Source organism: Choloepus didactylus, chromosome 1 (genome assembly GCF_015220235.1).
Source record: "Choloepus didactylus isolate mChoDid1 chromosome 1, mChoDid1.pri, whole genome shotgun sequence".
Taxonomy (NCBI): domain Eukaryota; kingdom Metazoa; phylum Chordata; class Mammalia; order Pilosa; family Megalonychidae; genus Choloepus; species Choloepus didactylus.
The window spans coordinates 129,544,838-129,689,016 of NC_051307.1; positions in this window are offsets into that span (position 1 = coordinate 129,544,838).

Here is a 144,179-nt window from a genome sequence, read left to right on the forward strand (position 1 = left end):
TAGGGGAAAATGGTGAGAATCTATTTTGAAAGTCACTTTCAATCTGATGATTTCACTTCTGGTCAATGTTTCCAAATTCCATTATGTATCCTTGTGCATAAATCATGCAGGGTAGAACTACTGGCCTTTATAAACATGTGTATTTTATGTAGAAGTGTGAGGATGAGTCATTCTTCAAATATAGCTGGATGCTTTCTATAATAAGATGAGCTATGGTTGAACTGTTACTACCTAATGGGAGATACAGGAGGGAAGGAACAATGAAAAAAACCTAAAGTGGTACTGACCGTGCAACATGTTTAGGTACAGTAGACCAGTAGCCTTTTCAGATTTAGCCTTCACAAATTCCACTAGTCACAAATGAGCTTAAGGGATCATGTTGTAATTTTTCATTTTTCTAAGGTATGAAATTGGGGGAGTGGAATAGGGGTAGAATTTATGGCAGTGATTGAGGTTAGCAACGGGTTGAGCATCTGCATCTCAAACCAATTATTTTTGCTCTCTACTTGGTATGATTGCATGGTTTCTTTTTTAATGGGAGGAAGTTACATGGTATCCTTGGAATCACATATTTGAGGATGTGAGATTCTCAGGCATGCCCCTAAATGTCAGGAGTCTATTTATTAGCATTATCTTTTCTAAATTCAATATGTGAGGGAAAATAATCAAGCCAAATTGGGAAAGACTGATGTAAGGGGAGCTAAATAGATACCTAGCATCATCTATTTTATATTTCAGAGAGTGCTGTGGAGCAAAACATTACTTTGAGTGGAAACTCTCTTTGTGTTTATTTTCCATATGTTTCTTTTGATGAAGAAGAAATTCCTTCCCATGACATAAAGATAAATTGAGAATGAAAAAAATAGAGTTAAGGAATACTCTTTAAAGTGGCCATCAATGAAGCCACCCTTCTAGATTTCTTTAAAATGTCCTTCAAAAGGGTCAAAAAGGAAAGAATCATGTTACATAATCTTATAGGAATGTAAATTCTTTTTGTATTAATTATTTGGAATAATAGAAGCAGCTACAGTATGTTAAACATATAATATATGCTAATGAGATGGGTAGATTTGTGATGTTTTTAATTATATCCTTCATGAAAAATAGAAAAGATTATCAAAAATTCTCAAATCAAGTCAAATATGAATAAATGGCAAGTATTAGCATGACAATAAGATAACAAGTTACTGCCTCAATTAAATAAGATTAATATTTTTAAAAGACTGAAATAAGAATGTAATAAAATGAAAATCACAACCACCAAATTAAAACTTTCACTTCAGCATTAATTCATTCTTGTTGATTAAAAAACTACAATCCTTGTTCAATACATGCTAGCAATGTGCAAAGTGATAGGGATACAGTGGAGAAAAAATATGCTTAAAGTCTGGTTGAGATAAAAAAAAAGAAAGCATCAGTAATAAGAGTGTAAATGGTTATAAGAGAGAATGTTTATTTTACTTCGGTAAGGTCTGATCTGGGACAATTAGAACTTCCTATGGAAAGTGATATCAAGAATGTAATTTGAAGGGCCAACTTCTTTTCACAGCTGACAATATTGTGGCACAGACAACTTGATAATACTTCCAAAGTTAAACAGGTAATTGGTGGCAGAAAAAGTATTTGGGTACATGTATACAGTTTGGCTTCCACTCTCTGAGAATTGCTACTTTAAAAATTATGCCATTTTCTTAGGCTTGATTAAGCATATTAATATAGATTGTTCATTGACCAGACTGCTTTAGAACATAGAGGAAAAAAAAAATCTGCCTCTAGCTAACACTGTTTTTTGCAGTAAATGTCTTGAAAAGCACTTTGAGTCAAGCAATGCTATACAGAAAGGTTCACCATAAATCACTTCTAGCATACTTCAAACTTTGCACTCTACATCAGAAACACATGCCCACTCTTAAGGGATTTATTGCCCCAGTCTCCATGTACTGGCTGTGTTTCAATTTGATATGGCATTTGAGCAGATGAATCCTACTACAGAAGAATAAGTATTTGCTCATTGGCAGCTCTGAGCAAGGCAGTGTGGTATTGACTTCACATACAAAACCTGCCTTCTGCCTCAGATCTTAGAGGTGGCATATATTATCTTCCAGAGACTGCTAGAGAAGTGGAGGGCCCTCTGGCTTTTGGGGAGTTCGACAACAAAGAACCTGCAAAGACCTAATATTTAAACAAGATTTTTGGATATCTTTTAAAAACTATTCTTTTCCAAAATAGAGAAAACATCATTAAAGTAGTTGAAGTTATGTTCAGAAATGAGTATAATCAATACGATAATAAGAAAGAATATATTGCCTTTAGTTAAAAAAAAAAGAATAGTATTTTAAGGGTTGGTTTTAAGCACTGACTGGTCAAAAAATAAATTATCCTTGAAGCATTCATTTATTCAACAGATATATTTAAGTGCCTACTGCATGCTAGTGTATGCTAATTGCTGGGGACCCCATGGGGGGAAAATTGTGCTAAAAGGTCGGAGGGGTTTAGAAGAGGGAAATGATCAACTGCAATAAAAAGAAATGAAGGCTACAAAGGAGAATATTCTTTGTCCTGAGAGGGCATTTTACAACAACAATTCACCTAAACTTGCTAGTGTCTCCAGGCAGGGATACCACCCTGAAAAAAGTGATGTGCAGCCTGGATACATGGATAGGATTTATAACTTTGAAAGACAGCATTCTTTCAGTCTGGTTGAATAGTATGTATGAAGATTCTGGGGTGAGAAAACACAAGGAATTCAGTGAACTTAAAAGATTTCATCATATTTGGTTAGAGAACATTTGAGGGAAGGAGTAGCAAAACTATTTATTAATTTAGTTTATATTTTAGTTATATATTATTTTAAGCCTATGTATTTAACTTTAAAGATCATTTGAACACAATCTAATATGTTCAATTCTCATTTTCATCATTTCTGAATATTCTGGTGTATATGGCTCTATAACAAAGACATTATCCAAAGGCCAATGAAGAGCCGTTGAAGGGTTTTATGAAGTATGTATTCTAGTGTCTTCATTTTGGAGCACTCAGGTTGCAAGGTAGATAATAAATTAGAGCTGAGCAATGTTAGAGTGAGGGATCCCAGTTAGGAAGCTGAATGGAAGAAATAAAGGGGGCTTGAAATAAGATGGTGACTGGATGATAAGGCAAAGTGAGTAAATAATATAAACCTGACTTAATAACTGATCTAGAGATGACATAAAGGATGGTATCTTTGTTCCCAGTAAGGATAGCTGGGTAGATGAAAGTAGAGAAAATGAATAAGAAGTAGATTTATAATGCCTGCTGAATTTAGTTGTTGACGTCTTGATTTTGAGTGATTTGGGGACAATACTGTCGATATAATTCTAGTAACAATTGAATAGGGAATTGAAGGTCCTTTTTATTTGAGTAAAATATATTTTATTAATATATGTTTTATATTTTATGTATTTTTATATAAGTATATTTTAAATATATATAAATATATAAAATATTTATATAAATGTTTTATATATTTTATATATTTATTTTATAAATATATATATATTCTACTATATAATACTTTCGTTAAAGAGAGTATCAGACTGTTATATCAGATTATTTAGAAAAAAATAAGAAACGTGGATGGCCCCAAACTGACTCTTTTTCTGTACAAACCCACAAGTCACTTTACTTCTCTTTGAGTAAAAACCAAAACCAAAAGAAAAAAAGGATCCAACCAGCTAATTCTGGGAAGATACCTTTTCCAAAGCCCACAACAACATTTACCAGACATGTCAAGATATATCTGCATTTCAACTTTAATACAAACTTGGACACTTGTTATATTAACAAGTGGAATGAAACAATTGATCACAACTATAATCCAATGTGAATATTTTGGGAGGCCAGATAAAGGAATTTTCAGTTGTCCTGTCTGCTTCTCAGAAACCTCCAATTAGCTACCAACTTCTCCGGCTTTCTTTAAGCATTTATTTCTTTGCTTCATAACCCTCAATATCACTGTTATTGTTCATGTTAAGGTTCCTAGTGGTTTGGATGGATTTAAATCTAATATTAACTTCCTCGTCAATACTTTCTTTACCTCTTAATAATATATAACATAGTTATCCACTTTGTGATACCTGAAATTTTTCCCCCTATGACATCTCTAGTATCTTTCTCTCCCTTTGTTTCTCTCTGAACTCACTCACTGTTCCTTCTCAGAATCTTTACTTCTCCTTCTCTACTGATTGACCTCTAAATATTGGCATGTCCCAGGGAATTTTGTTTGGACTTTGTAACTAGATAAAGCCATCCAATTCTGTAGCTCTAAATATATTTTACTTGATGATGGGGCTTATGTCTCTATTTCTATATATGGCATTCATAGACAAGTCTAACAGACATTTCAAACTTTCAAACTTTATATGTCCAGACAAGAAATCTTGATTTTCCTCCACCAGATTGAATTTTCTTAAGTTTCCCCATCTCAATAAAAGGCATTCAGTTACTTAGATAAAAATTATACAATTCATCCTTGACGCTTTCATTTCCTTCACTCCACCAAAACATGTCCCACATCAGTTCACTTCTCTCCATCTGAACCACTGTAACCTAGCTCAAAACAATCACTTCTTCTGCGGGCTATAACAACAGCTTTTAAATTGGCCTCACAGTTTTCACTTTCTCCCTATACAATCCATTCTGAATGGAACTGAATGTAGAAATAATCTTTAAAAAGTATTAATCAGGCCACACCCTGCCCTACTTAAAACCTTCTATGACTTCCTGCAATATTTAGCATAAAATACAACTCTTTCTCACCTCTTCCAAAGCCCAACATGATCTGGCCCCTGACCATTTCCTGACAGTCTTGAGAATTCTCAGATGGCCCCCAATTTAGGACTTTTTAATATAGTTATTTCCACTATCTGAAATGATCTCCCCCCAAATTTTTATCACTGGATCCCTCTTGTTAGTTCAGGTCTTAGCCAAAATGCCATGTTCTCAGTCAGACCTTCTTAATCTTCCTGCCCACCTAAGCAGGAACAGACAACAATGTTCACAATAGTATAATGGATAGTTTAAGAACATGTTTTTCTGGAGTACATAACTCTAAACCACCAGAACAAATTTAGTGAATAATGCTAGTACGTGATAGTGTTGCCTGTATCCATGAAATCAAATATTGTCATAGTAATCCATATGCCATTTATCTGACTGTGAAAACTGTTTCCTAAATTGACATGAAATAAATATAATAAATAATAATAATTTATAATGGCTAACACTTATTGGGCTCTTCTGTGTCAGGTTTTTTCTAAGCAACTTTTATTTAATAACTCATTTGTTCCTTACAAAATCCTATAAACTATATACTATGATTGTTCCCAATTTATTTAGTAAACAAAGAGACAAAAACAACAAAACAGAACCATGAGGAAGTTAAGTAACTTACATAAGATCAAATAGCTGGTAACTGGTGAGAGGCGGGGTTGAACCCAGACAGTCCTATCAGATAATAATAAAATAAAACAAATATTTTATAATAAGTATTTTATACATATAAATATAATGTATTTTATACACCTGATTAAATGAAAATATATTTATGCCTAGCCTAACTAAAATATTTTTCTGAAAAGTATTCTCTATATTATATTAGTCACCAGACTGCAGATTATTTGATTTGGATCAGTAGTATGGGTACTAATTTGATATACTTTTATTTAAGGAGTTAAAAATGTACTGTTGCATACATTTTAAAAAGTTAAGAACAAGTATTTACTTTTTTGTTAAATGCAATTTTATTGAGAAGACTATTTACTTGTGATTATCTTGTACATATTATTAGCTAGTAGCTGGCTGGTCTTTACCTCCTCAGTTTTTCTTGTAGTTTTTTGACCAATGGTTATTTAGACATCCAGTCCAGCTTTTCTTTCCAAAAGAAGGGAATATATGTATCTACAGACACACACATACACAAACACACACTTTCTCTTAGTGGGAAATCTATAAATTTTTTCCATTTCTACATAATTTTATAGCTTATTGCAATTCAGGAAATTTTTATGACATATCACCATAAACAAATCTTCTCTAACATTATTTCTCTGTCTTCATTTCCATTTATTCAACTGTTTTCAGGGAAAGGAAAAAGAAAACATTGCGTAGTGGTAGGAGTAGTGCTAATACAACACTTGTATCAGAAGAAAGGAGAGAATTAGCAAGAACTAGTGGCATCAATTAGAAAAGCTCTTTTAAGATTTGCGACCTGGATTCCCCACCACACTTTTCTCTCTCCTTCTCTCCTCTACTAATGCACACTTCTCCTGTGATGTCAGAATTCAAAAAGAGTTTAAAAATATCAATTGTATTTAATTGATAGTTATTTAACAATCTCTATATTTTATTTTATATTTTCATATAATTTTGATCATATTATATGCTATTAATTACCTGCTGAAAACATATCATACTTTAGATTTGTTTAGAGTTGTAACAGATTCTGCAAGTTGACTTTTCAAGTTTAAACATTGTTGTCATAGGTAAAGTTGTCTCAAATAACACATGAATCACTACAGAATTTGGGGACACCATCCACATAAAGTAGGTATTTGTAAGTTGAACACTTTCTATAATTTTGTTTTCTTTCATTTTCTATTAAAAAGAAAATACTTTTATATGTCACCATTACAGCCGCAAAGTTTTCTCTGTATAAAATACTTCAGTATTTATTTCTGTTTAAATAAAAATGCTTATTTACAAAATAAAAAGTACATGTATTGAATATTTCTCTTCACAACTTTGTGTGAACTTTTTATGTTTTGATGGCTTAACAAAAGTACTTGAAGGGAACCTGATTTAAACGTATACCAGATTAAAAAATAACAATTCTGGAAAATATTCTCAAAAGTAAAAAAAAAAACAAAAAACCTTTTCTTGTTGACATTTTGACAGATGATATTCCAGTTAACCTCTGGTCATAGAAATAAAGATGCTGCAAAGCATGACAGTTTCTACTCAGCTAATTGACAACTGGGAACATAAATACATCAAAGGAGGAACATTATGATACTACTCAAGGGAACACAGTCTGTTAGTAAATGTGCAGTGTTTATTTGTTGAAAATAAGAAAGCATTTTTGAATTATAACATTGAACAGCTGGTTACCTCATAAATAAAAACACTAGCAGCAAAAATAATGACTACCCAATTGAGAGGCTCATAAGCAGTTATAAGATCAAGAATGTCATTTTTTGAAGTATTTAAAGTGTTCCTGTTTAAACAATTTAGCAAAAGTGTACACATTATACTGAAAGAGATTTTAAAATTATAGTAAACTATCATCATATAGTTTTATAGCTGTACTTTCATTCAGGCATAATAATTATGAATTTCAAAGTTCCATAGAAATCCCACAGGTGTCATGATTTCAACCCTTATTGTTTTTCCTTATTATGCACACGATAAGGATTCAAAAGAAAATTGCATTTTCTCAAATAAAAATTATTTGAGGAGACTGGGTGAAAATAAAGAATTCACCCTTGAGTCTCATTATGTAGAGTAGGAAATAAAATAACAATAATAATAAGTTTATATGTGCACGTGTCTAAAGTGTGAGGAGGATAGTTTAATCTCTTACAAAGTAAAGTGTATTTTTCTTCCTATAAGTTTTCTAGCTCATTCTTCCATTACCAAGGAGAACTAATAGGCTTTGAACACCTGCTCTATAACTTATATTGTGTTATACACATACTGCTCTGTGTTCATGACAAAATGTTTAAAATTTGAAAGTAAAATGTGAAAAATGTATGTAAAACTGATTTTTAAAATATATATAATTATGTTTCAAGTTTAAAAGATCTTATTTTTATTCTGTTTATATTCTTTCTTGGTGTTAAAATGTTTTTATTTTATTATATGATAGAAAATGGTAGTTGTAGAATTTGCTTTTGCTTTTATTTGGGAAAATGTAGAAATCCTACATGAGTCTGTGAAGGTTTTCAGAAATGTGGTTTCATGGAATGTAAAGTTTTGGGAATTAGGATCAATTCTCACAACATCCCTTCTAGAAAATAGTTACTATTACCCCAGTGTAATAGCTGAAAATTGAGACTTGAAGAAATAATGAACTTTTCCAAGATCGTCCCACTAATAATGAAAAGGGGACGGCAAACTCAAAGAGAAAACAGAGTGAAATCAATAGGTGTGGTGAATTAGCCTATGTATACCCACTGATTGAACTATTCCTATTGCTCTCCTCTTCTAGAAAAATAAAGTCATTTTTAAAGATGATGCATAAGATAATTCATTGTATCATATTCTTGGAGTTAGTTCTTTATTTTCCAACGCTAGACCTCATTTGCTGTCCTTGGAAAGTCCTCTTCTTATCTCTTGCAAAGCTGGAATTTGGTGGCTACATTGTGATGTATGCAAAATGATGAAATGTGAAGACAAGAGTTTGGGAGAGCCCGTTGTGTGATATGTATAGAATGAACGTCATTTCTTGAGACAAAGGCCAGAGATGGGTTTCAAAAATTAAAAATAAGGCATTATAAATAAAGAAAATAATGCTGCAAAATGTGAAACACTGTATGCCAGGCAATTAGTTCAAAAATGAGCTAAATCTAAGAACTGTGGAGACTATCACATTAGGAAACCTGTATAGCTAATCAGTGGAGATCCAAAGAGTAAGTGCAGTGAATGAGGCAGGTAGTCAGTGATGGGCAGCAGCATTTTGTACACCTGGAAAGCTGTGGGTTAGTGCAGAGAATCCAGTGCTGAGGGGCTGAAGGTTTGGCATGAGAGTCAGTTCCAGGCAATAGAAATAAAAACCATTGGACTGCTGGAAACAGTCTCTGTTTCCCTCCTATCTAGGCAGAAGTCTGCTCCAAGTTTTGGGACAGCAGAATACATTTCTGATGGTGAAGAGAGGTAGTACTTGCAATAGAAGAGGAAATGACCTCTCTCATCTCCTAATTTGAAGTTGTAGATCTAATTTTCACTTTAGCATTAGCTGGATTCTTTTCTGGTCTTTCTTTGTTTCTTGGTTCTTTTTTTTCTTTCCTCCTTTTTCTTTTCTTTTTTCTCTTTCTTTCCCTCCCTTCTTTCCTTCCTCTCTTCCTTCCTTCTTTCCAAATGCTTATGCCAAGGGAACAATCCAGTTCTATCTAAATCTGATTGCTAAGAACCTTGGAAGTCCAGGGAACTAAGGAACCTTTTAACAATCAATGAAGACAGAGTGCAATGGATATAGATTTTAACACAATGTGAAATAGGTCACATTGATACTTTTATAATCGTCTCCTTGGATTAAAATTTTTGATAAGATGCAACATATCTCATTTGAAAAATTACTTAAGAAACAGAAGGAAATCAGGAAGTGCTAATAGTAAAATTGGAAAGGAAATTACCTGGGTGGTATTATGTTAAATATAAATCTATAATGAGATTCCCCAGATTTAAATTAAAACAATGGCATTTATAAATAAAAAATTCTATTAACAAGTAATCATTTGCTACTTGAAAAACTTTGAGGGTGTAGTGAAATGTAGGAGAAAATAAGGTTTATGAATGAAGTCACTTGGAAACAGAGCTGATAATATGTTGCTTAAGGAGAAAACCTGGAATCTGGAATGAGTAAGGTTCAATAGTAGCCTGTGAATGCTTATGCTAGTGATTCTGGTGACCAGTGTTTCTCATACTTTAAAGTGTACAGAAGTCCCCTAATAATTTTATTAAAATCATATTCTTATTACAAAGGTCTGGGGTGAGACCTGCATTTCCAACAGGCTCCTTGGTAATGCTGTGGCTGCTCATTGATAGATAGCAAGTAGCAAATCTCTAGTAGCAAGGTCATATAAATAAGAATAAACTGGAGAGACCTATTCTTTACTTAGGTTATTTTCAGGTAGTGGGGACGAATTTGTGTGAACTAAGCCATAGACAGCAATAGGATTCCATATTAAGGTACCCAATGAATCAACTTTACATGAGGGTCTGGTTCTGTAAGGGATACAGTAAGTAATCTGTGCTTAATATTGCAAATACATAGATGTGTAGTGAAGGAAATTTTGGAATGATATCTTCGACGATTGTGACAAAAAAAAAAATCTTCTAATGATTAATTATATTGCCTTTCCATAAATCCCAAGATCAAAATCCTGGTTAGAAAAATGGGACAATTGTTGTGAGTGTCAGGGGTGGGTAGTGGAGAGCACATATTTTGTGAAAATACATATACTATAGAAAACATTTCGCAGATTGAGTCAGAACTGCATTCAGTGTAGCAAGCAGGAAGGCTGAATGAGATGTATGACTAGACATTTACTTCCATGTGTAATAAGGACTCTGCTAGGAAAGATCTCTACTTTGTATTAAAAAAATTGCATAAACATTGGAAGTTTGGAATTATTCTGAAAGTCATAAAGTCTGAACTTTAGAATGCACATTAGCTCTTCTCATGTATATTTATACTCAAAGAGGAAGGGGATGAGTGATAAAACTGCAACAACAAAAAAAGAAATTGAAAATATATCTGTGACCCAAAGGAACCATTTGTGTATAGTGCAAGGTATAAAAACAGCATTAGTTCCAGGATGAAAAGTGAGATCAAGATGGCAGCGGGTTCAGTACGACGGTGGTTAAAGTATTGGCAACAGGTGTGGTAATACTGGCTATATTTTTGGCCCTCTCAATATTGGTCATTGATGTTCCTCCTGTAAAACCTATTACTTTAAACCTCAGGCATCTCCAAATTTGGCATAGTTGATGCCAATGGCAAATTCAACTTAACACTGCTCTCAGAGGATCGTGACATCATACTTTCTAATTTTAGTATCGGGAGAAATCAGTAATTTCATAACCCTGAGCATAAGCAAGAGAGTATTAAAATAGGAGTCACATGTGTTAGAAGACTCATTATTGGAGCCTAACCTCTGGAGATTGACAGAACTATTTTGGAGGAACTTCAAGGACTTGGTTTTCCTACAAAGTGGGTGAGATTGATCCACATAAGAACTGCTTTGTAGCTGACACTGATATCTCCAGATTGGCAGGATCTGGGAAACATACATAACACGCTTTTTAAAGTCTGAGCACAGAAATATACTTTTTATATGCTTTATTATAATTTTATCATTAAGGAGTATACCTAGACACCTAAAAATCCTAAGTGAGAAAGGAGTGGAGTGTTTTAAAAAGAATCTGTCAAAATGATGGATTCCAAAATCATGAGCCTGAAAATAACCATTTTTGGTTTGAAAATTGCTTCTTGAGAATGAAAAGTAAATGAACTTAAGGAAATATATTTGTACAGCCAGGAGAAAAGTCAAGTATGAGTGATGTGAGCAATGCACAGGTTTTGTGCCTGGGAAGTATTAACAAAAAGAAATTGAGTGAGGAAAGAAATGGAAAATCATTTTCAGCAACCAAAACAGATTCCTGAAGAAGTAATGGTCTTAATATTAAAAGGAAGAACTGTCAGTCCACAGGGTATCATTTTACAGCAGCTTTCAATTAGGCAATAAAATTATTATCTCAGAATGGAAAATAAGCATCCACCTTTCTTTGACTTATTGTAACTTTTTCCATTATAGCATATAAATACAAGGAGGCATATAAATTACTGAGGTGAATTTTGAAGCAAAAGCAAACTGAAAATCAATGGTAAATTTTATAGAAATATGTGACTTTTAATTTGCTATAATTACAAAGAGTATTCAGATTTACTAGAGAGCTGAGTATGATTTGTATGCCTTTGTTGAACTCAGCTCAATTGTGCTAGTAAAAAAGTTTGGTTTTGCAGGTGAAGGCTATAGCAAACAAGGGACTGATGATGTAACATAAGAATCTCCCATCAGTTATGTTTTTCTGTGACTCTAATGTTATGTCACCTGAGTCATTGACAACAACTAATTGCTTATAGGACACTGTTTATCTTTCTAGCTTCCCCTCAAACTTTAAAAAGTGGATACTAATTAACTATGTCTCAGTGGTCGTAAATTAGAGATATAGCTATAAATGGGGAAAATGAATGTAGCCTTTTATGTTTTGGTACAGAACGCATATCTTTCTCAAGAATTAATTTATGTAGACTTCGAAGGCTCTTTGAGGGAAAAAGCAATGGAGACATCATATGAGATTTTCTTAGCCTGGTCCTAGTTAACCTAATGCTGACTAAGCATGCTAGCATTTTTATCATTAGATACTAATGTCTAGATAAATTTCAGTCCCTTTTCAGACATTTATGGAACAGGGAAAAGGCACTCTGAAACATCTCTTCAGCCTTGTGACCTGTCTCATTCTCTGCCTGAATTGGCTTGGAGATTTCATGCTTTTGAATTTCTGCTTTTTGACATTAGAGATGGACAGCTATTGTTATTTCAGCTTATAAATTCTCTGACCATCCACATTCAGAGTTGCTTTCTTTTCTTCATGTTTGTTCATAATTTTTCACATTTGTTCATCAGAGACCTTAGATTCTTGTTTTATCTCCATGTCTAAAAACATCTAACTAGTACATGATATTCCAAAACATAATTATGTAATTTTTACTTTGTGGTCTACTATACTTTCAATGTGTTCTGAAATTTAAAATACAATTCTAAATAGTACCTATAAATATAAATCTCAAATATTAAACCATTGAAACACATAGACAGTAAATGTTTCCTAAGATCATTTTTTCCTATTTCAGTTACCGTTAATGTATTTTCCATGAGGAATACGTTAATGGAGGGATATTTCCTGTTTGATCTCACTATGTTGGCACTTACAGGGTAACTATATCTTTCAAAGATTGTCAATCAACCAAAGCAGAAGAGAACCAGAAACTTGATGGAACAAATTGATGTGAATAGACTTTTTCTTGCTTCAGATCACTGTGCTGGTTTGGATGTATTATGTCCCGTAAAACACCATTATCTTTGACGCATTCTTGTGTGGTCAGGAAATGCATTGGTGTTGATTGGATTGGAGACTTTTGATTGGATGATTCCTTGGAGATGTGATCACTCAACTGTGGGCAAGATCTTTCATTGGATAATTTCCATGGAGGTGTGGCCCCGCCCATTCAGCATGGGCCTTAATTAGATTGGAGCGCTATATAAGCTCAGACAGAAGAAGCAAGTTTGCTACAGCCAAGTGGGACATTTTGAAGAATGCACGGGAGCAGAGAGAGGAGCTGCAGCTTACAGAGACATTTTGGAGATGGCCTTTGAAAGCAGACTTTTGCTCCGGAGAAGCTAAGAGAGGACAAATGCCCAAAGAGCAACTGAGAGTGACATTTTGAAGAGGAGCTGCAGCCTAGAGAGAAATGTCCTGGAGAAACCCATTTTGAAACCAGAATTCTGGAGCAGACGCCAACCATGTGCCTTCCCAGCTAGCAGAGGTTTTCCAGATGCCATTGGCCATCCTCCAGTGAAGGTACCAAATTGTTGATGTGTTACCTTGAACACTTTATGGCCTTAAGACTGTAACTGTGTAACCAAATAAACCTCTTTTTATAAAAGTCAATCCATTTCTGGTGTTTTGCATTCCAGCAGCATTAGCTAACCAGGACAACCATGCAAGAGCGAAACGTTTTAGAAATACATATGAGATATTTAGAAATACTGAGATGACAGATATCCCAGAAAATCAAAAGAGCACAAGCAGACATTCTTAATGAAAAACAGTGCAGTAAAGTTTCCTTTACTTCAGAAGAAATGCTTCATTATGCCCAACACTTTACTATCATGCATTTTTCCAATTGTTATCCAGGATAGGAATTTGCCAAGTATTAGACCATGACCAGTCAGGGTCCAGGATGAGTCAGATGATGAGACTAAAACAGTTTAACAGAAGGAAATTTAATTTTTTTTTGTTTTCCTTAAATGAAAAATTTAGGATCACTTACTCCAGCCAATGTAGTAAACTCTTTGTTTGCACTTTGTTTGTTAACATGCAACATTTGAAACCCTAAATGGAGTTTCCATCGTGGAAACATTTCAACTGCATATACTAAGATTTCCAATTTCACCAAAACCAAGGATGTGGAAATGGAAACAAAAATTTCACATGTGTCCTTAGCTGTATTTGTGAGAGAAGACACTCCTTTCTCCAGCCCTTGGTTCCAGTACTGAGGGTATTCTTGCTCTATAAGGAGAAAATCTCATATATTGGTCACTACTTTAAATGATATACTGTATCCTCCAGGACATCACATTAACCTTTAAGGCATAATATATTCCAGGTGGTACTACAAATTACATTTGGCTGGTCACTCCAACTAGCTATCATGAATTCTGTAGGCATGAGCTAATTGATGCATTTCATTCATTATAAAAATGGTTTATTTGTTTAAAGGCAACATTGTATGAGAAATATGGAACTGAATAAAGTATTTTATAGGTTCACAAATGGAGGTACTGACTGAAGCATTTTAAGGCAGAGAAAGCAATAGTAGTAAATACTATTGGAGTTGGAATCACCTTCTCATGTAATTTACTTGTATTTTCTAGACCTGCATGGGACCAGTTTCAAATATACAATTTCCATTTAATAATGAAATGCTGTTGCTTATGTCTAACTTGATCACCTGAGAAATCAAATAATATCCAGTTTATGATAAGCAACTTGAGGAACAGAGTCCCTTGATTTTCCTCAACTTCATCTAATTCCACTGCAGGGGATAATATGAGTAATCATGATATCACTGCATGCCTGGGGTTTCCACTGTTCCATTACTCCACAGGTTACCTGCATGCTTCTCAAATATATGAGCAACTAAATCCCAGAGATCTATTTTGAAAGTGTGTTTTCACAGGACATGTTTGGTACCATTTATCACATCACTTAATATTTAGGCAAGTAGATCAAAAGAGTTTAAAGGGTATAAGTTTCAGAGGTGTAGTAAAGGTTAAATAAACCAATAAAGAATGGTGAGCTACCCAAAGACCAGCAATAATGGCAAGTCAATTATACCCTTGGGAGGAAACAATGGTGTGAGAGCCAGGTGAGAGCTAGAAAGCTGGAGAGGAGCCACCCTATAAGATATGAACCTCTAGAAGAATGCAATCGTTGCCAGACCCAAGATGAGGCAGGAAAGAAAAGTAAGGAAAAATATTCTGGCTTGTACTGCATATCCAAACTACCTCCTGATCTCCTGCTGGTGCTCCCCTTCGTTGAACCCATACAGAATCCAGAAAGCAAGGAAGCATGGGTGATTGTATCTTTATGAATCAGCTTCCTTGAGCAAAGAGCAGAGCAGAAAAGAATAAAAAATGAGTGAATAATCAGAACATTAGCTTTTCTAACAGCAATAAAATGTGATATTTTTCTTCTCTTCTTGTTCACTAAAACAAACTAATTTTATGAACTGCTAATGGATTAGAATTTCCACCTTTGAAGATACTTATCTTGGGTACCTGCTACAATACATGTTACCACTTTGTGCATGTACCACAGTAAATAATGCTATAGTCTCAGTCTTCTTTTTATTATCCATATGTTAAGTATGGGCAATGCCCTTTATTATGGTGAAATAGTCCATGTCCTTACAGACTAGATTGTGGCTCAAAGCAAGAAAGATGTAGCATCCTTGAGGCAGGATAGTAATAAGAATTGTAATAATAATAATAATAATAATAATAATAATAAAACATGCTTCTGCTATTTTTTTGTGTGTGCGTGTGTTTGTTTAACATAATAGCAATAATTCTATTAGCTAGATAAATAGCTACATATCAAGTTCTGGGGTTGGAGCTGATTAAGTTAGCATACAAGACCCAGTCCTTTGCACTAACCAAACGGGTAATTCTAATGGCTAAGTGAAAAAAAAAATCATTATGTCATTTATATTCAAACATTAGAAGGAAGTTATAATCTTTGTCATCTTTCCCCAAGTACAGAACTGCTTACTATTTGATTTTTTGGCAAGAATGGGTGTTTATGCAGTTGTCATTAGGCTCAGTTTCTACTATAATTGTCCTTTCTCCACGGGTCAGAAAGCTCACCAGGGCTTTCTTCCAGTTGCTGAGGATCTTTTTTCTGACTCTATTCAGTAACTGGGCAAATAACCTCTTTGGGACAATTGTAAGTTGAGCTCAAAGTAGAATGTCATTTAAAAATCTCTCTCACAAACCCCAACTCTAATTAGTTTTCAGTCCTCAGGTGTTAATCTTAGTTAATTAGGGTCAGTATCTAAAATTGTCCTCAGAGACAAAGTATTTCTCATTTTTAACATACAGTACCTTCTGGAAACAATAGTAGGACCCTTTGGGGAAAAATACAAACAAATTCATGGTCATTAGTGGTATCATTGTAGTTTTCTTCCTCAAAATGTCCTGGCCTCTACTTTGCTAAAGAGTTTTGGCATACAGAAACAGATTCAGCTCTGTGAAGTAGTTTAGAAGCCATACTCTGTGTGCTTCTGGCCTCATTCAAGTTTCTGCTTGCTAGGCCTACAGTATTTTTAATAAAATAAATTAGTAGGTGTCTATCAACTTCATATTTGCCAATTTGAGATCTTTGAGCCCAATGTTTTTACTTTTAGGAGCCTACCTGAACTGTGATTAACATGCATGATCTGCTGCCTTTTGAGAGAACACACCCAAATTTATTCTATTTCATGTGTAGTTTAATACCATAAGCCTTAGGCAGTCCATACTAATCATTCCCTTGCCTAGTATGATCCAGTATCTCACCAACCCTCCTGGGTTTTAGAAATTCCCCTTATCAATTTATTCCTATGGAAAGAGGAGAGTTAATTAGATCCTCACAAGTAATTAGGAAGGGAGAGTTGGTAGAGTATACATGGTATATTGAATCTAATATTCTCTTGTCCCACAGTTTTTCTTCTTCACTATTCCAAGGATATTCTGACTTTTATTGAAATTCTGAGTAAATATTTATCTCAACAACCCAACAACACAAACACCTATATTTTAAAGCATCCACTATTTCTGTGAGCTAGCCCATACAACACAATATTTTTAGTAATGGGCTCAAATATAATTACTAGTTGTAATTATTATATTCTGTTCTTCTTGGACAATCATAAAACAAATCACATTTTCACTTCTGGAATATCTTATTTACATCTAGAAAATGCTTTACATAATTGCTACATGTAATTTCTTTATCTCATCCTCTAATTTTGCATTTTTTTCATTTATTACCAATAAAATCCCATCACAGACTTTAAAGGAAAGAGGGCATGTATAGAGTATGGATGCGTTCTTTATCTTAGCAAATTGAAACTTTGTAAGAAATATGTTTGTGTGTTTCAAGGCTAGTTTGTGGAAAAGGAATTCATTTGAAAAAGGAGCAACAAATCTCTCTTGTTGCTTATTTAAATTGATAGGTTTAAAGATAAATTCAAATATATCTCACTCTATCCTTTCTTATATATATTTTCAAAATGGTAACAGTGTTGATTTAAAAGTTCACCTGAATAAAATGGAGTTCTTATAGACTATCATTTGGTGCACTTTAAGCTATTTTCTATTATTCTGAGCCTGTGCATATGTGTGATGGTTGGGTTCATGTGTCAACTTGGCCAGGTGATGGTATCAAGTTGTCTGGTCAAGCAAGAACTGGCCTAACCATTACTGCAAGAACATTTTGTAGCTGGTTAATAAACCAGAAGGCTGGTTTATTAAATCATCAGACAATTGATTTCATCTGTAGCTGATTACATCTACAATCAATGAATGGAGTGTCTTCTGCAATGAGAAAATCCAATCAGTTGAAGACTTAAGGGAGAAGAGAGAATTTTCATTTATCCTTCAACCAGCCAGCCACTCCTGGGAAGTTCATTGAAGACCTTCATTGGAGTTGTGAGTTTGTTGCCTGTCCTACAGAATTTGAACTCATGCATCTCCACAGTTGCATGAGGAAATTTTATGAAATCGCGTATTTACAGATATCTCCTATTGGGTCTGTTTCCCTGGAGAACCCTGACTAATACAGTATGTTTTATTAGTAGCTTGTAAGTGTAGGTAGCTTAGCCTTTAGGGTTTGGAAAGTATTGTCTTATTCATTTTACAGTTGTTCCAAGTGATCTACTAATCAAACATGATTTATATGGAATTACAGAGCTGATGGTTGGCAATTACTATGAGAAATGACTAAATAGCATTCAAGTAAATTAAACAACTTGCTTTCTTAGTTTGAGTGTTCTTTAAAGAATTAAGGATGTAGACTGAAACCCAAACTTAATTGACTATAAATGGTAAACACAACATTAAAGTGCATAAAAAGGAAAAAAAATGCAAACTATATATCCATGCTTTAAAATTCTTTCTCTATGATGATACATATTAGAACCCAAGCTATATTTTCCAATTAAAAGTAATATTCCTAGATGTTAGAATTTCAAGTTATGTAGATACTCTGCAATAACTGTCCAGGAGACAATGCTTACTTTTTTAAAATTGTAGCAATTGATCATTTTCCTTTGGTAAAACCTGTATAATGTGGCTTCCACATCTGGTTTCACCTTAAGCCTACTTACTTATAAGAGAAAAGAATTTAGTCAGTGCATCCTTCCTAGCCAAAAAGATTTGAAATAGGTTAAATATCTAAGACTTTTAAAGGCTATAAAGGTAGATTTGATATGATCTTCTATCCAATTTCACCAAACATTCTGTCCTTTATCACTGGAAATTTACCATTATCAGTCAAGGGAACATATTTCATTGTTTTTGTTGTTGTTGTTTTATTTTTGTATTTTCCATCAATATAAGAACTGTAGTATGATTGGAAATGCATTTATATTTTCAAATCAATATCAGAACATTCTGGGGAAAACAAAGCTATCATGGTTCATAATTTTTTATTATTTTTACCCATGTATGTAATAATAATATGTACACATGTATATGTGTATGCATACTTATGGTTGGTATGTATGCATGTATTTAACAGTATAATACAGGCTGAGTTGTAGATTAAATTTTCAGGTTGGGAGAAAGAGGATGTGTTTTGGACAGAGAGTCCAAGTTTTTAATTCTGACTCTGCCATTTACTTATCCACGTAAACTCTCATAAAATAATTGAATCTTGATTTCTCCCATGTATAAAATTTGGGTAGCAAAACCTGCCTCACTGATATATTTTTATAGTTAAATAAGAAAATACATATATATATATATATAAAATCACTTAGTTACATATCTGGTTTACACTGGAAACTTCACAAATTGTCCATGGAAGGACTGTAGAATTTAATAACTATGATCAGAAATTACAAGAGGTAAAATATACATGACATTCATCTTTTCCAAATCAAATGGTATTCATAGCTATATGAGAAACCATGTTTTTCAAATCAGGATTCTTCCAGAAACCTCAATTCTCAAATAGTCATAAATATACATTGAGGGTTGATGGAGATTTGCTTAATAATATAGTGCCCCAAAGAGGAGCCACTCAGAGATGCAGGCTGACCAGGTTGTTATGGCAACAATTTGCTGTGTGGGAACACAGTAAGTTGTACATGAATACTAAACACATATCACTGGTCATCACTTGAGAAAGCCCTGCATCACCTAGCTTTGGATTATGTGATACTCCTTGACTTCAAGCATCTCTGGAAAATATTGTTTATATACAACTCTACTGACTGGAAAAGTGTTTATCTTTCCAAAAATCTCTGGAAGGGATATCCTCATTTGTGATGTACATCAAAGGAATCAGTTCTGAATTGTGTTCATTTTGTGGATACCATGTGCCAAAACCTAACACAGACATAGAATAACTCATCATAGATCTTTGACTAAAGCTTTTCTTATGATGTAGACTTAAATTTCAGGAACTAGAAACATTATTTAAAAAATAAAACCTCAAGTGCTTATGACATACTTAAAGAATATTTGTAGAATAATAACTTGGAAGTTATTATTAACAATGCTAAGTAAAATGACAAAGTATTTGTGGGATTGGATAGGTGTAGGGTAGCATTGGCTCAATCTCCAAAGGAAAGAGAAGATTTTGAATAGCCTAATTCAGCCAAAAATGCAGTTGACAATTTACACACAAAATGTTATAGACACATATGTTTGACATTTCTTACTTTGCAACTTTAAATTATAAAATAAGGTCCTGCATCACTTCACTGACCCTCTTTTGAGCTCCTTTTGGGATTATTTTAACCATTTATTCCCACGGATCTTTGGCATCTGTTTACTCAGTCCAAAGTAATAAGTTTAGATTTCCATTGCTGAAAGTGAGAAGTGGAAAGACTATATTTTTCCCTCAGTTTTTTGCTGCTATTAATCACATCAGTCAGTCACCCAGACTGAACCCCAGCTTTTGAAGATATCAATGATTCCATCCATTTATACACCAGTTAAATCCAAATTTTGTAGGGTGTTTTCCAATATATGATTTCTTAGAACTCTCTAGGTGATTCAAATTTGCATCCAGGGTTTAGATCCACTGGTCAAGAGCTCTAAAAACATGGTGGCTCACCCTTAAATTGGCTCCATTATCTTGAGTTCCAGAACTACCTGCAATAATAGACATGAAATTTCAAATAAGGCCATCACTTTGGTCCATAGAACATCTCTCAATAGGTATGTTCTCAACGATTCATTATTTCTTTAAATCACAATGGTTTGATTTTAAAAATTGCATGTGCAGAAGTATGTAATATATAATCTACCTCCCCAATATCTCCTGAACACACACACACACATAGTCACATGCATATATACATGCACACTAATTATCTCTCTTTACAGTAAGAAAGTGTCTTCCCTTTATTCTAAAGCATAATCATGATGATACATGCACTTTACTTTAGTAATACACATAGTATCTGACCTGCTGAAACTGAATTCAGATTTAAGATTACCTGGGAAGTTTTTCACAGAACATTGGGTAGGTAATCAATATATATCTGTTTTACCAAGAAACTAAAATAGAGGACTTTTCTAAAGGAAGTTTGTTTCAGGATAGTATTAATTAAAAAAAAAATCTGATATTGAACAGTGGTTATTTGTAGGCATTGCTTTAGGTAATTGGCATGCATTGCCTCATTTATTTCTCAAAATAAAACTATAAGGTACGCTTTTCTAGAATCTTTACAGGTAAAGAAATTGAGGCACAGAGAGTATCAATTATTTTACAAGGTTGCACAGGTGATGAGCCACAGAATCGGACTTCTGACCCAGGTAGTCTGGTAACAAAGTCCATGCCTTAACAACCGCACATTATACCATTTCCTGAGGCTTCACTTGTTGGCAAATCCAGGAGCGAGTTCCTCTATCTTGGCATTGAGCACCTCACTATACATACCTGTAATCCCAGTGAACTACATACAAATGATGCACAATTAGATGAGGTTTTTTAAAAATTGTTAAATAGCCAGTCACAGTCATTAAAAAAGAACCAAGGACTTCATGATAACAACACTGCTATAAAACTCAGAATACAAGTTTTGTGCTTGATAGTTACATAATTCATCTATCAAAATGCCCTGTTGTATATCCTTTCTTCCTCTTTACAGATTGTCTTTTATCTTTTATTAATAGTATCTGATATTATTATATTACATTTTTATGACACATCTACTCATTTCCTTTTTGGAAATAGGTTCAATATAAATAAATAAATACATGGCTCTGATCTATTTAAAAAAAAAAAGTCAATTATATAGGAGCACTTTCTACATTATGACAAACAACCAAAAGTAGAGAAAAACATCCTGGTGATGGACTATTTTGTTATTTTTCAAGTGGCTTTGTGTCAATTTATCATTGATTGACTTGGTTTCTATGACTGAACAAGGTTTTTTTTATTTGCAAAGAATAGAGCTATATTTAAGTTGACACTTTAATGTAACAGATTATTTGGAAAAATGTTTTACTTATCCCATTTTACTAGGGAAGGAGCAAAAACTTGGGAGTTTAATTGTTCTCAGTTTCTACAGCATCTGAGTAACAAAATCAATGCTTGGAATGAGAAATGTGGATCCTAGAACCAATGTACTTTCTGTATCATGACTGTGGACAAATGACACAGCTAATTTTTCTGTGACATTTCCTTCGTTTATGTTGGTAGAGCATAGGAGATACTTCAAACACGGAACCCCGTAAAAACAGCCATCAGTAGAAGACCAGGACATAAAGGTTAGGTCAGAACTTATACATGCAGCTATAAATAAAGCAATGGTAAAGTGGTAGACTGTTGAGCTGTATTAATGGAAGTTTAGGTGACCAGAGGGGTCTAGTCACCATTGCAGAATGTTGACCCAGTTGATACATGAATAGGAGTGAGCATGCAGAGGGATAATGACAACTCGTCTCAAGGAAACAAACTGAAAAGGAAAAACGAACAAACAAACAAACCAAAAAAAAAAAAAAAAAACCCACTCTTCCCTATGCCCCGGAGAACACTCGGTATTTGAGAATTCTGTTTCAAGAATTATAAATGTGAATTTAGTGAGGTGATAGCTATAGAGAGAGTTATAGGGAGAGTCACAGCCAAATCTAGGCACTTTTATTTCAAAATAGTCGTCTTGCCTTCTCTATATGAAATGCCATGAACATAACAAAAGAGCTGAGCACATGTAAGAGTTAGGGTGTTATGTCTGCCCCAAATCTGTTCCAGGTTGTCTGAAACGTTCTATATGTCTGTCATGTTGTTGATTTCTCATATAGTCTGCTAGTCATACGTAACCTTCACGGTTCAGACATAACACTCTAAAAATCAGGACTGAAGCAATAAGTGGCATCAAGTTAGCTTATCACTCAGCTTAAATGGTTCAAAGTCTATTCCTGAGAATTCAGAGACTTTCTGCCTCACTTAACATTATTTTGATAAAGTGATAGTCAATATTGATATTTAGCCTCACAGTTAGATGAAGCCAAATTCTTTTGGTGAGGTTCTCTTTTATGAATTCGGATTTTATATTATTAGAAATATGCCATATCGATAATCTTGGAATCTGAACAAAGGAGTTTAGATATATTACATTTATAATAGAATCAATCAACAATTGTCTGAAGTATTAAATTCCACTTTAGGAATGGTCACAGTCATTTCAATGGACTTGGGATTCTTTTAGTTACTTTACTAAAATTTACCCTTCTCTGTTAATGCTCAGGGAAGTACTATTTATGCTAACTTTCCAATTCTGGTTTTATGGTAGACTACCTCCTGCTAATCTTTTTTAAACATGTTCTTCCAAGAAGTGAATTAAAAACTCAGTGGCATTCCAGTTACCTTGGGAGGTAGTTGGACTCTTTCAGATGACATATCTCTTTATGCCAAATTTATAGCAAGTACTTTTATTTCCTTTTTTTATAGTTTTTAATTGGGAGAAAAGGGAAGAGAATATTGTCTTTAAATGCTGACCAAATAACAATAAAAACAACTGAGTAAATTTTGTGATAGTTTATATTTTCCTCATAGCAAAAATGTTTATAGCTTTATTAACCTCTGAGATCCCTGAAAGGAGAGAAGCCCTACCAATAATTGTCTTTGTATCATTATTGTCAAGCATGTCATGTAATACATGGTATACAACCAAAATATATTCACCGAATAAATACCTGCATTATTTATATAGCTCTCAAAATACTGTCCATTATTAGTTTTTTTCTTTCATTACTATGTGTGTGTGTATAGTGACAATTTCCTAGAACCCTTTTTAACATATTTATTATGTATTCATATGAATAAAGTATAGAGTGAAAACAAGAGTATTCTGCTGAAAACAAAAGTAAAAAGTCTTTTTAAAAAGAACAGATGGCATCACTTCCCATACTTCCAGATACTTATACAGAAGCTGGCCAAATTTACAGTAGTAAAGGAAGATACATTAATAAATAAACATGTGGTGTTAAACACTGGAACTTCCTATAATGGCTACATACATTAATTATGAATTGAAAGTTAAAACATCAGTTGAAACGTGTTGTTTTGCAGATTTTAGCAAGTAATTTAGAACTTTATTGCAGAATCTTCCACCTTACATAGTTAATTAATAATTATTTCTTTTTGAAACTCAATTATTGGTGGAATCTCACAAATAAATATTTACCATGATAATAAACACATCAGATTGTGGCACAATTCTAAAAATGTTTAATATTACAGAATAATTTACTTGTCATGTTTTATCAAGTTAGATTTTTATTAGCAATGTGCATTTTCATAATTAAATTATACTCATGTTTACTGTTAAAAATAACCACTGAGAAAATGTCTTGTGTTTCATAGTGTCAGGTATTGTAATATCATGCTAATATTTTCTGATGAGATTAGTGCTATTTAATATGTGGTGAGACAATCAATAATGCCAGATGGACTAGGACAGATCAACCAGTCCTGAGGGTATGTAACAACTATGTAGAAGAAGAAATATAATTACAAATTATAACTATATTTAACCTGAATTTCTCAAGAAGCTGAATAAAACATAATTGCTATTTAAATATATACTTGTAGTTAATGAAAACTGTTTCGTGGGAAGAGAAAATATGCAGGGATATTATACAATAAAACCAAAGGCAGGAAACTGTGAATAAAAATAAGGAAAGGAATTTTTGGCAATGAATAAAATCTTAGATTAAAACTGCTCATAGAAATGCCAGTGTGATGCAAATGATGGTTTACCTCAAGACTCTGAATATGAACCAGGATATATAAGCAGTTTTATATATGTATATATAAGCAGTTATATAAGCTTGAGTGGATTTGCTACTGAATAGCAAATGGGTTTCACTAATGTCTGGGTACTCCCCTATCATACAAATGGAACATATTTCTATGGAATTTTAATTTTCTTACAGGCAAAATCAAATGCCTGTAGGCTGTTATGAAACCCTTAAATTGTGAAGCTATGCATATTATGATTTCACTCAAATTAAAAATATGAGCAAACATTTTTTAGTGAGGGCTTAAAACTCTGTTTTAAGTAACGTGATTAGGGAGAATCTTGAGAAAGTTTTCTCCATGGTCCTGCCCCGAAAAGGAAGAACAGCAGCTGCTCAACTGAGCTCCTTTATGTCTGCTATTGAAAAAAGGAGCCTAATGTTGAGGGAGAAGGGAAAAATAGTTGCTGCCATTAGGCACTTGTGAACACCAATTGCAGCTGAGGAAAGACCAGGAAAAGAAAGGTTTTATCCATAAAGGAAGTGGAGAAATACCTGCTAAGCCCAGCAATACAGCTGGAGAAGAGACAAGAATATAGTGAAGGCCACATATCCTAGGCTGAGGGCCAGTGTCTGCCTAAAAATCAGGTTAATCCTAGTGTGCCAAGCTCCACACGAGGCCAACAAATATTGGGGAGAAAAAAACACCGAATACAGATTGTTCAGGAGAGCTGCAAGAGACAAATATTTTCTATGGGGTACAGGACAAAGAGAAGACCAAAAGCCAAGAGTGGAACAAACATTGAGGACATAATCTCTGGTTTACCAACTCCTATCCTACACACAGAGTGCCACTAAAGGAATTCGATGACTGTGGAAACTGAGGGTAACCTTAACAACAATAAATTTCAAATCCAGCCTAGTTCCTGACTAGATGGACACAAATCCCACACTTAACTTCTAGTTGAAAGTTGTGATCATCTCAATGCATAAAAGAAATTTACTTAATTATCTATCCCTACACAATATCTTAAAAAAAAATAAGAAAAAAGAAATCCTTGAAGACAACTAGAGAGAAAAAAAAAAGACTGCATATAGAGGAAGAAAAAAGATAAGCATTATAGCAAACTTCTCTTTAGTCACCACTCAAGCTAGAAGACAGTAAAGTGGCATCTCGAAAATTCTGAAATAAACAAAAATACTGTCAACTCAGAATTCTATACCTGCAAATATTTCTTTCAAAAGCAACTTTTGAGAATATTTTCACGTCCTGCTTTGAGGGTTTAATTGTAAAGGTTGCAGAACTACAAATGAGACTAAAGACACAGAGTAAACTGGTCTTTGAGGTCAAAGTCAGGGCTGTGATGGGAAAATAGTATGTTCTGAGATCTGTATTGGAGACATTTGGTTAGACAATCTCAAGAATCTCAAACTACCCCATGTTTCTCTGTATGTTGGAGCCCAGAAGAAGAGGCCCCATCCCACTTTCCAGAAGGCCACCACCTCCACTTTCATAGTGACCATGAAATGAGTTTACTTGAAGATTCTTGTTTTCCTTTTTATTCTTTGAAATCACACGTTATAACCTCCAGATTTATAAAATGGGCCAGGTCTTAACACAACCCAAGCTGGAAGTATAGTCTCTATGCCTGGAGGAAATGACTCATGCAGAAATGAATTGCAGGACGTAATATACAAACCAAGAAACTTCTGAGGGAAGGGATCTGAAGATATTGGAATGGGAAAGGGGTGATATTAGGCTGGATAGAGCAAAACTTACTGATAGGGAGACATCAACACATGACTTATAACTTAATTTTCCTAAAAAAACTATCTGGACCAGATCTAAGAGTCTATTGGGTGGCTCCTTAAAGCTTGGACAGGATTATGGCTTATAGTAAAACAGGTAGACTTGTGGAAATTCTCTGATGTAGTACTGAGAGAGTGACCAAAGAGCTCTGGGAGTTGGGAGTATTTGAAAATACTTACTATCTAAGCCTTAAGAACTCTCTACCTATTTATATTTCCTAGGAAATGTAAAATGAGCCTTCATTCAGTTTGCAGATTGGAGTCAGCTTATAAAACCAGAACACATTGAAGAGCAGTCTAGGCCCCCATTAGGAAGGCTTCTGCAATGACACTACAATTATATATAGTAAAAATTACTCCAATACTTTCCCAAAAGCCCTTTGGTCATTTTCACTGGGAAATTATACGTGGAGTAAAGGGGAATACCCAGAATTTTCACAGGCAATTTGATAAGGGATCAGACACTGCTACCTGAGAATCCATCATTTCACCAAGCTAGTTAGAGTGGTGGCATATTGTGAGCATGTGATAGAGAGACTTCCACCAAGATAGTCTCATACTGGGTAGTTATTTCCCAAGTTCTTGAATGTATGTTTGAGATAAATATGCTTATCAACTGGAAGAATTATCACCTTGGATGTCAGACCTGATGAAGGACGTTGTGGTAGAAAGGTCCAGGTAGTAAGAGACAAGTACCTGATATGACCACATAATTCCTCAACCCAAGACAAGCTAACAAATCATAAATACTACCACACCATGAGTATAATTACAGGTTAGTGCAATCTTCAAAGACTTAAAGGATGTGTGGAAAGTTATCAACATCCTGTCCCCATTCAATTATTTTCATCTGAACCCTGAAAAAACTGGATTGATCATAGTAAACAACTATGGACTCTAATGAGCATAACCAGGAAACAGCCATAATCACAGCTGTGCTTCTAGATATGATATCTTTATTGGAGCAGAGCAATGTACTTTCTGGCATTTTCAATGTAGCTATTGATCTGACAAATGCATAAGGTTCAAAAGCAGTTGATCTTCATATGGCAAGGCCAAATATAGGGACAATTATTGTCTTGAATTAGGGCCTTCATTAATTCTGTTGTGATGCAGTCTTTTAGGTACAATGATTACCTTGAAATTCTGCAGAATATTATGTCAGTTCACTATTTCATGACATTATGCTGGGTGGATCTGGTGACCAGTCAGTAACTAGGTGCTTATGCATGATAGAGGGTAGGAGATAAATCCACAAAGATTTGTGGTCTTCCATGTAAGTAAATAATTTAAGGCTCTGGTAGTACTGGGCAATCATCTTTAAGATAAAAAAGTTTGTTTCATCTTGGCCCTCTTACCACCAGGAAAGAGGCACAATAGTTGGTCACTCACTTAACAATTTTGAGACAACATGAACAGCACTTGTGAACATCACTCTAAGCCATTTACAGGTGACTAAGACTCAGAGAACATGCCAGCTTATTGGCTATATGAACTAGCTTATCCATTAATGCTGGAGGTATTTGTGGGAGACAGAGTGGCTGTGTAGTGTTATCTGGTGAGCTTCAATAGAAAAGTTATAATACAGACTCATGATTCTAGAGGAAGGCCATTCTTTCTGCAGTAGAAATCTACTCTACATTTGGAAAACAGTTTGTGGGCCCTACTAAGTATCTGACTGAGTTTCTGATTGCAGGGCATTAAGTGACTATGCAATCAGACTTGCCTATCATGAGCTTGATATTACCATATCCATCATATCATGAAGTCATTTGGGCAAAGAGCGCTCCTTTGTACAAGGGAAATGACATATTTGGAAAAGGATCCAGAGAGGGCCTGAAGTTTGGAGTAACTTATATGAATACATGGTCCTGAACTCCATTTAACCTTCCTTTTTGTTGCCTCTCTTTTAACCCACACCTGTAGATTTTTGGGTATTTCTGTACAACCAAGTCAATGATGTGGAAAGAATTTGGATCAGGTTTATATATGGGTCAGCTTATTATATTTGTATTAGCAAAGCATATTTTGCCACATTTTAGCCCACTCATATGTGCCACTAAAGGGTGGTGGTAAATGAATAATTCTCCCATCAGGAGAGGTGTGAGTAGTACATTTGGTCAACCAGTGTACATTGAGACATATTGGCCTGATATATGAATATAAACTGACTCAGGGTAAGTGATTTGGCTGGTTGACTAGAGACTAGAAGAAATAAGATTGGAAGGACAGGAACGAGAAAGTCTGGGGAAGAGACGTGGTAGGATTTTTGCATCACATGCTAGTGCTACCAGGGAGCACCCATTGCAAAGGAAGATCTCAACCATCAGGCAATCATAGGATTCCACTTGTCCACTGTCAGGCAGCTTCTCCCCTCAGCCACTCAACTGCTGGCATAATGGACCCATGGACAGAGTGGCTGTGGTGATAGAGATGAATCCTGTTCATAAATCTATTAGTTAGGGCTTCCTCTCACCAAAGCCAATCTAGCTACTGATGATTACTCAACCTGCCAACAACCAAAGCAAGTTTCTCAATGATATCACACACTATACTGAACCCTTCCACCACTCAGGGGCAATGATTCATTCTTAATAGAACTGATACCTGTTCAGTATGCTTTCCCTGCCCAGTGCCTCCATCAACATCACCACACCAAAGTCTTACTGAATACCTAATAAAGCATCTACATGGTATTCACCACAGCATTGCCCCATTCCAGGAGACTCATTTTACAGCAAAGAAGATTTGTCAATGGGTTCATGACCACATGCTTCTCTGGTCTTACCATATATTCCAATAATGGAGTTTTAAAGGCCCAAAGTTCAAGTCTGGTGACCACACCATACAAGACTGAACACTATCCTCCAGTAAGTGGTATATCCATTCAACCAATAGCCAGTTGTGTTTTCAGTACCTAGAATGTATGGGAGTAGAAATTTAATTGTGTCCTTTCATTATCACTCCCGGTTATCTGCTCATCGATTTATGTCTCCTAACTCCACAACTTAGAATCTGCACAAATATCCAGGTAACTAGATAAATGGGTTATCAAAAACCTCTACATTTTCAAACACCAACTACAAATATTGCAGTAACTCAATCCAATTAAATACTTGAACTACCTGGAGTTAGGACAGATTCCACAGGTTAAGGACAATCCTCTATATAAGATTTTCCTTCAGGCATCAGTTCCAAGTTCAGGGCCCAGGCTGCCTGCACCTTTTACCAACTGGGTATAAATCTGGAGGTTCCCAACCCCAACTTGGGCTTGAAAATTCATTAGAAATCACTTTGAAAGCACTATACTTATGATTATAACTTTATTATGGTCAAATGATACAAATAAGAAGATGTCAAAAGAAGAGATGCGTAAAGGGAGATATAGGAGGATCTTCTATTTTAAATTCAGTTTTATTGAGGTATTTTCATATACCATACAATCATCCAGAGCGTACAATCAATTTTTCACAGTACAATCATATAGTTGTGCATTCATCACCACAACAAATTTTTGAATGTTTTCTTTACTCCAAAAATATAAAAATAAGAATAAAAATACAAGTAAAAAAGAACACTCAAAACATCACATCCCCCATTCTCCCCTATTATTCATTTACTTTTTGTCCCCATTTTTCTACTCATTTGTCCGTACATTGGACAAAGGTAGTGCTATTCACAAGTTTTTCACAATCACACAGTCACACCATGTAAGCTACATAGTTATGCAAATAATCTTCAAGAATCAAGGCTACTGGGTTGCATTTCCACAGTGTCAGGTATTTCCTTCTAGTAATTCCACTACACTAAAAACTAAAAAGAGATATCTGTATAGCGCATAAGAATGCCCTCCAGAGTGGTCTCTGGACTCCATTTAAAATTTCTCATTCACTGAAAGTTTGTTTTGTTTCATTTCACTTCCTCCTTTTGGTCAAGATTTTCTCAATCTCACAATTCCATGTCCAGGCTCATCCCCATGAGTCATGTCCCACATTGCCAGGGAGATTTACACCCCTGGGAGTCATGTCCCACATTGAGGGGGTGGGGGTGGTCAGTGAGTTCACCTGCAGAATTGGTTAGGAGGATATTAAATGCAAACTTCCATGTCCTCTCCAAATGAACTCAGAACCCATGACCCTCCTGGCACAGTGGGGATGTATTTTCTCAATCATGGAAGCTCTTTGGAGCATCTAGTGTACTGAGTTTATATAGGTCATTATCTAGCCATGATTGAGAGAATCAATGTCCATGCAATTGAACTCAACCTGCAGCCCCCCTCCCTTCAGGGAATGAAATGATGTGGTTCAAAACCCCAACACCCTGATCGCCTGGTTGGTCTTTCTGGTGTGTCCAACCCCCACCTTAAAACTGCAGATGTGGTTGATCCTTCCCTGTCATCTAGTTAGCATATGTACTATCAGTTGTGGTCCTGGGCCCACCCTGAAGAACAAAAGTCACTCTTACCACAGGAAATTCCAAAGATTCAGAAAGTGCTTCCCCAGGAACTCAGTACAAAGACCAATTAAGTTTTTCATTATACCACGCAAGGGCAGGCAAGATAAGTTTCCACTATCAGGTTTCACTGAATTTGGAGTGCAACTACCACATGGTTACTTTGGTCTCCTTATCCTGGTGCACCAACTGGTAGAGAAAAGCATTATTTCCCTATTTCTTTATTCCACGAGCCCTTATTTCCATGAAGATCTAAGGAGACAGGAAGGGGTAGGTCTTGAAGACATTGGTATGTCATTTGATGCTCAATGATAGCAACATTGGGCAATTAAACATTCAAAAGCTTAGAAACAACTGTGTGGTAGTTTGAATTAGGTGTCCCAAAATGCACGTCTTAATCTTACTGCATGTCCCTGTGGGTGTGAATCCATTGTAAGTAAGTTGTCTTGATGATGTTATTTTTAGTTAAGATGTGGCCCAACCTGATGAGGGTGTGTCTTAATCTTGCATACTGGAGGCCTTATAAAGAGGACCTAGATGTCACAGAATTGAGAAAGGAGAGGACAGTGCCATGTGACAGAAAGCACAGAGGAAAAGCAAGGAATACCAAAGATTGCCATCAGCCAGCAGCAGAATGCTGTAGTCTTTGGAGAGAAAGCAATCTTTATCAATATCTTGATTTTGAACCTTTTGTAGCCTCAAGTCTGAGCCAATAAATTCCTATTGTTTAAGTGGACCTATTGTGTGGTATTCGTGACAGATGTTCTGGCAAACTAAGACAGGCAGGAAAATTAAGGTTCAGACTATTTGAGGCAAGAACAAAGTAACTAAGTCTTAAGACCTTTCTGGAATGAAGTTCTTACCAGGCAAAGAAGCTGGTGAAGGGCAGGGGAGATCTAGGATGGGCTGTGGAAGGGAGGGATAATGTATATCCATTCAACAGCCAGGACTATAATTTGGTTTGCTAAGTGTTTTATTTTAAGCCTTTTCATAATTTGAGGCTGAGCACCAGCTTGAAGGGGTCCGATTGTACTTGTACCTTCCTTTTAGGGAAAAGTTAAGGGCAACTTCCTTTCACAAAAATGGAATCCCTATTTTTTGGTGCCTTAGCTAGAAATACAGAGCAAGACCAAGAGTATCTGAGTGATAATGTGGGTGGACTGCATCAGTTACCACTTTTTCATAATTTTAGATTTTCTCAACTCACATGTCCCCAAAGAATTTTGGCAACTTGTTTCACCCCAGCTAGAGCTAGGTGACCAGTTTGGAGTATGCTGCAACCAGCCTTACAAAGACGTGACCAAATAGTGCCTTACCTTATGACTGCATTTTATGCCTTTTGCATTCTGCTTTGGGGCTTTGTTGTTGATGTTAAGAAATGAGAGACAAGAACTGATTGTCTATCATGTGAGCACATTTTGGTAATCTAGGAGAAATTATGCCCTATGAAAGCTGGCAGATAAATTATTTCCCCATTCCTGTACCCAGAAAGACTTTCATCAGGTTCAAATTATGTGGACTTCCAGAAGATGGCTCAGTGCAATTAATCAGTCATATATGAGTCATGTGATGACAGACTGTACAATTCATCATTATACTTGCTATACTTCCATGGGCTAACCAAGTTAATTATAAAATGTAATCAGGTAAAGAGAATACTCCCAACTCATGGAGTATTTTCAAATATTTGCAGTTTTGTGGTTGCTTTGGGCTTCCTATGCCTTGCACTCTTTCATAATTTAATGCTGTTTTTGTATATAAAGTAACAACTTCTGTTTCTATATTATTTTTTCTGTACCAATATTTTGGTATATATTATTCCCTGTTTTCCTGCTTCACAGATTTTCTGTTCAAGCATACAAACTCTTAAAATCAAATGAATATTTGAAATAGAACAACAACAAAAAAGTCCCAGCCATGCTGCCTGAATTGTTTCCTCATAAACTGACTTTTAAGAATTGTGTTTGGTAGTGAAAGCAAAAAGTCCTTCTGTAAAGATTTTTGGGGGTGGAGGAAGCTAAAGTGGCTTTTACCCTTATATGCTCTGGGCCTTTCTTTGATGAGAAATCAAGCTCTATTGTTTGAAAAGAGAACAAAACTGAGGCTTTTGTACCATTGGTCATAAAGGGTGAGATAGAGGTACATAGTGAAAGGATAAAAGAAAACTGATTGGGCTGTGGGTCCCTTAGTTGGCCAAAGTTAGAGCTCATACTGAGATAAGTTTCAGGGATAGCATGAGGATAGCATGAGGAATGGAAGTTCTTGGGCCTGTGGAGTGTTCACAGAATAAATGTGAGTCATCCTTGTGGAGACCAGAGGTGGCTGCTACCCAATAAAGTACATCTGAACTCTGAATGTTGTGCCCTTTCCATTCTGCCCTTTGAGGAATCTCTTCAACTTCTATGCTCTGTAGACTTTATCCACCAATCTGATGTTCATCTCAGTATTTCACCATCCTGCATCACCCTGGGACTCAAGAAATAATGCTCCTTCACAACTGCTGTGAGCTTCTGGAAACCAATGACAACTAAAAGTCAGGGATGGAGGAGAGTGATGATTTTGAGTGTAGAGGTGGAGTGGAACACATTGAACCTAAGCCTGAGCAGAGAGGAAGGGATAACCACATTGCAATAGCAACAAGCAACTTAAATATCTCAAAATTTTATTGCATGCCAAGGTTTACAAATAATTTTCACACTTTTCTCATGCTCACAATTACTTGGTGATGTGAATAAGACAGGAAACAGGCTGAGAAAAACTACAATTTGACCAAGTTAGCAGAGCTATGGCTAAAATCCAAGAGTAACTATTCTTAGCTGATAAGTGACATAAAGAAACTTCAAAGAGATTAGAGGAAAGCGAGAGAAATAAGGTTGTGATAGTCTCAAAAGATTTTGTGAGATTTGTTCTAGAACCTAAGAATGTAGGAATTGGATATAGTGGAAATGAAAAGTTCCTTCTATATGGGGGAAACAGACTGGAGAAAACTTTAGAATCGACAATGACCACTGAGGGTGGCAGTGACAACACAGTCTGGATGGAAGAGTATCAATTTCTAAATAGATATAAAAATGGTTCGATAAGTAGGATAGGTCTTGCCTTGTTTATCTGAAGTAAGCTTGTTGAGTGTATGTAATTGAAAGCTGTTGAAATGACATGATTAAGTTGGTGCTTTAAAGTATTAATTTGGCAGTAACACTTAGAAGTTATTTTGGCAGTAACACTAAGTAACTTAAAAGTTACTTAGAAGTTACTTGATTCAGAAGTCATTAATCCATTTTGGAACACTTCAGAAAGGGCTTCATGAAGAAAATCTGCAGGAAGAAAAATACTCATGACTCACAATAGCAAGCACATAAATAATTTTCAAATAGATAAATTAGAAATCATATCTTTAGGCATCTTATAAGTCTGGCTGACTATGTGGGGAAAAAGCAAGTAAAGTACATAGAATACTAAGTAAATGAAAACTCAAGGTAGTTATTAACATCAGAAAACCCAATCTGTCATACAAAAAAAAAAAAAGGAAACAAAATCATAGCACACTAATTGGCTCAGCAATTGGAAAATACATACATACACACACTTTGAGAAGATTATATGAATGAATAAATGGGACTAGTGTAATCTAAATACTCATTGATCAAAATACAACATCAGTATAATTTCTAAAATGGATAAAGAATTTTTATAAAAATACATTATAACTAGAGAGAAATACAAAAAAGGGCATGCAAACAAGACTAAAATAATTGCTTTGGGAGCAGCACTGTGAAATGGAATAGGGAAATCTTTTTTTTCTTATATGTCTGTAGTACTTTTAATGTTTTAAAACTATATTTGTAAATTATTTGATACAAATAAATATTATGAATATATAAATATTTAATATCTATCAAACCTTTTAAATTACATTTAACTCAAATAATCCTTAATAAATTTATTGCCTATATTGATTTGATGCTTTGCCTGTAAATATATTAATGATATGATACCTGCTCTTAAGGAACATATAATTTTTGGAGAATAGCCATCAGTCACTATATAACTAATTACATTAAGTATCTTCAAGAGAAACACTAAGAGATACATCCTCTTTGTGAAAAGAAAGTATGTTGTTTACTAGTTATAGCAGCTGGCATAGAGTAATGTGCTCAAATTCCCTTTAGTTCAGTTCAAGTTAATTATTTAATGTATTTCTGATTATTAAAAAGGATGCATGCTAGTTGCAATTTTAAAAATTATAATAATGCATAACATGTGTTTTAGTTTCCTAGGCTGCTCAAAGCAGATACCATGAAATAGGTTGGCTTTAAACAATGGGAATTTATTAGCCTACGGTTTGAGGTCATGAGAATGTCCAAATCAAGACATCATCAAGATGATGTTTTCATGTTGAAGACTGGCTGTGGTGATCCTTGGCTCTTTGGCAACATGGCAAAACAAATGGCAGCATTTGCTGGCCTCACTCTTCTCTTCCAGATTTCCTTGCTTTCAGCTCCTTGCTTGCATGGCTATTTTCTTTCTCTCTCTGTATTCATTCTTCTTAAAAGGACTGCAGTAAGAGGTTGAAGACCTATACTGAATGAGGTGGGCCACACCTTAACTAAAGTTGCTTCATCAAAAGATCCACACTCACAGAAATGGATTAAATTTAAGAACATGTCTTTCTGGGGTAGACACAGCTACAAACATGTCAGTAAAAGATGAAAGACCTTAATGAGCATCAAAGGTTTGAGATAATTTTTTTTAATCCCAAATTTATCTTTTGTTTGCTTGTTTGTTTTCAAGTGTGGATTATTGATTGATTGATTTTGTAAGGAAAAGTCTTTGGTATGGAATTTAAAAAAAACCATTAGCAATTTGGCAGGCCATGTGGGGAACATCCTTACCTGTACACATTTGTAGGGAGCCCTCTGTAAGGAGTTTTTTAAAGAAGCAATTTTGGAAATTTTGTCTCCCTGCTTTAAAGAAAACCAACAGTTCAATCTGTTTTGTTCCAGGCATTCTCTTAGTTAAGCAGGTAAGGTTTACTACTGTGTAATGGCAGAAGAACTTTCTTGATGCAAATTTGGCATGTGCTTGTCCTTGCTCACTAACGGTGTCCGGTGTAGGCTTTAAACAAGGAGGTAACAGAGGAGGCGCTAATGCTCGGGATGGGTGGGACGCCTGGGGGCTCTGGCTCTGGGAGATTTCCACAGGCCGGGAAGGGATGTCGCAAAACCCGGGGCTTGGCTTGTTCTCCCAGTCCGTGCCCAGGTCGGTTTCCTCCTCACTGACGTGCTTGTCTCCGCTCTGATCGGTTTCTCCAGCAACTCCGGGATCCACAAATTCCATGGACTCCTCAAGGTCTACTCAGTACTGGGGTTTTATGATTTCAGATATGCGGGGTTTGAAGGTAAATTGTGACTTAACTGCCGACTGTCATATTCATAAACACTCCTATTCCAACATCATGGTTTTGGAAGCTCTGTTCTATTTTTGATGCATACTTGCCCTATAGCTCTCAAACAAATGTTTTAACTACTGAATTTTTAAAATGAACTTTAATATATGATAAATATGTATTCTTCCCTTTCAACATTTTTGACCATTCTCACACATTTATTATTATATATCAATCTGAATATCAATTCATCATGTTAAAATGACAAAACGAACCCTATGGAGATTATAGTTAGAACTGCATTAATCTTACACAGTAAATGTAGAATGATAAAAATCTTTATCTATACTTTTCAATCTTCCCATCCAACCACATGCTATAGCTCTCCTTTTGTTTAGGTTTTGTTTTAGGTTCTTTAACAATGTTTTATGACTTTCTTTGTACATGTTCTTTCTTTTGCAAAATATTTTAGATTTGGTTGTTATCATAAATATGAAACACTTTTGCCATTATATTTTGTTAATGCTGATATCAAATAAATTTTCTCTATGTTCATGCACTATTTCAGACCTCAGAAACATTTTATATTAAAATAGTGTGAGAATTATTTCTAGAAGAGTACTTAACCTTTTTATGCATGGTAAATTCTCCACATCATTTGTCTCTATGCTGTTTTTCTTGGTATACGAAAATACTATTTCTAACGTTGGTGCTACATAAGGAACAAAAGGTCCTGTGTTAATAATGTCACTGAAAATACTGTTTCATATATTCTTGTGGAAAAGACTTTTGTAATTCCTTGGTGACTGTTTCAGTTTCCTTGGCTGATCAAGCATATACCAAATGATGGGTTGGCTTAAACAATAGGAATTTATTAGCTCATGGTTTTGAGGCTAAAAGCAAGTCCAAATCAAGGCATCTCCAAGGCGATGTTTTCTTTCCAAAGACTGTGGTGTTCTGGGGCTGGCAGCCAAGTGATCCTTGATCCTGAGCTCCTCTGTCACATGGTACTGCACATGGCAGCCTCTCCTGGCCTTTCCATTCTCTTCCAGTTTCTACTGAATTTCAGTTTTTGGCTGATTCTTGTGGCTTCTTTTTTTTCTTTGTCTGAATTTCATTCTGCTTATAATGGACTCCAGTAATAGGATTATGACCTAACCTGATTGAGGTTGGCCATACCTTAATTCATCAAAAGTCCTACTTGTAATGGTTCCCACCCACAAGAATTGATTGTGTTTAAGAATCACAAAAGCTCCAATCCTCCACAGTGACTGAGTACACTTTTGCAAAATAAGTAATAAACACCTTCTATAATGGACAACGGTCATTACCTCATTTATCTCCAAATCATTCTTGAAGGTGAATCATTAAATTGTGTGATTTCCAGGTCAGAACAATGGATAATGGAGAGATCTTTATTTTCTTTTCTTATTAGAATTTCAAATATCAAGTTTTCTTGCTAATAATCCTACTGGGCATGTTCCACTAATCAAAACATAAGCAACTATATATGTAACTTAGTTGGCAAATGGAATTGTACATTTGTTTTTACATTTGTTTTTGCATTTGTTTTTAGCATTGCACACTGTCTAAGCAGTGACTGAATAGGTTTGTATTCTCTTTAATTTCAACAGTTCATAGCTGTCATTTTTCATCTGGTCTCTACCACAACTGATCTCATTAATCTTCTTTCTCATTAAGGTTTACATTTAGACATCTGCCTAGATCTTGTTTGAGACCTCCGGAAATCTGTGTATTTTACTTTAAATTTCAGAGCAAACTATATTCCCATCAACAAAACAGAAGAATTTTACAAAGAAGCCTAAATGGAATTGTCTAGTAGAAGGAAAAGGTTTTATACTCTCTTAAGTTACCCCAGGACTTGGGAATTTGAGTTTAGCTTGTATATTTTTCCTTTCTCTCTCTCTGTCTGTATCTCTCTGTCTGACTCTTTCTCTCTATCTCTATCTCTCTCTCCTTTTCTCTTGTCTTTCCTCTCTTCCTCTCTTATTTCTTCTCTCCATCTATTCATTTATTTCCTCATTCTTTTTTTCCTATAATTCAATGAGAGATTCATTTAAATTATCTGTATCCTTATCATCCATGGAGCAAACAAAATCTAAAAATTAGTGTGTCATTAGAATCAGAAGATTGAATTTCAGACAATGCTTTAATTCTTACTGTCTACAACATCCTAGACTTTCACCTTATCAAGATGATAATATCTGCACTGTGCAGCTTACTTACCGCACCTAATAATTGTGAAGGTCAGATGAACGGTTTTGTATAGAACACTGAAAAATTGTATCACATTGTCTAAGAAGTTGGAGATAAAGGGAAGGTTGAAAATTCTTACACAAACTGAATCTGAAATTCTTAATACAATAGTCTATATTCTGGAGTAAACTCATACTTGGGCTTTATATGCCATCTAAATGTTGATACCTCAACACCGATACTGTATTGTAGGGAAAGCAGTTGTGAAAATGAGAGGACGATAAGTTTAAGAAATTTGTGAACTCTTGCAGTACTAAGGAATGACAGAAGGAAAAGTTGAACTGAGGCTTTTTCCTTCCTTCAGTGTTTTTATTTTTTCAATGTATGCTGTTTGATATGCTCAGTAATACATGCTTTGTAGAAAAAGTAAAATCCAACATTTTCCATAATTCCTATTGAAAATTATCCAGAATGTGTTTATATTGAGAAATCTAAACTGTTAACTCTGAGATCCCTTGCTCTTCCTCCTCACATTACAAAGGAATCAATTTGGCATGCAAAGAAGAGAAGTGCTAAAATGTAATTATTTCTAATTTTATGGCATTTTATATACATATATACACACACACATATATATGTCTATATATATACATATACACACACATATATATATATGCTTACTAACTATGATTACAGAAGAAAATTCCAGAGGTTTGAAGGTGCATACATACCTCTTTTTGCTTCACTCATTCCGGTTGAAATTTCATCTTTATAAGCATTATAGCAGCAATCAAGAATAAATAAGCATGTGCTTCACAATATTCTGATCTGCAAGTCAGCTGAAGAAAGGAACATGAGCAATCTGAGTGAAGCATTTGGTATCTGACTTTTACTGGAAGCTGTTTTCTCCTTATAGAAAAACAAATGTCAGCTGCTGAAATGTCAGGTTGTTTTGATTTCATAATAAACAAGAAGAGAGAACCATGATTAAAGCAATGGGTGATCCAGAGTTTAAGGAGGTGAGGGCAGAGGCCACATCAGGGTTAATGCTACCTTCTTTCTTTAACTGTTAGGAGGGGGCTGCTGATAGGGTAGGCAGCTTCTAGGAGAACAGGATCAGAGCACTGGCCTTGAATTTTTGTAACTTATCACTCTGGGATGAGCACCTAGAATATTTGTCCAAATGTGACCAAAAACAGTAGGGTCTGGGAACCAAGCCACCATGGTATGACTCCAGCAATTCTTTGTCACTGCTGTTGAGATTGTGTAGGATATAAATTCTAGCCTTGTTTTACCTTGTTCCTTGAAATAAAAGGTTTATTGATCCATTTTATTATTTTATACCTAATTTGTATATGGTTCTCACCAAATGCAAAGCTTGTTTATTTTTTTTTTTTTAATAAGATACTTGACTTTAAGGAAAGGAAGGTCACATTTCTAAATAAAATAAAATAAAATTGAAGATGAATAGAAGGCCTTTATAAGTGGGTTGAAAATCAAATCTCAAAAATTTAACCCCCCTTCCCTTTCTTGATACCTAGAACTCTGCGTCAGGCACATAATATATAACATCTCAAACACACATCTGATTATAACTATTGCTGCAGTAACTGGTTCTGTGTGCCTGAGCTTTGACTAGCTTCACGCTGGTAAAGCCTGATAACACTTCACCTCAGGCCCAAGCTTTATATCTTTCCTTCTACCCCTGGACTTCTCAATTAACATCTACTGTAAATTTGGATTTGCTTTCCCTGACTATACTGCTTCTGCTTTCCCTGTCCTGCTGGCCTGGGGCTTACAGAAGCCTGACCCATTGACATAGCATTATGCCCAACACTGCTTCTGACCAATAGATGCATTCTATGATAAAGAAAGTGACACGGTGAATACATGGCCATCAGATTTGTTGGCTTTTTAATCTATTCCATCACCCAGGCACAACCAAACGAATAGAACATGGAAGGGTCTGTTGAAGGCTTAGCGAATGTGACAGCTTAAGGACCTCGAGATTGAGATGTTATCCTTCAGGATCCTGAATTGGTACTGAAACAACAGGCAATATGCGGTAATCTATCTCCATATCTAGAGTACATGGGTCTTGGAACCAAGGAAGTGGTATTGGCCTCTGTCAATGTCACTCTTACTGTACTTACTACTTAAAGGAAGTATTCTTCCCATTCCCACAATCTTAGGCATTATAGATTTTGAGGTCCTTTTTCTCAAGTTTAAATCTTCCTGTCTCAGGTGTCTGCAATTCAGGTTCCATTGAACTTGAAGCCACGACTAATACTTGGTTGTTTTGAGGTTTTTAATGCTAAAGATCAAGCAGCCATAGAAAGAAGTTACCTTATTGGCAAGAATAATTGAACACTGATTTCTATCAGAAGCCGAAATTGCTGATAGACAGTTGCAACTGGAGAAAAGATGTGCAGAATTCAGAAGATTAATAAGCAAATGTGTATTAAAACAATCACAGCTTAACAAGGTTAAAGCTAGTAAAGACCCAGACCCTGGGTGATAAAGGTGAGCAGCTCAGACCAATCAGAAAGCTGGATGAGGTTGTAGGTGAAAAGAAGTGAGATATGGGGGAGAGAGAAGATGAATACCCTAGAAAACACATGAAACAATAGGAATTTGTTTCCATTATTTTCTTCCCTTAACTCTTTTCAGAAACTGAAGTGGACTCCCACTTTGATGGGAACTCTGTGAGTGATTAGACTTAATAGAGGATATGAGGGTATCCGAGTTACACTCGAGTAGTTTATATGGACTCTCTCTTGTGCTTATTTAAAATTTTCTTGCCTTTGTATATTTCTTATTTCAACTACTGCTGTTGCAACCAATTGTTTGGCCTGTATTGCAAGTTTCCCTTGCTTCCTGATCTACAGCTTTGCTATTGATGTTGCAGTGGAGATGCTGAGGAGACAGATCTTGCATCTCTTAAATTGATTAAGTTTATGCCCCATGAGGACAACGTTTGAGTCTCTCCTAAAATTCTGGCTTCCAAGAGCATGTTGTAACATTTCTTTTTTGACAGAAAACCCAATCCTCAAGCCAAGGGCTGGAAACGGGAAGGTATGAAAAGGACCAGGAAGAAAACTAGGTTTGTGTTCTTGGACTAAGGGAGTGATTGTAAATAAATGAATGAGTGAATGGAGAAACAGAATAAATGGGTGAATTGTAGAGCAATAGAAATAGCTAAAACATGAAATCTTTACTATGTGTTGGGCACTCTTACAAGTGTGCATCTCATTTAAGTCTCACAAAAAGGCCATATGAAGGAGGGTCTATTTTCATTTCCATTGTCCAGTTGAAGAAACAGGCACAAAGAAGCCAAGTTACCTGCCCAAATGCAGCAACCTGTAAGTCTACAGGGGCCATGATTATAAAGCCAGGCTGTGGGCTCCAGAGGCTTGGTCCTCACAATCTGTTATGAGCTGTGAATTAAATGTATGTATGTAAGTATGGGTGGATAGATGGATGGATGGATGGATGGATGAATGGATGATGGATGGGGAATGGATAGATGGGAACTTTTGAAAGGGTACATATAGATGCCACAGGAAGTGGGATGGTACCTAAGGCTGATCTCTAATAGGTTCCAGGGTGCCTACCAGAGCACAGGAGTCAGGAGTTAATATAATGTTAACAGGTGCCTGGAAACCAAGGCCCACTCCCCGACCCCTACCTTCAGACCACCTGCTCTTCTCTAATCCCACAATTCCCAAATAAGATTTGCTCTCAGCCAGCCCACTTTTAAAGCTCCAAACCCATGCAGTCTGAGTATCGTATGGAATGACCATATCAGTTGCCCTTCTAGGGCTCTGGAAAGGGCAGAACTGGGAAGTGGGGCTGGGGTAGGACCCTGAGCTGGGGAGGCATGGTATCCCTTCCCATGGGGATGAACTTTGACCACTGAAACTTTTGGTAAAAGCAATAGTTATTTATTTATGGTAAGTTGGGAAGAATATTGGACTTGAAATGTTAGATCTGATACTGACTTTCAGATCTATTTCTTAATAACTATATGTCTTTGAGCAAGTCATAAGCTTTAGTTTCTCCACCTCTAATATGGAAACAAATAATATCTATAATACAGGAATGCTTTAAAGGTAATAAGCAGTAATATATGTGTTAGGAATTTGATTTATGGGAATGCAAAATATTTCATTTTTATGGTTATATAATATTCATTTTGACCTACTGCCAACTGTACCCAATTTTTTCAGTACTGTATATTGAATTGAAGTGCATTTGAATATAAGACAGTACAACAGAGTCAATATCTGATTCATTTAAAATAACGAAAAATATGCATCCTTATCTCTTTAAGCAATGACCAGACCACATGAATATAAGAAGGAGGTGCTGTTGAAAGAGTTGGAGAGTGGGAGTGATTTTTCTAGCTTTGTGAAAATCATCTAAGTATTATCAAGCATTTTATCACGTAACACTAGTATAGAATTCTGTACTAATTAAAAGTAAAAGAAAAATATATGTGCATAAAAAAGGAAAAGTAGAACTATTGTTCCATATATTAAAAACCATTGTTTGTCTATCTGGCTAGACTTTAATACCCAGCCTTAGCTTTGCTTATCTTTAAAATGGAAATAATATCTACCTCAGAGGACTGTAGATTTCTTATAAATAATTCCTCACACTCTGAAGTGTAATGGATGCTTAAGAAATGTTTACTGAGTGAATTTCTAATGATGTGTTTCAAAGACTTGATAACGATAAGAATATAAACTATAATTATCTTTAAAAACCTACCCTTTATGCATTTTACATGACCAAAATTATTTAAGCAAGATCATTAAAAAATTGGACCATATGAAATGAATTTAAAATATTATAATGCATATTTTTTTACTCACACATCTATTTTTCTGATATATTACATTTTCATTACATTTGATCAGGAAAGGGTATATACAGGAACAATATCGGTAAAAGGGATTCATCTCATTTCATTATTACCCACTGCTGATTGGTTTCACTACTTAAACATAGGCTTTCATTCTCATTTTCTTTAATAGCTTTAAGGGCAATCCAACTTTCCATGGATAAGAAATGAAGTGGATTGCACTTTTGAACCCTTTGAAAGTGTCTGGAATTCCAGATGATTTGTAGATTGCAGTCAGCAAAGCTTGAAAGGCATCTTTCTGCACCGATTAGAAAAGACAAAAATGCCTTATTTTTTATTATCTGCATAATTGAATTTGACTCTTATTTACCAAGTTCAAGCTACTTTAGAGAAAAATGAAAGAGATCATTTTAAAGTACATGGTACCATTCTCTGAAAGTCATTATAACATATAGTCTAAGTAAGAGATATGTTCTCTTTTATTAGTGATTTTAAGGTAAATGTTTTCCATAATCTCAAGAAAAATATGTATTACATAGATACCGTGATATTACAGAGAAATTCATTTTCCCTCCAAAAATTTACATATTTCATCAGGGCTGTTTGGAAATAAAACTGTTAAAAATCATTTTGAAAAAGAAAGTTGCATTGTTTTTAGCATTAATGCAATTTTCTGTGTTTCTTTTCTGCTATTATGTTCCACTTTATAAAAAGTTTTTGAAATTTTATCAAGTTGACAGAAAAGATCCAAGAATACTACAGATAACTCCCATAGATCCTTAATCCAGATTCACCAATTATTATTATTATTATCTGCCACGTTTACTTTGCTCAATGCCCATCCTTGTATACACACACTATTACTGTTATTTTTCATGAACCACTTGAGAATTGGTTGTTGTGGTCAAAGGGTTAACAAACCCTTTCTCCTATGTGCATGAAAATTTGATCTTTGGCTAACACTTTAGCTCTATATTCTTCTGATTAACCTGATGAATTTTGGAATGTCTCCGATGTCACTAATTGCTTATGGTAAAAGGACCTGTAATTGGTAAACCTCATGAATACTTGATAGAAAACCACATTTTGGGCTTCCTTGAATGTATCGACTCTTAACTGGAATATGTTTAGCAGGGGCCCTGAAAGTAGTGATTATGGAGTCATTACAAGAGATATTGGCCTCTGTGGAGCTTGAACTTTTAAGTCAGATCATGTCCTGCATCCTCTTCATCTGGATCTTGTCTCACAGCCTTTGAGACGTTGAATTGTACCAAGGACTCAGAAGAGCAAGGTCTGGCACTCCCCTGCTGAAAAGTGGTGGTTCTGCACAGAGAGGTGCCAAGTGTGGCCGTGAGTGCCATGAGTCTGTGTGGCTGAGTCTAAGACCTTCAGGTGGACACTGCAATCATGTCATGCCTCTTGGTCACTAAATTCTTCAATGTGTAGTTCCTAAACCAAGGGTATTCTCTTCCACAAACTTAATACACTTTGCAAATTCAGGTATTTTTAATTAATGTAATAATTTTATCTAATTTACACCCCATATTACAATTTTGTCTATTGTCCCAGAAACGTCCTCTATATAATTTTTCCCCTTGAGTACAGGATCCAGTTCAGGATCATGCATTGCATTTGGTTATCATGTTTCTTTACTCATCTTTCATCTGGAACACAGACAAGTTATTTTATAGAATGTCCCTCAGGTTGGGTTTGTCTGAGTATTCCTCATGATTAGATTCAAATTATACATATTGGCTAGAATATTATAAAAGTGATGTTGTGTCCTTCAGGGTGTCTCATATGGAAGTACATGATGTCCATCCGCTCCTCATTGGTAATGTTAATTTTGATCACCTAGTCAAGTTGTTCCCTGGTTTCTCCACTTACTTTACTATTTTTTTCTTTTTAAGTAGTCTGTAGGGATGCACTTTATGATCATACAAATATCCTGCTACTTATGAAAATCCCAACTCTCTTTGATGTGGTACCCCTTGATTATGTTTGGCAGCCTTTCCCATAACAGGAGGAATCTATTTCCCTCTGTTTGAATCTGCCTTGTGACTTTCATTGACAAAGAAGTCACTGTAACTCCTGAGCCTAGGCCTCAAGAAGCCTTGCAGCTTTCACTCTTCCTTTCTTGCTGCCAGGTAAGGCTAGCTTTCTGGAGCATGAGAAACCTTGTAGGGAAAGAAGCCCAGCCAAACACTAGCACCAAAAACCAATGTGAAACTGATGCTCTCTAACCCCTGCTGAGCCACCAGCTTACTCTCACAGTGTGACTGAGTTCAGGCGAGGCTGACCAAAGAACTGCTCATCTAACCTCACTCCAAACTGCTAACCAGTGAGTTAATAAATGACTGCTGCTTTAAGCCCCTATGTTTTGGGCAATTTGTTATACAGCAATAGATAACTGATGCACCAGAAATATTTGTGTCCCTTTGCATTTCCAAAAAAATTTTGGGTTCAGCTTATCAATTTCTATTACACAAACAAACTCTAGATTTTGCTTAAGATTGCATTGAATCTTCATGTATATAGTAGGAGAATTGAAAATTTTACAAGTTTGAGGAAACTTAATATCTATGTTTCCCAAACAGTGTTTCATTAAACATTACTTCTCTGAAATGCTCTAGTGCTCAAGGAAGAAACAAAAGCGGTGCATAGGTTTAAATAAATTTGAAAAACACTAGATGCTAGTGACAACATAACATATTAAAGGCACATCATGATATTATACATATTGTAAAGGTCTGTAGAATTTTTTTTTTAAATGGTTTTGTTTAGCTTAATGGAACATTTAGATGAATGGAACACTTCCAGACCCTGGAAATTTATGTATGCAGACAGACCTGCACACACACATATATTTTTACTTGTTTCTGGAGAACTAGAAACTTTGGAACAGTGTAAGAAGCATTGTTTATATACTAACTCATGTTTCCATGATGTGTGACTAAAGTTGGTATGTGTTCATTTTATAAGGTCACAAAAGTGCTTAGAAATGGGATAAAATATTTGCTACCACTAATCTAAAATTTTAAAATAAAAATTCAAAATTTTGTAGCCATAGGGAAAATTAGTGAGGATGCAGAAAGCAAGTATATGATGAATTCAGTGGTTTCAATCTAAAATGACATAGGGAGATCCTGGGCAGTCCCTTGCTTATTTGTGTTGCCTGTCTTCTAGTGCCTATCATATTGTTTTTCAATAAGTTTAAGTAACATTTCTAAGACATAGCTAATCTATGTCATGAAAACTTTCTAGATAAAACTTTAATGTTTCTGAGGATAGAATAAAACACTATTTCCCAAACACCATTTCCCAAACATTTTCACATTATAGCACATATAGGGAATAATATTTATATGGTCCACTATGGCAAGCAAAAGAGGTTATTCTAGGCAGGTATTTACTGTATTGGGAGATTTGGCTACCTCAGCATCTGCCCAGCTTCCTGAAGGAATTGATCTCTTGGCATACCAGTTTATGAAATCTGCATTTTCTTCCTCAGTAGGAGACAATAACATCCACTTCCCAAGCCTGGAATTAGGTGATTTATGCTTTCATGACTGTTTTAAAGACAGCATGTTTTCATTACTTTCTAACAGTTTGTTTATGGGAGGTAGATTTTTGGAAGCTTCTTGAGGAGAGGAACACTTTCTGTATAACTGTAGTGTATGGATCTTAGCAGATTGCCTTGAACTAGATACACACTCAATGAATATATGCTGAATGAATTAATGGTTAGCTCTCTCTTGGAATCCTTTAAAAAAAATGTCAGAGTAATGAAAATATCATGCCCAAATTCATAAGTTCTCACATACTTTCTTTCCTCAACTTCATCAAAAATTGAAAGTTCCACTGTTTATGCTAGTTTAAAGATAATGTTATTATTTCACCTTTTCTAAGGCCTTTCAACTAGCCTACCTTATATAATGATATTTATTTGCATCTATGTTCATCTTTAATTTTTTCACAGCTCCTTGTATACTGCTTGTATGAAAGTACTTAATACATCTTTGGTGGCATATTGCATCAAATCTAATCTTAGTTGTTAATGTCTAATAAGCTGAGGGTTCTTGATATTTCCAATATAAGCCTATAGAGGATTTATTATAATTCAAATAATTAGTAGAGAGCTTGAGTCAATTAAAGCATATCTTTCACAATCTGCAAAGAGATTAAAATTCACACTACTTTAGAAATCCATTAATAAATTAAAACCATATTCAAAATTTCTTATCCTCTGTCACAAAGTGATGGCAAATATAAATTTAATTACATTCAGAAAATTTGTATTAAGCATATACTATGTACAAAGCTTTCACTGCTATACTGTGGAGACTATCATTGTTAAAAACCAAGGTAATTCAAATATTTACTAATTTAGTATTTGAAAACAGTATTTGCTAAACACTTAGTAATCATTGTCTGTATTAGTTTACTAAACAAGAATATTCATTCATTCAATAAGTCATTTGTAACATTAATTGAGTACCAACCATGTGTCAGGATCCAGGCACTATTTTTGGTTCTGGGGATGCAACAGAAAACAAACCATACCAAATCCTTGAACTCATGGAAGTTGCACTATTGTAGGGAAGATAAATAAGTAAAATAAGAATTATACAATGTATCCAGATGGTCATTTTTAACTAAGGTATGTTGTGGTAACCAACAATTCTGAAATCACTGTGGCTCATATTGACTGGGGTCATATATGTTTCTAGTCTCACTGAGGCTCTGCTCTATGTGTTCTCTTCCTTCCAGGTTAGAGGAACAATCCCAATGTGGAACAAACCATTCTCAAGCAGACTCCAATGTGCAAGAGACTGAGCAAAACCATACCATAAGACCATAACAGGGCTCTAAAACTTCTCTAACTGGTATGCTTTCACTTCTGTTATTTCATTGGCTGAACAATTCACATGGCCAACCCTGATATCAAGGTGCAAGCAAGCATATTCCTCCCACACGGTGGTACTGCAAATCGTATTGCAGCAAGTAGGTATTATAATCCTTTTACCAAAATAAGGATTGAAAAATTGGAAAAAAAGATAATTCATCTCCTATTCTTTATAGGAGGAACTAGAACCAGGATGGAGGGTAAGGAAGGCTTCAATCATAAGGTAACATACAAACAGAACCTTGACCAGAGTAGGGGATTGAGTCAAGGAGTTACCAAAATTAAAAATATTACAGGCAGATGAAGAGCAAAGAGAAAAAGATGTTGGAAAATAGTGAATGAGGGGGAAGACTAGTAGATGATGAGGTCAGAGAGGCAGGAGGGGTTTCTGTTGAGTAAGCGCTTTGAAAGGATAGCTGGAGACTGAAGAGAAGCAAGGGTAGAACCATCCATTCAGAAGATTTTTCCAACCGTTTGAATGAGAGATGAAGTAGATTTAGGCCAGAATATAGAGTTGGAGGTTGTGAGAATTTGGAGGTTTCTGAATATATTTTGAAAGTAAAGCCCACAGATTTTGCTGATGCATTGACTCTGTGATGGCACAGAAAGAGAAGAAACAGGTTGACCCCAAAGTGTGTGATATGAGCACTGGAAGGAAGGAGTTGCCATATACCTAGATAAGGAAGCCTGTGGGAGGAGCACATCTGATGAAGAGTTAAGAGCTCAGTTTTAGACTTAGCATGTGTTTTAGTTTCCTTGGCTGTTCAATAAAATACCTTGCAATGGGTCAGGTTAAGCAATTGGAATTTATTAGCTTATGGTTTTGAGGCTAAGGAAAAAAAAAATGTCCAATTCAAGGTGTCATCAAGATGATGCTTTCTTCATAAAGATTGCTATTCTGGGGCTGGCTGCCAGTGATCTGGTAATCCTTGGTCCTGGGCTCCTCTGTCACATGGCACTGCACATAGCAGCTTCTCCTGACCTCTCTGTTCCATTCTGGGTTCCGTTGAATTTCAGCCTCTTGCTTCCTGTGGCTTTTGGTCACTCTGTCTGAATTTCATTCTTCTTATAAAGATCTCTAGTAACAGGATTAAGACCCATCCTCATTGAGGTGAGATGTACCTTAGTGGAAATAACCTTAGCAAAGGGTCCTACTTACAATGGGTTCACACCCACAGAAATGGATTAAGTTTAAAAACATGTTTTTCTGGGGAACACACAACACAAAACCACCACAGATGGGTTATCAATCATAATTTTAAGTAAATTATAGAGTCTAGCATTCAGGAGACTTGTTGGGGATAGGGACTACAATGGAATAGACGTAATTTAAACCCATTATCCTGGGTAAGGTCAAATAGGAGTAATCAATGCAGAAGAGATCTAAGGATAAAACTCAACTACAATCCAGTGTTAAGAGTTCATTTAAATTTCTATGAGTGAGATCATATAAATATATCAATTTTACAGATGAGGTAACTGAGTATTAGCAAAGTTAAGCAACCTTTTCCCCAAAGTAACAAGAGTGTTAATAAGAATACAATCTATTAGAGGGACTGAGAATGAACATAGGAGTGGAGAACAGATTTGGAAGGACAAAATTCGTTCTGTTGTTTACATGAATATATTGCTATATCATGGGCAACTAGATGGAGAAACAGAAAGAGCATAAATACTGCATGTATAGTAGGAGAAACCAAATGTATTTTCTAAAATTTAGGGACAAAAAAGTTAAAGTAAATAATAAAGTGGAAACCTCTGAAGTCAAAAGAAGAAATAATATTACCTAGGTATTCTATAAAGAGAAAAATGAAATAGAGCTAAAAAGAGATGGATGCAGTATTCTTATTGCTAATGACTAGTTAGAGGAAGAAAAATAAGAGAAGAAAGGGAATAAAAATTAAAAAGATAAGGAAGACCAGAGCTGTGGTATATTATGGTAGTCAAAGGATCTTGCTGGGATTGAGGGGTGGTTAAAAATTAGAAACAGATACAAAAATGATGCAGAGCGTAGACCTCGTATACAAGTACATTAAAATAGTTATTATAACTATATTTCATTTGTTCAAGAAGGTATAGGAAACATTTACCATGGTTAAGTAGAAGCACAGAAGATGTAGAAAAGATCCAAATAGAACTTTGGGAGATGAAAAATAAAATGTCTGTGATTAAAAAAAAAGAACGCTATATGGGATTAACAACAGATTAAAAAATACAAAGGAAAAGCTAATTATTTTGAAGATAGCAATAGACACTATCCAAATGAAATATTTGCTTATTTTTAACTTGTAAATCTTCTTTCATGAAATGTCTATTCATTTCTTTTGCCTATGTTTAACTAGGTTGATTTTCATCTTATGATTGAGTTGTAAAATTTCTTTGTATATATTGAATACAAGTCCTTTATCGGATAATTGATTTGCAAATATTTTCACCCAGTGTGTGGCTTGTGTTGTCATTTTCTCAATAATGTATACTTAAAAGAATAGGTTTTTAATTTTGATGAAGTTCAATTTATTAATCATTTTTATATAGATATTGCTTTTAGCTTAACATATTTAAAAAATGCCTAACCCAAAGCTACAAAGATTTTCTCCTATATTTTCTTCTAGAGATTTTATAGTTTTAGTGCTTCCATTTGGGGTTAGGTTCCATTTTGAGTTAATTTTTGAATATGGTAAAAGGTCAAAATCTCAGTTTATTTTGGAATATCCAATTGTCCAGCACTATTTCTGAAAGTTTCCTTTTTGCCTTAAATTTCTTTGGTACATTAAAAAATCAATTAACAATAAATATAAAAGTTTATTTCTGGACTTTGTGTTCTGTTTCAATGATTTATATTACTATCTCTACACAAATACCACACTGTCTTGATTGCTATAGTTTTATATGGTTTTGAAATTGGGTAATGTAGTCTTAACGTTTGTTAGTTGTTTCCTTTTCTTTTCCTTTCTTTTCTTTTTTTGTCTATTATAGTTCATTTGCACTTCTGTATAAATTTTTAAATCAGCTTGGTGATTTCTACAAATAAGTCTTCTGGGGATTTGATTAGAAATCTGTAGACTCTATGTATCAGTTTTGGGGGAGCTACCTACTTGACAATATTGAAACATGAAATGTCTCTGCACTTATTTGGATCATCTTTAATTCCTTTTGTCAATATTGGTTATTTTCAGTGTACTGTTCCTGTACTTCTTTTGTTAAATTCATTACTAAGTGTGCTTTTCTTTTTAATGCTATTGTAAACAGAATTTTCTCTCAATTTTATTTGCTGTTTTTGTGTTTGTTGTTGTTGCTGCTTGTATAAAGAAGTGTGATTGATCTTCATACATTAATCTTGTACTCTGCATGCATCCTAAACCCATTTATGGATTAGCACAGTTATTTAATTTTTTTGTAGATCCTTAGGATTATCTACATACAGGCTTATGCCATGTGAAAAAAAGGACAATTTTACTTCCTCTTGTCCACCTTGGAAGTCCTTATGCTTGTGCTTTGTCTTAATGCACTGGCCAAAACCTCCACTACAATACTGAATAGAAATATGGAAGTTCTTGCTTTGTGCCAGATCTTAGGGACAGGATAGGGTTGACAAATTTAGCAAGTAAAACTACAAGACATGTTTAAATTTGAGTATCAGTTAATGAATACCCTTTTAGTATGAATACGCCACATACAAATGGACATACTTTTTAAAAATTGTTGTTTGTCTGAAATTTACATTTAACTTGGTTTCTTATATTTTATCTGGCAGTCCTATTTAGGGGAAAATATTCAGACTTTCATGTTAACTATAATTTTAGCTGTGTGTGTTTTGTAGATAACCTTTTTATTAAGTTGAAGAACTTCCCTTCTATTTCTAGAATAATGTAAGTGTTTATCATGAATGTGTATTGGATTTTGTCAAATGATCTTTCTGTATCTACTGATATGATTTTTTGTTTTTTTTTTCCTTTATTCTATTAATAAGTTGTATTACTTTAGTTCATTTTTGGATGTTCAGCTGACCTTATATTCCTTGGATAAATTCCATTTGGTCATGGTGTATAATCTTTTATGTGTTGTCAGATTTATTTGCTAATATTTTATTAAGAATATTATGGTCTATGTTTATTAAATATATTGTTCTGAAGTCTCTTTTCTAGAATGTCTTTGTCAGGGTAATATGAAATCAAAACATGAGTTACCTGTGTTCCCTTTCCTCTATATTCTGAAGGTTTATAGTATTCATAATGTTTATTTTTAAGATATTTGATAGAATTCTCCAATGAATCCACTGGACCCTGAGCTTTTTGGGGAGGGAGAGAGTTTTAACTTATTAATTTGGGTTATTTAGTTTTTCTATATCTACCCTCATTTTCTATTTTGTTCTGCAGTCAGTTTTGATCATTCATGTGCTTCCAGAAATTTCTCAGTTTCGACTATGCTGTGTCAGCATAAAGTTGTTTATAATATTTCCTAAAAATCTTTTTAAATTTCTATAATGTGGACAGTGATGTCTCATATTTCCTTCCTAATTGTGATAATTTGTTTCCCCTCTCTTTTTTCTTTGGTCAGTCTACCTAAATCTTTATCAATTTTGTTGTTCTTGGAAAAAAAACACCTTTTGGTATCACTAGTTTTATTTTTTTCTGTATTTATTTTCATTGATTTCTACTCTATTGCTTTTTTTCTTCTTGCTTTGGGTTAAATTTTATTTCTTTTTCTAATTTCTTAATGATGGAAATAGATCATTGACTTAAGATCATTCTTCTTTTCTAATATGCATTTAAAGCTGTACATGCCCCTTTAAGCACTGCTTTATGCACATCCCATATTTATTGATTTATTGAGTTTTTAATTTCCTTATATTTGAGATATTTTGTAATTTTTCTTGTGATTTCTTCTATAACCCATGGGTTCATTGGAAGTATTTTTTTTTTTTTTAATGTTCAAATATTTGGGGATTCTCAAATTTGTTTTTTAAAAATTTGTAGTTTAATACTATTGTTGAAGAACATAATTTGAGTGATTAATTTTTTAATTATTGACACTTGTTTTATGGCTTATCATTTCATCTATCCTAGATAATGTACCAATTATATTTGGAAAAAAATTGCATATTATACTGGGGTTGGGTACCATGTTCTATTAATGTCAGTTTAGTCTAGTTGATTGATTGCATTTCTTAAGTCTTTTATATATTTACAGATTTTCTCTTTGTTTTTTCTATCAATTATTGAGAATGTTGCATTAAAATCTCAAACTGTAATTGTTTGCCTATTTCTTCTTTATTCCATAATTTTTTGCTTCATTTGTTTAAGAGACTATCTGGTGTCATTTTATTTCAGTCTGTAGTGCTTCCTTTAATATATCTTGTAAGGCAGGTCTGCAAGCAACAAATTCTCCTGGTCTTCGTTTATCTGGAATGCTTTTAATTCATCTTCATTTTTGAAAGATTTTATTACTGTATTTAGACTTACTGGTTAACAGCTCCCTTCCCCCTCCCCCTACTTTCAGCACTTTGAATGACAGTATTTTTATTGAGAAGCCAGTCACTGACTATCTGTTGTTCCCTTATATGTGATGAGTCATTTTTCCCTTTCTGCTTATAATGTTTTCTCTTGTCTTAATCTTTCAGGATTTTGGCTATGATGTGTATAAATGTGGGTCTTTTTGTTTACTTGGATTTGTGGAGATTCTTGGATCTGTAGATTAATGTTTTTCAAGTAAATTTTGAAGATCTCACTATTCTCTATTTTAATATTTTTCTGCCTCTTTCTCTTTCTTTTTTCTTCTGAGACTCCCACTTCATGTATGTTGCTATGTTTGTTGTTTTTCAAGTCTGCTCATTTTTCTTTAAGTAGTTATCACTATGCTTCAGATTGGATTCTCCAGTGAAACACTGTTGAATCATGGCTGTAATATTGTCCTTCAATTCTTTAAACATATCTTCATTTATTTCTTTTAATACATTTGTATTAGCTGCTTTGGATATTTTTTATACTATGTATAGTATCTATGTTGACTGCTTTTGACTGTGTTTTGTGCCCCCTCTAGTATGTCTTATACCTTTCTGTTTCTTTGCATGTCTTCTAAATTTTGGTTGAAAGTTTGACATTTTATATAGTATATTATTGCTAATCTGTTTGCAGTTCTCCCCTAAGGCTTTTCTGTTTTGTAACTAGTCCATTCCTAATCTGTAAAATATCTTTCTCCTGAAGAATATTGCTGCTGATGTCTTATTATAATAATTACCTTAATTTTTAGCTCAGTCTCTTAAAGGTTTCCCATGGCTCTGAATAGTTTTATTGTCAGCCAGTACTTTGCAGAGGTTGTGCTCATACACCTCAAGCCCATAAACATCTACCAAATACCAATGGATATTTACGTATTGGGAAAAACATTCAAAGTTCAGACAATTTTCCAGTTGTCAGCTTTTAGTTACCCATGGATTGTCTCTGTTCTCTGCTGTATAGATGCTTAGTTTCCCATTAGCTAGAAGTCTGTGGAGAGCCTCCCTAGCCATAATGTGACTCTCTTATCTACAGGCTCTCCATTTTAAATTTTTGGCTGATTTCTGCAAATAAGTCTTCTGGGGATTTGATTAGGATTGTGTTGACTCTATGTATCAATTTTGGGGGAATTGCCTATTTAACAATATTAAAATATGAACTGTCTCTCCACTTATTTGGATCATCTTTAATTCCTTTTGACAATAAGGGTTCATTGGAGGTCTCCCTAAACACAACTTCAGGACATCAGAACTATGGATGTTCCTTGTTTGTCTGTTATTGAGTTTGATAGTTTTACAACAACAGCTTTGGGCATGAGTATATGCCCCCTTCTCTAAATCAAGCAAATCCTGTCTGGCAATGAAATTGCCAGTACCACCTTGGTAAAGCTATTATGTCAACAAAACTGAGGGACTGAGATGGAAAGAGAGCAGTTTGCATAGATTTATACTTCTTTTGGGGAAGCTGATTTGATGACTGGAAGTCCCCAAAGTAGAATCAAAGAAAAGATTATTACTTGGGATATAAAAGATCATTTTATAATGAGGAAGATGTCATTTCATGAAGAGAGCATCATTTTAATTGCTATGCCCTAATGATAAAGCTTCAAAATATTTGAAACAAAATCTAATAGAACTATAAGGAGAAATGGGCAACTCTACAATTAATTTGGTTTCAACATCTCTCCATTATTAAGTGATAACAATTGAGAGAAAATAATTAATAGTATAAAAATTTGGAAACTACTATCAACAAATGTGAGCTAGTTGACATTTATAGATCATGCTATTCCAAAAAGTAGACTGCACATTCTTTTCAAAATGCTCAAGGGACATTTACAAAGTCAGAACATATTCTGGGATCCAAATACAACACCTCAGTACTTTTAAAAGAATTAAAAACATGCAAAGAATGTTCTCTGAACACCACGAAATTAAATTAAAAATCAATAACTGAAAGATATCTGGACAATATCCAAATATTTGGAAACTAAATTGCACATTTCTAAATAACACAAAGGTTGAAGAAGAAGTCAGAAGAGAAAGTAAAAGGTATTATAAACCTATTGAAAATGGGAGCATGCTATTTCAAAATTTGTGAGATGTAGTTAAATAGTTCTTATATATATACCTGTATTAGAAAAGATGAAAGACATCAGAATAATATCAGCTTCTAGCTTAAGAAATGAGAAAAAAGAAAATGAGATACTCAAAATAAGCAGATGAAAGAGGCTTATTAAGATAAACACAGAAATCAATGAAATAGGTCACAGAAAAACAATAGAGAAAATTAATAAAGCAAAAATACAGGTTCTTAGAGAAAATCAGTAAATTTAAAAAGTCTTTCTCCAAAATGCTAAAAAAAAAAGAAAGAAGACATGTGTTACTAATATCAAATGAGAGTGGTGAAACTAAACAGATAGTAAAATGATAATAAGGGAACATTATAAACAATTTCATGTCAATAAATGCAACAGCTTAGATAAAACAAACATATTCCTTTAGAGACAAAGCTAATTAAGCTCATATAAGAAGAATAGATAACCCAAATATCTCTATATCTATTACAGAAGTTGAATTTGCAGTTAAAACTATTGAAAATATAAAAAAGCCAAGATGGCTTCTCTGATGAATTCTACCCAAGTTTAAGGAAAAAATAATTCCACACAAAGTTTTCCAGAAAAGTAAAGCAGAAAGAACATTTCCCAACAAACAAAATCAACTGAACTGTCATATACTGGCAACAAAAAGTTAAAAATCAAAAAATAAAATCTAAAAGTAAAAAAAATATTAAATAAGGATAAGATAGACAAAAACTGCAGGACCTATATATAGTGCATAACCTGACAATTATAAAATATTGCTGAGAAAAATTTAATACTATTTAAATAAATGGATAAAAAACATGCTCATAATCAGATTTTATATTGTAAAAATATCATAATGTTCCAAAATGGACCTTTCTTTTTCTATTTTTTTTTATCTTTTTCTCTTTTTTTAAAAAATAACTATTCTAAGGAGCTCATTACAGAAAGCCTCAAAGACAAGCAATTTGGGCCAAGGCAAGAGCAGAGCTAAGATAGTTCTGAAAGACAAAACAATGTCTAGTGGGGGAGAAAATTTGCTAAGGACCATAAATTCCCAAGAAAGGGGGGACGTGGCAAGGCTCCAGTGGCAGCTCTATTTTGGGGAACTCAGCAGGGGTTGGAATTCAGAAACCAGCTTCAGTCAGCCACACCCCCAACAGGGTCAGGGTCACCAGGAGAACTAAAGGCACTGCACCTCCTCATACTGGTGCCGGAGCTGTGGGTAAAGATTCAACAAAATCTTAATTAAAATCCCAGTGTTCTTTTATATAGAAGTTGAGATGATTAATCTAATATTCACATGGATATGAAAAGATCTTGGAATAGCTAAACAACTTGGAAAAGAACAAATTTTAAAAACTTACAATGCCTGATTTCAAGATTCATATAAAACTACAGTGAACAAGAAAGTGTGGAGTTGACATGAAGATAGACTAATAGATTAGTGGAACAGAATAGAGCGCATACTACTAGACCCTCCATATATGGTCAGTTGATTTTTGAGAAAGGTCCTAAGACAATAAAATGGGAAAGGATTTTTTCCCATTTTCAACTGGAAAAGACATAGGCAAAAAAAAAAAAGAACTTCAACTCTTACTTCAAAAATATACAACATTAACATGAGATGAGGCATTTCAGTCATTACAAAATGTATGATCTAAAACTGTAAACATTTTTGAAACAAAATATGTGTGAAAATCTTAGAGAACTTGTAGTTTACAATAATTAAATATATATATATAATATATATATTATATATATAATATAAATATATAACACAAAATGTAGGGACTATAAGAGAAAACAAATAAAGTAGACTTCATCAAGATTTAAAACACTTTCTCTTTAAATGGCATTGTTAATAGCCATGACAATTCATTTAGACAAAATATCCAGCTATAAAATGAGAAAAAAGACTTGAACAGACACTTGGCTCAAAAATACATACAAGGGGTGGGGTAAGATGGTGGAATGGTAATGTGTGTCTTTATTCCTCCTCTAGGGCAGCTGCTAGATAGCCAGGAACTGTGTGGAACAGCTGTCACAGAGCAATAGGAGATTGGACACGTGGCACACGACAGTCTCCAGCATATGAACCAGCTGAGATCAGTGAAATCTGTAAGTTCTCATGGCCAGGAGGCCCAAGTCCCTCCCTACCAGACACAACAGACTCTTGAGGCTAGTCTTCTGAGGAAGGAGGGGTTGTTGGTGCTGGGAACAAGGAGGGAGGCCAACAGTTGCAACACTGATTAACAAACTCAGACTACTGAAAAAAAATTCCAACCATAGATAAATAGACCAGACACTGGAGAATCTGGGAGCAATCTAGCTAGAAAAAACAACAGAACAAACAAAAACAGAGACTTTTGGAGTCAGGGGTGAACAGAATATGGAGAAGGGCTGGGCTCAAACAGAACCTGGCACATGTGCAAAACAGGGAAACCTCTGAAAAGCTGATTTTTCTGGTTTCATGTTTGCTACTTTTCTTTTTACATTTCAATAGCCAATCAGAACAGCAAGGGTGGAATTAAAGGCTTGTCTTTAAATAGTCTATACTGGACCTTTCTTTTTCTATTTTTTTTAAATCTTTTTCTCTTTTTTAAAAAAATAACTATTCTGAGGCGCTCATTACAGAAAGCCTCAAAGACTAGCAATTTGGGCCAAGGCAAGAGCAGAGCTAAGATAGTTCTGAAAGACAAAACAATGTCTACTGGGGGAGAAAATTCGCTAAGGACCATAAATTCCCAAGAAAGGGGGGATGTGGCAAGGCTCCAGTGGCAGCTCTATTTTGGGGAACTCAGACAGCAGGGGTTGGAATTCAGAAACCAGCTTCAGTCAGCCACACCCCCAACAGGGTCAAGGCCACCAGGAGAACTAAAGGCACTGCACCTCCTCATACTGGTGCCAGAGCTGTGAGCTGGCAAGCACCACCTGCTTTACAGCATAGGAAAAGCACAGAGTGTGAAGGCCTCACAGGAGGGTCTCATTCTCAAGGAAATTCCATACCCTCCTCCCAAGATCTGGGCCTCTCTAGACTGGGAAAACCTGACTGGGGTTTACCATATCTGATGAGACACTCACACAAGAAGGCTACATAGAGGCAGAGCAAGAAATAGAAAAACAAGAGGTGAAAAACTCTGATGAACTAAACAAAAAACTGATGAACTAAACAAAATCTAAGTTAGAGGTCTAGAATAAGTTAAACTGAACACCAAAGAATGGAGAACAAAGCCAACCAATAAGAAAATCCCTAGCTAAAAGAATGAAAATGAGCTCCAGAATAAACTAGCCAAGAAAGTCAGATGCTTAGACATCTTACGATAAGGAGCCATAATAGGAAACATGAAAATATGGACCAGCCAAAGGAAAAAGCTAATAGTTCAACCAAGATACTGGAGGTGAAGCAATTATTGCTAAATCAATTCAATGAACTGAAGGAAGAACTAATAGGAGAGGTTCAAACAAATCTAAATTATATCAAAAATCAAGTCAATGAACTGAGGGAAGACATACCAAAAGAGATGAAGGATACAAGGAGGACACTGGATGACCATACAGAAGAATTCATAAACTTGAAAAAACAAATGACAGAACTTATGGGAATAAAGGGCATAATGGAGGAGGCAAAAAAGACAATTGAAGGATACAACAGTACATTTGAATAGGCAGAAGAAAGGATCAGTGAATTGGAAGACCAGACATCTGAATTCAGACACACAAAAGAACAGATGGTGAAAAGACTGGAAAAAATATGAGCAGGGTCATTGGGAGCTGAGTGACAACATGAAGCACATGAATATACATGTTATAAGTGTCCCAGAGGGAGAAGAGAGAGGAAAAGGGGCAGAAAGAATAATAGAAGAAATCCTCACTGAAAATTTCCCAATCTTATGAAAGACAGAATATAACAGATTCAAAAACCACAGCATACACCAACCAGAATAGATCCCAATAGACCTACTCCAAGACACTTACTGATCAGATTGTCCAATGTCAAAGACAAAAAGAGAATTCTGAAAACAGCAAGAGAAAAGCAATCTATCACATACAAGGGAAGCTCTATAAGACACTGCACAGATTTCTCCACAGAAACCAGGGAGGCAAGAAGACAGTGGTATGATATATTTAAGACACAGAAAGAGAAGAAGTGCCAACCAAGAATTCTATATCCAGCAAAATTGTCCTTCAAAAATGTGGGAGAGATTAAAATATTTTCAGACAAACAGACATTGAGAGAGTTTGTGAATAAGAGACTGGTGCTACAAGAAATACTAAAGGGAGTGTTACAAGCTGATAGGAAAACAACAGGAGAGAGAGATTTGGAGAAGAGTGTAGAAATGGAGATTATCAGAAAGGATAAAGGGAGAGACAGAAAAAAATAAGACATGACATATTAAATCCAAGAGACAAAATGGTAGAAGCAAGTAGTGCCCATACAGTAATAACACTAAATGCTAATGGATTAAACTTCCCAATAAAAAGACACAGACTGGCAGAATGGATTAAAAAACAGGATCCATCCATATGCTGTATACAAGAAACTTACTTTAGACACAAGGACAAAAATAGGCTGAAAGTGAAAGGTTGAAAAAAGATATATCATGCAAACAGCAACCAGAAAAAAGTGGGAATACCTATATTAATATCAGACAAATTAGACTTCAAAAGGAAAACAATTAAAAGAGACAAAGAAGGATATTATATATTAATAAAAGGGTCAATTCATCAAGAAAACATAACAACCATAAATATTTATACACCAAGCCAGAGTGCCCCAAAATTCATGAGAAAAACATGGAGAACACTGAAAGAAGTAGATAACTCTACAATAACTCTTGGAGACTTCAGTACACCACTGTCATCAATAGATAGAACATCTAAACAGAGGATCAATAAGGAAATGGAGATGTTGAATTGCATGATAAATGAACTAGACTTGACAGACATTTATAGAACACTACATCCAACCACAGCAGGATGCACTTTTTCTCAAGTGCTCATGGAACATTCTCTAGGATAGACCACTTGTTGGGTCAAAAAGCAAGTCTCAGCGAATTTAAAAATGATGATATTTTAAAAAACACTTTCTTGGATCATAATGGAATGAAGCTGGAAATAAATAACAGGCAGAAGACTGTAATATTCACAATTATATGGAGACTAAACAACACACTCTTAGAAAACCAGTGGGTAAAGGAAGAAATTATAAGAGAAATTAGTAAATGCCTCAAGGCAAATGACAACAAAAACAGAACATATCAAAACTTATGAGAAGCAGCAAAGGCAGTGTTGAGAGGAAAATTTACTACCCTAAATGCCTATTTTAAAAGAGAAGAGAGAGCAAACATTGAGGAATTAACTGTTCAGCTGACAGAACTAGAGAAAGAAGAGCAAACTAAACTCAAAGCAAACAGAAGGAAAGAAATAACAAAGATTAGAGCAGAAATAAATAAAAATGAGAATAGGAAAACAATAGAGAGAATCAGCAAGACTAGAAGTTGGTTCTTTGAGAAAATCAACAAAATTGATGGACCCCTAACTTGGCTAACAAAATAAATAAATAAATAAATACATAAATAAATAAATAAAAAGCAGATGCAAATAAATGCAACCAGAAATGGGAAAGGAAACATAACTAGTGATCCTGCAGAAATAAAGGAGATAATGAGAAGATACTATGAGTAATTATATGCTAATAAACTAGACAACTTAGATGAAATGGACAACTCCTTAGAAAAGCATGAACAACTATCATTGACTTGAGACTAAATAGACTATCTCAACAAACCAATTACAAGTAAAGAGATTGAGTCGGTCATCAAAAAGCTCCCCAAAAGAAAAGCCCAGGACCAGATGGCTTCACATGTGAATTCTACCAAGCATTCAAGAAAGCATTAATACCAATCCTGCTCAAACTCTCCAAAAAAATTGAAGAGAAGGGAAAACTACCTAATTCATTCTATAAAGCCAAAATTACCCTAATAGCAAAATCAGACAAAGATACTACAAAAAAAGAAAATTAGAGACCAATCTTTTTAATGAATCCTCAACAAAATCCTCAACAAAATACTTGTAAATTGAATCCAGCAGCACATTAGAATAATTATACACCATGAATAGGTGAGGTTTATTTCAGGTATGCATGGCTGGTTCAACACAAGAAAATCGATTAATGTAATACACCACATCAAAAAATCAAAGCAGAGGAGCCATGATCATCTCAATCAATGCAGAAAAGGCATTTGGCAAAACTCAACATCCATTCTTGATAAAACAATTCAAAGGATAGCAACAGAAGGGAATTTTCTCAATATGATAAAGGCAATAAATGAAAAACTGACAGCTAAAACCATACTCAATTGGGAGAGACTGAAACCCTTCCCTCTAAGATCAGAAACAAGCCAGGGATGCCAAGTGTCACCATTGTTATTCAACATTGTGCCGGAAGTTCTGGCTAGAGCAATTAAGCAAGAAAAAGGAAAAAAAGGCATCCAAATTGGAGAGGAAATAAAACTTTCACTCTTTGCAGATGACATAACTCTATATGTAGAAAATCCAGAAAAATCTACAACAAAATTATTAGAACTAATCAAAGAATACAGCAAAGTGGCAGGCTACCAGATCAACACACAAAAATATGTAGTGTTCTTATACACAAGTAATGTGCAACAAGAGGAGGAAATTGAGAAAAAAATTCCAATTACAATAGCAACCAAAAGAATCATGTATTTAGGAATAAACTTGATGAAGGCCACAAAAGGCCTATACAAAGAAAACTATAAGAAACTGCTAAAAGAAATTGAACAGGAGCTATAAAAATGTAAGAACATACCATGTTCATGGATTGGAAGACTAAATATAATTAAGATGTCAATTCTACCTAGACTGACTTATATATTCAATGCAATACCAATTAAAATCCCAACAACTTACTTTGCAGAAATAGAAAAACCAATAACCAAATTTATTTGGCAGGGCAAGGTGCCCCAAATAGCCAAAAATATTTTAAGAAAGAGGAACAAAGTAGGGAGGTCTCACACTACCTGACTTTGAAGCATATTACAAAGCTACAGTGCTCAAAGCAGCATGGTACTGTCATAAGAATAGATATGCTGACCAATGGAATCAAATTGAGTGTTGAGAAATGCACTGTCACATCTACAGAGAATTGATCTTTGATAAGGCAGTCAAGCCAAAGCAATTGGGACAGAGTAGCCTCTTCAATAAATTATGTTTGGAGAAATGGACATGCATTTCCAAAAGAATGAAAGAGGACCCCTGTCTCACACCTTATACAAAAATTAACTCGAAATGGCGCAGAGACCTAAATCTTAGCACTAAGACCATAAGACTCTTAGGAGAAAATGTAGGGCAATTTCTTAAAGATCTTATGGGAGAAGATGGTTTCCTAGACCTTACACTTAAAGCACAGGCAACCAAAGAACAAATAGACAAATGGGATCTCTTCAAAATTAAACACTTTCATGCATTAAAGGACTTTGTCAGAAAGGCAAAAGGTAGCCTACACAGTGGGAGACAATATTTGGAAAGCACATGCCAGATAAAGGTTTGATATCCTGGATATAAACAGCTATCCTAGGACTCAACAATAGAAAGACAAACAACCCAATTAAAAAATGGGCAAAAGCCATGGACAGACACATTTCTGAAGAGGAAATACAAGTGGCTCAAAAACATATAAAAAAATGCTCAACTTCACTGGCTATTAGGGAAATGCAAATGAAAACCACAATGAGATATCATCTCACACCTAACAGAATGGCCATTATCCAAAAAACAGAAAATGACAAGTGTTGGAGAGGATGTGGAGAAAGAGGCACACTTATTCATTGCTGGTGGGAGTGTAGAATGGTGCAACCACTCTGGAAGACAGTGTGACAGTTCCTCAGGAAGCTAAGTATAGATTTACCATATGACCCAGCTATCCTTTTACTAGGTATATATTCAGAGGAACTGAAAGTTAAGACACAAACCAACATTTGTAAGTTGATGTTTGTTGTGACATTATTCACAATAGCCAAGAGATGGAAGCAGCCCAAATGTCCATCAATGGATGAGTGGATAAACAAATGGTAGTACCTACACATGATAGAATATTACACAGCTGTAAGACAGAACAAAGATGCAGAACATATAATAACGTCAATGAACCTTGAGGACATTATGTTGAGAGAGGTTAGCCAGAAACAAAAAGACAAATAATGTATGGTCTCACTAATATGAACTAAAATTAATAAGCAACTTTGAGAGTTAAGAGCAGATAACACCAGCTACCAGGAGATAGATAGGGGGTAGAGATCAGGCATTTGATGCTGAAGGACTACAGAATGTTCAGCAGGATTGATTGTATAGAACCAGAAATAGATAGTACAATACTGTGGGATGGTAATACAATATTGTAACTACAGTGAACAAAGATGTCCATGAGGAAAGCTGAAAGAGGTAGGCTAGGGGCATGAATGAAACCCAAGGTAGAGATAGAAGATAAAGACTGGGACTGTTTAACTTGGCAAAAACTGGAGTGGTTAAGAATTGTGACTGAATGTACAAATATAAAACTGTTCTTGCATGTGAGAGAACAAACGAACATCAACCATGCAGAGTGTTGGAAAGGGATGATGGTATTGGGGAAAAATATAATCAAAGCAAACTGTCATCTTGGTCAACAGTAACACTGTAACACTGTAATATGCTTCCATTAAATGTAGCAAAGGCAATATAACAAAGCTAAATGTGTATCAGAGGGGGATACAAGGGAGGGATATGGGATTCTTGCTAGTGGGTATTGTCTGACCCTACTGTTATATTGTATTGTATGACATTTAATTTTCTTTTTATTATCTTTTTTATTCTTCATTAAAAAACTTTTTTTCGCAGTAATCAATATGTTCACATGCTGAGTGTGGTGATAAATGCACAACTGTAAGATGATACCATGAAGAACTGATGGTATACTGTGGATAATTATATGGTTTATGAATATAGCTCTATATAATTATATGGAAAAATATAAACAGGGATAAAAGTGCTGGAGAAAAAATGGAGAGAGGGATGTAAGTATCTACTGTTGGTTAGGAGGTAGAATGGTGTAGCCTTTCTGGAGGACAATGGGTGGTTCTACATGAAGCTAAGTAGGTGGGTGCCATAATGTCCTGCAACCTCATTAGGGGGCATTTACTTGGAGGATCTGAGAGCAGGGACATGAATGGACATTTTCACACTGGTGTTTAAGGAGAGAGTATGCATGATCTGCAATGGTTGGAGGTGACCTAAAAGTACATTGACTGAGAAACAGAATGGTGAACTGTTGTGTGTGCATACAATGGAATATTGAGCAATTACAAGAAGGAGTGAAGTTGTGAGACACACAACAAGGTGAATGGAACCTGTAGACAGCTTTTTGAGTGAATTATGCCAGAAACAAAGGCAAACACCATAATGCCTCACCAATATGGACTAACTACAATGCGTAAACTCAGAATTGAATCTTAGAACACAGGGGAGCAATTATAGTAATGGTCCCTGGATTGTAAGCTTTCATAGCAGCCAAATCTATTCCTGAATTGTGATGGCTATCTCCAAACTCTGAGATGTTGATCCCTTTGTGTATAATCTGATTGGTCTCTAGAATATTGGGTATCTGTGTGACACCTGAAACTCAGAGCTAGAACTCAGCAGATTTGAATGTCAGTATTAGAACATATAGCAACTGTTTAAAAACCTGAAAAGATTCCACAGTTCAGCTAGAGATACGAATGAAGCAGATGCAGTTAGGACTATGGCAAATCAGGCCAAAGGGTAACAGACAAAACTGACTGCATTTTAAAACCTCAAATTCCATGTGAGACCAAGGGAAGAGATGTTTAATTGGTGTAAGAGCTATATTTCCTAAAAAATTTAACTTGTACAGTTTGTTCAAATACCATAATTACATGGAACTTTTAATAGGAATTGAGACCTGGTAGATTTGCATAGGTTAGGGTGAAATAGTGACACCTTACAAAGTAATTTAGGCAGAGAATAAAAATATATATGCAGGGACCCCTTAAGAAGTCAGGGGAAAATGCAGATGTGTTGGGCTTTCTCACCTGGATTGTTGCTGATATTCTCACAAATATTGAGGGTTGACTGTTTGATGTACCGAGCCCTCTATAATGGGATTTGCCCTTATGAGGCTCGTTACTAAAAATGAGAGGCAAAACCTGCTTATAATTGTGCCTAAGAGTCTCCCCCTGAGTACCTCTTTGTTGCTCAGATGTGGCCCTCTCTCTAGCTAAGCTAACTCTGTGGTTGAACTCACTGCCCTCCCCCCTACATGGGATCTGACTCCCAGGGGTGTAAATCTCCCTGGAAACATGGGATATGATTCCTGGGATGAATCTGGACCCAACATTGTGGATTAAGACATTTTCTTGACCAAAAGGGGGATGCAATATGAAAGGAAACAAAATTTTCATGGCTGCAGGATCCCAAATGGATTTGAGAGGTAACTCTGGTTGGCACTCTTATGCACTATACAGATAACCCTTTTTAGGTTTTAGGGCAGTGAAATAGCTGGAAATAAGTACCTGAAACTATCAAACCACAATTCAGTAGCCTTGACTCTTGAAGACGATTGTATAGCAATACAGCTTACAAGGGGTGACAGTGTGATTGGGAAAGCCTTGTAGATTGCAGTCCTTTAATCCAGTGTATGGATGGATGAGTAGAAAAATGGTGACAAAAAACTAAATGAAAAATAGGGTGGAAGTGGGGGTATGATTTGACTGCTCTTTTATATTTTTATTTTTTATTTTTTTTTTCACTTTTTCTGGTACAATGAAAATGTTCGAAAAATAGATTGGGGTGATGAATGCACAACTATATATGGTACTGTGTAAAACTGATTGTACACTTTGGATGATTGTACACTTTGGATGATTGTATGGTATCTGAACATATCTCAATAAAATGAATTAAAAATTTATACAGATGGTACATAAGCATGTGGGAAGATTTTCAAGGTCATTAGTCACTATTGCTTACCACTACACACCAACAAAAATAGCTAATATTAAAAAAAAAAAAACGTTTCACCATAACAAGTGTTCAAGTGTTGACAAGGATGTGGAGTAACTGAAAGTTTCTTAGACTACTGGTGGGGAAGTAAAATGGCACAATCACTTTAGAAAATAGTTTGGCAGTTTCTTGAAAAGTTAAACATTTACCTGCCATATGACCCAGACATTTCACTTGTAGGGACTGATGGTAAAAGAAAGAGAGAGAGAGAGAGAGAAAGAGAGAGAAAGCAAGTGCATAAATCCACACAAAAACTGGAAACAACATAAATATCCATCAACAACAGATAGATGGATAAACAAATTTTGGCATATCCATATAATGGGATAACACTCACCAATAGTTAGACTACTCACACAGCAACAACATGGATCTCAAAGTAATTAGGCTGGGTCAAAAAGTTGGTTAAGAAGAGTACATACTGTGTAGTAAATCCCTTTATGTAAAATCTAGAAAATGCAAAAGAATTGCTCACCTGGAGATAGAATAGGGCTGTAAGGAGTGGCAGGAAGGAGGGACTTAAATAGTCACTTAGGAAACTTTGGGAGGATGATGGATATGTGCATTATCTTAATTATAGTGATGATTATATGGGTGTATGTATGTCAAAATATTAAATAGGACATTTTAGTATATCTAGTTTATTTATATAAATTATATCCTGATAAAGTCATACAAAATTAAAAAAAAAATTAAAATTGTCTTTAATAGGAGAACAAGAATTATTTTATTTTTCATCATGATATATCTAACTAGTTCATATTAAATTGTACTGTTTAAAGTGATAACATTTTTCCTATCATGGCCTATGCAGATTTCTAACCCATAGGCCTTTATATCTCAAAACTAATATATATTTTATAGCTAAGTATTAGTTCATCCATACAGAGTCTCTGTGTACAAAAGTATCTTTAGGAAAAATTATTTTAATAACCAAATGACATCAAGTTAAGCTTGCTTCTCTTACTTTATCATTCAGTCCTATTACTAAACTTCTTTTTTTTTCTGTGTATATAATTTTCCTGTATTCCAGTTTTAGTTATGCTCATGGGTATTCATTTCCTTAACTTGGGTCCCTGGTTTAATAGTCTGTCCTGTATTCCTGTCCTTATGGACCACTCACTTACCTCCTGCTTATGCCCCCATGGTTAGAACCAAGTGTCTGACTTCATACCTTGTGATGAAACTTCTCTAATGCTGCTTGCCTACTGGGTCTTCACTTATTGCTTGTTCCTAAACTTTCTGTTTCAGGTTTCTATTGGCCTTTTTTTCTGAAGTGTTTTGTCATGTCTTTTTTGGCCATTCTTTATGCATATTGTTTTCTGGACTCTTACCTCTTTTCTGGCACTATCCTTTCTATATATCAATTTAGACACTAAAAGATGATTCAGGTTCCCAGTAACTTATGCTGCCCATAGGAATTGTACAGTTTTGGTCATAGAGACTTCTTAGAGGCTCGATTTGACTGCGGCTTGTCATTTCACACCACAAGAGATGGCATTTGCCTAATAGCAAACATATTGAAGAGATCTTATAAATAGGTTAAAAGTATGCTATTTATTGTTAGCTTTGTTTGGTCTCTCATCTTTAAGTTTGAGAAAAATAACATCATGAAATATTACAAAAATATGATGATCAGATCTGTGTTTGGGAAGTTTTACTTATAGTCCATGAAGGAAAAATAATAAATGTCTAATTCTACAAATGCACACTATGATTTTAAGAACTCATCTGTCATTTCTTCAAGTTTAAATTAAGGCAAAGATGCCCTAAAGGAATTCATAGAATATAAATTCCCTGTGGAAACAGAGTGACCAAGAAGCAGGGTTTTAATTTGAATTTCCTTCAGGCATTATTTTCTTAATTTAATCTTGGAAAAATGAAGGCTGATTTGCAAATTGACTATGTAGGTTTTTTGTTTCAGCATGGGCACTTTAAAAATTCCAAATGACATCTGCACAGTCAGCAAAAGTTTAGATAAAAATTGTGGTTTGCTATAGTCTGATTAACCCATTTATTTTAATCTGCAAAAGCATGGGAGCTAGGTAGAGGAAAAGACTGCACACAGATAAACTCTGGTTAGCAAATGCCTTTGGTAGTTCATAACCATGAGATTTGAAAATTATTACAGATATTCAAATTGGGTATAGACCTCATTAAAATTACACAATCACCAGATAATACGTGCTAAATCCTACTCTTGGGTATATAGTTCTTTATACTTAAAAAAATATATTGGCTTTTTAAATATTGGTTAAACTTTTGCATAATATGTCCTAATATCATCTTATGGACTCATAGACTAGTGAAAATAACATTTTGGTAACCTTGCTAAGTTTATGTCTTTATGTTAAATGTATGCAATTTTATGTTAATTTCTTGACAAAAGATTTTTAAAACTTATCTCCTCAAGAAGCAGGGAATGGAATTGATTTAAAGATTTTTTGGAGACACTTTTAGAAGTAAAGGTGACTTCAAAGAGTTGAGGATTAGGCTAGAGGCAACAGATCAAAAGTACATAAATCAGTATATTGGAAAACATCATAAAATATTTTATATATTCAGAGGGAATTCATAAATATTCTAGCACTAGTGAGACAGAAATCTTGCCTCTCTCAATCTCTACTAGTTGAAAAGCTGATCTGTGGGAATTAAAGATGCCTACTAGGAGAAGTCAATTTTTTCACCATGAAAGTGTCAGAGAAATTCTTCTTCAGACATCAGTCTTGAAGGCACAAGACCAGCTCTTCCTTCTTTCTGAGAAATTGTATGTGTGTAGTTAAGATTTTATTCTATACTCAATTGTCCTGAAGCCCTAAATCACCAAAGCAACCTGAGCATATATGTCAGGAAAAAAAAATCAGTAGTCCTATGGATATTACAGTTCAGAGATATGATTGGTGAATAATTTTTATTTGTTGAAATGAACTAAACTGTAAGAAAATGATCAGTAATGTCAGTAGTTATTGGTAGCCAAAGGGATATGGATGGAGAAGAGGGATCATGGTCACCATTAAGAGAATCACTTAATAAAGTAGTGGAGACAAAAGTCAGGAAGTAAAGATTTAGGAGTAAAAGCATTATGACTGTGTTCAGCCAACAAATCTTAATGGTTCATTTATGACAGCAAAACTTTAAAAACACTTGTATTTACAATATTTGGTGGATGAATTGGAAAAGATGCAAAAGAAAAAGGACATGGATTTTAAAATAATGTGCAAAGAAAGTCAGAAGAAATAGAAGGCCCAGATATTGAAAAAGTAAGGGAAAACCCTTCAAGTGAGAAGAAAAATGCTTAGAAATTTTGAGGTGAAATGGAGAAATTTTGAGAGCACTCACATGACTTTTCTGATCCATCCAATGTAGAAAGGGCATGGTCATCTGCATAGAACCAAAGGGTCAGGCTTTTGGGTAAGTACTGCAATTTAGAAATCAATTAAAAAGTAACTGACCTGCACATTAAACATTGTGAATTTGGGTTTTAATCTTAGCCCTTAAGTACCACATGCAACCTGTTTATCCAGTTAAATGTTAATGAACCTTGATCACAGTCAATATCAATATATTTTACTTATATTCATTGGGTCCTTTCAAATGACTTGCACTGTGTTGAGAAATACAGATGTAAACACTAAACATTATGTTATAAATATGACACACCATTTCTGTTCAAATTTTAGTGTATAAGAAGTGCTCAGTAGAGAAGTACTTAAAGTCTTGAGCTTCAAAAGGAACAGGTAAGAACTTGATACAGCAAGCTAATAAGATAAAGCCAAGGTCACCCCAGGTCGATATTTGAAAAAAGATACAAAAGACATATGACTTTCCTAATGAAAAGAAATATATCTCAGAAAATTTCTTATTTGGCTGAATGCTACATTAGTGTCAAGAGAAAGGTTAAGAATCAAGAAAACTGACTTTCTAAAACACAAAAATCTTCATAAAGGGGTATTGTGGAGAGCAACTATAACGTATTAGAATGAAATTTAAAAGTGCTTATAAAATAGCACAATCTAAGCAAAAAAGCATTAAGAGTTAATGAGATTTGCAGTAATCTACAGCGAAAACTAAAATCTTGCAAAGGGGAAGGCTTAGCACCATCACATAGACAATCCCAGAGTTTGTAATCCACACACCCAGCAGATAGCTGCCTCAGAATAGGTAATTCGCTTCATCAATCTTGGATAGGGAGTTTTAGTCAATGAGCTATTTTGTTCAGGGGGTTAAAAATACTGTCCCTGAGGGAGTGCATGGCTGGTTTATTTCTGGGAGTTCTTTCCCACATGCTCAGTATTCTGACCCAAATATTGTTTTAGGAATGTCTACTCCCACTCCCTTCTGAATATACTAGTTTGCTTTGCTTTAAATTTGAGCAGGGAGGCAATAAGAATAAGAGAATTGAAAATATCTTCTTGACTGACAGTATCATAAACTTATTTCTGTGTTCCATGGGCTTGACTAGTGGTTAAAGCTAAACCTTATTTTTCATGGCTGCTGCTATGTGTTCTTTTGAAGACCACCCATCTCTGGTCATCTCTCTCACCTGCCTTTTTGGTTTTTTTTTTTTAATGTGTACATACACAATTTTTCCACATAGTCACTTAAAATTGTATCATCTGGTATCCAACTTCTTTTTACTGAGCCCTCCTTGACCTCTAGGCAGCCAACTTGGTCAGAAGCGAAAATAACTTCCTGACAGCTCTGCCTTTTATAGTCCACTTCTGATCCCCAGGAAATACAGATATATCTTTTCTCCATCCCCTCTTACTACAATAGAAAAAAAAAAAAAAAAAAAAAAACCTATTGGAGCATTGGTAGTCTCCAATTCAACAACTCTTTATTACTAGACCATTGGCTAGAAACAATCTCTAATCCTTTAGATTCCTAAAACATAAATCAGAAATTGCAAGAGATCTTATTAAGTTTTTGGAGTATACCATTTGAGCATCTTTTCCAAGCCTTGAGCTGAAAGTAAAAACACACATTGTCACTTTGTAGATAAGAAGGCAAAGGAAATTCAGGGAACACCAAAGTTTTCCTTAAAAATCTCCTTCTGCCTTACATATGGATTGTCTTGTAGATAATAATACTGTATTAGATAATATTATTTTACAAAATAATATTTTATCAATCAAAGTAAAATGCTTAAAACAAAGTAATTGAAAATAATTGGCCATGGGAAAATAAAAAGAATAAGGCAAGGTCCAACAGGTATTTAATTAAATTACTGATTAAAAATTATTTATTATTCATTACACTTTTCCTCACATCTGAAAAAAATTCCTCTTAATCTAATATCTTGATGACCTCTTTTCCTCTTTTATGGGATGACAGTGGGTTGTCATCTAAGGGATTCAAAATTAGTAAGGGATTCTGCCCTCACTTACTAAATTTGTTTGCAAGACCTGCCAAGGTGAACTATCTCTTTGCTTTGGAAATTTGGAAGCACTTGGCACCTATTTTCCTTGAGTTTCAGCCAAAACTATTTCAATCTCAATATTATATACAAAAAGAGTGTAGCTATCTGGTGTATTTTTAAAAATATTTGTTTTCTGACAAATTATAACATTTAAATATATGAGGATTGTTAAAATTGCTGTTTTGCTGAATAATCATTGAAGAAATGGGCCAGAGAAAATAATTACTCAAATGCTTATTATTTTTCACAAAATAGCACATTGATATTTTAAAATTTACTATCAATTAGAAAAAATTCATTCAAACACTTTATCTTGAACAGTATGCCTGAGTTTAACTCTTTTTTTCAAAATTCTTTCAATCATTTTGTTCACTCTATTTCAGATTAATTTCTATAAATCTCTTGAAGCTTACTTACTCTTTTCCCTGTCATCTCCATATTGCTATTAAGCTCCTACTATGTATTTTTTTTTTTTTTATTTCATAGACTTATTTTCTGTTCTCAAATACTCAGTTCTTTACTTATACTTTCTCATTGCCTGGGATATTTCCAATCTTTATATTCACTGTGAACATACTGTCCTCTCATTCTGGAGTGCAGTTATGATATGTGCTTTAAAATCCTTTTCTGCTAAATCCAACATCTGTTTTATCTTAGGGTTGGTGTCTGTTGATTGCCTTTTCCTCTTGAGAGTAAGTCACACTTTCCTGTTCTTCATATGTTGAGAAAATTTTTACTCCACCCTGACCATAGTGGATGTTATGCTATGGAGACTCTGGATTCTATTATATTCCTTTGAAGCAAGCAATATTTTTTTGTTTTAGAATGCAGTTAGCATGGTTAGATTCCAACTGCAAACTTTGTGTTTTGCATGACAGCTCAAATCTAAGTTCAGTTGTTTTATCCTTATGTGGGCTGCTTTGCATTGTTCATGCAGTCAGAAATTTGCACTGAGTTTATACAAAGAACTAGGAGTTCCTTCTTTTTGACTTGTTCTCTTCTTGGATTCTGCCCTCACTTACTAACAGAGTATAAGTGGAAGTGGAATGTGACAAATTTCAGTACTAACAGAGTATTAGCCATCTTGAGCAGTACTGACTGTGGTCTTCTCTCAAGATAAAATCTGTAAAAATGGGTAGCTCACCCCATGCCATTCCAAATATTGGATTTTCTGCTAGACTATGCATGCAGTACTTTCAGGTAATTATTTCTTTAAAAAATTTTACCACAATTTATAATTATTTTAAATTTTTATGACAGTTAGCTTTCATACAGTTACTACATGTTAGCTTTAACATGTTAGAAGCTTTATTTGGCCACACCAGAAGCTGAACACACAATGCTTTTTTTTATACAATGTAATTCTCTTAGCTCCAGGATTTACTATCTCTATGTTTACACAATGATTATGAAAGTAATCTTCTGATGATAAAATGTAATACAGCCTGATGAACTTTGGAGATTTTCTTTACCTCTTGATATATTCTAACATTATGGAGATATCTACTATGGCTTCTAAAGACTTGTTCACAAAATAAACATAAACTTGAAATAGTCCAAATCTCTCACCAATTATATCATTTACCAAATTCCTAAATTAGTACTATTCTCAAACCTTATACTCCATAATAAGTTATAGTTACTTTATAAAGAGAAGGATAGAAACAAACTTAGATGCTGTCTTCAATTATCAATTTTTTTGCTTCTTTGGGCTTTAATACTCTATGATGTATAGTAGTTATTAATGAGTCCAAACAACAGTATAATGTTCAAGTTCCACCCAGCTTTCAGTTGCCGTGCATCAAAGCAAAAGGTGATATCCTGGTTATGGCAGTTTAATACTTGTATAGAAAATAAGTGGAATGTGACAGATTTCAAATTTCAACTTCAAGTGTATGCATATCTTAAGTATATGCAAATAATGCACAAATATTATACAACCAAGGGGAATGCAGATATTTTAGAGGAGAGTATTAGGCTTATTAATATCACAAGGCATCCTATTCATGACAATGGTCATTCTTGAAAATATTGTAAGAAAGAGGAAGATAGGACCAAACCAAAAAGTTGGATTTTATTCACCGATTTCAAGTTCTTTGAAGCATAGGTTGTCTAACCCTATTTGACTTACCTTTTTAAGCAATCCCAAAAGTTAGTGAGTAAAAAGAAAATGCTAAACATAACAAGAACAAGCACAAAGCTAGTGTCAAGAGGAAAAAACAAATCATAGTTACTTTAGTTCTGGTGTCATAAAACATGAAATACTTCAATGTAAAACCAAGGTCAAACTTTGGAAGATATTCCAGAATAATTGATGGATTGAAGGTATTCTAGTTTGCTAAAGATACTGTTATGCAAAATACAGAAATTGTTTGGTTTTTATACAGGGGATTTATAGGTTACAAATTTACAGTTCTAAGGTCATAACAAAGTAAGACATCAACAAGAGGATACCTTCACAGAAGAAAGGCTTATGGCATTCAGAACACCTCTGTCAGCTGGGAGGGCATGTGACTGGCAGCTGCTGGTCCTTTGCTCTAGGTTCCGGTTTCAAAATGGCTTTCTCCAAAATGTCTCTGGGCTTCTGTCTCTCTTAGCTTCTCTCTCTCAGCTTCTGTGCATCCTTGCTTGCTCTCCCAGGGCGTTTCTCTCTAAGCATCTTGGGGTCCTCTCTTAGCTTTTCCCGGGGCAAACTCTGGGCTTCATCTCTTAGCTTAGCGTCTCCAAATATCTTTCTGTCTGCATTTTGAAGTGTCTGGGTCTGTGTCAGCCCCTGAGCTCTCTTAAGGACTCCAGTAAACTAATGAAGACCCACCTTAAATGGGTGGGGTCACACACTCCATGGAAGTAATCTAAAAGAAAGGTCTCACCCACAGTTGGTGGGTCACATCTCCATGAAAACAACCTAATCACAAGATTCCACCTGTAAAAAGACTGCAGCCACTAGATTGGATTAAAAGAGCGTGGCTTTTGTGGGGAACATGATAGATTCAAATCAGCACAGAAGTTTAATATTTTTTAAACCTAAGTTATTTAGAGTGATTACATTCATCATTGCTTTAAATAATGACTTTCAGCTTTTGTTTGTGACACAAAAAGATCATGAAGTAAATTATTTACTAAGCAGAGTGTTTAGGCAAAAGAAGTTAGTCACAGAGTCTTGGTAATCCTAAACATAGTCCTTTGTCCTCTGTTCCCAATAACTTTATACTTGATTATGCTTCCCTGAGCCTATGCACATATAAAGCAGGGCTACTTTCTTTTTTTTCATAAAGCTCATTTTCAGCATCAAAAAAGGAATGTTTTCTGGCCATACTTAAAACATTTTTGCATAATAATGTAATTATTCAAAGAGTATTAATTCCATTATACCTGCAGTTATTATAATGTTGATACAAAGTATTATAGTTTTTAAATTGGTATCCAGTAAATTATTCTGGCACTTAATTATTTATTCATATAAATTATTCATATTAATTATTTATTCCAACTGAAGCAGGCCAAACCTGCTTCAGTTGGATAACTTAACTAAAATAACATCTTAAAGAAGTCTTGTGTGTATGTATGTATACACACACACACACACACACACACACACTCACACACATATATCTAAATAACTTCGGGCATGATAAACAGCATGTAATCAAGACTTGAAATCAATACAAGCATGCTTTAAAGTGCTTTAGAGATACTGCAGGTTCATTCGCAGACCACCGCAATAAAGTGAGTATCACATGAATTTCTCGGTTTCCCAGTGCATGTAAAAGTTAGGTTCACACTATATTGTAGTCAATTAAGTGCACAATATTATGTCTAAAAAGATGTGCATACATCAATTAAAATGTGACACAGAGACATGAAGTGAGCATCTGTTATTGGAAAAATGGCATCAATAGACTTGCTCAAAGCAGTGTTGCTCAAAACCTCCAATTTGAAAAAAAAATGCATTATTTGTGAAATTCAATAAAGCAAAGCTCAGTAAAGCAAAGCACAATAGAGTGAGGTATGCCTGCAATCACCTTTCTTTCTTTCGTTTCACTTGCAGGTTTTATTTCTTAGAATTTTGAACTTCCAAAACAGAGAACTTGTGTATTGTAATGTAATGCTGCTAATATTCAATTAAAAGATGCTGCTGCTGCTTCTGAGGATGACATGTTCTAATGTTGATGTCCTGATATTCATAAGTCTTATGGAAATGAGTCTCTTCAATTAAGAAAGAAATTCTGTGTTCATTTTTCTTTGTCTTGGTCATGCCAGGCTGCTGTGTCAAATACCATGCAATGTATTGGATTAAACAATAGGAATTTTTTGGCTCACAGTTTTGGAGGGTAGAAGTTCAAAATCAAGCATTGGCAAGACCATGCTTTCTTCCTGAAATTTGCAGAATACTGGTGCTGACTGACAACAATCCTTGGGGTTTCTTGGCTTGTATTTCTGCCTCCTGTCACATGGCTGTCTCCTTTTTAGCTTCTATGACTTCCTGTTTTTTGTGTGTGAGGACTTCAGTAATCCAGATTAAGGCCAAACCTGCTTCAGTTGGATAACTTAACTAAAATAACAACTTCAAGAAGTCCTGTTTATAATAGGTTCATACCTATAGGAATGTGTAATAAGATAAAGAGCACGTTTTTGCCAGGGTACATATTTCAAACTAAAACAGTCTTCTAGACAGTTTTTTTCTTAGTGTCATCATTTGTCCATACATATTGCTTTGCTATTCCCAAGTAACTATTTTTATTGATAACAAACATCATATATATGTATTAAAAGATAAAATGTTACATTGTAAGTTATTACACATCAAACAATTTTGTTGTGAATTCTCCTAAGAAATACCTCAACCTGGGTCTTGACACCATGATCAAAAAGCACTTATTAGCAACCTAACTGGATGAAGATTTGGACTAAATACACTTATGAAAAAGACAGCTATGTAGACAAGTATCTATCCATGTTTTCACTAGGTTGAATCTTATAAAATTTACATTTTTATAGGTTAAAAACAGTTGAGTATCAACAATTTTGGATGGTTCAACCTAATTATAATTTAAAAATGAATTGTACAGCCAAAGTTCTGAATTGTGATGGTAAGTCTTCTTTCTGGTCCACCTTTATAGACCTGAGAGCTTTGATTAATACAGAAACTCTTCGTAGCACCATCTGGTAGAACCATGGATACTTTTTTAGCCTTAAAATCATAAAGAATCCTTTTACTCCCTTTATATAAATGCTTCCTGGAATGAAGCCCCCTTCACCTGTTTATCCCAGTTATGTGGCTTTCTTCACATGCAATTAAACTGTGGTTATCTAATTATGTGGAGGTTTGAAGCTTATAAAATTAATATGAAGCTTAAAATACTTGTGATATAAGGCCAACACTTCCTTCCCCTTTTCCCCAGAAAATAACAGGAATCTGTCATGTAACAATCTCAATTATTAGGTAAACTCAATGTCTCATCTCATAATTTCACAGGGAACAACATAATATAATTGACAAAGCTCTTGAAACACACTGCACCCCTCCCAGGACAGCAGGGTGTTCCATTAAGTTTGAGAAGCACATTGCAGATTATGTTTAGGCCTGACATATGTGTCAAAATGAATCAAGATCTATTATCCTTTTAAACTGAAAAAAAGCAAGTTTTTTCTACATTCAGTCCAGAAACTTCCCTAGTACTTCCATTGCCCAAATCACTGTCCTCTTCACCATTCAAATAAGAAAACAATATTTTCTAGTGCAGAGTAATAAGCAAGGAGAAAGTCATAAAAGACACTAATTTTGGGTTTTCAAATTAATGACTCCAGCATAAAATAAACTCTAAGTCAGAAATAAATATGTGAAACTTAGAAGTATTCAGACACTTGTAGTTTTACAAGTTCACTAAAAAATACAGCTTATTCTTTTTATTGAACATTAATTTTGAATGTAGTCATTTGCCAAGAGGTAAAAGCATAGAAAAATAAATAAGTGCAACTTTAATGTCATAATGACTGACTCTCAACTTCAGGCACTCAAGAGTATGGTTCGTATATGCTTTTTTACCTATGAAACTCTTTTTCTTCTCTCTGAAATCTGTACTTCCACAGGATAGGATTATTCTGTAACCAAAGCATGTTATATATAATCAGATCTACTAATCCCTGTGTTCACTGTCTTTCAAACAGACATTCAATCACAGTAATAGATCAATGTATCATGATGAAGGTAAACTTTTTGTTGACATGAGATTGTTTTAAAATGAAAGAACTGAGTCAGTCAGGGCTATATTACAAATTTGAATGTAAATCATCTAAAATACATCTGAAACTAAAAACACAATTGCAAATCTTGTTTCAGAATGTCACAGAAAATTTTATATAATTATTAGTTCTACTAGAGCTTGTTCACCCATAAAAGTAAATTTACCAAAATATTAACTCAGCCTTGAAATAAAATTTATATACAGTTTTGATAGATCTGGCTTACAGACCTAGAAGAATATGAAAGACTCTTTACAAATCTGCTCCCCCCTTAGGCCACTCTTGTGACCTTTTTCATGGCTCTTCGCGTTGCTCTCTGCAGTGTAGCTTCCACTGCAGGGTAACCATGGTTTGAAAAATCACAATGGCAAACCGGTGTCTTGGAGCATGTAAAAAACAAGACTTTGACAAGAATCAATAAGGTCTTTTCTAAATCAAAGTGTATATGGCTCTATCATTTTGATGAAGTCAAGAACCATATTAGTCTGTCAAATAGTTTCATGGTTTGATTTATAAAAATCCTTTTGTTATACAACTTAATTTAAACTAGAGTTAAAGAAATAATCTTTGTTAAGTTGAGAAGAAGTATTGAGAAAATAGATCATTTTATAACAAATGAAAATGCAACCAGTGTATCCCATTTGGAAATTATATAATGTAGTATTGTTTAATCTTTGAGATATGTATCACTGAGTTATGCTTCCACATGTTGTCTATTGTGTCTGGACATCCATTCGCTAAAGAGTTAACCTTGCCCAAAGGCAAGATTTTTCCTTGCTTCCTGGGGGATAATCTCTATGTCTTTGACATAGCCTGCCTAATATGGGTGTCTTTGTTTATCTGAGGACTTTCTGCCATGCTTGATAGTCCATGCTAACAAAGTGATTTATGGTGGAGGGAGATCTTAGACAACATGTTATCAGCTCAATCTCTTGAGAGGTTGGAGACTAAGGTGAATCATGCAGATGGTCAACTATGTCTACGTGACTGAGGCCTAGTAAAACTCTGGACTCCAACTTTGGGTGAGCTACCCTGACTGGCAGCACTCCATGTGTATTGTTGCATTTCATTACTGGGAGAAATAGGCACTGTTCGTATGACTCCACTGAGAGAAGACAACTGGAAACTCTGAGCCTTGGTATCTTCTGGACCCTGCCCTATATACCTCTTCCTTCTCCTGGTTTTGAGTTGTATCTTTTCAATGTAATAAGCCATAACCCAGAGTATAACAGTTTTTTGAGTTCTGTGAGCCCTTCTAGTGAATTATCAACACTGAGGGTGATCTTGGTTACCTCTAAACCCACAGTTGGTGTTAAAGTGAGAGTGGTCTTGGGATCTCTTGAAATTTGCAACATCAGAGTTTATTTCATGCCTTAATAGCACTTAATCACCAACTAAATTCATTTGTTGGAAACAACCCTTTCTTCACCTCTTTCTTGTGCATGTGTGAGGAAGAAGTGTTGTTTAACTTCCATCTACCTTAATTTTCACATCTGTGTAATAAGAATAAAAATACAATGTAAAACTTGTCACAATTGCATTTTTAAAATATGTATATTTCTTATCAAAGAAGGCTGGCATGTGGTATGGTAGTATGGGCTGAGTAAATACTTGAATCTAGCTTTCCTTTCTGACTTTTTGTGTTTTAAAACTCTGATTTGCTACAAAAATATTTGGAAGAAATCCATAATACTTTACAAAATCTAAGTGTTATGGGTTGAATTCTATACCCCACAAAGACCTGTTAAAGTCCTAAGCCCTGCTCCTGTGAATTAACCTTATTTCGAAATAGAGCCTTTGAAGACGTTATTAGTTAATATGAGGCCAAACTGGATTAGGGTGGGCCCTAATCCAATATCACTGATGTCCCTATAAGAAAGGGACTATTAGCCATAGGCAGACAGACACAGGAGGGGAGGACACCATGTGTTGCTGGCAAGCCTCTAGAAGCTACGGAGAAGAAAGGAAGGATTCTCCCTTACATGGTTAAGTGAAATCATGGCCCTGCTGACACCTTGAGTTAGGTCATCTAGACTCCAGAATTATAAGACAATAAATATGTCTTTTTTAAGCCATCTAGTTTGTGGTACCTTGTTATGGCAGCCCTAGGATACTAAGAGACAAAACAAATATTTAATGGAAATAGAATTTTATATGGAGGTAGATGTTTTACTATATTAAATCTCTTTTGCAACATGTAAGCAGAATAAGCCACATGAACACTTTAATTTCAGCAACAATTATATTTGTTAAAGATTTAGTTTTCTTTTAAATCATTTTTAAGTAATTATTTGATATTAGAATTTTTAGGGGTGAAGGAACATCATAGAAAGAAGACAACTTGATTTTTTAAATTTTATATAATTTAAACTATGAGTATTATAAATGATAATATAACAAACTTTCCTACAGCCAATAAAAACTTCAAAGCATAGTTAAAACCAATAAAAGACAGTCGTAATAATTCACTGAATTTACAATAAATTCATTTTGATTTGTGCTAAAAATTCTTTTTCTTCTTATAACATTACTTAATTATATTCATTTCACCTAAAGTATTTTCTGTCATTGGAGTTAAAACCCAGTATGTGTGTGTTTGTATACACACTAAAAATATATATGAAATATAATTAAAACACTTTGGTTATTATGAATATCCTGTTTCTACAACTTTATGGTGAGTTCACAGATCTGCATAACAGCCTTCTGTTGAATTTTCTTTTGAAAGGCTTTACAATGCCTTTGAAAAATACATAACTCCTTGTAGTTCTGAGACCTGCCATGATTGTACTGGGAGTTATTTACAGAAGATCTATTTCTTCTGTTGGGAATTCATAGCACAAGTTTCCCTTATTGTTCTGGACATCTCACCCACTAAAGCATTCGTTTTCTCTGAGGATCAAAGTAAATAGCACAATTTGTTCTCAAAGACGTCTAGCTGCTTCTGAAATGTGAAGAAGCTCATGGTAAATGGGCAGAATGTTAGAAATAAATCAGAAAAATGGGGCAGCAGAAATAAATCTTTTAGGATGCCTTCTCTCATTTATTTATATGGAAGCAGTCTTTTGCCACAGCTACAGGTGACAAGCTGCACAAGAGATTGCTAGTTGGAAATATTCCTGAGAAGATAACTTTGGCATCAAAGTAATTTCATTATCAGCCTCAGAAGGCATTATGCAAACTTATTTTAAAAGTACAAACTAAAGATTGATTTATGGAGAAGAATGATTGTTTTACTTACAATCCTCAGAATGTTATTTTATTATTGTTGAATTTAATTCTTATGATCTTCCTTTTTGCAATAAATATTATGTATTTCAGACATGAGACATGAAGGAAAGAAATATTGAGACTTCTAAAAATGTATAATGGATTTCTCCAACTAAGTATAGCCATTTATAAGGTGCAGCTTTATTACTTGATAAACAATAAGTAGTTTTATTGGTTTTTATTTGTCCAGGAAGTATTTTTTTTCTCACAGAAAGCAACAGCAAAAAGATAAATTACCCTTCCCTCTTCTGAATAGTCACAAAATAAGGCAGAAAACAAAACAAAACAAAAACATGAGTTCTAGGGGTAGAATTAGGATAGGTCAGAATTAATCAAGCTAAAGAGATTGTGGAATTGGTCAAAGATGGCCACACCTACAAGTATCCCATCCCACATGCTCTTGCAATGTGAAGCCCACTTCTCCTACTCTTGAATATAGGCTACTCTTAGTAACTCACTTCTAATAAGTAGAATACAGCAGGAGTGACAGTAAAGTATCTTCTGAGGTTAGGTCATAAAAGATGATCAGCTTCCATATGGTTTTCTTTCTCTTGTGTTGCTCACTTACCATGCTGTGAAGATAACCAATTTGCTACATGGAAAAGCAAATTGCTAGCAAATTTGCTACAACCCCAACTGATAAACAGTTTCAAGGGCCAGACATGTGAGTAAGTCTCTGATGATTCTAGCCCCCAACCTCTGAGCAGCCCAGCTGATCTAATTGGGCAGAGATGAGCTTTCCCCATGGAGTCATGCCCAGATATCAGATTCTTGAGCAAAATTATGGTTGTCCTTGTTTTAAGCTATTAATTTATGGAGTGGTTTTATTGCCCAAAAATAGAGGATGTTAACAGATTTTATGGAAGGCAAGCTTTGAGGCAAAATTAGTCTTGTATGTTATTTAAGTAGGAAAAATAATATAGTCAGGGTGGAAATACTACAAATTATGATTGTTTCTGCTTACTCTTTGTCATAATTTTGGTGCAAATTAAGGCACAACCAATGTTAGTCTATAAATTCTCATCTGAGTAAACCACATATACACAAGTAATAAGGGGTGAAATAGTCACATACTTGGTAATTGCTAGGTAACCTGTATTTAAAAAATAAATTGGGTCAAATTCAACATATTCCTAATATCTTTTAATACTTCATATGTTGCAATAATTAAACTTTCATTCTTTGTTTTGGACCAGGAAATTGCTTTTGTTAAAATAGCTTGTTTCAAAAGAAGTAACACAGTTAATTGCTTTGTATGCCTGAGGATGTGGAAGATATTAATTTTCTGTTCTTCATCATAATCCTAGTATCTATTATAAAGTGCAGACCAGCCCTGTTAGAGAATTAGTTTCAAATATTTATATGGCTCATCCATTTTATATAATTAACCCTAGAGTTAGAATATGTAGATAACAATATTATCACTTTTCTGCCAACATTTTGTTTATCCTTATGAGCAACCTATTTTATTAAAAAGGGTAATCTTGATTGTGCTTGTGCCTTTATATTAATAATCAAGAGATGAGTCCCATACATAAACATTAAGAGAAATACTTGTGGATGGTGTAGTGGTTTGGAACTGCATGTAACCCAGAAAATCATGTTCTTAAAGCTAATCCATAACTGTGGGTATAAACCTGTCATAAGTAGAACCTTTTGATGAGGTTACTTTACTTAAACATGACTCAGGGTGGGCCCTTATCTTCTTACTGGAGTCCTTTATAAGGGAATGTAATTCACTCAAAGACAGAAAGCCACAGAAGTAAAAAGCTGAAATCAATGCAACTTGGAAGAGAAAGGAGGACCAACAGATGATGCCATGTGCTTTGCCATGTTGGCAGAGGAGATGAAGATTACTAGCTACTGGTCTTTGGAAAAAAAGCATCACCTTCATAAGCCTTGATTTTGGACGTATTTCTCAGCCTCAAAACTGTAAGTTTGTAAACTAAGCACTTCACATTTTTAAAGTCAATGCATTTCATGGTATCTACTTTGAGCAGACTAAGAAACTAAAACAGATGGTATAGAAGTGTGTACTAAATAAATGGAGATAAATCTCCTACTTTTAGCCATTTACCTACAAGCTCTCGTAACTTTTGGTTCATTCTTGTTTTTGTAATCTTAATAGGATATAGACGAACAGCAGGAACTTTCACTAAACTTATTCTAGCGTCCTGAAACAAGGAGTGAAGAGAGAGCATCATTCTGGTACCCTTTATAGGCATGTCATTTCTGATCCAGTCTTATTTCTCAGGCAGGGTATGCAAAAGTACAGCCCTACTCAAGACAGAGAACCAATAGAGAACTCAACTTCTGCACTCATGAAAGAGTATAACATGCTGCTATTAAAGTGGTTTACCTGTGCTACTGTTCAGTAGGTAATGGGTTACTCACTGGTAAAAGTACAATATCAAAGACAAGGATTTTTTTTTTTTTAACAAATCAAGAAGGCTTATGTTTGAAGCCATTCTGATTGCAAAAGAAAATTTTCCATTACTTTTTATTACACCTAAAGCAAAATGAACAAACATAGAGGATTTTATTTATATAGTTTTCTCAGACCCCCTGGCAAAAATAATTACAACACACTAATATCACTTGTCTCAAATTTAGATAAGATGTTCCAATGAGTTCAAAATGATTTCATTTTCCCCTGAATATCCTGAGTTTCCTGCAAAATAAGGAAGAACTATTAGTATTATTGTTAAATTATTGTTAGTATTATTATTTCAAAGAAAGAAAAGAATTAAAGAATTGAAATGAATTCCCAGAGGCACATGGTGATGTGGTAGTAACACATAAACATTTATTAAGAGAATTGTGGTTTAGTTGTTCATTAAGAAAGAATTGCTCATTTTCCATCATAACTCCTTACCTCCTTTTTTCCTTTCATCCTACTCTCTTTCCCTTCCTCCCATCTACAGCTGTTAAATAAATACTTACCATGTATCAGGCACTTAGGTTCTTAGGAGTACATCAAATAGATTAGGTATGATCTATGCTTTCAAGTCAACACCATATTTCTGGAAGGAGATTAACCACGAAACTCCATTACAATATAGCAAATGTTACACTAACATGTAAAAACAAGGTGCTTTGGAAGCATGCAGGAAAGACTGGCTAATTCTGCAAAAGCCTAGAGTTGGGCAAGAAGCAGAGAATCAGATAACATGAATAGAAACTATAACAATATATGAAATCTCAAACAACAGATAGAGAAGAAAAGAAAGTCTTTCCTGGTAAAGAGAATGATCTCTATAAAGCCACTGAGTATGAGAGAATGAGTCACATCCCAGAAATGCAGGACTAATATACAATAATTAGTTAATATGTGCTTTTGAATATTAATTTGTTTCATGTTTTATTTGTTTTCTGCAACATAGGGGAGCAGAGGATGAGGAAGATATAGATAAGTATTTGCTCTATTTTACTGATATCTTCTTGGTTTGCATAAAAATTATCAAAGGGGCTACTCTTCATTAAGCTTTTGGAGAAATTTTAACTGTTTTATGAAGTACTCATAGTCAAATAACTTTAAAGCAATCAATTTTCTAAGAGATTCTGTTAAATAACGTGATTTTCTTTAGAAAAACATTGAGACTGGCAGAAGAATCATGACCAGATTAGTAAGTGTGTCTTGAGCTACAGTCCACATTTTTAATTGTCATTATGTGCTAGGAATCTTCCACTTGCTCCTCCAGATCTTCCTTCTCTCCTCAATTTTGCTTCTGGGACCTGAACTGTGTGAACCACAACAATGAGTTTTCATGCCATTTGACATCTAGTTGGGTTTATTTAGTGGAGAACTCTAACAAGAAATTTGAGGGAGAGAAGAAAGTGGAGGTAAGTATTGATTTTCCTGGTTCATTTCCTAAAAGGTCACCTCCAGCAGACTTTTTCTTTTTTCAGTTATCTTGCCCTCCTCTTAGTAGTTTGGACCCACATATAATAATTACTAAGCCTAAGTTATCTCAAAATTCTTGTTTTTTCCGCTTGAACTCTTATATCGTCCCTCTAAAATAAGCCTTCCTAATTTTTTCTTATATTGCAATTGACTGCATTCTAATGCAAACCACCTGTCACTTGGTGACACAGATGTATACCACCAGCTCTAGACTTAACATTCTACTGCTGTATTAATTCCAACAGATAGAAGACCAACTTTATAATATAGTTTTAATAGAAGTCCCAAAATCTGTATTCATTGGCCTAAATAACTATGATTCTTGCCAGACTTTAATTCTAAGGACATAGTCATCTCTATGAGAATGGCAATAATGTGGGTAGCAAGCATCCCGCAAAGAAAATCTAGGTTTTGTAACAAAAGAAAGGGAGGACGGATGTTAAACAGACAAAACAACATTTATTCACTACAATGAATGTCTCAAACAAAGCCATTCCCAAGGCAAATTTCTATAATAATCTCCTAATTTTAATCCTCTTCCAATGTAACACCATGACATCTATACATAACAGTAGCGTAGAGGGAAATATTGGCTAAAATGGGGTTGGCATTATGATCTTTACATTTAACTTTTCAGGTCTTGGAATAGCTTGAAAGATTAGGATATATTAGACATTCTCTGTTATTTCTTCCATGTTCATCAATTGTAGATTAGCCATCTACTACCAGAATTTGCAATTAGCCTTCATATTAGGTCATCACCCATTGTATCAGGAATATAATATGTGATGGAGAGAATTGTAACATGTCCTAAATGGATCAGATAGCAATCCAGATACCTCCCTAACCTAGTCCTGATGCTAAAGTAGGGAATGCAAAATATTATGCAAATTCAGGTTAAGTAACACTGACACTAGACTGTCTAGTAATGCTAAATGTCTGCCTTGTCTAATAACCCCTATTTGATGCTAATAATCATTGTCAGTTATTTCCATGTAATATGCCACATTTTGTCTGATATGGCACTCTTATGGGAACAATAAATTGGGCAAGGAATCAGCATCCCAAGCCAAAAAACCATTTATAAGCTTAGAATAAGAAATAGAAGTGACCCAAAACTCAGCCCAACAAGGTTTCTCCATATTGGATAGTGACAGATAGACCTAATGAAATCTTAATCTCTTAGGGAAATTTGAATGTGAGATATGCAAAGAAAAGATGATAAAAATAAGGAAAAAGTAAAGAGAATCAGAAATAATGAGAGAAGCAAAATCATGATAATGAGGAAATCAAGGGAGTTGTGAATTAGACTCCTATTTCCTAAAGGACAACAAATGGGTGAGTTGCCGGAGCTGCTACTGAATCACTAGGATTTCTGCTATGCCTACTTGATCCTGGTCTCCATGACGCTTGGCTGTGGGATGTTGGGAGGGCTTTCTCTCTATATGTATTTTTCTGTGATAAAAAGAAACATGAAGCAATAAATAATTACCTCTCATTCATGGGTCTGTGGGTAGACTATGGCTCTGCCAGTCTCAGTTCCAGGCTTCTGATCAGACTCAAATTTATCCCTTGTGTCTCTCATTCCAGGGTCTGGGTTGAAAAAGCAATAGTTATCTGGGGCATGATCCTCCTATGTGGATTTAGGAAGCACAAGAAAGCAAGCCAAAATATACAGTGCTTCTTAAAGCACACGAATATATATATGTGTGTGTGTGTATGTATACATTATATACATGTGTGTATAATTTTATATATATATATATCTTGCATATGTATGTGTGTGTATGTATATGTGTGCATATGTGTGTGTAATTTATATATATGTATATATGTGTGTTTTTATATATATATATATCTTGCATATGTATGTGTGTGTATGTATATGTGTGCATATGTGTGTGTAATTTATATATATGTATATATGTGTGTGTGTGTGTGTATATATATATACCAATGCTATTTAAAAATAGCCAAAAGGATTTTTTTAAAGTCTGTAATCTTGAAGGTTAATAATTTTGTATTATTTTTTCAGTGCAAAAGTTATATTATATGAGTGTTAAATATTATCTGCAATAGATTGGTATGCCAGCCAAAATTCAGAAAATGGTAAGTTATATAAAAATTCAGAAAGCAATGTATTTTAGCAATGAGTAATTAGGTTTTGCTTAACATCAAACATACCTAACATAATCGTGCCTTATGTATTTTCACTTGATATTTTCTATGAAAGGAATTTTTTCTACTCATAATAAAGTGAAGATTCTTTCCCTTATTTTATTCAGATCTTTGTTCACATGTCATTTTCTCCAGGTCTTCTCCAACTAACCTCCCTAAAATAGAACAGTGTTAGAGCTCTATTTTGTTTTTTCCAGCAAAGCTTCTCACACACCAGTATTGTATTATACACTTATTTAATATTTCCAACAGATTGCAAGCTTTTTTAATGGCAAGGAATGCATACATTTTGTTCACTTCAGTGTTACCAGTGACTAGAAGAGTACCTGCCATGTAGTTGGTACATAGAATACCTAAGTTAAATGAATGAATTATGTCTTTGAATGTTATACAGATAAGTATAAATCCAGATTGCAAGTTAGAAATCAGGAGACATTGAAATGGATGTGACTTAGTGCATATTTCAATTTTGCCTGTGATTTTTCCTCATCTCAATCTTAGTTCCATCACTGAACTATACTCATTAATTTCTGCCCAGGACTCCATAACAAATTATTCTAATGATATTTAAATTGTAAGAGAATTGCCCTCAAGGAATGTTACCTAAGGATAAAGAAAATATGCTAGGCATATTTAAATAAGCAAATCAACAAGTATAGGAAAATGCTTAGTTTAATCTTTTGTTGCAGGAATGTATTAAAACCTAAGGCTTTTCTATTTCAAGCATAAAGCTTTTGGGAAAACACTAGGTATCTTTTCTATCATAATGTGGCTTTTTAAATTTAGGCTTAAATTTATATTATATCTATTATTCTAGAAATAAACATACATTAAGTGTCTAAGTCCTAGCCCTCTTGTAAAATTTAATATTCCCATATGACTGAATGGATTTTTCAGTGGGATTTTGAAGATCAGTGATAATTTTATTATAATTAGTACATATAAATAAAATGATTTTACAACTAGAGTAATTTATAGTCGTTGGCACTTTGTACAAAGATTATGAAATCAGAAAAGTTGTATACTAACAATTTACTGTATAAATCAATGTTTGTGTGTGTGTCTGTGTGTATATTGTGCCCAGGCTCCCCCTCAACACCATAGTTTTAATAAAATCAAGAAAAAGAAGCCATATGCATTGAAAATTCAGAAGTTCACTCAAGGATGGGCTTTGCCATTTAGGGTCCTTCTGTACTTGCTAAAGATTTGGATTAGCACATACGTACATCTACACAGAAAAAGCATAGTTTAGTTTTCTTTTAAGGTACAAGAACATCTCAAAGGAAACATAACCAGCTGATAAGCATCTGTGCCAGTTTGATATATTATGTCCCCCAAAATGCCATTATCTTTGATGCAATCTTGTGGGGGCAGATGTCTTAGTTTTGAGTAGACTGGAATTCTTTGATTGAGTGTTTTTATGGAGATGTGACTCAATCAACTGTGAGTGAAGCATTTGAATGGATAATTTCCATGGGTGTTACTCTGTCCATTCAGGGTGGGTGTTAATTGGATCACTGGAGTCATATAAAGGAGTTCACAGACAGAAAGGATCTCAGAGCAGCTAAGAGTGACATTTTGGAGAGCAACTGAGAGTGACATTTTGAAGAAGAGCAGCTGCAGCTAAGAGAAGACAAAATGCCCCAATAACAACACTTTGGAGAACACCATTTTGTAACACAACCTGGGAGCAAGCAGATGCCAGCCATGTGCCTTCCTAGATAACAGATGCCAATGGCCTTTCTCCAGTGAAGGTACCCTTTGTTGATGCCTTACCTTGGACACTTTATGGCCTTAAGATGTAACTTTGTAATCAAATAAACCCCCTTTATAAAAGCCAATCCATTTCAGGTGTTTTGCAAAAGGGCAGTATTAGCAAATTGGAACAGATTTTGGTATCGGAGAAGTGGGGTGCTGCTGAGCTTGCAAATACCAAACATGTTGGAATGGCTTTTTAAATGTATAAGGGGAAGATTCTGGAAGAATTGTGAGGAGCTTTATGGAAAAGGCCTACACTGCTTTGAAGAGACTCTTTGTGGAAATATGAACTCTAAAGATACTTCTGATGAGGCCTTAAGCAGAAATGATGAATGTGTCATAGCCAACTGGAAGAAGAAAGGTGATCCTTGTTTTAAAGTGGTGGAGAATTTGATAAAATAGAGTCCTGGTGTGGGATGGAAGGCAGAATTTGGAAGTGAAGAATTTGAAAGTGACAAGCTGGGATATTTAGCTGAGAAGATTTTGAAACTAAATATCAAAAGTGCAGCCTGGCTTCTCCTTGCAGCTTATGGTGAAATGCAACAGGACAGAGATAAGCTGAGAAATGAACTCTTGGGTACAAAGAAACCAGAAACTGATAGTTTGGACAATTCCAAGCTTCCAGAAAGTGAGACCTTAGAGACTACAGCCCCATGTGAGGATTTAACCAAACAGAGAATCTGACCACCATTTCAGTCCAGCCAGGATTGGAGATGGAGTTATCCAGAAAGGATTTGTGGAAACTCCTGTTGATTGACAGTTTTGACCCCTGTGTGCTTCATGCCAAGACAATCAGATATTTGTGAGATGTGTATATATGGTGCCACTGCCAGTCTGGACTAGAAGTGACACAGAAGGAACAAATTGAAGGAAAAATTTCTTCAAGGACAGATTCATAGAAATTGAGGTCTGGAGTCATAAAATCTCAGGCAAGAAGAGCAGAGCAACCCAGGCATATGGAAAGGGTGAGTTTACCCTGGAGGTCGAGGGTGGGCCTTCCACTTCAATACTCAGGAAGAGCGTTGCCACCCCAGGCCTCAGAGAAGATGGAGCACATTCCCCAGGTATTGGGGAGAGCCTGGTCACCATCTTATTGTTCAGAGAGGGGACAGACTTTGCCCAGGAGAAGTAGAGTCTGGATGGCACCCCAATGTTTGAGGAGGGTGGGGCCCAGAAGAAGGTGGTCTCCCCAATGTGTGGATATGTTGGAGCACTCACCCTAGCATTTGGAGAGAAAAGGGCTGCTGCATAAGTCTTTGGAAAGGGTTGAACTTCTGTTCTCTCAAGCTCAAGGATAAAACAACATTCTAAAAATGATGCTCAGACTTTGAAATCTAATGGAGTTTGCCCTGCAGGTTTTAGGAACTGTTTTGGTCTCTTAAAGCCTGTTTTCCTTGCTGGTTTTCTTTATGGCAATGGGAACGTTTATCCTATGAATTTCCCTCCTTTGTGTATTGGAAGCAGATAACTTGTTCTGAGTTCTACAGGTCCACAGCCAGAGGGGAATTTTGCTTTAGGATAAGACAACACATCTGACTGATTTGATAGGATCTTGTACTTACCTGGTATTAATGAAATGATTTAAGCTTTTTTGATATTGTGTGGGGATGAATGTATATTGTATATAAAAAGATCATGTCATTTTGGGGTCCAGGGGTTAGAATGTGCCAGTTTGAATGTACTATGTCCCCCAAAATGCCATTATCTTTGATGCAATCTTGTGGGGGCAGATGTCTTAGGTTTGAGTAGATTAGAATTCTTTGATTGTTTCCATGGAGTTGTGACTCAATCAACTGTGAGTGAAACATTTGAATGGATAATTTCCATGGGTGTTACTCCATCCATTCAGGGTGGGTGTTAATTGGATCACTGGAGTCATATAAAGGAGTTCACAGACAGAAAGGATCTCAGAGCAGCTAAGAGTGACATTTTGGAGAGCAACTGAGAGTGACATTTTGAAGAAGAGCATCTGCAGATAAGAGAGTATAAAATGCCCCAATAGCAACACTTTGGAGAATGCCATTTTGAAATGCAGCCTGGGAGCCAGCAGATGCCAGCCACATGCCTTCCCAGATAACAGAGGCTTTCCAGATACCAATGGCCTTTCTCCAGTGAAGCTACCCTATTTTTCATGCCTTACCTTGGACACTTCATGGCCTTAAGATGTAACTTTGTAATCAGATAAACTCCCTTTATAAAAGCCAATCAATTTCTGGTGTTTTGCAAAAGGGCAGCATTAGCAAACCAGAATAGCATCATTAACTACAATGAGGAAAACCATGTCTTATTATTATGTAGAGCAGCTGAATACCTGAGAGTCATATTGTATCTAAATATGTATTTTGTGTTCACTTTGCAAAATTAAAGTGCCCATTGGGGAAGCTTTTCCTCCAAAAGGAGTATTTTCCCCAAAAGTGATAGGTCTTCTGTCCTGGTCACAAGAGGATTGCCAGAAGCTTGGAATGCTTCAACTCCTTTAACATTATTCATTTCTGTTGGGAAGTGATTCTCTCTTTTCCTACTTATTTATCAAGTATTAATAAGTTAAATGTCCAGAGCTCCACTCTAGTTGGAATATCTTCAGTCATTGGTCCAGCCTGCCATCAATCACTGTCATTTATCTGAGGAAATATGGATCATCTGAGAGCCACAGCTAACATCAACTCCCCCACGGCTTTTTGGTGTAACTTGGCAATGATGGAAAAAACCAGTTCAGAGATGACTATGACAGAAAATATGTTTCCCTTCCACAAGAAGCCTCTCCCTTTTATATTCATAATGCAACTGTTTTGCATATTTATGCATTAAATATATTTACTTAAGACACAAATAGAAAAAAAATGTATAAAGAGCAATACTATACATCACTTGGGAGAGAAAATTGTTTGTTGTCTTCCTACTGAGTTCACAATTTAAATATCTTTTCACAAACAATCTTGTTTATCCCAGATAATAGATTCCCTTAGGAACCAAGCCACTAAAAGGCATATTTGGTAAAATGTCACCCATTGCTCAGATAAATAGTGAGCTAAGAATTGAGTTCTAGTTTTATAATTTTAATTTTCATGATCAGTTATCTTTTACTGTAAATAAAACTGAACCACATCAATAACCATTTTATAATTAAGTTACTCCAGTTTCAAAATTCAGAGGATATGTAGGTAAATCTGGGTAAGATAAGAGACCCTCAAGTAAAAATTTACACTTCTTGTTTATATTTTTATTACCTTATCCACTCAACCTATGATTGTATAAAATGTAAGACACTGTTATGTTTTGCTAAGAAAGAAAAAAAAATCCAGCAATTATAATGATTTTGAGGGTAAAATTCATTTGTCAACTTGTCTAGGTTATGCTGTCCAGTATTTTTGGTCAAGCAAGCAATGGCCTGATTGTTATTGTGAGAATATGTCATCAATTTAAATGCTTAGTCAGTTGATTAACTCCATGACTGACTGCATCTACATTCAACAAAGAAGATTGCCTTTAACAATGAGAGAAGTCTCATCCAATCATTTGAATGCCATTAAGGAGGAACTGATGATTTCAGAAGTCAATAAGAACTTTTATCTCTACCTCTGTCAGCCCACTTCTCCTGGGAAATTCAATGAAACCTTTATTGAGTTCCCAATTTCTGGCCTGTGCTATGGAATTTGGACATGCCAATCCCCATAGCTGTGTAAGCCAATTCCTTATAATAAATCTCATAATATTTACAAAGTATATTTTTTCCTGTGGTTCTATTTCCCTAGAGAACCCTAATACCAGAGTAATATATCATTGATTATAAAGTATACTTTGATTTCAGAGTCAAATCATGAAAAAAAAATGTGACTTAAAGTTGATGAAATCCAGTTTCATGAGTTTTAGATAAGGCTGTGTCAAAACACTATAAAAGGAGCTCTCCCCTATTGGCTAAAAAGCAGCAACTCTTGTTGAAATGTATTATCTATATTCTCAAGTTCAGAATATGTGTAATTAATTTCAACAAAAATCAAGACAATTCTTTCTAGTAAACTTATGAGTATACTTTTCATGTTATAATATCAAGAAGATATCTGATTTTTACTTTTGGAAATCTTTAATTTTCTTTAATTGCTATCCTTGTCAATGTTGCAAAAATTAAGTATGAGGATAGTAAAGTAAGTAAATAAATAAATAAGTGCCAGTCCATCAATATCTTCGGCAATGACAAAGGGCATACTTCAGTAGTAGATCATTGTGATATACAAGAATGAAAGAAATTAGCGTTCAAATCTTTGGCACAGATTAAATGAAAATGGAAAAGAAGAATATAATTTATTCTCAAAACAAACATTATAATGTAGGTATTGAAGTTTTTTTTTTTTTCCCCCTTCAGGGTTGAGCAATCTCAATGATATACTTGTCAGTTCAAATATTAATTTAATTACTTCAGCACATTATATTTCCACAAATTCATTTGCTCTACTTGTTTTTCATTTATTTAGTGATTGTCTAGTAATAAATAGTTTGTATACATCTGAATGCCTCTTGAACATCATTCTGGAACTACTCAATTACACCTCAAAAAGTGAAGTATACTCTGTTGAAAACTATTTCTTTTAGGACTGATCAGCAGTAATACAAAAATCCTCAAGTAGGAGAGTTACTTTAAAATTTTTGCTAATAGATGAATATATCAATATCATAAGCTTTGATTAGTACTCATTTTGCTTATTTTAGCAAAAGTACAATAATCCACATTTCTAATCAACTTGATGTCAATAGGTAGGAGAAAAGAGCTGATAGAGGGGAAATGAGGTATCCATTCAAAAAACCTCAAGCTGATTCCATAATATTACAGAAGGGAATGGGAGCAGAGGTGGGCTTGGTGGTCCTTTTCACTCCTAATTGGCTTCTTCACTAATTTATTTCATCAAGACTACTGATGCTACACATAAGAGTTGACTTTATTAATACTCACACCATTGTGTTGAAATTTTTTTATCTACACATTTCCCTGTGATAAAATGAAGAAGACATTGCTTATATGTAGAATTTCCAGTTGCAATTTTAGAAATGTTTTAAACATTGGCTTTTGTGTTCCATCTGTTTATTACAGTCTAAACAAATACTCATATTTCTACCAAATAATGAATGAAAATTGAAATTGTGGGTTCCTATGTTCAATAAATGGTATATAATTTTCTTTAGAATAGAAGTAAAATGAAGCAAAAGACCAGCAAAATGGAATTAAACTCCATCTTCCCTCTGGAAGTGACTTCATAACACTTCCTCCCCTCAGATCAGTTTACTTCAACTTAATGGCATTCTTAATTTTAGCTCTCTTTTAGGCACTGTAAGGGATACAGTAGACAAATCAGACTTGACATATACACTCAAAAATCTAGAATTTTGATTAAAAAGGTTAAATATTCTCATATAAAATAATGAGCAAAAATACAAGAGAGTACATAATCAAGAACTGAGAGGTATCATACATATTTGACAAGTAAGTGACAAGTAAGCAAGAAGATGAGGATGACCCTGAGGAGCTAACAGGGAAGTGATTCATCCAAATCACTTTCCAATATGCTCCTTGTCATTCAGCCTTTCCTTGGGCCTGCTTCACACATACAAATCTTCATGAGGTCATCCAACATTGGCAATATGGTCTATGGGGCATTGGGAAAAAATATGCAGAAGCCTGAAGTAGCATCCTGAATGGGCTTGGCCTGAGGAGGAACAGGTGAAACCCATTCTCTCAAATCCCTCAGTTGCTTCAATGCCATGCTTTCATACAGACAGCAGCCTGTGGTAGAAGGGAACCCCACTGACCTACCTACACTGTAATGTCTCATTACCTCCTACTGAGATCTTGAAATTCTCTCTTTCCAATGATAGGCAAATTGACAAGAACTGTTCCAGGTCAATAGAAACAGCAAAGGAATGGATCCACGATGAGCTGGGGCCCAACCAGTGATGAAGATGGGACATTTGTGTCCTTATGGATAAAGCCTATACCATTAATAATAGCTTGTCATGCTCATTAGTTTGGGTTTTCAAAACAACTAAGAGTCACCAACACCTCATCCTATGTGGATGTCTTCCTCATTTAAAAAACAAGTATAACAACAACAAAAAAAAACACTTCCCAATTTTCTGTTTTCTCAAATTTTCATTTGTTTATTTTTTTTAAATGATTTTTAGGAAAAAAATGCATAAGATGCATTCTAGTTTATGACCTAGAACTCGGAGTAAAACAATAAGATGACCTGGCATTACAAGCAAGAAAAACAAAAACAAAAGCAGAACTAAAATCAAAGCAAAAAAGAAAAGCAAAAGCCTTTCTGTACTTTCTGCTATTAGTACAAGGAAAACATGTCTGAGTAGTAAATCTAATCCCAGGATTGTCTGCATCATATTTTCAGAATGTTGGTAGGTTTTCGCATAGTTCTGTAACTACTTTGTTGCTGCCACTTCAGAAATATACCTCTTACATGCATTTTAAAATCAGAACTTTTAGGAATAAACCGTCTTGAATAAAGAATGAAAGCTGGAGAGAAAAGTGAAATTGAAAGTTCTACACAGAAAACAAAAAACAAAAAACAAAAAACTCTTCCATCAGGATTTAAGATTATGGTTCTCTTCCCAAAATTTGGTTTAGGGATTTGACCTCTACTACAATAACAAGCTATGGATATTAGTAGAAATACTAATTTACTAGAATTCTAATGAGATACAATCAGCTTCCAGCATATATTGATCCAAAGTCATCAATTTCTATTTTTAGATTCCCATTGGCCCTGCTTAGTATTTTTTTTTTCAGGAAATCTTTCTCCATGTTGGCCAGCAAGATGGCTGCTGATAGTCACACACTGTTGTTCCCCTTACAGCTCAAGTTTCCTAAAAATGAATAGTTTGGCAAAGATTTCAAGAAAATCTGATTTGTTTATCTGGTTCAACAGTCCCTCAGTGAATTGATCATTATAAATGGGGGCTAGAATAATGTTTGCCCCAACATGGGCAACTGTATGCAATTTGATCTGGAATGACAGTTTTGAGAAAAACATAGATTGAGCATGTTTATGTGCATTCCCTTAATAGGCATAAATCAAGAGTTCAAAGTGATTGTGGTAAGTCTCACCTTACATGTAGAAAGATAGAGATAAAAGCTTTTGGGAAACTGATTAATTATACATATACACATATGTACATATATATTATGTACATATGTTTATTTAGATTGGGCCTATAAGAAAACAGGATATCCTATCCATAGAGTTTATCACACAATGTCTTATGATAAAATTATTTTTGTACCTATGTTATTTTCTCCTCATATCCCTGGGTAAAATTTATCCAGCTTTTTATCCCCAAATCAACTAGGAACTTGTTTTGCACATGAAATATTTTACTATATATTTGTAAATGGATGAAATGATAATTACTGAGTGACACAAATAGATATTTTTGAATGATGTTTCCATAATTAAGAATTTAGATGAATTAGATTAAAATGGGGGTTGGCAAGGATTTTGAGAAAGAACTATTTGACATTTGGTAGTTTATTCTGATGTGCTATATATTTTGCCTGATTTTTTTCCCTTTTCCTCAGCTCAATTGACTTTACTAAGAGTAGGACCCACAACAAGGTGGGATAGAAAAGGCAGGCTTTTGGCAATGTGACTCAAGACAAATGAGTCAGTGACCATGTGCATTATCATTCATAGAAGATATGAGAAGAGACTAAGCCTGGCATTATCAAATGTCTAAGTGTGTTATAAAATTTTCTGCCCAGAGAGGACATATGATGCTAAGACCCCTTTTCTCCACCTTAAGAATTTCATGTCAGTTTCCCTTGCCTCAGGCTCATCCAACAAGCAGATTGACTATGGCCAAGCTGACAAGTAGATTGACTATGGCCAAACAGAAAATGATGTGGCATCCACCAAAGGAAGCATAGAGTTTATAGTGATTGAGGGGTTATGAAGGAGGATAAGAAGAGAAAGAAAGTTTTTAAATATAACTTCTGGTGCAAACCATGAAATAAAAGGCTATGTGAGGGTTCCTCAAGAGATGATGTAGCATTTGAGAAAGTTGGTTCTTGTAACATACTTCTTGGGTTCAGGTTGCAATTTTGCTGATTTTAAGCTCTGGAAAATTGGATGTCTTACTTAACTTCTTTTTGCTTCAATTCCTTCATCTGAAAATGAGGAGGAAGTGATTTCTGGAGGGTGTGCTCCATAACTCACAAGACCCAATGATTCAAACATCTTCTACTGTGTGACTTTGCCTGCTCCCAGGTCATGAGGGTCCACATAGAGATCGAGAAAGAATGACTATCACACATGCGATTTTTTTACAGGTTATCTGGAGCTGGGCACATCAATTCCAGTCATATTCCATTGGCCATAATCCAGAAACATGGCCACATTAACTTTAAGAGATTGATGTCTAGCTGCATGTCCTGAAGGAAGAAGGGAACACCTTATTGGTTCTCCATTTCAGACTCTGCCACACATATTGTCAATCCTTTATTATATTAGAACCAAGTTCATATAACTACTGAGATCATATGTTAGAGACCCATGGTCAAATGCTCAAATTTCACCATCTGTGGACTATACAAGGGCTTAATTTTTCAGTTCAAATCTGAAATTAAGGACAATTTTGCATATTGTTGTGGATTCTTTGATTTGCCTGAGGAACAGTGTAGATCAATATTTATGGTTAGTACTACATACATCTTCCACTATTAAAAGTAGAGTACAAGGGCAAGATAGCAGCAGAGAGAGGTGTGGAATTTGGTTAGTCCCCTGGAGCAACTCATAAACAAACAGGAACAATTAGTAAATAATCTGGAATAACTGCTGGGGGACAACTGTGACTGTGCACACACTGTACACCAACCTGGGAAATCCACACATAGTCTTATCAAAATGGGTGGAATGGCTGAGATTACAGTATAAAATCTGTAAGAAAAAACTGTGGAACCACACTGGGAGCCCCCTCCCTCTATGGCAGGCTGAGCTGCAAGAACTTGCTGTGGGAGAAAGCAGCAGTCCCTGAGCAAGGGAATATAGCTCAGCTTAGCTTCAACTAGGGTATTAATTAACAAATGTGGACTGCTGAATATAAGCTACAAATATAGGGAAACCCCTAATAAGCAGAAAAGTACCCTGAGGTCACCCCCAGTGGAGAGGAGATGGGGCTGACAGAAAAAAAAAAAAAAAATTAAATGAAAAGAACCAAAAATACAGAGGCTTTTGAAGACAACTGAACTTAGAGAGTTCCTGGGAAAGGGAATCCAGGTGACTGAGCTATCTCTGACTAATGAGTGAAACTGGGGGGGGGGGGAGGGGAATGGACTGACTCTGAAAGGGGGCTTTCTTTCCCTTTTTCTCTCTTTAAACTTGAGTGGCTCAGTGGAGAAATCCTCAGCCATTTTCAGTTTGCTGCACTCTGACCCAGAGTTGGATTTGACAGAGTCAGAGAGAAAGGAGGAATTCAAATACTGAAGATAGCTCCATAGATGGTGTATCTTCCATAAGAGGAAGGAGGTAGGGCCCAGCTCAGACCCCAGGGCCTGGGGAAAACCAGTCAAAACAGAAACAACATAAGCATAGAATTAAAGGGGCCACACCTCCTTATAGCAGTCAGGAGTGACAGGCTTACAGGCTTCAAATGCTAGGGCATGTTAGAAAAAGCACAATGGCTAGAGACCACAAGAAAAGCCTGTCAATCTCCTAAGACACACCCTCATGGAAACTTGACACTGAATATAGCCCCATCCTGAGACCTGAACCTGTTCTAGTCTGGGAAAATCTGATTGGGGTAACTAAGGAAACCTGACGCTTAGACAACAGAAAGCTACAAAGTACACTAGGAAAAACAACAATATGGCCCAGTAAAAGGAACAAACTTACACATCAATTAAGATGCAGTTGTGATACTGTTTCATTTTAATAAAAAAATCAATTAAAGACTGTAAGAAAGGAATAAGTTTCGTTTTCACATAGAGACAGCATGGAATAAGGGAAATGGAGGCAAAACCAGTTTAAACAAGCCCCAGACAAAGAGAAGAGAGAATCTGCCTGATGTAAAGAGACATGAGGTAGTATCAGAGGCGGGAACTCACAGCAAAAAAATAAAAATTTGGGGGGGGCATTGGCTAATCAGTTCAAAATCTCAATAATGAGCTAGTTGGCTCTCTGGGATTGGCTGTACAAATTAAAATCTCAAAAGATGAATTAGTTAGTGTTCTCGGATAGGCTGTAACCTCTGTAGTACCCAGTCAATGGGGAAACAGGGGAGGGACTTGCGAATTAGGAGTAGGGGATTTAAACATCGCCATTCTCTTCCTCTGGCGCGCCAGCCTCCCGCGTGTTTGGCTGGACGCCCCATCTTGCAAGATTGTAAATAAATTCTTTTCTCCTCCAGAACCGAGAGAGCGTTTATTCCCTTACAGGCACCGCTTTATTTCCGACAACTTGGGGGCTCGTCCGGGATCCAAAGCTTCGGAGGGGGACCCCAGAGGTGGACAAAGGGAAGGCGCGCCCCGCTGATTGAGCGGTCTCGGACTCCGCCATTGGGGGCCCATCTCCGGCAGCTAAAGGGCCCGAGACCAGACGCTTGGATCTGCCGGTTGTGGATGAGAAAAGGGGGAAAGGGCTTGCCTCTGTTTGACCAGGCAACTCCGTGCACGGACCAAGGTAAGGAAAGTAATATATTGCCTTGGTGGTCGGGAATTCCTGATGAGTCTGGAGCTGCTTGTGTGTGACTGAGACGTGCGACATACTGCACGAAGCGAGTGCGGAGTCTTAATCTGCGGTTCCCTTCTCCCGCGAGGGAAAGGGCCAGAGACAGACGAAGCGAAAGGAACTGAGAGAAAGAAGCCCAGACAAGACTCAGGATGGGAAATAGAGGCAGTTGGCCGGCCGGGGAAGAAGAAAAGGGGGCACCTATAGAGTCCCTCGGGGACATCCCTCCAGATAGCCCACTAGGTAGGATGTTAAAATATTGGACCGATAGCGATCGGACCAAGGGAAAGGACAAAAAGAAAATGATTAAATACTGTTGTTACATTTGGACTGAAGAAAGCATTTCACCACCAGACGTATTCTGGCCAAAGTATGGGTCAGAGGAGGACTGGCTCTGTGCCAACCTTGTAATTTATGTTAATGAGAAGAAACCCTTTTCTAAGGAGGAGTCTGATTATGCCACGTGCTGGCTAAAGAACAAAAAAAACTCCCCTTTACCTTGTGAAAGATAAAAACCCAAACTTGGAAGATGAGTTGGTAGAATCTAAACCCTGGGACCCCTTATTAAGCCTTCCTCCTCCCTACTATTCCCCTCCTCCCCCAGGGCAGAGATTGTTAGAGTCTGAGGACCTAATAAGGTCCGCACAGGTTCCAGGGGAATCAGGAGGCCCATCGGTGCCAACTGCCCCACCAGATATGACCCATCAATGGTTGAGGAAAGAATTAATACAGTGCAAAAAGGATGTACAGAATTTTCCATTTCCAAAAACTCTTGAAGGAAAGAGAGTAAGGGAACATCACCCCGTTAAATCCCTTTACCCCTTGAGGGAGGTGCCTATGGGGCCAAAGGAAGTAAATGCCCCATTAACGAGTGCAGAAGTAAGAAATTTTAAGAAGGAGATGAAATTGCTAATAGAGGACCCAATGGGGCTGGCTGAGCAAATAGATCAGTTCCTAGGCTCTAGCCTATACACGTGGTCTGAACTTATGTCCATATTAAACATCCTCTTTACAAAAGAGGAGAGAGGAATGATAAGAGGGGCTGCTATGAAAGAATGGGAAAGGCAACACCCGCCAGGGCAAGGGGTGATGGCAGCAGAGCAAAAATTTCCAAATACTGACCCTGATTGGGATAATAATGATAAAGAGGATAGGGCACAAATGAAGGATCTCAGAGACCTCATTGTAGAGGGAATAAAATTGGCGGTACCCAAATCTCAAAATTTGGATAAGGCCTTTGAGGTAAATCAAGAGAAAGATGAGTCTCCCTCTGCTTATCTACAAAGATTGAGAGAACAAGTAAGGAAATATTCAGGTATGAACCCTGATGACCCTGTAGCCCAGGGAATGTTAAAGGTCAGCTATGTGAAGGGATCTTGGCCTGATATTCGGAAAAAGATTCAGAAAATAGATGGATGGATGAATAAGCCATTGGAGGAGTTATTAAGGGAAGCACAGAAAGTATTTGTAAGAAGGGAGGACGAAAAACAAAAGCAGCAGGCTAAAGTCATGATAGCCACTGTTGACCACTTGGTCAAGAAAAGATTAGAAACAGGAAATGGGGGATGCAGACAGAGGCGAGATAGGGGAGGGGGCTGGGCTGATTTAAAAAAAGGAGCAAGGAAAATGCAGAACTCTGCAGGGTGTTATCATTGTGAAAAGCCTGGCCATTTCAAAAGGGAGTGCCCAGACTTACAGAAGGAGGGTCGAGTTATACCGCTAATGAATTTTGAAGACTAGGAGAGTCAGAGGCTCCTCATCTCAGAAGCCCACTGGGAGCCTTTAGTAAATTTAAAGGTGGGCCCATATCAAGAGGAAATTACATTCTTGGTAGACACTGGAGCAGCTTGCTCCTCTGTAAATCATCTTCCAAAGGGGGCCAGGCTCTCTGGCAGTTCCCTCACCGTCACAGGGGTAAAAGGGGAGGGATTTAAAGTTCCCATTCTTGAACCTACTAACATTTGTTGGGAAAATAATCAAATCATAGCTCCCTTGTTGCACATCCCAGAAGCTGGGAGTAATTTATTAGGAAGAGACCTAATAATACCTATGGGACTGGATTTAGAGGTAAGGAATGGACGGATTGAGGTTTTGGCCCTGCTCACTGAAGAAGATGAAAGAGACATTAAGGAGGAGGTATGGGTAAAAGAAGGAAACAGGGGAGGGTTGCAAATTCCCCCAATTAAAATCAAGTTAAAAAAGGAAGGGGAGGTCGTGTGCCAGAAACAATATCCTATTCCTCTTAAAGGAAGACAGGGACTCCAACCCATCATTGAGGGTCTCCTTCGGGATGGACTCTTGGAAACCTGTATGTCCTCTTTTAATACTCCCATTCTCCCCATTCAGAAACCAGATGGTAGCTGGAGAATGGTGCAGGATCTAAGGGCCATTAATAAAATTGTCCAGGTTCGACACCCTGTAGTTCCTAATCCTTACACTCTCCTGAGTAAAATTCCCTTCCATCATAAGTGGTTTAGTGTAGTAGATTTAAAGGATGCCTTCTGGGCCTGTCCCCTTGATCCAGAAAGTAGAGACCTGTTTGCCTTTGAGTGGGAAGATCCCTTCAATGGGCGAAAGCAGCAATACAGATGGACGGTCTTACCTCAGGGTTTCACGGAGTCCCCCAATCTCTTTGGGCAAGAGTTAGAGAGGGTACTGGAAAAATTTCCAGTCCCACCTGAAATCACCCTTCTGCAATATGTAGATGATCTATTAATATCAGGTAAAGAAAGGCAAGTGGTGGCTCAAGCTACGAAAAATCTACTGAACTTTTTAGGGGAACAAGGATTAAGGGTATCTAAAAGTAAACTGCAATTTGTAGCAAGGGAAGTTAAGTACCTAGGCCACCTCATAAGTGAAGGAAAAAGAAAAATCCATCCAGAAAGAATCCAGGCCATAGTAGAGTTGCCTCTTCCTCAAACAAAAAGAGAGCTAAGAAAATTCCTGGGATTGGTAGGGTACTGTAGATTGTGGATAGATTCTTTTGCATCTCGAACTAAAGAGCTATACCAAAAATTACTAGAGGAAGAGCCTAACAAGATAGAATGGGAGGAAGTGGAAATAAAGGCATTAAATGAACTCAAGCAGGCACTGGTGCAAGCTCCTGTTCTAGCACTTCCTTCCCTCGAAAAACCCTTTCACCTGTTTGTTACAGTAGATAAGGGAACAGCTTTGGGGGTCCTAACCCAAATCTGGGGAGGCCAAAGAAGGCCGGTGGCTTTCCTTTCGAAGGTTTTAGATCCAGTCTCTAGGGGGTGGCCTGGGTGTGTTCAAGCCATTGCAGCAACTGCCCTTTTAGTAGAAGAAAGCAGGAAATTAACCTTTGGAGGGGCATTAGTAGTTAGTACTCCTCATCAAGTGAGAACTATTCTGTCTCAAAGGGCAGGGAAATGGTTAACTGATTCTCGAATCTTAAAATATGAAGCAATCCTAATGGAAAAAGATGATTTGGTCTTAACAACAGATCATAGCCTAAACCCGGCCTCCTTCCTCTGGAAGGGGCCTGAGCAAGTAGAGACCCCTGAGCATGACTGTTTAGACCTAATTGAATACCAAACTCGAGTCCGACCTGACCTAAGGGATCTTCCCCTGCACTCGGGGGAAAGACTGTTCATAGATGGATCCTCCAAAGTCCTAGAAGGAGAAAGGCACAATGGCTATGCAGTTGTGGATGGGATAACTTGTGAAGTAAAAGAAGCTAGCCGATTGCCCAATAAGTGGTCAGCTCAAACTTGTGAATTGTATGCACTAAATCAAGCCCTCAAATTATTAGAAGGAAAGGATGGTACAATATACACTGACTCAAAGTATGCCTTTGGGGTAGTCCACACCTTTGGAAAGATCTGGGAAGAAAGGGGATTAATCAATAGCAAAGGAAAAGAACTGGTTCATGGGGAATTGGTGAAACAAGTATTAACCAATCTACTCTTACCTAGAGAAATATCAGTGGTGCATATAAATGGACACCAGAAGGGACCTACTTTTGAGGCAAAAGGCAATAGGTTGGCTGATGAAAAGGCTAAGGAGGCCTCTCTCTACCCCCCTTTAAAAATAATGATCCTAATACCCTCTATCCCTAAGGAATTTGGGGTCCCTACATTCTCTGCCAAAGAAGTAAAAGAGTTGAAACAGTTAGGAGCAACCTTAAATGATCAGGGGAAATGGTTTCTCCCAGATGGCAGACAAATGTTAAATAAACAAATAATGAGGGAGATATTAGCAGTCCTACACCAGGGGAGTCATTGGGGGGTACAAGCCATGTGTGATGTAGTACTTAGACAATTTGGATGTGTAGGCCTTTATACAGTTGCTAAACAAATCTGTGAGCGGTGCATAATTTGTCAAAAAATTAATAAAAAGGTTTTAAGAAAACAGGTACAAGGAGGAAGAGAGCCGGGCCTGAGACCATTCCAGAGCATTCAAGTTGATTATACTGAAATGCCACCAATCGGTCGTTTAAAATATATTTTGGTAATTGTCGACCACCTCACTGGATGGGTGGAAGCCTACCCTCTATCCTCAGCTACAGCATTGGGAACTTCTAAAGTTATCCTTGAACAAATCATTTCCCGTTATGGGTTAGTGGAAAATATAGACTCTGATAATGGCAGTCACTTTACCTCCTGTGTGTTGCAGAATGTCATGAGAAGCCTGGGTGTCACTTGGGACTTCCACACTCCCTGGCATCCACCATCCTCTGGGAGAGTGGAAAGAATGAATCAAACCATAAAGAAACATCTTTCTAAATTAGTTTTGGAAACAAAGTTACCTTGGATCAAGTGCTTACCTATAGCTCTACTAAGAATCAGGACTGCCCCTAGAAAAGAACTGGGAATTTCCCCTTATGAAATGCTTTTTGGTTTGCCTTTCCCCAGGTGGACTGGAGAGCTCCCCTCCCTAGACACAAAAGATCTTTTTCTTAAGAATTATATACTGGCCTTGTCTTCTACTTTATCATCTCTCAGGCACCGTGGACTGCTGGCTCAGACCCCGCCTCTTGAATTTGCTGCCCATCGACATCAGCCTGGCAGCTGGGTTCTGATCCGGTCGTGGAAAGAATCCAAACTTCAACCGATCTGGGAAGGACCCTATCAGGTCTTGCTGACAACTGAGACGGCAGTCCGAACGGCAGAAAGAGGCTGGACTCATTACACACGAGTGAAGGGACCGGTGCCTGAACCAGACGATAAGTATCCAGCAACTCAACCTGAATCCTGGAAAGTGACTCCTACCTCAGATCCCCTAAGGATCACTTTAAATAGGCAACAGTTGAAAGAACATACTAGGAGGGAGGAAGGGCTGAATTAAACCCTATGTTTGCATTGTGCTCTGTGTATAGCTTAATGATGAAATTGCTTATACTGATCATAATGTTCTATATTCAAGGAGTAACAGGTTCTGCTAAGCTGGTTATAAGTGTAGTCAAAGGCTTAAAGTCTCAAACTGTACAATTTGATGTTTGTCAAGTAATGAGCTGTAAAAATCTAAAACGTCAGCAACAACTGAGTGAGGAATATAAGCATTTATGTAAGCAGACTGTTCAAATAGAAAGCAAGATTGTTGGGGGGGCGAACATTTGAGAGTATAACTTATGAGACACCTAACCCCTGTTATTCTTGGGACACTGCTTGGTGGACCACACAGTATGAGGGATGGGTCTTACCCAGGTTGGAGGAAAAACCATTAAGGGAAACTTGGCTGGAATTTAACTCTCCAGTTCAAATTGACCCCAAGGTCATTAGAACACTTAAGACCAAAGACTTAAAGCAAACCACAGAAATAGAGACAGGTTATGGAAATACAAATGCCTGGGTAGAATGGGGCAAACATACCATCCAGAGTCTAAACAGAAGTGACTGTTATGCTTGTACAACCAAACAACCCACTGTTCAGATTATGCCCTTCCCCTTGGGGATGAAAAAGCATGAAAGGGAGTTTAAATGTATAACACTCCTCTTTCAAAATGCTACTCCTGGTGAAAGTTGTAGTACGTTGTCCTCCCTTTTCCCTCCAGTCCAGAAGGGAAGTGTCAAAGCCATACCAGCGTCTCACCTCGGTCCCGGAAACCACTCTGCCTGTCTCTCCAGATGGGAAGAAGGGCTCCAGGATCTTGGTACCATGGCTCTGTGTACACAGGTGTGGAATGTGAGCAAGGATAGTACTGGCAACTTCTCCAGCCTAACTATACCCCGAGCAGACCTCTGGTGGTACTGTGGGAAGGGCATCCTCTGGCCAACACTACCTGAAAGGTGGGGAGGAACCTGTGCTCTGGTTCAATTGGCTATCTCATTTACCCTGGCATTTGAAAGTAATAAAAAAGTACCAACCCAAGGCAAAGGAGAAAAGAAAAATGTACAAAGTGTACCTAGTTCCTTCAATAAAAAAATGTTTGTAGATAGTATAGGGGTTCCCCAGAAAGTTCCTAATGAGTTTAAAGCTAAAAATCAAGTAGCTGCAGAATTTAAATCGTCCTTATTCTGGTGGGTCACCATCAATAAAAATGTCAATCATCAGCTAAAATTTATCAACTATACCAGGGATGTCATTAAAGAAATAGCAGAACAGTTAGATGCCACTAGCCGAATGGCATGGGAAAACAGAATGGCCCTAGACATGATGCTAGCTGAAAAAGGAGGCATCTGTGCTATAGTTGGGGGAAATTGTCGCACATTCATCCCCTATAATACCGCGCCTAATGGAACTATCACCAAAGCCCTACAAGGCTTAACAGCCTTATTTCAGAAACTAGAAAAGAATTCTAGCATTAACAACCCACTCATAGAATGATTGGAAAATTGGTTCGAGAAATGGAAAGGAATTGCAACATCTATTTTAATTTTCCTTATCATTCCAGCCAAAATGTTTATAACAGCTGGGTGCTACATAATCCTGTGTGCTCAAAGGCTAGTTCAAAAACCCATCAAAACCACTAGAATCAAAAATAAGAAAGATCCGTATGATGAGGAATGTGAAAAAGCCCTTAGCAAATTTGAGAATCTAAAATGTGAAAACTAAAAGTGTTTAAAAAAGAAAGAGGAGGGAATCTGTAAGAAAGGAATAAGTTTCGTTTTCACATAGAGACAGCATGGAATAAGGGAAATGGAGGCAAAACCAGTTTAAACAAGCCCCAGACAAAGAGAAGAGAGAATCTGCCTGATGTAAAGAGACATGAGGTAGTATCAGAGGCGGGAACTCACAGCAAAAAATAAAAATTTGGGGGGGCATTGGCTAATCAGTTCAAAATCTCAATAATGAGCTAGTTGGCTCTCTGGGATTGGCTGTACAAATTAAAATCTCAAAAGATGAATTAGTTAGTGTTCTCGGATAGGCTGTAACCTCTGTAGTACCCAGTCAATGGGGAAACAGGGGAGGGACTTGCGAATTAGGAGTAGGGGATTTAAACATCGCCATTCTCTTCCTCTGGCGCGCCAGCCTCCCGCGTGTTTGGCTGGACGCCCCATCTTGCAAGATTGTAAATAAATTCTTTTCTCCTCCAGAACCGAGAGAGCGTTTATTCCCTTACAGGCACCGCTTTATTTCCGACAAAGACTTTCAAAGATATGCTAAATCAATTAAAAAACCAAGTCAATGAGTTCAGGGAAGATATGGCAAGAGCGGTGAAGAATACAAAGAAAACACTACGCAAACATAAGGTAGAAATTGAAAGTTTGAAATAACAACTGGCAGAATCTATGGAAATGAAAGGCACAACATAAGAGATGAAAACCACAATGGACACATACAACAGCAGTTTACAAGAAGCAGAAGAAAACAGTAACTGGAGAACAAGATACCTGAAATCCTACACACAAAAGAACAGATAAGGAAAAGAATGGAAAAATATGAACAACGCCTCAGGAATTTAATGACAACATTAAGCACATGAATGTATGTGTCATGGGTGTCCTGGAAGGAGAAGAGAAGGGAGAAGGGGCAGAAGCAATAATAGAGGCAATAATCGATGAAAATTTTTCTTATGGAAGACTTAAAACTACAGATCCAAGAAGTGCAGTGTACCCCAAACAAAATAGATCTGAGTAGACTTACACCAAGACGTTTAATAAACAGATTATCAAACATTAAAGACAAAGAGAGAATAGTGAAAACAGCAAGAGAAAAGCAATCCATCACACAAAAAGGAAGCTTGATAAGACTATGTGTGGATTTCTCAGTAGAAACCATGGAGGCAAGAATGAAGTGGTCTGATATATTTAAGATACTGAAAGAGACAGTCAATCAAGAATCCTATATCTGTCAAAACTGTCCTTCAAGTATGAGGGACAGTTTAAAATATTCTCTGACAAACAGACATTGAGAGTATTTGTAAAAAAGATACCTGCCCTACAGGAAACACTAAAGAGATCACTACAGACAGATAGGAAAAGACAGGATTGAGAGCTATGGAACACAATTTTGGGTGATGGTAGAGCAACAATGTAAGCACACTGAACAAAGATGACTGTGAGTACAGTTGAAAGAAGAGGGTTAGGAGTGTGTGGAACACAAGAAGGAAAGAGGAAAGATAAAAACTGGGACTCTAAACTCAATGAAACCTAGAGTGCTCAACAATTGTGATAAAATGTACAAATGTGTTTTTACAAGAGGGAGAAAAAAATGAATATCGAATATCAAACTTGCAAGGTATTAAAAATGGAGTGGGAGAGGTGGGGCAAGATGGTGGAGTGGTGAGGTGTGGGTTTTAGTTACTCCTATGGGGCAGCTGGTAGATAGCCAGGAACTGTTTGGAACTAGCACCTCAGGGAAATCTGAATTTGGACACTCATCATACAACAGTCTCAAGCACATGGAGTAGCTGAGATCAGTGAAATCTGTAAGTTCTCTTGGCCAGGGCACTGTGCCCCTCCCTGGCAGGCATAAGGAACTGTTTTGCAGCCGGTTTCCTGAGGGAGGAGGGGCCATCAGTGCTGAGAACCAGGAGGGAGGCCCAACCCAGCTCAGTTACAGAACTGATTAACAAAACCAGACTGCTGAATAGAAACGCCAGTGATAGATAAACTGAGATCAGACACTGGAGAATCTGGGAGCAGTCAGCATGGAAAGAGGAGATAGGGCTAGCAAATGCAGCAGGAAAAAAAAAACAAAAAAACAAAAAACAATAAAACAGAGACTTTTAGAGTTGGTAGTGAACATAATATGAAGAGCTGGGCTCAAACAGCATCAGGCATATATGCAAACCCAGGCAGCCAGGGCCCTTCTCTGAAAAGCAGGGTTTTCTGGTTACTTGTTTGCACCACAATTGCCCCAGCTCCTTGTCTTTTTGCATTAAAATATCTCATCAGAGCTGCAAGGACAGAATTAAAGCTCTTTTGTTTAAATAGTCTATACTGGGCTTTTCTTTTCCTTTTTTTCTTTTTCTTTTTTTTAAATTTTTTTTTTTTCTTTCAAATAACTATTCTAAGTAACCAATTACAGAAAGCTTCAAAGGCTTGCAATTTGGGCCCAGGCAAGAGCAGAGTTAAGATAGCTCTGAGAGACAAAGCAATAAGTCTAGTGGGGGACAAAATTTCCTGGAGGGAAGAACTCCTCCAAGAGAAGTGGGGCATGATCCAGTGCTAGTGGCAGCCCTCATTCTGGGAACTCAGGCCTCAGGGGCTGTAATGCAGGAACCAACTTCAGTCAACCAAGCCCCCAACCAGGTCAGGGTCACTGGGAGAACTAAAGTCTCCATACCCCTTACATCCATGGGGGAGTTGCAGATTGGCAAGCACCACCTGCTGGACAAGATAGGGAAAGCACAGAATCTAAAGGTCTCAGAGGAGGGTCTCATTCTCAAGGAAACTCCTTATCCTCCTCCTGAGACATGGGTCTCCCTGGAGTGGGAAAACCTGACTAGGGTTGACCATAGCTGAGGAGACCCTCATGCAAAAAAGGCTACATAGAGTCAGGGCAAGAAACAGAAAAACAAGAGGTAAAAACTGATCAACTAAATAGAACCTAAGTTAGAAGTTTAGAATAAGCTGAACTGAACACCAACGATTAGGGAACAAAGCCAACTAACAAGAAAACCCTAGGCAAAGAGTGAAAATGAGCTCCAGAATAAACTAACCAAGAAAGTCAGATGCCTGGACCACTTAAGATAACAAGTCATACTAGGAAATACAAAAATATGGACCAGCCAAAGGAAAAAACTAATAGATCAACTGAGATACAGGAGTTGAGGCAACTAATGCTAAATAAATTCAATGAACTGAGGGAAGATATACAAAAAAAGATGAAGGATATAAGGGAATCACTGGATGACCATACAGAAGAATTCATAAACTTAAAAAAACAAGTGGTAGAACTTATGGGAATGAAGGGCATAATGGAGGAGACAAAAAGACAATGAAGGGATACAACAGTAGATTTGAACAGGCAGAAGAAAGGATCAGTGAATTGGAAGACAAGACATTTGAGTTCATACACACAAAAGAAGTGATGGTGAAAAGAATGGAAAAATATGAGCACGGTCTTCAGAACTTAGTGACAACATGAAGCACACAAATATATGTGTTATGGTTGTCCCAGAGGGAAGTGAGGGGAAAGGGGGCAGAGAGAATAATAGGAGAAATATTCATTGAAAATTTCCAAACTATTATGAAAGACAGAAAATTACAGATTCAAGAAGTACAGCATACCCCAAACAGAAAAGATCCCAATAGACCGACTCCAAGACACTGATCAGATTATCCAGTGTCAAAGACAAGGAGAAAATTCTGAAAGCAGCAAGAGAAAAGCAATCCATCACATACAAGGGAAGCACGATAAGATTATGTACCGATTTCCCTGCAGAAACCATGGAGATGAGAAGATAGTGGTATGATATATTTAAGATACTGAAAAAGAAGAACTGCCAACCAGGAATTCTATATCCAGCTAAACTGTCCTTAAAAATGAGGATGAGATTAAAATATTTTCAGACAAACTGACATTGAGAGAGTTTGTGAATAAGTGAACATCACTACAAGAAATACTAAAGGGAGTACTACAGGCTGATAGTAAAAGACAGGCGAAGAGTGTAGAAATGAAGATAATCAGGAAGGGTAAAATGAGAGAGAGGGTAAAAAAAGACATGACATATAAAATCTAAAAGATAGAATGGTAGAAGAAAGTACTGCCCTTATAGTAATAACACTAAATGTTAATGAAATAAACTCCCCAATAAAAAGACACATACTGGCAGAATGGACTAAAAAACAGGACCCATCTATATACTGTCTACAAGAAACTCACTTTAGACACAAGGAAAAAAATAGGCTGAAAGTGAAGGGTTGGAAAAAGATATTTCATGAAACAGCAACCAGAAAAAAGCAGGAATAGCTATATTAATATCAGACAAATTAGACTTCAAAATTAAAACAATTAAAAGAGACAAAGAAGGACACTATATATCAATAAAAGGGTCAATTCATCAAGAAAACATAACAGTCATAAATATTTATGCACCAAGCCAGAGTTTCCCAAAATTCATGAGGCAAACACTGAGAACACTTAAAGGAGAAGTATATAGCTGTACAATAATAGTTGGGAACTTCAATACACCACTCTCATCAATGGATAGAACATCTAGACAGAGGACCAATATAGAAATGGAGATGTTGAATTGTATGATAAATGAACTAGACTTGACAGACATTTATAGAACACTACACCCTACAACAGCAGTATACACTTTTTCTCAAGTGCTGATGGAACATTCTCTAGGATAGACCACATGTTGGGTCACAAAGCAAGTTGCAACAAATTTAAAAGCATTGATATTAAAAAACACTTTCTCACCTCATAGTGGAATGAAGTTGGAAATAAATAACAGGCAGAAAAATGTAAAATTCACATATATATGAAGACTAAACACCTCATTTTTAGAAAACCACTATGTAAAGGAAAAAATTACAGCAGAAATTAGTAAATTCCATGAGGAAAATGGCAGTGATAACCCAACATATCAAAACTTATGGATGCAGCAAAGGTCATGCTAAGGGGGAAATTTATTGCCCTAAATGCCTATATTAAAAGAGAAGAGAGAGCAAATATTGTGGAATTTACTGTTCACCTGGCAGGACTAGAGAAAGAACAGCAAACTGACCCCAAAGCAAACAGAAGGAAAGAAATAACAAAGATTAGAGCAGAAAGAAATGGAATTGAGAACAGGAAAACAACAGAGAGAAACAATAAAAACAGAAGTGGTTGTTTGAGAAAATCAACCAAATTTATGGACAACTAGCTAGGCTAACAAAATAAAAAGAGAAGAGAGAGCAAATGTAAATAAATGCAATCAGAAATAGGAAAGGAAACATAACTACTGACCGTGTAGAAATAAAGGAGATAATGAGAAGATACTATAAGCAACTGTATGCTATTAAACTAGACAACTTAGAAGCAATGGACAACTTCCTAAAAAAGCATAAACAACCAACATTGACCTGAGAGTAGTAGACAACCTCAAGAATCCAATCACAAGTAAACAGATTGAGTCAGTCATTAAAAAGCTCCCAAAAAAGAAAATCCCAGGACCATATGGCTTCACATGTGAATTCTACTAAGTATTCAAGAATTAGTACCAATCCTGCTAAAGCTCTTCAAAAAATTTGTAATGGAGGAAATACTACCCAACTCTTTCTATGAAGCCAATATCACCCTAATACCAAAATCAGACAAAGATACTACAAAAAAATAAAAAAAAAAGAAAATTACAGACAAATCTATTTAATAAATATAGATGAAAAATTCTCAATAAAAAGAAAAAAATACTAGCAAATTGAATCCAGCAGCACATTAAAAGAACTGTGCAAAATGACCAAGTGGGGTTTATTCCAGTTACACAAGGCTGGTTCAACACAGGAAAATCAATTAATGTAATATACCACATCAACAAATCAAAGCAGAAGAACCACATGATCATCTCAATCAATGCAGAAGAGTAATTTGACAAAATTCAACATCCTTTTTTAAGAAAACACTTCAAAGGATAGGCATTGAAGGGAATTTTCGCAATATGATAAAGACAATATATGAAAAACCCACAGCTAACATTGTACTCAATGGGGAGAGACTGAAACCCTTCCCTCTAAGATCAGGAACAAGACAAGGATGCTTACTGTCACCATTGTTTTTCAACATTGTGCTGGAAATTCTAGCTAGAGCAAATAAGCAAGTAAAAGAAATAAAAGGGATCCATATTGGAAAGGAAGAAGTAAAACTTTCACTTTTTGCAGATGACATGATTCCATATGTAGAAAATCCATAAATAATCTCAGCAAAGCTATTAGAACTAATCAATGAATAGAGAAATTTGGTAGTCGACAAGATCAACATGCAAAAATCTGTAGTGTTCTTATACGCAAATGTGCAAAAAGAGGAAGAAATCAAGAAAAAAACTCCATTGTACAATAGCAACCAAAGAAATCAAGTATTAAGGAATAAACTTAATGAAGGCCACAAAAGACCTATACAAAGAAAAATACAAGAAACTGCTAAAAGAAATCAAACAGTACTTAAAAAATGGAAGAACATACTGTATTCATGGATTGGAAAACTAAATATAGTTAAGAAAGATTTATAGATTCACTGCAATACCAATTAAAATCCCAACAACTTACTTTGCAGAAATAGAAAAAAAAAATAACTAAATTTATTTTTAAGGCAAGGGTGACCTGAATAGACAAAATTATCTTGAGAAAGAGGAATGAAGTGGGAGGTCTCACACAACCTGACTTTGTAGAGTATTACAAAGCTACAGTACTCAAAACAGCATGGTACTGGCAGAAGGATAGATATACTGAACAATGGAATTGAATTAAGTGTTCACAAGTAGATTCTCATATCTATGGACAGTTGATCTTTGATAAGGCAGTCAAGCCAAAGCAACTGGGACAGAGCATCCTCTTCAATAAATGGTCTTTGAAAAACTGGATATATGTTTCAAAAAGAATGAAAGAGGACCCCTATCTCACACCTTACACAAAAATTAACTTGAAATGGATCACAGACTGAAAAATTAGTGCTAATACCATAAGACTCTAAGAAGAAAATGTAGGGCAATTTCTTAAAGATCTTGTGAGAGGAGGTGGTTTCCTAGACCTTAAACCCAAAGCACAAGCAACCAAATAAGAAATAGACTAATGGGATCTCCTCAAAATTAAACACTTTTGTACATCAAAGCACTTTGTCAGAAAAGTAAAAAAGCAACGTACACAATGGGAGCAATATTTGGAAACCACATAATCAGATAAGAGTTTGATATTCTGAATATATAAACCAATCCTACAACTCAAAAACAAAAAGACAAACAACCCAATTAAAAAATGGACAAAAAGACTTGGACAGACACTTTTCTGAAGAGGATATACAAATGGCTCAAAAACATGAAAAAATGCTCAAGTTCACTGGCTATTAGGGAAATGCAAATAGAAACCACCATGAGATATCATCTCACACCTAACAGTATGGCCATGATCCAAAAAACAAAAAATTACCAGTGCTGGAGAGGAGGTACAGACATAGTCAAACTTATTCACTGTTGGTGGGAGTGTAGAATGGTGTAAGCATTCTGGAAGACAGTGTGGCATTTCCTCAGGAAGCTATGCATAGATTTGCCATATGACCTAGCTATTCCATTATTAGGTATATACTCAGAGTAACTCAAAGCAAAGACACAACCAGATATTTGTAAACCATTGTTTATCATGGCATTATTCACAATAGCCAAGAGATAGAAACAACCCAAATGTCCATCAATGGATGAGTGAATAAACAAACTGTGGTACATACACAGGATGGAATATTATGCAACTGTAAGACAGAACAAAGACATAGAACATATAATAATGTGGATGAACCTTGAAGACATTATATTGAGTGAAGTTAGCCGAAACAAAAAGACAAATAATGTATGGTCTCACTAATATGAACTAACATTAATGAACAAACTTTGCAAGTTAAAAGCTGACACCACAGGCTACCAAGAGATTGGGCATTTGTTGCTGAAGGACTACAGAATGTTCAGCAGGATTGATTGTATAGATCCAGAAATAGAAAGCATAATTCTGTGCGATGCTAGCACAATATTGTAACTACACTGAGCAAAGATGTCCATGGGTAAAGCTGAAAGGGGTGGGCTAGGGACATGAATGACACCTGAGGTAAAGATAAAAAATAAAGACTGGGACTATTTAACTTAGCAAAATCTGTAGTGATCAAGGCTTGTCACTAAATGTACAAATATAAAACTGTTCCTGCATGTGGGAGAACAAATGAATGTCAGCCATGCAGAGTGTAGGAAAGGGGATGCTATTGGGAGAAAAACATAATAAAAGCAAACTGGAGTCTATGGTCAACATTGATATTGTAATATGCTTCCATTAAATATATCAAAGGTAATATACCAAAGCTAAATGTGTATGACAGGGGGATATAAGGGAGGGATATGGCATCCTTGGTAGTGGTGCTGTTGTCTGACCCTTCTATTGTATGGTACTGTATGGTATTTTATTTTTCTTTTTATTAACTTTTTTACTATTTGTTAAAGAAATTTTTTCATAGTAATCAATATGTTCAAGTGCTGACTGTGGTGATAAATGCACAACTGTAAGATTATACCATGAACAACTGATTGTACACTGTGGATAATTGTATGGTATGTAAATATAGCTCTTTAAAATTGCATGGAGATTATAAACAGGGATAAAAGTGCTGGAGAAAACATGGAGAGAAGGATGTATGTATTTACTGTTGGTTAGGAGGCAGAATGATATAGCCTTTCTGGAGGACACTGGGGTGGTTCCACCGAAGCTAAGAATGTCTGTGCCATAAGGTCCTGCAGCCTCTTTAGGGGGCATTTAATTGGAGGATCTGAGAGCAGGGACATGAATGGACATTTGCATACTGGTGTTTATGGAGACAGTATGCATGATTTGCAATGGGTGGGTGTGGTCTAAGGGTCCATCCACTGAGGAACAGAATGGTGAAACTGTTACGTGTGCAAACAATGGAATATTGAGCAGCTGAAAGAAGTGAAGCTGTGAGACAAGCAATGAGGTGAATGGATCCTACAGACAGCATTTTGAGTGAATTATGCCAGTAACAAAGGCAAACACTATAATGCCTCACCAATGTGGAGTAACTACAATGTGTAAACTTAGAATTAAACCTTAGAGCACAGCTTATCAGGGAAATGCTTATTTTAATGGTCCCCAGATTGTAAGCTCTTACAGCAGTCAAATCTATGCCTGAATTGTAATGGCTATCCCCTGATTCTAAGATGCTGATCCCTTTGTGTATAACCTGATCAATCCATGGAACTTTGGTTATCCGCGTGACACCAGAAACTCAGAGCTAGAACTTGGTAGATATGAATGTCAGTATTAGAACATATAACAACTGTTAAAAAAGCTGAAAAAGAGTCCAGTCTTCAACTAGAGATATGAATGAAGCAGATGTGTTTGGAACGAGGGTAAATCAGGCCAAAGGGTAAAGGACAATACTGATTGCATTTTAAAACTTCAAATTACATGTGAGACCAAGGGAAGAGATGTTTAGTTGGTGCAAGATCTGTATTTCCTAAACAATTTAACTTATACAGTCTATTAAAATATCATAATTACATGGAACTTTTAATAGGAAGTAAGACCTGGTAGGTTTGCATAGGTTAGTGTGAAATATTGACACCTCCCAAAGTAATCTGGACAGAGAATAAAAATTTATATGCAGGGCCTCCCTGAGAAGCTGGGGAAAATGCAGAGGTGTTGGGCTTCCTCACCTGGATTGTTGCTCATGTTCTCACAAACATTGAGCACTGGCGGTTCGATGTGCCGAGCCCTCTATCATGGGACTTGCCCTTATGAAGTTCATTACTGCAAAAGAGAGGCTAAACCTGCTTATAATTGTGCCCAAGTGTCTCCCCATGAGTACCTCTTTGTTGCTCAGATGTGGCCCTCTCTCTCTAGCTAAGCCAACTCAGCATGTGAACACACTACCCGCCCCGCTATGTGGGATCTGACTGCCAGGGGTGTAAATCTCCCTGGCAATGCAGTATATGACTCCAAGAGATGAATCTGGACCTGACATCATGGGATTGAAAACATCTTCTTGACCAAAAGGGGAATGTGAAATGAAATGAAATAAAGTTTCATTGGCTGAGAGATTCCAAATGGAGTTGACACGTCACTTTGGTGGGCATTCTTATGCACTATATAGATGACCCTGTTTTAGGTTTTAATGCATTGGAATAGCTAGAGGGAAATACCTGAAACTATCAAACTGCAACCCAGTAGCCTTGACTCTTGAGGATGATTGTATAGCAATGTAGCTTATAAAGGGTGACAGTGTGATTGTAAAAGCCTTGTGGATCACACTCCCTTTAACCAGTGTATGGATGGATGAGTAGAGTGGGGACAAAAAACTAAATGAAAAATAGGGTGGGAGGGGTGGATGATTTGGGTGTTCTTTTTCACTTTTACTTTTCATTCTTATTTTCACTTTTTCTGGTACAAGGAAAATGTTAAAAAAAAATAGATTGGGATAATGAATGCATGATTATATGATGGTTCTGTGAACAATTGATTGTACACTTTAGATGATTGTATAATATGTGAATACATATCAATAAAATTGAATTAAAAATGTCGTGGTATAGGCGAAAAAATATAATCAATGCAAACTAGAGACTCTAGTTAACAGAAACATTATATTATGCTTCCTTTAATGTAACAAAGGCAATATACTAAAGCTAAATGCCTATAAGTGGGGAGTATAAGGGAGGGGTATGGGACTCTTGGCATTGTTGATGTTGTCTGGCTCTTTTATTCTACTTTAATTCTATCTTTCCTTTTGTTGCTTTATAGCTATCATTTTTACTCTTTCTTTTTTTTTTCTTTTGTTTCTCTACCTTCTTTGACTCCCCCTCCTTCTTTGTGGAAAAAATGGAGATGTTCTTATATAGCTAGTGGTGATGGTGGTGAATGCATAAATACATGATTATACAGAGAACCATCGACTGTTTACTTAGGATGGAATGTATGTTGGGTGAACAAACCCATCTTAAAAAAAAAAAAACAGTTTGATGAAGCGAGCTCCATATTGAGTGAAATAAATCATACATATAATGACAAATATTGTATGGTCTCACTGATATGAACTAATTATAATATGTAAACTCATAGACATGAATTATAAGTTGCCAGGATATAAAATGAGGCTAAAGAATGGGGAGAAACTTATTATGAGCAGAATGTTCAACTAGCTTGAACTTAAGTGTTTGGAAATGGACAGAGGTAATGGTACATGTTATTGTGAGAATAACTGACAGTGCTGAATGGTGTGTGAAGGTGGTGGGAAGGGTGAGCTCAGAGTCACGTATGTCACCAGAAGGAAAGTTGGAGGTTAAAATATGGGAATGTATAAAACAGTGAATCTTGCAGTGGACAATGCCCATGATTAACTGTACAAATATTAGAAATCTCTTTCATGAACTGGAACAAATGTATGACTCTATAACTAGAAGTTAATAATAGAGGGGTATATTGGGAAAAATATACCTATTGTAAGCTATGTACTACAGTTAGTAATATTTTAACATTCTTTCATCAACAGTAACAAATGTACTATACCAATACTATGAGTCAATAATGGAGGGGGAATGTTTAGGAGTATGGGAGTGTGCCAGTTTGTATATATTATATCCCTCAGAAAAAGCCATATTCTTTAATGCATTCTTGTGGGGGCAGACATATTAGTGTGCATTGGGTTGGAACCTGTTGGTTCAGTGTCCATGGAGATGTGACCCACCCAACTGTAGGTGATAACTCTGACTGGATAATTTCCATGGAGGCTTGGCCCCGCCAATTCAGCATGGGCCTTGTTTAGTTTACTGGAGCACTATATAAGCTCAGACAGCTGGAGCTGAGACAGACATTTTGAAGACAACCATTGGAAGCTGATGCAGACATTTTGGAGATAACCATTTTGAAACACAACCTGTGAGCAAGCAGACACCAGCCACGTGTCTTCCCAGCTAACAGAGGTTTTCTGGACACCATTGGCCATCCTCAAGTGAAGGTACCCAATTGTCTATGCGCTACCTTGGACACTTTACGGCCTTAATACTGTAAATGTGTAACCAAATAAACCCCCTGTTAGAAAAGCCAATCCATTTCTGTTGTTTTGCATTCCAGCAGCTTTAGCAAACCAGAACAGGAAGGATTTGAGTTTTCTTTTTTGTGTTTATTTCTTTTCTGAAGTAATGAAAATGTCCTAAAAATTGAAAAAAAAATAATTGTGATGAATGCACAGCTGTATGATGGTACCGTAGGAAATTGATTATGCACTTTGGGTCTTTGGATGGTTGTATGGTATGCAAACAATCGCAATAAAATTGAATTAAAAAAAATAAGACCATACCAACTATCTACTCGTGAAATAATTTCATATTAAATGAATTAATTGCTTCTTGTATTAGAATATATATGTACAGGTATTTAGAAGTAAAGAATGTCCTACATTTTACTTTCTGATTCCAATAGAGAATGTATATCTCATATATTTTTCTCATGTCCACCACAAAACTACATACCAATATTAATTAAAATTTAAAAACAATCTACTTAACTATTTATAGGTTTATTTATTTACATTTATGTTTATACATACATATATATAGTAATCTAATTTTCATAGTAACCCTCTGAGTTAGGTATTGTCATTATTAATACTGCAGTTGAACAGAAGAGTTAAATTGAGACACAGAAAGAGTCAGTTTTGTACACAAAAATAACAGTAAGATGAATTTGGGTTTTGCATGCAGACTGTTTGGCTCAAGAATTTATTCTTTTAACCAAGCCATTACACTACATTGCCACTTATATATGTTAATAGACTACATATTATTTTGCTGTAATCATGAAGTAAATAAGTGAACAATAATCAAGTGACTGTTACACATGTACTATAAATATTCAGTTTCTATGTCATCTGATTAGCTCAGCACCTAACAAAGCATTTCTGGCTCTGTTTGTATCCAATAATTGTACATTACATGAATGAGTGCATGAATGATTACAATATAAGGCAGCAAATGCATCAATGATTTTTAGCATTTTTCATTTCCTACCTCTTATATTTTGAGGAAAATCTGTTGGTTGGTGTTAGGACTGTTTGCAGCGAAGTAAATGAGACACTAGGAAAATGAAAAACTGACATTTCAAACACAAAGTTTGTCCTGAATGGAAAAAGAGAACTGAAATTTTCCTACTGTTTAAAATAAATTAATCCAATTGAGTTTTGTAATTTATGTAGCTAATAGTGCTGGAATAGCTAGAAATTACTTTTTTTTGGTCTTCTATGAATTTGATATTTTAAACAAAATAAAATTATTGCTGTAATTGTCTTGTAAAACTCATCTAGTTATCTGACAAATAATAACTTTTTCTCAGATTGAAAAGTGTTGGTGGGTGGCAACAGTAAATGATTGATATAATGAGCAACTAAATGACTCCAAAAGACTCTGCTTTGCTTTGAATCATCCATCTATGGTGCCACATTATTCAGAAATTAATGCAATTCCATAAATGAATAATGGTTTAAATGTACTCTTAATAATTGTTAATGCATAGGCATTTTCCTCTTCCATGTAATCAGAAAAATTGACATAGCTACAGCTAAACTCATATTCTCTTTTAAAGTTACTCTGAATAGATACTTAAAAGAAGAAAACTAAAAAAAGCTTTTTCTAATATACAATTTTTTATGCAAATTAAATGATAATCCTCAAACTTTCAAAGCCTGATGTTTTGAGATGGATAAAAAGAATATTTTAGGGTCCATAAGATAGTGTGTGTCTGGGGAAAGACACTACTAAATATGATAAAACTGATTGTGTTAAGCATACTATATAATTCATAAAAAAAGAATTTTAATCAAGGCCAAAATTAGTGCTTTTTTTATTGTCTACTAAAATACAAAAAGGCAAATGGGAAGTCAGATCCAATTAAATACAATTTAGGACAAAAGCCTGGTGCATATGCTATAATTTTGACACATTGACTCATCAAACTTCTGTGAGATATCTGTTCTTTGCTGGACCATACAAGGTTACTGGTGACACAGAAGTAAAAAACAAATACTTTATCACTGAGGAATTTACTACACCAGAGAGTCTGAAAAATTAAAACATAAATATAAGTGTCACAGTGATAAATGCACAATGAGACTTTACACACATGATCGAGGTGTGTGTAAGGTACCACAGGAGCATAAGGAGATCTGACTGTCCTGGTTTTGGGAAAAAAAGGTAGTTATTGGATTATGGTAACTGCGTGTGTCTGTGCCTTTAATCTACCTGATATTCTTCTGGTTTATTTGGGCATCTCCCTGTGGTTCTGCTAACACTGTCAATTACTATGTTCCTCTCCCAACTATGAGTGAGCCTGTGACCCAGGGATGCCACAAGCATACCTCAATCCAAGGCTGTTGTGTCTGGGTCTGGGACGGCCGGGCCTACCCAGGTCTTTTCTGGGATTGACATGGATATATGGACATTGGCAAGAGCTTACATTACTGAAACTGTGAGGATGTAAATTTGGATTTGGCCATAGTTATGTCACTTACACAGAATAAAACCAAGTGGAGACCAACAAAAGCAAGAAGACAGAGGGAAAACCTTCTGATGATATTGTTTAAACTTAGTTTCATCCATGAATGAAATCAAGCAGAAACAAACTGTACCAGAAAATAGACAAAGTTATGAAAATTTTAGCCTCTGATTCTACATGTACTAAAGTTAGCTGCACACCTAGAATTATTTGATAAAATAACACTTTCATCCTGTTTTTTGTTTTAGCTAGTTCATGCTGCAATTAAGTTACTTGAAACTGAAATTGCACAGGCAAACATTACGGATAGGGATTAAAAAGATAGTGAGGAAACTTTGTACAGATGGGGATATTCAAGCAAATATTCAAGGTTTTGTAAGGATGAATGAACTGATGGTGGAGTGGGTGTGGGGGTGGTTGTGGGTGTTCTCTATAACTGAATAAAAATGAACATCTTGGATAAAAGACTAAATAAGACACAATATAGCGCATCCAGGAATGTGTGACTATGGCTGGAGCAAATGATGCATATGAAGCCATTCCAGAAAAAAAGTGGTAGTCAGGGTCCAGTTCATAAAGAACTTTAATAATATTTTGAGGATTTAGGATTTATGTTGCAAATATTGGAAAGATCTTAAAGGACTTAAGCAGAGGACTGAAGTTATGAAAATTGTATTTTTACAATCAAATAACTGGAGCATGATGGGGAGGAATTTTGGACACAGGGGAACTACTCAGAAGTCTGATGCAATTCAGGTGAGAAATAATAGAGGCTTAAACTAGAGCATTTGCCAAGATACTTCGTTTGGTAGATTCTATTTAGCACCAGTACCCTTTGTAGAATGAGAGGACCTTAATCAATTAGTCTAGCTTGAATGGTTTGGGCAATGGAGTGGCTGATAGTGTCATTCACTGAGACAAGGGTAACAAGAAGGAAAAAAAAAAAAAACATATATATATATATATACACACAGAGAGAGAGAGAGAGAAGGAAAAATTATACATTTCAAGTGATATATATCAGCTTAGCTGAAACTTGTGTTTCAATGATTCTTTTTGCCACCTACCATAGCAATCCCTGTGAAGTCCTTGTCTAAATTGATTTGGTATTTCTCAAATATTTACCCCTCAGTGATCAAGTTTTCAGTCTCTTTTTTTCCCCCAAATTTCCCCCTTTGCTCTTTTCCTTTGGATATTCCATAAGCATTGAGCATGAATTTTATTTTGGGATTCAAAAACTTCCTGCCAGTTTCAGATACTGTGGTTTCCTGGCATAAATAACTTTTTCTGCCAGTCATCTCTTTTGCTTCCTCTGGATAATGCTGAATCTTTCCAGAGTTTGCCAACGCTCATTGAACACTTCGATTACTGCCAATGTTCTAGAGTTCTCTGGGTATTGATTGAAACACTGTTTTGTAAAAAAGCCATGCTCTATTTGGTACAGAAGTAGAGACAGATTCTTCTCCCTCAAGAACTTTATTCTTTCACTTGCTCATCAAAAGGGTGTTGCTTACCAAGCACTGATGCCTTACAGAGGTTCAGTGAAAAGACTTTTACCATTTGTACTTACCTAGCTCCATTCTCCCTAAACCTGGGCCTGGGTTGTGACACAATTTTGAATAACAGCCACTAATTTGTACCTTTGTTATATTGGACACCCTTAATTAATCAGCTGGTCTGTTTGCATTTCTCTGCTTTAAAGATTAACTCTCATATAGGACCCTCAAGCAAATACACTGTTTGTCAATTTGCCAGAGATCCACACAGTTCCCTGAACATATCATTGAATCCTTAAGCCCCTCATGGGAACTAACTTTTACATGTTTCCATGTTCCATAAAAACATGCAAGGAACTTTTCCCCAAGTGGCCTGAAGTAATTCTTGATAAATAAGTTAAAGACAGTTTTGATGCTTTCATTAGATAATTAAATTCTTTAATCACTACAGATGACTGTGGCTTTTGTAGGTTTACAAGGACTGTAGAATCATAGGTAATACTTTTCCCAGAGGAGATCTGAATAAATTCCTGATAAAAATGTTTTTATTTTGCTATGACAATTGTGTTGTCTTAAAAATTATTTTAGGAGTATGGTGTGAACTTCTTCTTGCAGAATGTATCCTACATTTTTATCACCAGATATGAGTAAACAGTAAGGATTGTGTTTTGAAAATTACTGAGGATGATAGGGGTGAGCCAGCCCTTCATAGTTTGTTCAGGCTGATTCAGCTCATAAATATTAAATAAATACTATCTTTAAGGCACTCTTCAAGCACTGGGAGCAGAGCAAGTGAACAAAACGACAAAGCTTGTTGCCAAAAAGCTTGTGTCCTAGAGGAGTTTATGTGGTGCTCACATTCTATAAACATGCCAAACATAAAGTTCAAAGAAAATTAGCTCTTGCTTAAATGATATGAAAAAGTAATTTACATCCCAATTTATGGAAAGAACAATTCCTTCCTGCACTTCCAGACATATAAATGTAGTGTTTATTTACAGATACCATCTCCATAAGGTACAAGTAGAGAATGACTTCATTTGTTGTTCCCAATCTCCTTTAATCACGATCTGTTCTCTCATTCATCTGCTTCCTGGGATAAACCCAACTCCAGGTTCCATAGCTTAATTGTCACTCTTAGACAGCAAAAATCATGGCCACTGTAATTTTCAAATAAATACTCTTTAATCTTATTCAAAGCTTCTCTCTTCCTACAGTCGAGGCCTGTTTCCCCAGCTTGTTCTTTTATTCTTTTTTCCCCATTCACTGGCTGTATATGACTTCTGTACAGTTTGAGCAGGGAGTAAGGAAAAGAAGCACGAGAGAAAAGTCTAATTTGACTGATACAGTTGTCATTTGCTTTTTATGTTGTTTAGGTGAAGTACATTCTAAAAGTCTACTTTCTTATTCCTGAGATGCTTTTGAGAATTTTATTTTATATCTCTTCTAGGCTGGGGCCGTTTCAACTACAGTTTCCTTGAAACGAGTGATCCCTTTTCCTGGAACCAACAAAATAGGAATTGGACATTGCTGTATTTCTGCTTTTCACCTTTCAATGGTTTCCTGTTACTGTTAGAATAAACTGCAAATGTGTCTTCATGGCCTCTAAAGTCTGCTTAAACTGTCCCTAACCATCCTCCAGCTCACCCTGTTTGTGGTCTATGGACAAAATAACTCATTCTCACCTTAGATATTTCCCACATTGTGGTTCCCTCTGCTTAAGACACTCTTTTCAATGCTCTGTATCTTTCCCAGCCTTCAGTTCTCAGTTTAAATATTAGCTTGACAGATAGGCCTTTCATGAAAACATGCTTTAAGTAGGCTGAACCAATTATTTTGTATATTAGCACATTAATTTGTAAATGCATATTCATTAGTTTATTTATCATCTATCATTTCACTGCAAGCTTCTGTAAATGAGGACACTCATGTTCATATTTTATTAGGATTTACTTGTTAATGGGAATGAATTACTTATATATAAGAGGAACATTTAATGGTGTGTGGTAGAAACTATTTCAGTATATACTGAAAACACAGAAAGGTGAGCTATTTACTCACAGTTAACATTCCATATGCTGCCAAGTAATATATCTGTTTCCTGGAAACAAAGTTAAAAAATATAGTTGTAAATTTAAGATGATACAATTACTGTAAACAGTGTGCATCATAAACAAAAATATGAGATTATCACAGGAAAGGGAGTTCCGAGACTAAAGCAAAAATGGAATAATTTTAATCAAAAAATAGGAAGTTTAGAAAGCCTTAACAACTTTTTGATTTCTTCTTTGTCTAGAAAGCCTTAACAACTTTTTGATTTCTTCTTTGTCAGTAGGAATGCTTTAATTCTTGAAATACTGGAACAAATAAGAATAACAGAATTTGGAGTCTTACGTAGGTAAAGATATTCTAAGAGATCACCAATGAATGGAAAGGAGTTGAAACTCTAGTTTCATTGGGATTATAACCCAGAGGACTGAGAAAAATTGTGGATACAATTGAAGAATTTTTGCTAAAAAGGATAAGCAAGATAGGAAATTTCTTAATGGGTAAGAAAGATAGGAAATTTCATTAGTGAATTCTTCTAGATGTGAGGAAGTTGGATTTTTTGAATTATAAACTAGTTATTACAAGCCACAGTAACATTCTGGAATCAATTATGATTTTGCAAACTTCTGGAAACAGAACAAATTATGCCAATTTAAACTAAACATTTTTATAAGATCACTGTACAAATAGATTCAAATAAAGTTGTAAATAAAGTGTACATATATTTCAGAGCTATTTAGAAATATTTTATACAAATATCTTTAAGCTAATACAGAGAATAGTGAGCTGATGAGATACATAATCACTACAAAAGTTATAATCATAGGGTGCCAATTATGGATTTAATATAAATGTGAACATAGGTTTATAGTGTCTGTTTTCTTGGCCCTATTTTAGATTTCTAATTTTAATAATAATTTGGCAAATAAAATGTATTTTCTATCTAGAAACTAGAATGAATATGTTGGATATGAAAATCAGTATTGAACGTAAATTGAAAGGACAGAAATATCCATCTTATTAAGAATTTTTAATTAAATAAATGAAAATAAGACTTCATAAGTATTACATGGAATTTTGGGGATAGTGGAATTCCTCCAAGCCCTGTTTGTGGTTGCATAAATCTATTCATGAGTTAAAATTTGAAACTGTACACCAAAACTGAATTTTGCTATCTGCAAATTAATGAAAATATAAATAATAAACAAAAGCAATTTTTTACTTTAAAAAATATTATGAAGTCCACCACAGCTGTGCTTTATTTGTTTTTTTTTTAAACTTACTGTTTTGGGTCTTCTATAAATAGGCATATTTTCTCTGAGGAAAAGTTAACACTTATGTTTTCAAATATTTTGTGAATAAAAAAATATGCAATTTTAAAGAAGATTTATTCATTCCGTATATTGTATAAACATCAATTTTAAATTTGACGTGCTGAGATTTTAGCGTAAGCTCATTTATCTTCATAGGTGTCGTGGTTGCTATATTGTGGTAACTCACTTCTTACTTGTAGCAGATTAACCTGAAATATTTTTTTCTGTAATACCATAACTTTTGTAAAGTCTAATCTGAATGAAATACACTCAATGACTAAAGAAAAAGATTTCATTTTGTTTGCATACTAATTTTCCACAACTTACAGCTTTTCTGCAGAGAATAAATATATGGAGCTGTTTGAATATAAGGTAGCCAGGTATCTTCTCTTTCTGAATATCCAAATGAAGATATGCATACCAGATAAAGATAGGTATACAACATTCAGTAAATATTATTTTCTTTATTAAATAAACGGTTCTTATTGTTACATAGAACACATAACTAAAACATGTTTTATTTTTAGCTACAGGTTTCTTCTAAAGTATTACAGACTGCTCCAACCCAATTTTCCTGAGTTTCCAGACACAAAGGTAATATATCCTAAATTTCCTTGACTTTCCAATTTATAATGAACTGAATATTGGAAATGGATTCTTCTAGGTCTATATTTCCGGACAGTTATCAATTACCAACTGTAGAGAATTTTCATATGACAAACAAAATTCATAAAACTTCAATGTACTATTTTTATATTTGATCCTCAAGAATTAATACTCATTTACAAATTTGTGGAATAAAATAAAGTATAATATTTTCCCTCTTAATCAAATTGCATTCTTTATTTTCCCCCTGCTTTGAAACCGCACTTTGGCTCCTGCATTCTTGGAGCCTTGGAAGACTTCAACACTTTCACAGTTGGAGGCATTGCATTCTAAGGTAATAAAGTTTAAAGCACATTCCTTTTTCTATAATTCATTTTTTCCATTAGACATTTTTCAGATTACACTGAGATGTTAAAATGATTTCAGTTGAAATTGAAGTAGAGTTCATAGCCTCTCAATTAAGCATTAGGTGTTTCTTCTGGAAACTGTTCAGGTATCAAAGAAAACTACATGTCTACACTATATATTCTTAATATTCAATCTAGCTGCACAGTGACAAGTGATATTTTCTTGGCCTAACTTTTATTTTTATTTTTCCTCTAATTTATATTTAGAATCTAGTGAAATTTATTTATCAGGACATGAGGGAAGGAGCCAATGACAAAGATTGTCAATAACTCTGGCATGTGTGTGGAGTGGCATGAGATATCCAAAACACAAAAGGAGATGATGCAGACATTTCCTAGTTATGAATGACTTTTACAGTGGTATGCTGACTTATTTATCCCATCATAGCTGATTATACACATCTATATCTTTGTCATAGTGTATGTGGTCATATGTTGAAGAGTTAATTGGTGGAATTAGTTTCTGGTGACTTATACATGTGATATGCTTACAAGATCTTAGTGCATATAAAGACATTCAGTGGAAATCTGGGTCTGCTCCAAATTACCAAAAAGAAGAATGTTGATGTTAACTGGAGGTTTCCTTAGAGGGGTCAGCCTTGGAGGTTAACACTATGCAGTATGCAGAAAGCTTCCCAGAGTCCAGACTAGATATAACTCCCTTTTACCATGATGTTCTGGTTTGCTAATGCTGCCAGAATGCAAATTACCAGAAATTAATTGTTTTTTTATAAAGGGGGTTTATTTGGTTACAAAGTTACAGTCTTAAGGCCATAAAGTGTCCAAGGTAAGGTGACAACAATAGGTACCTTCACTGGAGGACCGCCATTGGTGTCTAGAAAACCTCTGTTAGCTGAGAAGGCACGTGGGTGGCATCTGCTTGCTCTTAGGTTCTGTTTCAACTCCTCTCTCAGCCCCTGTGCATTCTTCAAAGTATCCCTCTTGGCTGTAGTAAGCTCTCTCCTTCTGTCTGAGCTTATATAGTGCTCTAGTAAACTAATCAAGGTCCACACTGAATGGGTGGGGCCACACCTCTATGGAAATATCTCATCAGATTTATCACCTATAGTTGGGTGGGGCACATCTCCACAGAAACAACCTAATCCAAATGTCCTGACTTAATCAACACTAATACATCTGCCCCCACAAGATTGTATCAAAGACATGGCTTTTTCTGGGGGACATAACATATACAAACTGGTACACATGGTGTTGGATAAAACTTTCCCATTCCCTTTTATCAAAGGGAGACCTGCCACACAGTTCTCTCCATTCACTTCTATCTCTTCACTATCTCCTTACTAAAGCTACTCTTGGAATTTACTTTCTTTTTGGCCAGCTGTGCTGGACAGTCTAGGAGAAATGGCCATGTTGGTGACTTCATCTCCCTTGATTTCCTTCTGTTTTCTGTGGAACAGAATTGGAAGTCTTTTCTTCCATTACTTTGGTTATTTTTCTTGCTTTAAATTCTGATAATCTGGTGAATACAATTTTATACTTCATTACATAGGTCTTTGTCAAAAAGTACAAATATGAAATAGTCTTGGGCATAGGGTTGCTCATAACCTGTCCCACATTTTGGCTTCATAAGTGTGATGGTTTGGAGCTGTAGGTAACCCAGAAAAGATCATGTTCTTAAAAGTAATCCATTTCTTTGGGTGTGGACCCATTATAAATAGGATCTCTTGGCGAGTGGGATCTTTGACATGTAACCCTCCTCATTCAGGGTGGTTCTTGATCCTCTTACTGGAGTCCTCTGTAAGAGGACAAAAGACAGAGAGGACACAGAAAAAAACTCCAGAGAAGCTAAGAGAGACAGAAGACAGTAAGAGGATTTGAAAGCTGAGAGAGAAAGCCAGGGATGCAAGAAATTAAAAGCAACATAACCTAGGAAAGAAGGGAGAGACCAGTGGATGTCACCATATGCCTGGCTGTGTGCCAGAGGAGCTGAGGCTCTGCAGTAGTCAGTTGTCAGGGAGAAAGTATTACCTGTTGATGCCTTGATTTGGGCATTTTCTTGGTCTCAGAGCTATAAGTTTGTAAGTTAATAAATCCTCACTGTTAAAAGCCAGCCCACTTCTGGTATATTGCATTTCATCAACTTCGGCAAACTAAAACAATAAGGATAAAAATATCTCCCAAATTACTGTAAGCAAACCTGTGTTCATCTTTGTAGAATCTTCCTAAAACAGTGTTCTCAAAGTGCCATCCTTGCATTAACAGGATCAGCATCAACGCAAATGCAGGTCCTTGCCTCAGACCTACTGAAGCAGAAATGTTGGGGATGGGGCCCAGCAAACAGATTTCTCATAAATTTTCCAGGTGATTGTGATACAAACTCAAATTTGAGAACCTCTCTACTAGAGTATCAGAGAGACTCCTGATATAAACAGCATACATTTTATAAGAAAAATAAATAAAGAGTTAAGTTAAAATCATCCTAGTTAATGAAAAATGCCAGCAACTACTAGAGTCTATGGGGCCAAAGAATGACCATTCATTCATAGATATTTCTTAAGCATCTGTGATGTTTAAGTCACTGGGGTTATGTGTTAAATATATAGTTGTGTGGAAAGTAGATATGTCCTCTGTTCTCTTGGAGCTTACAATATAGTGGAGAAGAGCTATACCAAGCACAAATACCTTGCAAGAAAAATATAGTTACACATTTTTATACAAAAGTAGTACAGGTTGCCATGAAAGAGTTTAAAATAAAAATGTAATTTAGACTCACTGGTCAAAGAATGGCTTTCTGAGGAATTCATTCCCCAGTATGACCTGTGAAATGGACCAAAACTTCTTGGGCAGTGGTGGCAGGGTGAGGGAGGAGGAGAGGATTCCAGGAAAAAGGAACAGATAAATCCCTGAAAAAGCCCTGATTTGGAAAAGATATTGGTCTGTTCAGACAAACAAAAGGTAGGAGATACTGTGGAGCACTGCTTAGCTTCCTCCATGAAAGGGAGGCCCATACCAAGTCCACTAGCGTCAATTTGAAGCAAGCCCAAAGGGTCAGCCCATCTCCAGACTTTCCAGTGGGACCAACTGAGGCTTTTGTTGTAACTGCAGCTCCTTTCAACTTCTCCTTCTGCCCAATCCTGCTTCTTTCACATCCTTGCATTTCCTGTAGAACACCATAAAAATCCTCCTGAACACAAATTTTTGTTTCAGAGTCTGTGATCAGCGAACTGAACCCAAGACAGGAAAAGAGCCATGGTGACTGAAGGATCATTAGAAAGTGCAGAGAGCAGGGTGAGGTGGACCAGGGCAGTTAGGTAGAAGACAGACATAAACTCCTATTAAGGAGAATGGATTTTATTCTAAGTGCAATGATTTAAGATGCCCTCTCTGGTGATTGCATGGAAATAGAATAGAAAAAGCTTTCTTCATACCTGTTGTAAAATAAAGGAATCACATGAAAAGTATTGCATAAAATGATTTTTTCAGTTCTTTGGAAAAAGGCCTGAGTTTTCTAACTCTCAGGAATAATTAACATGACTGTGAATACATAATAAATGCTCAATACTGAAGTTTAAATAAAAGTTACCTTGGGCATAAGGATTGCAAGCAAGGGAAGCTAGTGCATCTGTACTCATTATTTCTGAGTGTTCCCTGCAGCAGCCTGCAGTTAGGCTCTTATCCTTGGCAAGCACAAGGACTGGATGCATCAACACACTAAGAATAGGTATATCTCATGGGAGCAGACTAACATTAACCAAGTCCCCAGAGACAGATATTTACTGCCTGAACTCAAAGTTGAATCAGCATATCTCTCTCTTTCCGCAAGATACACCAAATATGACTAAGATGCTGTCTGTTTGTGTGCTAGACAAAAAGACAAATTACAATCAGAAATGTGTTTGATAAGCACAGAATCAGAACAAAGAAACCACTATGAAATTAGAGTGTTTAAAGGCATAATTCTACAGTCTGATTCATTCATATCCAAAATGTCGATTTTTCTTCCATTAAGACTCGACACCAAGCATCCTGGTGCTTGCATGACCATGCCCCAGATTGGCTTTCCTGATGTTTCTAGAGCCAAGTAGAGCCTTCCTCAAAGAAATAAACTTTTTATTAGCTAATTGAATTACTCTAATGAGATTTCAGTCAACTCTTGCTAGAGTCATTTTATGTCTTTAGAATGATTTTCTCCTATCTCTACTGTCTCCTTTTATAATAATTTAATAGGTTACCTTAAGATGATTACTCTTATTTCCATTATTTAAGGGGAGGAAGGCTTATTATTTGGGTAGGATCTGATTTTTACCAATTTTTGCCACTAGTTCATTAACTGGCATTATTAGAGTGACAATTTAGACCGCATAATAAAAAATACATTTGAAATGATCCTATTGTGTGAATTAATAATGGGTAACTTAATAGTGATTTCCCAAATAGATCAGAAATGAAGGTGAAGAAAAACTTTTTAGTACAACAATGGTATTTATTGAATGCTAATTCTCTGAATTTGTTATTAGTTAAGACAGCACGGAACTATCTATGTCAAAACTTAGTGGTAAACATAGGTTAAAATATGGTTCCCAGAAAAACTTTTGAAAATTCTACAGTGAATTTACTTTGCTTCTAACTTCCTTTTTACCACAAGGGTAAGGGAAATCAGCAGGTTACTTAATAGTATGTATGTTTATGCAGGATAATAACTAAATTATCTAACATGGTCTTTCTGTTCCCAAGTTGTATATAAAGAATTTCATCCACTTAAACTTAGACAAAATTTTTTGTTCTCAATTAGGTCAGTAATTGATTTGGACAAGTGCAGTACTTTGATGACAAATATAAATTCTAACCAGACATTAAAGGAGGAAGAGAATCTGCTGGAGAAGTCATGAACATGCTCCAGTGCCATCTCCCAGCCCTTGTCTACCCACCTCTTTTTCTTTGTGTGCAGATGTTTCCATATGTTTTCTTTTCACATCCTGGAGGAGCTATTATGTCTCATGGAGTGGCCTGATTGTACCTTAAATCCCAAACTGGGAACAAACAGCCCTAGCTGCTTACCAGGTCAGGAAATCTTGGTGGCAGGGCCTCCCCCCACCAACTCCGGGTTGTATAAATACCCTGCCCTTGGGCAGCACAGATTTCTCTCTGCTTTATGACATGAATTGGGGCTTGCAGAGATGCCATTCACCAAACTTGACCCAAGCAACTGGCGTCCCCTGGAGAGCAGCCATAATGGGATCTTTTGGACCCTTTGTTCTCTGTAAGTGGTAAAGTCATTTGCTAGAAGTATCTGTTGTACCTTAGCCTGTGTTCCCATAACGCACAGTAGAGCAACTTGCTCCACAAAGTCTTGAGTGAAAGCAAAGCATCAGGAGGAATAGCAGTATGTTGGAGTAAAATAAATTCGGACTTAAAATACCTGAGTTTTATAGTGATTGACTGACATGGAGCTATCCAGTGTCTCTGATTCTCAGATTCTTCATCTATAAAATGAGGATAATAGCATGTGCCCTGTATTCATTTCCTAGTTGTTAAAACAAATATCACACAATGGCTTTGCTTAAACAGTGGGGATTTATTGGCTCACAGTTTTGAGGCTTGGAGAAGTCCAAAATCAAGGTGTCAGCAAAGTGATGCTTTCTCTCTGAAGATTGTGGTATTCTGGGGATGGCTGCCTGCAATCCTTGGTCTTTGGCTTTTCTGTCACATTGTAACACACATGGCAGGTTCTTCTCCTTTCTCTTCCAGCTTCTGGCTGCTCCCCGTAGCTTCTTCTTTGTTTCCAATTTCCTTTGCTTATAAGCACTTCGGCCATATTGGATTAAGGCCCTCCCTCCTACAGTTTGGCCACACCTTGACTAATAACACCTTCAAAGGTCCTATTTACAAATGTGTTTATACCCACAGGATGAGGGGCTGGGACTTGAATATGCCTTTTCTGAAGGACATGATTAAATCTCCAACATGCCCCCACACAAACAACTTGCTTATTAAGGCTAATTTAAATCATGTTATGAAATTAGAACCTTAATGACTAGTATCATTATTAGTAAGAAGAATATAAATTATTGCTAATATAATATTAATACTCAAAATTTTATTAATAATAATCATAGTAAAACCCCAACCTATTTACTGCCAGGAGAGGGAGGTAAAACTGAAGAATAAAAAGAAATTAACTCTTTATTAGTTTACTTTTCAGTCTTCTCAAAACCACCATGGTAACATATTTATGATGAAGGGACAGAATGTTTATGGCTTACTACTTTTGTCATTTTGTTTTGGTTTTGGTTTTGGTTTGAGATTAAGATTCAGGAACACACTTCTTTATCTTTGACCTGCATTTCTGCAGGCACAGGCACACTGATGTCAACTTTAATATAAATGTGGAACAGATTTGTTTTATATAGTTTTGCTGCCAAATGTAGTGGATACAAAGCCTTTCCTTCTTGGTTCACTGTTTATGTATAAAGCAAATGCTGTGATAGCTCAGCAAGATATCATAAGGCATAAATGTCAGATTGATTCAATTGACAGTATTTGTAATGTTGGATTTTTTTTTTTTGCATTTGAAAGCATAGATGATGAGATATTCAGAACATGGCTGAGTCAAGCAGCAACCTCAAATAGAAATTGTTCCATCAACAGTGCCATGTAATTATCCCCCTAGTGTCATCTCACAACCACTGCCAAAATAAGCTTTATAAACACATTTTATCCTGCCAATCTGCAGCTCAAGAAGCTAAAACTGATCCAAACTACTTATCACTTTAAGTTACAAATCCCTCTTTCACTTGTTTATTTATTCAACAAGTATTTGTTGAGTTTCTACTATATGAAGAAACTATTCTAAGGACTAGAAATACAGTGGTGATTAATGCAGAAAGATTATCAGCAGCCTTGCATTCTATTTACCAAAGTTCCTATAATCTACACTTCATTTATCAAACTCAGTTTATTTATGGCTGTTCCATTTGATTCTTCGTGTATCCTTGCTGGTCTTCACTTATAAATTGTGGACTTTTAAATTCTTTTCCTTTCAACTTGCTCTTAAACCTTACTTGAAATGCCTTTTTCTCTTCCTTCACCCCATTCAAATTATTATAATCATTTGAAAGTCTATTTTTTTTTCACAAGGCTTATTTCTGATTTCTCTACATCATACTTTTGTGGTAGAGTCACCAACATAGTTTATTGCATTCTTATTTAATAGGTTCACATCTGTAGATTTTCTTTTCCTAACCTGATTAATGGTGGCTAGTAGGCAGTGATATGATCATGTCATTCTAATGTATTCATCCCAATTCCTACTTAATTTATAGTTATTTACTGTCTAATGAATACCTGGTTGACATTTAGAAACAGAAGACACTTTCGATGAACCATGTTACTGGATTTAAGACTAAAACATCTTATTAAATGTTAAAAAATAAGAAAATGCATTTTGCACTTTGGGATTTTCTTCCATGATATTTTAATCATTTATAATAAATCTCAGAAATAAATGTGCCTTTAGTGGCAACTTCACCATTCAGGTTGAAAACCTAATATTTACCATTTGATATTTAAATTATTAAAATTGCTCTTTGTGTCAAGAACTATGAATTAATGGCATGCAATGCTTAATTACACCTAGAAATTTATATTTTTCTATTCTCAGTTTTTGTTTGTTTGTTTTTAATAAAGATTGAAAAGTCAAATTCATGGACAGTATCCTAAATTTTAGACCATATAATGGTGAGGTAATATTTCAGCACATGTAAAGTTACACCTGTAAAATTATATTCTATTTAAGAATATTTCTTTCTCACAAAAATTACCCAGCCTGCAGAACTTCTGTGTTAACCTGCGTGCATATGTATTTTGTTTTTTAAATTAGAATATGTAAATGTGTAAAGTATGTAAATGTTCTCAATGAGAATGGCTAGACAAAATAATTTCTTTTTCAGAGTTTTGAATATTTCATTTGGTTTTCAGGAGAAAACACTAAGCAATTGTTTTGAAAAATGGAACTCTGGCCTAGTTACGATATTTGCGCTTTATGGAAATAATTAAATAAAGAATATTTCTACACAAAAATGAGCATTTGCTTCTAAACAGCTATAAATATACCCTTGTATTTCCAAAAATAAAGTGAATTGTAAAATAGTTCTGGTAATTTCTGAATATAGTGCTGTCTTTGAAAAGACCAAAGTTTCCCAGTGTGATTAATGACCATTTTATAATCTTCAATGCATTTCTTTCTTTATGAGTAACATCTATTTCAACATATGGCATAACTTTCCTCTAAATTGAGGCACTAGGCAGATATTAGCTACAGAAGAAAGCAGAAAAGAGGCAAGAAAATAAAGAATGTTGTGGAGTTAATTTCCCATAGAATCCTTTATCAGTAGAAGATTGCCAGCCTAAAAGACATACTAACTTTTCTAATGCTATGGTTCAAGAGTTTTATTCCATTGTGCTTTTAAAAACTTTCCTTGGAGCATTTATAGTGCATTCCATCTTCAAAATACTTTAAAACTGTCAACTAGCTAGTCCTCACAACACCCCTTTGAGGCAGGTAACCATTTTTATTCCCATTTTGGACTTGGGAAAAAATAGCACAATGGTTAAAAAGAATGTTTAATGACTCAGACAGAATCCTGAAGCTGAATTCTAGACTATCACAGGGGCCTATACTCAACCAAAGTTCTCTTCCAATATATACTCTATAGTCATGTAGGTTTGGTTCATTCAAATTTTCAGTAAGTAACAGTTGAACAATAACTCCACATAATATGTAATTTCTGGATAAACTTGACCTTGCATCCACAAAGAACTTATCAACTCCTATACACACATACAGATATATAGATTCAGACAGATAGATATCTCTGTGTCTGGAGGATGGTAATGTGAAATGTAAACAACTATTCTATTAAATATTTTTTTATTTACATGAGCAAGATTCAGTTATTCAAAAGAGAGAGAGAAATTCTTTGTACCTAAAAAACGATCAGTGAACCCTCAATGAGCAGGTTACATTTAAACTAACCTTCAAATATACACTGGAAATTTCTTCCCCTTTTTATTCAGCCATACTACTCTAGAAGATGCCTAAATATTTTCTCCCAAATGTTCTATCTGCTCACATTCAAAATTCATTATGTACCTTTACTTTTCTTTAAAGGCTCATCAACAGAAAAGCTCCATGTCAAGGGACTTGAAAGGTCTATTTTTCTCAATGGCCTTGAAATTTTTATTATCAAACAGATTTGGTAAAACAGAGCTTAAAGAATAAACTCTAACTTCTTTTCATAAGCAAGGTCTCCCTATTCCTTTTGTCTCTGCCCACATTGATCCTCAGCCACCTGACAGCAGTAGGTGTTCTTGTAAAATGCATTTATATAGCTTCATTGTAGTCCTGGGGATACTCTGCTAGAATTGTTTCTGTACTAGTTTATTTTCCCTCTAAGCTTTCAGCCACAGAGACCAACACTATCTCTATAAGTGGTAATGTAATAAATGCCTATTTATTGTTACTCATAAGATGAATGATAAGTTGGAATGTAGAATTTCTGTGCATTCCAAGCTGTAGGCAGTGTCTCAAATAAACATCCTCAGTGATAAAAAAGTCCATGGCACAATTTTTTAAAAACATAAATCTGGGAAGAACACTGGATTTTAGTAGAGAAGAAGAGAAGGCAGGAGAGGTTATTTGGGGTCAGATCATAGAGAATTTTGCATACTGATGCTTGTTCATAGTTTTCAATTTTTTCTATGATCCATTCTCTCCTTTCTTGGGTCCATGTCTCCATTTTTTCATTTATTCATATTCAATCAAGCATCCATTTTTGCTCCCAGTTCAATGTGTCTATATAGACCTGGTCATTGTAAAATTATTTCCCAACAGGTCCTTAGTAACTGATTCTCACTTCTGCAAACATCAGTCTATTCCATACACACAGATTACTAGATTGTTCTTTGCACAAGACATCTTTTATCTTATCATTCTCTACTCTAAAAACTTTAATGACTCTACACTATCTGCATGATGCAGGAAGAGCTAATTGATTTCTTCTTTTTCTTTGCTTTTATATACAGTCGTCTGGAGAAAAAAGCCTGCAAATTGTTGTTGAACTGGGAGAAATACAGTGATATAGTGTAGTAATTTGTAAAAACAATGGTTACTTGTTCTTAAGGACATTTAGTCCCCACTTCAAACTAGTTAAAGACATATGATAAAGAGGGCAGTTTACATGAAGACAAAAATGATATAATAAACCTATGCTTTGAAAATCTTCTTCAAAGGATTATTTAAATTCCAATGCTCTTTCTTTGGGGATAAGATTTATTATTGGGAACATATCATCTATTTATTTCTTTGGCGTAAATAATATGAATAGTTTTAGTTAACCTATTTTACTACCGTAAACTAAATTTAAAAAGAGCAGTTACAAAGAAGGCAGTTTGGAGGTTGCAGAAGGTATTAAAGAGAGATAGGGCATGTAAAATGCATCCCCAAGAAAAATTTGAATTAAACTGACATAGTTGAAGCCATTATTAGATTATTGACTCATGCATGCATAAATATATCCATACATAAACATATTTGTACATATATATAATGTGTGTGTTCAACTGTGCATTCATCCATTTTAGTTTTTATTTTTTTTAAATAACACTCTCTGTATTAAGCTTTGAGGATAACAGCAAACCAGATAGTCATTCTGACTTCCATGAAACTAGCAAATTATTGAGAATATAGTAATTACTTTGACTCTGCAAATTGACTTTGACTTAAAGTTTCTTAAATTAGAAACATGATATTTATAGAAGATGATAAGATGCAGTGAAAAGACACCCTACTTAGGAACCAGATAGACTTAGTTTTAAATTTCATGTCTGTAATTTAATAATTGTGTGACCTTGAGCAAAGACAACAATCTGTTTAGATTTAATTGAGGGACAGTTTATAAATCTAAGGACACTACATAGTATATCTTTCTCTTAAAAATTCTCATTTTACATTAATATACAACAAAATATGAAAATTCCTTCAGTTAAGATTTCAGTTTATCTTAACTTAACACAGCATTTTCTCAAATTATTTTCCCAACAATAGTTTAACTCACAAAGTAGCCTGTGAAATTAAGTATTCTCATGAAAATAGTATGTGAAATGGTGGCTTAGAAAAATAGGTGATAGAATTATTTTGAAGGGAGAAGCAGGCCTCAAAATAGGCTTCTAAATGTACCGTAGGACAAGGGCATCCAGGCAAATGAAGAGAGGAGGACTTTTGGAATAGTGAAGAGTAGGGCAATATCATAGTCTACTGGAAGTGTACAAGAGGGACAGGGGAATATTAGCAGTTCTCTGTCTCCAAGAGAGCAGAGAAGGTGGTGGGCAATGGGGAATGGAGCTATTAATGAGAGAACTGTAGTCAGGACTAAAGAAATACCACTAGATTTAGTACTAAATTTAGCTTAGCATCCAGTTAACTAATGGAAGATCCACTAGATGGTAAACTTCATGAGCATAAGAATTTTTGCCTGTTTAGTTCATGGAAATCCTCAGTGCATACAGCAGTGCCTGGTGTGTTATGGGTGCTTATTATTATTTGTCGAATGAATTCATTGATGGAATGAATAAGAAAGAAGCCAGAAATCATCAAACAGGGAAATAATAACTTAAGGAACATCATAAGAGCCTGTAAGCTTTTGAATATCCGGTGTGTTATTTTTGTTTTAACTTTCATGTGTCCCTTATCGAAATAAATCTAAGGATGAAAGACCTGTGTGCTTCCTTTGGAAATTTTTTGAAGCACCAAGAGGCATTCTACTCGGTAATCTAGTAATTTTCAACCCCAGCTACACTTTAATCACCTGGGTTAGATTTTTAATGCTAGCTGTTGCCATACCACACTCAAGTCAATTAAGCAACAATGTCAGAAGCTGGGGCTGGATGTCGTATTTTTTAAATTCTCTTCAAGTGATTTTGACTGGCAACAAGGACTGAGAACTACTGTGAATAATCATGAAAGTAGAGAGAGATTTACCAATAAACAGAGGGAATAAAAGAAAGAGCAACCTGTTAGGATTATGCATGTAAAAAGAGGGATTTGGGCGGCCCATGTAGTCTGAAAAGTAACATAAGCATTTGGATAATACAATAATAGCCACCACTTAAGTACCTTTAGGTTTTTTGCCATGAAATAAGGCTCTTTAACTACATAATCTCTAATTTTCAAATCAACAAAGCAAAGTAGGAATTATCATTGCAGTCTTAGAGATGGAGACATTGATCCTAAGAGAAGTTAGACAACCTGCCTGTAGGGCAAAAGAGCCATATTTTAAAAGGCTGTGCTCTTTTCATTAGATCACATAAAAATGAACAGGCAGTTGTACAGCAGCCTTCAAAAATGTTAGCATCAACAAACACTTACTACATTGAGTGTCTGCATCAGTCATTGCTAACGCAAACCACAAAGTAAAAGTTCTTATTGCCGTGTCCTCAAGAAATTCACAATTTCAGTAGAGACAGGGCATGACAGAGTGAACAGAACCTAGATGTCATTCTGCACTGTGGACAAACCACTAAATCCTGGGCTCTCAAGATACCAATTTCTAAAATAAAGGATGGTCGAAAAATTAATTAAATTTATTAAAATTACTTAATATAATTTGCATTTAAAAACATGTGTAAAATATATTTTCTAATGTTGACCAGTAATTTACAAGTTTAGGCAATCTATGGGCCCATCAAATTCACCTTTTACTTGGACTTCACCATGACCTACCAGTTTGAAATCTTGGTAAAAGGATGAACAGCACTTCTCTTAGTAGCAGATACTGTTTATTTTATTTTTCTATATTATTTTAATGAAACATTTGGAAGAGATTAAAAAAACCTTTATCATATTTATGGAGAGTATAAGGCATAATATTACACTGAATTCACATGAAACCAATGCATAGTCTACAACATCATTAACGTGCATCTGCCTATTTTTTCTTCTCCTCCCATTTTCATGTCCCCTTCCCCCAGAAGGAAACAGTGCCCTTAACTTTGTGGTAATGATTTTCCTTTTTTATAGTTATATGCATATATTTCTAAAATTTATCATATTTTTCATTTTTTTTTCAATTCTAGAATTTCCATTTGATTTTCTTTTCTGGTTTCTATTTCTCGGTTGAAATTTCCTATTATCTAGTGGTTATCATCATGTTTTGCTTTAATTCTTTGAGCATATTTGAAGGCTTTGGCTACTAAATATAACATCTGTGCCCACCCAGATTCAGTTTCCATTTACTTCATTTATTCCTGAATAGGGGCCATATTTTCCTATTTTCTTAGATGTCCTGTGATATTTTATTGAAAATTGGACATTTTAGTTAATAAAATCCAGACAATATACCCAGATTCTGGTTTACTTATTTTTATATTTTAAATAAGTTGTCTGGACTCAAGCTGAAGAATCTTTTCCCCTATAGTGTGTAACTACTGATGTCTTTGATCAGTTTCTTCTTCTTCTTAGTATTATTATTATAATAATAATATTATTGCTACTAATTATTATTTTCTTTTTTCTGGCTTACTGGTGGTTGCATAACTTAGTGGGCAGCCAGTGATTTGTGCAGAGCTTATGTTCCAACACCTTGGGCCTGGAAGGCTTTCCTCCATCTCTCTATTGATTGTCATGTGTTTAGAAGAGCTCATTCAAAGATACACCCAGTTCCCAAGTTTCCTTTGGCTTTTACCTTTTGCTGGCTGTGATCTCTTGGGTTTCTCCCATACATGTACAAACAGAGTGCGAGATGCGTATAAGCCCTTCTGTGGCTCTCTTATTTCTAGAATTGCTAACTTTCTTTTGGTTTGCTGCTTACTCCAATGGGCTCTGCTAACCTTGGGCTAACAGAGCTATGGACTTTCCTCATTCAGTTTTTATTAAGTCTGACAATTTTAACTGACAAAGCTGAAGGTGCCAAATGAACTAGGGGTTGTTGATGGGACCAGCCTCATGCAAGTTGACAGCAGAGTGTTGTTTTTAACCAAAGCTCTAATACGTTTTCAAGAATACACTCTTCTCAATTTATTTGTATCTGTCTTTATCAATTTTCAAAGCCTATAAGGGTGGTGGTTGACAATTTCTCCCAGTTTTACACTTTATTATTATTATTTTGTGAGCAGAATTCATTAGCCTCTTAACACTGTCTTATTGGGAAGTCATTCTTCAAGATTCATAAGCAACCAGAGATCAGTGCTCATAGGACCCCCTGCTCCTCCAGATGACTCCCCTTAGAGATTATAAAAAAAAGTATGCATGTTTTATCCTTAGAATCTGTTGTACTTGACATTGAATGTATTTTCTTAGAACAAATCAACACTTTCTAAACTATATGAAACACAAAAGTCATCCAACATATCAACTACAACTAAAATTATTGCACATATTTGATAATTGATTATTAATAACATTACAGAAATGTAGTCTAGACCACAAGCCCTTTTAATTGATCTAATTCAAGTACTTATGATGACTATTCATTCATTACATGAGTTGTTTATTTATAACAGACACCAGCTCTCTGCCGGTAAAGAATTTGTTAACACTATATCAAATATAACACTTAAATAAATAATTTATTCTTGGTTAGTCCATAATAATGAGTATCTACCCACCACAGAAATGTCTGTGAGTAGGTGAGAATGTGGAAAGAGCAGAAAATTCAAAATATGTAATTCTAAATGACAAAACAAGGTTATTTAAATGTATTACATTACCTTTTCATTTATAATTTTGCTAGAGAAGTGTTACTTAAGCAAGGCAAGAAACCACCAATTTTGTCTTTTTACATATTTCCAATTTCTACTAGGCAAAGATTGTGACAAATAATTTTTGGGAATAATAAAAAGTTTTAGCAAAGCTAATGCTAGCAAAATATATGCTCATACAGCATTTTATATATGTGCATGTCAGATTATGTACTCAATATTATATTATCAAATGCTCCGTATACTTCCAATAATTCATTATTTACAAATTTGTTCATTTTGGTAATGTTTCCTGTTATATAAATAGTAATATATCAGCAAAGAAATTTCACATTATAAGCAAATTTGGGGATATGTATGAATGTACTTCATCACACATTAGTATGGTAAAGAACCCATGTCAAATTCAATAATTAATAGCAAAGCTAAATTAACAGTTGTTTATTTTTTTAGACTAAACACCACACTATGAATTCTCTGAAGATAAAGCAAAATACATCAATGAAAACTCTATAGCTTCAAATTATCTCCATCCAAGCAGTAGGAGTTTTAATGCTTTGTTTTGCATCCTGATGTCTTAGATTAGAAACCTCAGGAGACTCCAGATATGAACCAAATTCAATATAAGAATACTTAAGGTGTTATTCCTTAATTATACTATAGTGATGACAACTTTTTGGTCTTATCCCATACTAGACTCTCTTTTAGGGAAAATAAAAATCAGGAAAATAATTGGATAAACTTTTAAAAATATTTAATTGATACCAAGATCAATACTCTTCCTATTTAACATCTCTAAAATCAACAGTTGTCCTGAAATGCAAAATATCTTAAAATTTTAATTGGCAGACTTCTTTCTTACTAGTGGCAAATGATAACATTGAAATAATCAATGGGAATTTCAATTAAACACTAAGTAAAGTGTGTCTCCAATTATGAGTCAGTGGGAAATAAAGGACAATACATGATATAGCTAAACTCTTCTGCACTGCTCTAAGTAACCACTGGTCAGGCAAAGCCTCCCTCTGCTCACTTTGCCCATGCTCTCCAACTTGTTCTTAAATGTTCTTTGGCCATACTGTCATGTGGCTTGACACAGAGGAGTACAGGCAAGCTGCATGCCACAGCTTCTGTGGTTTCCATGGTGCAATACCAGTTTGGTCATATATGGGAGGTGGTGTCCAGGCTGGGGCCACTGCTGGGGCTGCCAGCCTGGCTTCTACTTCCTTGAGGGAGGACCCTGGGAGGTCAGGCAAGCTGTGAACACTCCCAGGGAAGTGATTATGCCTTGTTCATGCCCATCTTTGTGAAAAGCACATGAAGATAAAGAAACAGAACTGAAAATGAGGGAATCTTGTGTAGTTCATTATCAAAAGATGTATTTCCTCAATAATCCATCTAATGATAAGAAAAAGGATATTACAAATATCTAGATCATTATAATGTAATATACCACATCAATAAATCAAAGGAGAAGAAACACATGATCATCTCAATCGATGCAGAAAATGCAGTTGACAAAATTTGAAATCCTTTCTTGATGAAAACACTTCAAAGGATAGGAATAGAAGGGAATTTTCTCAATGCGATAAAGGCAATATATGAAAAACCCACAGCTAACATCATACTCAATGGAGAGATTGTAAGCTTTACCTT